General features: G+C 39.6%; 2 protein-coding genes across 2 annotated transcripts; one reads left to right on the plus strand and one right to left on the minus strand.

Moving 5' to 3' along the window:
* The first annotated feature begins 10,230 nt into the window (after nucleotides 1-10,230).
* Nucleotides 10,231-108,990, plus strand: LOC139693218 (zinc finger protein OZF-like). Its single transcript, XM_071591322.1, has 6 exons — nucleotides 10,231-10,360; nucleotides 11,471-11,599; nucleotides 12,125-12,244; nucleotides 12,448-12,564; nucleotides 84,309-84,432; nucleotides 107,636-108,990. The coding sequence occupies exons 1-6, from the start codon at nucleotides 10,271-10,273 to the stop codon at nucleotides 108,535-108,537; spliced, it is 1,482 nt and encodes a 493-aa protein (XP_071447423.1). The 5' UTR covers nucleotides 10,231-10,270; the 3' UTR covers nucleotides 108,538-108,990.
* Nucleotides 108,991-124,795: 15,805 nt separating this feature from the next.
* Nucleotides 124,796-129,418, minus strand: LOC139693219 (uncharacterized). Its single transcript, XM_071591323.1, has 4 exons — nucleotides 129,311-129,418; nucleotides 128,431-128,544; nucleotides 125,001-125,090; nucleotides 124,796-124,816 (listed from the first exon to the last, which is right to left on the minus strand). Exons 1-4 carry the CDS (start codon nucleotides 129,416-129,418, stop codon nucleotides 124,796-124,798), a joined length of 333 nt encoding a protein of 110 aa, XP_071447424.1.
* Between the last annotated feature and the right edge of the window lie 14,761 nt (nucleotides 129,419-144,179).

The raw sequence follows: 144,179 nt of genomic DNA on the forward strand, positions 1-144,179 counted from the left end.
TAAGGGGTCTATGAAGAAAGTTTTACTCATCAAAACATTTCAAATTTAATCATCTCAAATACTCTTGCTTCTTTTGGAGAAATGCCACTTAGTTGGAAATATAAATGAAATTGTTGGTATTCTGGGATTGAAATGCATGGGTTTGGATATGTTTGCAATTTGCTGAAACATATGCTTTTTACTTTGGTTTCTTTGGCACTGAGTGGCAAGTTTAAATTTGTTAGTAACTTCTGGAATCTACGAAACTTTGCTGGGAAAATTGCTTTCAAAGGTCTTTTAAGAAATGCAGCACTCACCTTGCCCAGAGTTTACCCATCCATATTCCTTACTGCAAGTTATTTTGCAACTTTTCTTTTGCTATCCTAATGGTCTAAGGTATCTCATGCCCTTTTGGTGGCTTAATGTCATACATGATGTTTTATACCTTTTTTGATATTTTTCTGTATTGTAGCACTTGATGGCTATCCTTCTGGGAGGTCATCTCCAAGGGATTTTGGTCCCTGTTGAAAATTCAGCAACTCAGTTTTGGTTGGCTGAAATTAAATGAGTCCCTTTCTACTTTTGTAAACTTCATATGGACTTCCTATTAATCCCTCTATAATGAGGAATTTTATTACAGAAATAAATTCAAGTTCTTCATTTTAATCAGAAATCATGTTTTGCCACAATTTGATTACAGACTCTATTTGACAGAACCATTTGGAACTCTGCTTACAAACTAAACACACTTGCACCCAGGCTAGAATCATAAATATTTCTCTGATTGGAATACCATTCCTGTGCCAAGTTGAGAACTTTTATACTTATCCCTTATTATCATGCCTTTTCATTCTCTGAGGAGAATTCTCATCTTAATGAGGATTTTCCTCGTTAAAGGAACTGGATTCTTTCACCATCAATGAAAAAACTTCATATTCTATTCATCAACTCTCTAAATCACTGAAATTTGATAGCAGCATAAGGTTAACTTTTCTTGCTGTAGCCCAAGAATATGTTTTTGTCAAAGATACTCCTCAAATATACTGGATGAATGCAATGACTTAAAAATTATGAATGCATATCAAGAAAAAAGGTGACTTCCAAATATCACAAGGAATGGTTATAAAGGGCATTTTGAATGTGGTCTACAGACATGTATGCATTAATTTATAACCTATTCTCATGTATCTAATTTTAAATGCACCTAAATATATTTAAAAATTCATCAGGAATAAACTCATAATTAGAACACTTTATTAGAAAGTTTTACTAATTGAAAAATTTTAATTTTGAGACATCTATGATATAAAAACGTTTTTGCAGGACTAGTTGTTTTTCCGAAAACCTCAATTTTTTAAAACTGTAACAACCTTTCAGCATTTCATTATGATAACAACATTCTTACCTTTTTAAATTAATAAATATTACACATTAACTAGTGTAAAAATCTATAAAACCTTTTTCTTCTTAATCAGAACATTCCAATGCTAGGGGTTGGAAATGGGTATACTCATTCTTTTTTTTAATCGGTTTTTGAACAGAGTAACCTTGAAAAAGAACCCTATGAGATACAATAAAAAAAGTTTTTAATTAGTTTAAATAAAAATTAAAATCTTTGGCGTAAAAACCCCCACTCTGAAAATGGCAGATGGAATTTATTTATTCTGATATTTTTTGAATTTTATTACCTTTTATGTTTTTGTCCATCATCAGTCACTGAGTTTTGAACTAAATTTCAGCAAGTTATTAAGATACACAAGCCTTTTTTTTAAATGGCACTTGATAAATTCTCTCAAATCTCTAAAAGCATTTATTAAAGCTTTATAGGAGCTTAATTGTGATTTTTTACACTATTATCATTCACATTTTTTCATATAAAAATGGTAGGCTACCTCTCTTTTGGTCATATTTTAAACCTAATTAAATATTCAGGTTTGGAAATTATTGGCTTATTTAAGTATTAATTCTATCTATGTTGAGTGGCAAAATCTTCAATAGCATAGACAAGGTTGCACCCAAAAGTAAAAGGACTGATTTTGTATAAGAATTTTATTGACGATATACTTACATCGGCTTAACCCTCTTAGTGCGGCGGGCCGATATATTGGCTTTCGTATCCCTGGCGAAAAGTGCGGTGGGCCGATATATCGGCTCTTGGGTAGGCTTTTGTTTAAATCGTTGTAACTTATCGTTTTTTCTTTAATAATTTATGGTTTTTTGCTATTGATAGGTTGATTTCCATAGAATTACGTAACTATTTTCTAAATTTTTTATTAGCAAATTTAAATATTTTAAAAAAAGTATAATTCTTACCATAATGTTCCGTTCAGTTTTGTACATGTCGGGAAGCTCTGCCTAATTGTTTGCTCGTTTTTTTTCTGAGTAGTCTTTCCACTATGAAAAGCCACTGAAAGGCTACTAATCTGTGTTCATCTGTAATCTCTTGAATGTGTTGTGGTGTCGTGTTGTTGATATATACCTGCTTATTCAGACTTTGTTGAGACGATGGAAATGAGAGCACTGCTTTGTAATCATTTTGGTTTCTCTTGTCGTCCATCCTATCTAATCAATTGCGCCCTGTGTAATGGATTACATTGTCAGCAGTTCTCTGTGAGTTAGAACTTGGTTTTTTCTGCCTTAGATTGTAAGCACATTGCCGCAGTCTCAAGGAAAGGGGAAAAGTCCCAATTTATGACTCAGTGAAATCAGCCTTTTCAACAAAATCAAACTGACGGACAAAAAAATTTGTAACTCACAGGTTTTTCATTATTTATTTATAATATATTTATTTAGAATTTTTTCTGTGTGTCTTTTTGATTCTTTATTATATTTAAATATCGCAGTTTAATTGAAAAATGTTTTTAAAAAAATATTAGTTTAGTGTCTAAAAATGGAAATATTATTGCTAAAAAATTATTCCTCAAATTTATGATACTGTAATAATTGTATTTATTATTCAGATGTAGTAAATGTATTATATCATTATTAACCACAAAGTTATATTTTAAAATAGAAAAACTGCATATGGATATCTAAACAAATAACTTCAAAATGTTTTTTTTTCCTAAGGTGTTACATTTGCTTAAATTACACTTCGCACTTCTCACTAGTACCCCTAAGATCCCCGCCGCACTAAGAGGGTTAATAATCTTCAAAGTATGCTCCTTGAGCTGGTACACACTTAGTATAACATTGCTCCCATTCCACATATGCCCATTAGCATTGATGACCCTTGTAGAAGCCTCTTGAAGGTCCTAATTAAGTCTAAACGTCATCCCCTGAGCTGTCTTTTAATCAGGGAGAAGAAGAAGAAGTCTGGTGGTGCCAGATGGGGGGAATAGGGCGGGTGCAACAATGTGGCAATGCGGTGTTGCCCCAGTGCTGTCTGACGACAAGCATGCCATGGCAAAATTTTCAGCACCATCTTGGCGCACACCTTGCGCATGGCCAAATCCTGTGAAATAATGCATTGGAGGTTGGATGCAGACAGACCCAACTGGTCTGCAATTTGTTCAACTGTTCTGGTTAAGCATTGGTCTGTGTTCAGCAGTGTCCTCACTCTGTCCACATTCGTCTCAGTTTTTGCATTTGACAGCCATCCGTAGTGATGGTTGTCTTCAATGATTTCCCCACCCTCTTTAAACATCTTGTGCCACTCAAATACCGTGGAATGGCTTAAGGCAGTGTCCGCATTAGCCTGCTTGATCATATCGCGGGTCATAGTTCCCAAGTTTCGCACAAAACTTCACAGAATAATGTTGCTCTAAATTCAGATTCAATTTTTTTTGACATGGACAAAAAATTTGCTTCCCTAAAAACGGTGTCCCCACTCAATGACAGCCCGCAGGCAAATAAGGTTTGTGTTGGACTATTACTTTGAGCCCCCACCATCTTACCCTGCCAGGATGACCCCCCTTCACCCCTCCCTTCCTGCGAGAGAAAATCAGTCCAACCACTTTTGGATGCAACACTGTATATATTGCAGTTTGCTACTGCGTGTAATATTAAAACAGAGATGCAATTCTTACATGGATTTATACACATGTATTCTTTTAAAACAAAGGATGAAAGAACTAAGTATTTAAAGTTTTAATTCCTAATCCATGTTTATTTATATAAATAAATCCTCTTCTTTTTAGCTCCCTTTACTGATATTCAGCCAAGGTAGCATTTGTCCCAAAGGAAGTGAATGTGGAATGGTGGAGTTATAATCATTTACCAGTATCAGGTTAACATTCAAGTAAACTATCAAGGCTGCATCTAAGAGGGAGGTTCAATAAGTACCCGGGTTAAAAATAAGGAAACTATTTTTTCAAAAAAACATTTATTTTATTTTTCAACATAGTCAGTCCCCTTTAAGAAATACACAGTTCTCCCACCAATCTTGGCATTTGTATAATACCTCCAAAAAATTGGATTTGCCTAACTCTCCAAAACACACCTCTGTCTTAGCAATAAGTTCCTTGTTTGAATTATATTTTTTCCAGGTGAATTCAAGGAGTGTTGCAGCATTTCCTAATGCAGTCAATGCAGTTTGGCAATAGCTACTCCGGATGAATATGCTGGTGCATTATTGTGGTGAAAAAGCACTTTCTTTTTTGCCAAATGAAGCCATGTCTCCAATTTTTTATTAAAATGCTCCAATAACTCAATGTAGAATTTGCTGGTGATCATTCTTCATTTTTCTAAACAATGCATGAGATAGACGCCTCTTGCATCCCAAAAAAAATCTAGATGAATCCAGGCTTTATCAACATTGATAACTCAACACAAAAACACCTTTAGATCTTGATTAAATTGCTGAATACAATATTTCAAAGTTGTCAGCCAAATCAGCTTGTTGCCGACCATGAGCAATCGCAGCATCCATTGGGGAGAACATTTTATCATCGCCAACTTATGTAAAATATTAATTACCATTCTGGTTGACACATTCATGGCCTCTGCTACTTGAAGCACTTTTAATTATTAATCAGCATGAATCAAGGTTTGGACTTTTGTAATGATTTCTTTGGTAATCTCATGTGACAGTTGTCCTGGTAGCTACTCATCAAAAACAGATGTTTTCTCAGGTGTAATTTGCCATCTTACAAAGGGTCCTGTAAGAAAAAAGACCAACATTTCACATGCAGCAATTTCTAAATAATTCCATATAATTAACAATATTAATGAAAGAGTTTACATTTTACTAATGTAAAGAGAACAATAGTAAGTGCAGTCCTTATGGTCACATTTTATGAAAATAAACTAAAGGTTTTAGAAAAAGTCAGGTTTAGGGAGATATTTCAAATTGGAAAAGCATAGTGTGACCTTAAGTAGCATTGGTTTCAAAGCACAGATAGCAAATAAGCAAAGATAAAAATGCACACTCCCCAAATTGAGAATTTCCCCATTGCCAAACAGTGTAAGGTCAACCTTTGGAATTGATTTGACTTTTGACTAATCTACACACTTTTATGAAGCATCCAAGGTTTAACTAGAAGGGTCAATTTTGTCATTGACAATGATTAAGCAAACTCCAACATTTACAGCACTGATTTCAATATGTTTAGAGACAAGTCATTCCTTATCAGTCTTTCTTGAACTTCCTTGGACACAAATGCAAAAAATACAAACTTTAGAATTCAATAAAGGCAGATGATAAACTCATTTGAGGGGTCGCTGTATAGCTGTAATCCTTCTCAACTGTTGCTGGTCAATCTATATGATTAACAGATTCCAGAGAACTACTAAATGCCTAACCTTGCATGAGGTACCATCAACCATATGCCTTCCTTTCCTTTCTCTACCCTTGTTTCTTGGCTCAACACACTACTTCTTCCTTATAACCCTTATAATGCAGTAAGCAACAGGGAGGTTGGTTAGGTTATTAATGTTAGAGTTAAACCATTACCAATCCTTACACAGTGTGGGAGTGCTGGAAATTATTTTAGTATAGGTGGTGATAAGAAATACTAATAAAGCGCATATAAAGAGTTTGAATGAACAGCAGATATAATTTGAGTTATTTGGATAAAAGACCAAGTTCAACACGGTAAGATGTATGCCATGGATTCAATGGGCACAAGAGGGATGAATGCTTAGCTAGGGTTTAGATATGACTGGGTCCTTGTGGGTCAAAATGCCTCCTCGTGGATTATGCCTAGGGTGACACCTCATGGCACACTGCAGAATTGCATAAACAAATGAACCGCCACATGACCTCCCTTGGCAAATGCAATGGATACCCTTGCAAAGAGAGAGACATTCTAATTGGCACTTCACAAAGTGATTGTAAAATACAAAAAAAATTATTTAACAAATGCCAGGTACGTAATACACAAAATAACAAATGCTGTTATGCAATAACACAGCAGTAACTATAAAGTAACATCCGATAACATACAGGAGAGGGAAAAAAATTGAAATGCCCCTAAGTCCCAAAGTCAGCTAAATGTTTTGGAAAAGGCACTCTTCTCTGTGATTGTCTAGGTTGTGGTAATACTAGAGGCTGCTGAGAAGTGGTAGGATTAGTTGCCCTAGGTATGGTAACAGCAGGGCAATATGGCAGTAATCATGAAGTTTTATCTAACTGGGCACAAGAAACATCATCATTAACGACATTTTCTGGTTTGACATGGTCAATTGCCACATATACCTCTTTGCCCTGGGTTTTCAGCTTGAATGTCTTTGGACCATGCTGGATTACTCAAAATAGCCCATCATAAGGAGGAACCAACAATGGATGGAGCCTATCATTTCTCTAAAATACATGGGGAACAGCTTCCAGGTCTTTAAACATGAAAATGTTGCAAGCTCCATGTCAGGAGACTGGCAGTGGCTAGAGTTGGCAAAGGCCCTGCCACAGGGTGGTGACATTATCTGCAGTAACAGTAATGGCACTAGTGGAAAGGGAAAAGAATTCTCCAGGAAGCCGAAATGTATGGCCATAAATGACCTCTGCAGGCATTGGCTGAATATCTTGTTTAAATATTGACCTCAGACCCACATAAACTATGGGCAGGGCATTGGTCCATTGGTTACCACCATAGCAATGGATATCTGCCTTCAACTGGCGGTGAAGGCGTTCCATCATCTTATTGGTTGCAAGGTGATAGGCTGATGTCTGCAGGTGCTTTGCCCCCGTCAACTGAATCAGTTGCCAGATCAAGTTGCTTTGACATTGCTGCCCCTGGTCAGTGGTGATGCAAATGGGAGTTCCATGGCTACATGGAAGAGGCCCAACAAAATCTAGGTGAATATGCATACGTTTGGCACTGGCAATGAGAAAACACCAATAGGGGACAAATCATGTCTCGTGATTTTGCTCCTCCTTTATAAACAGTAGCATGCATGGCAGTCTCTCCTCAAGGAAGGCCAGACAAAGTGCTCAGCTGCTACTAGGTGGGTTGTCTGTCAAATTCAAGGGTGTGATAATCCATGCATGCTAAGTTGTACCTGTTTATGGAAAGGCTCAGTGACCACTGGCCTGGCTGGAGAAGTGGACATATCACGTATAAGAGGATTTGATGAACCAGGAAAAGAAACTTTTTTCAGAATTAATAAGGAATTCTCAAGGGAATTGACAAGGTCATGATTAGACTTTGGAGAGGCAGCTAGTTCAGAGTAATCTATGTGGGCAGAAATGCTTTGAATGCCAGACATAGACATAGTGTCTGCTACAATATTATCTTTACCTGCTACATACTTGATGTTTGTGGTAAATTGGGTTATTAAGTCTGAATGCCTACACTGCCGGGAGGAACACTTCTCATGCCTCTGGGAAAATGTAAAAGAAAGGGGTTTAGGGTTGGTGAAGGTTTGTCCTTCTACCATGTGCCGGAACTGGATCACTACCTTATATACTGCTAAAAGTTCCCTGTAATAAGCACTATAAGGCCTTTCAGCATCACTCAGTTTCTTGGTCCAGAAACCAAGAGGCTGATATCCTTTGGAAGTGAGTTGTTGAAGGACAGCATCAACCAAAAATTCCAAAGTGTCTCTGAAGAGGGCCAGGGGTAAAGACACATTTAGATGAGCTAAAATGGCAGTATTGCACAGAGCCTCTTTGCAGTCTAGGAACGAAGTCCCTAATGCTGTAACCTGTCTGAAGCATCAGCTCAAATTCATTATTGGCAATGGCAAGCTCATCTGTTGCGGGATGAAACCGGAGGGTCAGGGTTGGGATCTATAAAATGAACCATGAAGTGCTTGACTCGCCCAGAAGCTCCTGATTGATTTTTAATCCCAGGGAATTTGTCCAAAAGGTGAGCTTAATTGGAGGCACCAGAGATAACTTACACTTGAACTATGCTTGGAGAGGCGATAGTGCCATTAAATGTTAAGGTCATCACATTGTCAACCAAAAGTTTATGAGCAATGTCCACAAGGAGACCAAAATGGCAAAGAAAATCTGCCCCTATTATTGGCTGCAGCACATGGACGATGACAAACATCAACAAAAATTCTCGCCAGAGGCAAAGGGAAAGGAAGAGAGTGGCAGTTCCGTTTGTGGTGATGGCAGTGTCATTGGCAGAGTAAAGCTGAAGATTTGACTTCCCTCTAAGCTCACGGAGCCATGTACCTGGGTAGAGACTGATATCGGCACCAATATCCATTAAGAATTGACACCGGACCAGGTGCCAATGACAAAAACATGGTTGCATAGGTGTAAGAATTAACCTGCTGCCTACAAGGACTGCCCAATTTGTTTCCCTGCATCATAGAAACAGGGAAGGGTAGACTTAGTGGCATAACTCCCTGGCGGTGGTACCAGCAGATGCCTTGATTGGAATGAATTGAGGGCTGGAGCCAGGTGAGAGGTTTGGCCATGGCTGAGGCAATGGGGACGTGAGTGCATACCATGCTCTTTGGCATGTGCTGCCACTTGTTTAGAGAGGTTTTCTATCTTTTCTATCAGTGTACTAATAACTGGGTTAGGGGCAACAGCCACATATAAATGAATAGTCACTTTCAGCATTATGTGATATAAGCACGGTTCTTTTTTCTGTATCTTTTCCTATGCCCACCTTTAGTTTCCCAGGACAACATCTGGTATCCTGTTAAGGATCAGGCAGCTCAGGTCACCAGTAAAGGGGGACCAGAGAGGTGTGTGAAAAAAATCAATACCCAGGTTTCTCTGTATGTAATCCCAAAATAAATATATATATATATATATATATATATATATATATATATATATATATATATATCATTGAATGGTTTGAAGATAACATTGATCAACTTAATATTCATTTGTAAATTTGTCCACCATTTTGCCAAATATGCAAGTGTAAATTCTCTCCCTGAGTGCCAGTTATTTTGTCATAGTTGGAAAGAAAAACTGTAATTTGGAATTAATGCACTTTTAATGCCCGTATCAAAATGTGGAAGGTCCGATTTTTGGAGTTCCTCTCATAATTTGCAAAGTATTTAGTATACCAACACATAGGGTTCATTTTCAGAATTTTACGCCAAAAAATTTAATTACACTATTGTCACTTCCAGTCATTATTCTTCCAAGAAATATATATCCCGAGAACATATTTATGTTATTATAAAATCAATTTAAGAGGATTAAATTTTTAGTTTAGGTACAAAATAAAATATACACAGATAAGGTAATGTTGAAAATAATGTCTCTCATTTCAAAACAGAAGTAATTTTTTAAAAACTTCTTGGTAGTGCAAAAGTGTTATAAATTCAAAGGAATGGCCACTATCTATTAAAGTGAGAGTTTAAATAATTTTAAAATATTGAAAAATATTTAAATATGGCGATCACTTAGCGCCGAAATTAAACGAAATCGAATCTTCAAATCGCACTCAGTAATCGATTCAGAACGAACGACCCATCGAAATGTAGTCGGCCATTTTGAAAGTTAATGTTTTGGCGAAGTTAATGTTGACAGTGTGAAGTGCTCCAAAGATGCCTCGACACGAAAGTTTAAAGTGTAGATTATGTCTTGGTCGTGGTGGACGGTACACAAATATTTTTTATGAAAACAACGATGCTGAGAAATTGGTGCGGGAAGCGATAGAAGAGTTGTTGGAATTGAAAGTAAGATATCCATGTTATGTTTACGTATTATTGATAATGATGCTTTTATAGTAAATTTACCCCGAAATGTGCGACAATGCCCATTTTTAGCTTAAAAAAACCTTTACGTTATTCAGATGATGATTCGAGTCCCATTGAGAGCAAATGTTTAAGGTTTAATACTTTGATAATCATGTTTTTATAGGTAGTCAGGGAAAAGAGCAACCCGTGGTTGCTTTGCTATAAATGCTTTAAACTGCTGACGGATTTCTACATGTTTAAGCAGCAGTGCCATGAAAACCACCATCTATTGAACAGGCAAAGGACAAAGAAACATGACGAGAGAAAACTCCGTCGCACAACGGTGAGTCGAGTTCAATTTTTGTTGGTATTTTGTAATGTTATGAGCAATTTCCTGGAAAATTACGCATAATATTTGAAACTCTTTGAAGTAACGGTCTTTAGAACGGTGAGTCGAGGCCAACCAATTATGGTTGGTGTTTTGTAATGTTATGAGGAATGTTATGGATAACGTTAAGCGTAAACGGAAATAACTTAAATTATATAATGAACATATTTATTTTTAATAAGTGTCCTCGCTATTGTACGTAAATCTTACGGTCTTATTACCACGTGGCTAATACTGGAGTTTATATAAAAATTGGGAATTGACTACGCTCCTGGTAACACATAAAGCAATTTTATTCTATATTTAATGCGAAATCTCAAGTAACAGTGTACTAGGGTTGAATTTTACTAAAGGTGTAAAAATATTAAATGCATTTTTGCAATCAGTTTTCATAAATTGTGAGTAAACCGAAAAGGATGATAATATACAAATGTCCGTGTAAACAATGATATCTGGTATTAAAATAAGATCTTGGAGTACTAACCTACAATATTATTTTTATTCGTAATTTTATTAACTCGTTCAATTTTAAGGAAATTGCCTCTAATATTTGTAACTCTATGAAGTAAAATCACAATAAACTCGTTGATAGCACTTATTTAGTGATGTTAAAGGTAATTCGTAGGAATTATTTTGTGAAGCCTAACAATCTAGTCATCATAATTTTAAAAAGATAAAAAATACAAGTGTTGAGTGGAATGTTGGACATAGATTGATCCTTTTGATATATTTTATTAGTTAATATATTTTTTCAATTAATATATTCTATTTTAATAAAAAACATATAATTAAGAATTTTTTTGAATTTTTTTGTGAACTGTTCATTAATATTTTTAAAACTCAAAAACTAAGGCTTCTATTAACCCTAGTTGCAATAACCCTATTTAAATAGTTATTAATATCTACTAAAGGCTGTATAATTGTAGGCTGCTCAATTTCATTTTACAGCATTTTGCTTATCATTTTTTCCAGGATGTTAATACTGGTATATCTACTGAAGAAAATATATTTCCAAATAATCGTGTCACATTAATTTTAATAAATTTCATTGTTGGTTTATTGTAGAAGAATCTAAAGGTAGAGAAAGAGTCAAATGATGCCTCTAATGATAGTGATGTGGGAGTAGCCAATTTGCGGGTGGTCACTAGAGCATCAAGCATTTTAGGAGAAATATGCATTCCCAGTGTAAACAATGTAAGTACTCATTGAAATTCTAAAATTGATACCTTAATCCTCTGGATTCTATGGAAATGAATTTTGATAACAATTTTGAATAAATCCATTAAATTGAAGAAATTACTTTTTATTCAGTGAATAAAGAGAAATTGAGATTTATCTGAACCCTTCATACATGTCAATAATGGTCTGATGTTATGTATCTAATCTCTTAAAATTCTCATTTTCAATGCAGAAATCAGCTATCAGGTGGTTTGGTTTTGCATTTTCGAATTGCATCTTTTAATAATTGCTCTTGCTGTTATATCTAGTCGTGTTTCAGGTATAAATTATCCCCCCTCAGGTAAACATTGATACTCTCATATCATATCCATAAAATTTTAGGAGAGAAGCACTGGTGTGTAATTTTGTATTGCATTCATGCATAGGAAATATATATGCATAAAAATGAAATGGAAAATGTATATCAAGAATTTAAAATTCAATTTCAATGTTCATCCACTTTTTAAAATCTTTTTCAATATTTAAATTTTGAACAATTAGGTTCAGATCACAGTTAAAAAAGAAATTTCAGATAATGAAGATCAGGAAACTGTTGAAATGACAGCTAGGCTAAAAATAGTAGACCACATTATGGATAATCATGAAGAAGATTCTCTTCAGGTAAGGAAGACATTGGAACAGTTTGATATTTTCAAAGCTTATCCAATGCTTTTGTTATTTTGCAAATACTTATTCATTTGCATGTGAAAAGACTTAAGTGACACTAATTTTTACTTAATATATGAAATTTGTTTACATATAATTTTCTATCAATAACTGAAGTTCCATATTTTTACTGTTTAATAATTATTCAATTAACTCAGGGCACTATAGTGAAGACAGAGGAAGTGGATGTTGAAGACCAAGAGACCAATAAAATTGTAGCTAGCCAGGGAGATGTGGACCAAAATGTTAAGAATCTGGAAGGAACTTCTCTAAAGGTAATTAATAAACTAAATCTGTGATATTAGTTCTATTATTGCTCATGTTTCTTTTTTCAACTCATGAATACTTACAGTAGAAAAGTTTTCTGTAAGTCATCTTAAAAAATACAATACTTTATACTAAATCTTTGATGCACGGATAGGTATTAATGAAAACCACTAATTTTTTTTGGCTTGAAAGATTATCATAACCACAGAGCTGTGCAATTACTTGCTAATCAAAAAGACAATAATGTTATATTATTGCTCATTATATAGAGAATGTGTTTTTATTGCATGCGATGTATAAGTATATTGCAATGCAAGAAGGTATATCTAGGAATAAATATAGAAGTAAAATAATAAATGAAACGATTACTGTGGTATGACATGGCATTAAGAATGTTTTGTATAAAAGTTATCAGACCATAGTGGTGAAAGTTTAAGGTAAAGAGAGTTGAAATTTGCTTAAATGATATTGATTAGGACATTGCCAATCTCCAAGTCATCATTAGAAATAAAGGCAAATAGCAAGAAAAAGGCAATCAGAATATAAGTGATGTAATTACTCATTTAAATTCTAAAATAAATAACTTGATCTTCGGGAATCATTTGATTGAATATTGATTGTAATTCTGATTAAATTCATAATATAGAATAATTTTTGTTGAATGATTCTGTAGAGTCCGACATTTATCTGATTTTTTCATGCATGTCAACTAAAGGCCTGATGCAACAATTTCAGAGCGTAAAAATCATTCGCCTTGACTTGGACTCGAACCCAGATCCCTCAATATCCGGTCGAGTGCTTTAGCCACTTAAGCTACCGAGGCGTCCTCTTAAACTCTGAAATTTTGGGGCTTTTAAAGGAACTAGATGTTATGACGAAATACCGTACATACAATGTCACATGCATTCGTAGTCGTGCGCGAGGCGCCACTGTCCACGAGGTTAAAGCCAACTTTAAACACTTATGGTGTTTTCCCTTTGACAAATTCCAAAGAAACTGTGGGAGATGCCGCAACAGTAACTTTTTTTTTTAACGGAGTCATCCGCTAATGTGCATTTCAATGCAACAATTTCAGAGCGTAAAAATCATTCGCCTTGACTGGGACTCGAACCCAGATCCCTCAATATCCGGTCGAGTGCTTTAGCCACTTAAGCTACCGAGGCGTCCTCTTAAACTCTGAAATTTTGGGGCTTTTAAAAGGACTAGATGTTATGACGAAATACCGTACATACAATGTCACATGCATTCGTAGTCGTGCGCGAGGCGCCACTGTCCACGAGGTTAAAGCAAACTTTAAACACTTATGGTGTTTTCCCTATGACAAATTCCAAAGAAACTGCGGGAGATGCCGCAACAGTAACTTTTTTTTAACGGAGTCATCCGCTAATGTGCATTTCAATGCAACAATTTCAGAGCGTAAAAATCATTCGCCTTGACTGGGACTCGAACCCAGATCCCTCAATATCCGGTCGAGTGCTTTAGCCACTTAAGCTACCGAGGCGTCCTCTTAAACTCTGAAATTTTGGGGCTTTTAAAGGAACTAGATGTTATGACGAAATACCGTACATACAATGTCACATGCATTCGTAGTCGTGCGCGAGGCGCCACTGTCCACGAGGTTAAAGCCAACTTTAAACACATATGGTGTTTTCCCTTTGACAAATTCCAAAGAAACTGCGGGAGATGCCGCAACAGTAACTTTTTTTTAACGGAGTCATCCGCTAATGTGCATTTCAATGCAACAATTTCAGAGTGTAAAAATCATTTGCCTTGACTGGGACTCGAACCCAGATCCCTCAATATCCGGTCGAGTGCTTTAGCCACTTAAGCTACCGAGGCGTCCTCTTAAACTCTGAAATTTTGGGGCTTTTAAAGGAACTAGATGTTATGACAAAATACCGTACATACAATGTCACATGCATTCGTAGTCGTGCGCGAGGCGCCACTGTCCACGAGGTTAAAGCCAACTCTAAACACTTATGGTGTTTTCCCTTTGACAAATTCCAAAGAAACTGCGGGAGATGCCGCAACAGTAACCTTTTTTTAACGGAGTCATCCGCTAATGTGCATTTCAATGCAACAATTTCAGAGCGTAAAAATCATTCGCCTTGACTGGGACTCAAACCCAGATCCCACAATATCCGGTCAAGTGCTTTAGCCACTTAAGCTATCGAGGCGTCCTCTGAAAAAACTCTGAAATTTTGGGGCTTTTAAAGGAACTAGATGTTATGACGAAATACCGTACATACAATGTCACATGCATTTGTAGTCGTGCGCGAGGCGCCACTGTCCACGAGGTTAAAGCCAACTTTAAACACTTATGGTGTTTTCCCTTTGACAAATTCCAAAGAAACTGCGGGAGATGCCGCAACAGTAACTTTTTTTTAACGGAGTCATCCGCTAATGTGCATTTCAATGCAACAATTTCAGAGCGTAAAAATCATTCGCCTTGACTGGGACTCGAACCCAGATCCCTCAATATCCGGTCGAGTGCTTTAGCCACTTAAGCTACCGAGGCGTCCTCTTAAACTCTGAAATTTTGGGGCTTTTAAAGGAACTAGATGTTATGACGAAATACCGTACATACAATGTCACATGCATTCGTAGTCGTGCGCGAGGCGCCACTGTCCACGAGGTTAAAGCCAACTTTAAACACTTATGGTGTTTTCCCTTTGACAAATTCCAAAGAAACTGCGGGAGATGCCGCAACAGTAACTTTTTTTTAACGGAGTCATCCGCTAATGTGCATTTCAATGCAACAATTTCAGAGTGTAAAAATCATTTGCCTTGACTGGGACTCGAACCCAGATCCCTCAATATCCGGTCGAGTGCTTTAGCCACTTAAGCTACCGAGGCGTCCTCTTAAACTCTGAAATTTTGGGGCTTTTAAAGGAACTAGATGTTATGACGAAATACCGTACATACAATGTCACATGCATTCGTAGTCGTGCGCGAGGCGCCACTGTCCACGAGGTTAAAGCCAACTCTAAACACTTATGGTGTTTTCCCTTTGACAAATTCCAAAGAAACTGCGGGAGATGCCGCAACAGTAACTTTTTTTTAACGGAGTCATCCGCTAATGTGCATTTCAATGCAACAATTTCAGAGCGTAAAAATCATTCGCCTTGACTGGGACTCAAACCCAGATCCCACAATATCCGGTCAAGTGCTTTAGCCACTTAAGCTACCGAGGCGTCATCTGAAAAAACTCTGAAATTTTGGGGCTTTTAAAGGAACTAGATGTTATGACGAAATACCGTACATACAATGTCACATGCATTTGTAGTCGTGCGCGAGGCGCCACTGTCCACGAGGTTAAAGCCAACTTTAAACACTTATGGTGTTTTCCCTTTGACAAATTCCAAAGAAACTGCGGGAGATGCCGCAACAGTAACTTTTTTTTAACGGAGTCATCCACTAATGTGCATTTCAATGCAACAATTTCAGAGCGTAAAAATCATTCGCCTTGACTGGGACTCGAACCCAGATCCCTCAATATCCGGTCGAGTGCTTTAGCCACTTAAGCTACCGAGGCGTCCTCTTAAACTCTGAAATTTTGGGGCTTTTAAAGGAACTAGATGTTATGACGAAATACCGTACATACAATGTCACATGCATTCGTAGTCGTGCGCGAGGCGCCACTGTCCACGAGGTTAAAGCCAACTTTAAACACTTATGGTGTTTTCCCTTTGACAAATTCCAAAGAAACTGCGGGAGATGCCGCAACAGTAACTTTTTTTAACGGAGTCATCCGCTAATGTGCATTTCAATGCAACAATTTCAGAGCGTAAAAATCATTCGCCTTGACTGGGACTCGAACCCAGATCCCTCAATATCCGGTCGAGTGCTTTAGCCACTTAAGCTACCGAGGCGTCCTCTTAAACTCTGAAATTTTGGGGCTTTTAAAGGAACTAGATGTTATGACGAAATACCGTACATACAATGTCACATGCATTCGTAGTCGTGCGCGAGGCGCCACTGTCCACGAGGTTAAAGCCAACTTTAAACACTTATGGTGTTTTCCCTTTGACAAATTCCAAAGAAACTGCGGGAGATGCCGCAACAGTAACTTTTTTTTAACGGAGTCATCCGCTAATGTGCATTTCAATGCAACAATTTCAGAGCGTAAAAATCATTCGCCTTGACTGGGACTCGAACCCAGATCCCTCAATATCCAGTCGAGTGCTTTAGCCACTTAAGCTACCGAGGCGTCCTCTTTAACTCTGAAATTTTGGGGCTTTTAAAGGAACTAGATGTTATGACGAAATACCGTACATACAATGTCACATGCATTGGTAGTCGTGCGCGAGGCGCCACTGTCCACGAGGTTAAAGCCAACTATAAACACTTATGATGTTTTCCCTTTGACAAATTCCAAAGAAACTGCGGGAGATGCCGCAACAGTAACTTTTTTTTAACGGAGTCATCCGCTAATGTGCATTTCAATGAAACAATTTCAAAGCGTAAAAATCATTCGCCTTGACTGGGACTCGAACCCAGATCCCTCAATATCCGGTCGAGTGCTTTAGCCACTTAAGCTACCGAGGCGTCCTCTTAAACTCTGAAATTTTGGGGCTTTTAAAGGAACTAGATGTTATGACGAAATACCGTACATACAATGTCACATGCATTCGTAGTCGTGCGCGAGGCACCACTGTCCACGAGGTTAAAGCCAACTTTAAACACTTATGGTGTTTTCCCTTTGACAAATTCCAAAGAAACTGCGGGAGATGCCGCAATAGTAACTTTTTTTTAACGGAGTCATCCGCTAATGTGCATTTCAATGCAACAATTTCAGAGCGTAAAAATCATTCGCCTTGACTGGGACTCGAACCCAGATCCCTCAATATCCGGTCGAGTGCTTTAGCCACTTAAGCTACCGAGGCGTCCTCTTAAACTCTGAAATTTTGGGGCTTTTAAAAGAACTAGATGTTATGACGAAATACCGTACATACAATGTCACATGCATTCGTAGTCGTGCGCGAGGCACCACTGTCCACGAGGTTAAAGCCAACTTTAAACACTTATGGTGTTTTTTCTTTGACAAATTCCAAAGAAGCTGCGGGAGATGCCGCAACAGTAACTTTTTTTTAACGGAGTCATCCGCTAATGTGCATTTCAATGCAACAATTTCAGAGCGTAAAAATCATTTGCCTTGACTGGGACTCGAACCCAGATCCCTCAATATCCGGTCGAGTGCTTTAGCCACTTAAGCTACCGAGGCGTCCTCTTAAACTCTGAAATTTTGGGGCTTTTAAAGGAACTAGATGTTATGACAAAATACCGTACATACAATGTCACATGCATTCGTAGTCGTGCGCGAGGCACCACTGTCCACGAGGTTAAAGCCAACTTTAAACACTTATGGTGTTTTCCCTTTGACAAATTCCAAAGAAACTGCGGGAGATGCCGCAACAGTAACTTTTTTTTAACGGTGTCATCCGCTAATGTGCATTTCAATGCAAAAATTTCAGAGCGTAAAAATCATTTGCCTTGACTGGGACTCGAACCCAGATCCCTCAATATCCGGTCGAGTGCTTTAGCCACTTAAGCTACCGAGGCGTCCTCTTAGACTCTGAAATTTTGGGGCTTTTAAAGGAACTAGATGTTATGACGAAATACCGTACATACAATGTCACATGCATTCGTAGTCGTGCGCGAGGCACCACTGTCCACGAGGTTAAAGCCAACTTTAAACACTTATGGTGTTTTCCCTTTGACAAATTCCAAAGAAACTGCGGGAGATGCCGCAACAGTAACTTTTTTTTAACGGAGTCATCCGCTAATGTGCATTTCAATGCAACAATTTCAGAGCGTAAAAATCATTCGCCTTGACTGGGACTCGAACCCAGATCCCTCAATATCCGGTCGAGTGCTTTAGCCGCTTAAGCTACCGAGGCGTCCTCTTAAACTCTGAAATTTTGGGGCTTTTAAAGGAACTAGATGTTATGACGAAATACCGTACATACAATGTCACATGCATTCGTAGTCGTGCGCGAGGCGCCACTGTCCACGAGGTTAAAGCCAACTTTAAACACTTATGGGGTTTTCCCTTTGACAAATTCCAAAGAAACTGCGGGAGATACCGCAACAGTAACTTTTTTTTAACGGAGTCATCCGCTAATGTGCATTTCAATGCAACAATTTCAGAGCGTAAAAATCATTCGCCTTGACTGGGACTCGAACCCAGATCCCACAATATCCGGTCGAGTGCTTTAGCCACTTAAGCTACCAAGGCGTCCTCTTAAACTCTGAAATTTTGGGGCTTTTAAAGGAACTAGATGTTATGACTAAATACCGTACATACAATGTCACATGCATTCGTAGTTGTGCGCGAGGCGCCACTGTCCACGAGGTTAAAGCCAACTTTAAACACTTATGGTGTTTTCCCTATGACAAATTCCAAAGAAACTGCGGGAGATGCCGAAACAGTAACTTTTTTTTAACGGAGTCATCCGCTAATTTGCATTTCAATTCAACAATTTCAGAGCGTAAAAATCATTCGCCTTGACTGGGACTCGAACCCAGATCCCTCAATATCCGGTCGAGTGCTTTAGCCACTTAAGCTACCAAGGCGTCCTCTTAAACTCTGAAATTTTGGGGCTTTTAAAGGAACTAGATGTTATGACAAAATACCGTACATACAATGTCACATGCATTCGTAGTCGTGCGCGAGGCACCACTGTCCACGAGGTTAAAGCCAACTTTAAACACTTATGGTGTTTTCCCTTTGACAAATTCCAAAGAAACTGCGGGAGATGCCGCAACAGTAACTTTTTTTTAACGGTGTCATCCGCTAATGTGCATTTCAATGCAAAAATTTCAGAGCGTAAAAATCATTTGCCTTGACTGGGACTCGAACCCAGATCCCTCAATATCCGGTCGAGTGCTTTAGCCACTTAAGCTACCGAGGCATCCTCTTAAACTCTGAAATTTTGGGGCTTTTAAAGGAACTAGATGTTATGACGAAATACCGTACATACAATGTCACATGCATTCGTAGTCGTGCGCGAGGCACCACTGTCCACGAGGTTAAAGCCAACTTTAAACACTTATGGTGTTTTCCCTTTGACAGATTCCAAAGAAACTGCGGGAGATGCCGCAACAGTAACTTTTTTTTAACGGAGTCATCCGCTAATGTGCATTTCAATGCAACAATTTCAGAGCGTAAAAATCATTTGCCTTGACTGGGACTCGAACCCAGATCCCTCAATATCCGGTCGAGTGCTTTAGCCACTTAAGCTACCGAGGCGTCCTCTTAAACTCTGAAATTTTGGGGCTTTTAAAGGAACTAGATTTTATAACGAAATACTGTACATACAATGTCACATGCATTCGTAGTCGTGCGCGAGGCGCCACTGTCCACGAGGTTAAAGCCAACTTTAAACACTTATGGTGTTTTCCTTTTGACAAATTCCAAAGAAACTGCGGGAGATGCCGCAACAGTAACTTTTTTTTAACGGAGTCATCCGCTAATGTGCATTTCAATGCAAATATTTCAGAGCGTAAAAATCATTCGCCTTGACTGGGACTCGAACCCAGATCCCACAATATCCGGTCTAGTGCTTTAGCCACTTAAGCTACCGAGGCGTCCTCTTAAACTCTGAAATTTTGGGGCTTTTAAAGGAACTAGATGTTATGACGAAATACCGTACATACAATGTCACATGCATTCGTAGTCGTGCGCGAGGCGCCACTGTCCACGAGGTTAAAGCCAACTTTAAACACGTATGGTGTTTTCCCTATGACAAATTCCAAAGAAACTGCGGGAGATGCCGAAACAGTAACTTTTTTTTAACGGAGTCATCCGCTAATTTGCATTTCAATTCAACAATTTCAGAGCGTAAAAATCATTCGCCTTGACTGGGACTCGATCCCAGATCCCTCAATATCCGGTCGAGTGCTTTAGCCACTTAAGCTACCAAGGCGTCCTCTTAAACCCTGAAATTTTGGGGCTTTTAAAGGAACTAGATTTTATAACGAAATACTGTACATACAATGTCACATGCATTCGTAGTCGTGCGCGAGGCGCCACTGTCCACGAGGTTAAAGCCAACTTTAAACACTTATGGTGTTTTCCCTTTGACAAATCCAAAAGAAACTGCGGGAGATGCCGCAACAGTAACTTTTTTTTAACGGAGTCATCCGCTAATGTGCATTTCAATGCAACAATTTCAGAGCGTAAAAATATTTCGCCTTGACTGGGACTCGAACCCAGATCCCACAATATCCGGTCGAGTGCTGTAGCCACCTAAGCTACCAAGGCGTCCTCTTAAACTCTGAAATTTTGGGGCTTTTAAAGGAACTAGATGTTATGACGAAATACCGTACATACAATGTCACATGCATTCGTAGTCGTGCGCGAGGCGCCACTGTCCACGAGGTTAAAGCCAACTTTAAACACGTATGGTGTTTTCCCTATGACAAATTCCAAAGAAACTGCGGGAGATGCCGAAACAGTAACTTTTTTTTAACGGAGTCATCCGCTAATTTGCATTTCAATTCAACAATTTCAGAGCGTAAAAATCATTCGCCTTGACTGGGACTCGATCCCAGATCCCTCAATATCCGGTCGAGTGCTTTAGCCACTTAAGCTACCAAGGCGTCCTCTTAAACTCTGAAATTTTGGGGCTTTTAAAGGAACTAGATGTTATGACGAAATACCATGCATACAATGTCACATGCATTCGTAGTTGTGCACGAGGCGCCACTGTCCACGAGGTTAAAGCCAACTTTAAACACTTATGGTGTTTTCCTTTTGACAAATTCCAAAGAAACTGCGAGAGATGCCGCAACAGTAACTTTTTTTTAACGGAGTCATCCGCTAATGTGCATTTCAATGCAAATATTTCAGAGCGTAAAAATCATTCGCCTTGACTGGGACTCGAACCCAGATCCCACAATATCCGGTCGAGTGCTTTAGCCACTTAAGCTACCGAGGCGTCCTCTTAAACTCTGAAATTTTGGGGCTTTTAAAGGAACTAGATGTTATGACAAAATACCGTACATACAATGTCACATGCATTCGTAGTCGTGCGCGAGGCACCACTGTCCACGAGGTTAAAGCCACCTTTAAACACTTATGGTGTTTTCCCTTTGACAAATTCCAAAGAAACTGCGGGAGATGCCGCAACAGTAACTTTTTTTTAACGGAGTCATCCGCTAATGTGCATTTCAATGCAACAATTTCAGAGCGTAAAAATCATTCGCCTTGACTGGGACTCGAACCCAGATCCCTCAATATCCGGTCGAGTGCTTTAGCCGCTTAAGCTACCGAGGCGTCCTCTTAAACTCTGAAATTTTGGGGCTTTTAAAGGAACTAGATGTTATGACGAAATACCATACATACAATGTCACATGCATTCGTAGTCCTGCGCGAGGCGCCACTGTCCACGAGGTTAAAGCCAACTTTAAACACTTATGGTGTTTTCCCTTTGACAAATTCCAAAGAAACTGCCGGAGTTGCCGCAACAGTAACTTTTTTTTACCGGAGTCATCCGCTAATGTGCATTTCAATGCAACAATTTCAGAGCGTAAAAATCATTCGCCTTGACTGGGACACGAACCCAGATCCCTCAATATCCGGTCGAGTGCTTTAGCCACTTAATCTACCGAGGCGTCCTCTTAAACTCTGAAATTTTGGGGCTTTTAAAGGAACTAGATGTTATGACGAAATACCGTACATACAATGTCACATGCATTCGTAGTCGTGCGCGAGGCGCCACTGTCCACGAGGTTAAAGCCAACTTTAAACACTTATGGTGTTTTCCCTATGACAAATTCCAAAGAAACTGCGGGAGATGCCGAAACAGTAACTTTTTTTTAACGGAGTCATCCGCTAATTTGCATTTCAATGCAACAATTTCAGCGCGTAAAAATCATTCGCCTTGACTGGGACTCGAACCCAGATCCCTCAATATCCGGTCGAGTGCTTTAGCCACTTAAGCTACCGAGGCGTCCTCTTTAACTCTGAAATTTTGGGGCTTTTAAAGGAACTAGATGTTATGACGAAATACCATACATACAATGTCACATGCATTTGTAGTCGTGCGCGAGGCGCCACTGTCCACGAGGTTAAAGCCAACTTTAAACACTTATGGTGTTTTCCCTTTGACAAATTCCAAAGAAACTGCGGGAGATGCCGCAACAGTAACTTTTTTTTAACGGAGTCATCCGCTAATGTGCATTTCAATGCAACAATTTCAGAGCGTAAAAATCATTCGCCTTGACTGGGACTCGAACCCAGATCCCTCAATATCTGGTCGAGTGCTTTAGCCACTTAAGCTACCGAGGCGTCCTCTTAAACTCTGAAATTTTGGGGCTTTTAAAGGAACTAGATGTTATGACAAAATACCGTACATACAATGTCACATGCATTCGTAGTCGTGCGCGAGGCACCACTGTCCACGAGGTTAAAGCCAACTTTAAACACTTATGGTGTTTTCCCTTTGACATATTCCAAAGAAACTGCGGGAGATGCGGCAACAGTAACGTTTTTTTAACGGAGTCATCCGCTAATGTGCATTTCAATGCAACAATTTCAGAGCGTAAAAATCATTCGCCTTGACTGGGACTCGAACCCAGATCCCTCAATATCCGGTCGAGTGCTTTAGCCACTTAAGCTACCGAGGCGTCCTCTTAAACTCTGAAATTTTGGGGCTTTTAAAGGAACTAGATTTTATAACGAAATACCGTGCATACAATGTCACATGCATTCGTAGTCGTGCGCGAGGCGCCACTGTCCACGAGGTTAAAGCCAACTTTAAACACTTATGGTGTTTTCCCTTTGACAAATTCCAAAGAAATTGCGGGAGATGCCGCAACAGTAACTTTTTTTTAACGGAGTCATCCGCTAATGTGCATTTCAATGCAAATATTTCAGAGCGTAAAAATCATTCGCCTTGACTGGGACTCGAACCCAGATCCCACAATATCCGGTCGAGTGCTTTAGCCACTTAAGCTACCGAGGCGTCCTCTTAAACTCTGAAATTTTGGGGCTTTTAAAGGAACTAGATGTTATGACGAAATACCGTACATACAATGTCACATGCATTCGTAGTCGTGCGCGAGGTGCCACTGTCCACGAGGTTAAAGCCAACTTTAAACACTTATGGTGTTTCCCCTTTGACAAATTCCAAAGAAACTGCGGGAGATGCCGCAACAGTATCTTTTTTTTAACGGAGTCATCCGCTAATGTGCATTTCAATGCAACAATTTCAGAGCGGAAAAATCATTCGCCTTGACTGGGACTCGAACCCAGATCCCTCAATATCCGGTCGAGTGCTTTAGCCACTTAAGCTACCGAGGCGTCCTCTTTAACTCTGAAATTTTGGGGCTTTTAAAGGAACTAGATGTTATGACGAAATACCGTACATACAATGTCACATGCATTCGTAGTTGTGCGCGAGGCGCCACTGTCCACGAGGTTAAAGCCAACTTTAAATACTTATGGTGTTTTCCTTTTGACAAATTCCAAAGAAACTGCGGGAGATGCCGCAACAGTAACTTTTTTTTAACGGAGTCATCCGCTAATGTGCATTTCAATGCAAATATTTCAGAGCGTAAAAATCATTCGCCTTGACTGGGACTCGAACCCAGATCCCACAATATCCGGTCGAGTGCTTTAGCCACTTAAGCTACCGAGGCGTCCTCTTAAACTCTGAAATTTTGGGGCTTTTAAAGGAACTAGATGTTATGACGAAATACCGTACATACAATGTCACATGCATTCGTAGTCGTGCGCGAGGCGCCACTGTCCAAGAGGTTAAAGCAAACTTTAAACACTTATGGTGTTTTCCCTTTGACAAATTCCAAAGAAACTGCGGGAGATGCCGCAATAGTAACTTTTTTTTAACGGAGTCATCCGCTAATGTGCATTTCAATGCAACAATTTCAGAGCGTAAAAATCATTTGCCTTGACTGGGACTCGAACCCAGATCCCTCAATATCCGGTCGAGTGCTTTAGCCACTTAAGCTACCGAGGCGTCCTCTTAAACTCTGAAATTTTGGGGCTTTTAAAGGAACTAGATGTTATGACAAAATACCGTACATACAATGTCACATGCATTCGTAGTCGTGCGTGAGGCACCACTGTCCACGAGGTTAAAGCCAACTTTAAACACTTATGGTGTTTTCCCTTTGACAAATTCCAAAGAAACTGCGGGAGATGCCGCAACAGTAACTTTTTTTTAACGGTGTCATCCGCTAATGTGCATTTCAATGCAAAAATTTCAGAGCGTAAAAATCATTTGCCTTGACTGGGACTCGAACCCAGATCCCTCAATATCCGGTCGAGTGCTTTAGCCACTTAAGCTACCGAGGCGTCCTCTTAAACTCTGAAATTTTGGGGCTTTTAAAGGAACTAGATGTTATGACGAAATACCGTACATACAATGTCACATGCATTCGTAGTCGTGCGCGAGGCACCACTGTCCACGAGGTTAAAGCCAACTTTAAACACTTATGGTGTTTTCCCTTTGACAAATTCCAAAGAAACTGCGGGAGATGCCGCAACAGTAACTTTTTTTTAACGGAGTCATCCGCTAATGTGCATTTCAATGCAAATATTTCAGAGCGTAAAAATCATTCGCCTTGACTGGGACTCGAACCCAGATCCCACAATATCCGGTCTAGTGCTTTAGCCACTTAAGCTACCGAGGCGTCCTCTTAAACTCTGAAATTTTGGGGCTTTTAAAGGAACTAGATGTTATGACGAAATACCGTGCATACAATGTCACATGCATTCGTAGTCGTGCGCGAGGCGCCACTGTCCACGAGGTTAAAGCCAACTTTAAACACTTATGGTGTTTTCCCTATGACAAATTCCAAAGAAACTGCGGGAGATGCCGAAACAGTAACTTTTTTTTAACGGAGTCATCCGCTAATTTGCATTTCAATTCAACAATTTCAGAGCGTAAAAATCATTCGCCTTGACTGGGACTCGAACCCAGATCCCTCAATATCCGGTCGAGTGCTTTAGCCACTTAAGCTACCAAGGCGTCCTCTTAAACTCTGAAATTTTGGGGCTTTTAAAGGAACTAGATGTTATGACAAAATACCGTACATACAATGTCACATGCATTCGTAGTCGTGCGCGAGGCACCACTGTCCACGAGGTTAAAGCCAACTTTAAACACTTATGGTGTTTTCCCTTTGACAAATTCCAAAGAAACTGCGGGAGATGCCGCAACAGTAACTTTTTTTTAACGGTGTCATCCGCTAATGTGCATTTCAATGCAAAAATTTCAGAGCGTAAAAATCATTTGCCTTGACTGGGACTCGAACCCAGATCCCTCAATATCCGGTCGAGTGCTTTAGCCACTTAAGCTACCGAGGCATCCTCTTAAACTCTGAAATTTTGGGGCTTTTAAAGGAACTAGATGTTATGACGAAATACCGTACATACAATGTCACATGCATTCGTAGTCGTGCGCGAGGCACCACTGTCCACGAGGTTAAAGCCAACTTTAAACACTTATGGTGTTTTCCCTTTGACAGATTCCAAAGAAACTGCGGGAGATGCCGCAACAGTAACTTTTTTTTAACGGAGTCATCCGCTAATGTGCATTTCAATGCAACAATTTCAGAGCGTAAAAATCATTTGCCTTGACTGGGACTCGAACCCAGATCCCTCAATATCCGGTCGAGTGCTTTAGCCACTTAAGCTACCGAGGCGTCCTCTTAAACTCTGAAATTTTGGGGCTTTTAAAGGAACTAGATTTTATAACGAAATACTGTACATACAATGTCACATGCATTCGTAGTCGTGCGCGAGGCGCCACTGTCCACGAGGTTAAAGCCAACTTTAAACACTTATGGTGTTTTCCTTTTGACAAATTCCAAAGAAACTGCGGGAGATGCCGCAACAGTAACTTTTTTTTAACGGAGTCATCCGCTAATGTGCATTTCAATGCAAATATTTCAGAGCGTAAAAATCATTCGCCTTGACTGGGACTCGAACCCAGATCCCACAATATCCGGTCTAGTGCTTTAGCCACTTAAGCTACCGAGGCGTCCTCTTAAACTCTGAAATTTTGGGGCTTTTAAAGGAACTAGATGTTATGACGAAATACCGTACATACAATGTCACATGCATTCGTAGTCGTGCGCGAGGCGCCACTGTCCACGAGGTTAAAGCCAACTTTAAACACGTATGGTGTTTTCCCTATGACAAATTCCAAAGAAACTGCGGGAGATGCCGAAACAGTAACTTTTTTTTAACGGAGTCATCCGCTAATTTGCATTTCAATTCAACAATTTCAGAGCGTAAAAATCATTCGCCTTGACTGGGACTCGATCCCAGATCCCTCAATATCCGGTCGAGTGCTTTAGCCACTTAAGCTACCAAGGCGTCCTCTTAAACTCTGAAATTTTGGGGCTTTTAAAGGAACTAGATGTTATGACGAAATACCGTACATACAATGTCACATGCATTCGTAGTCGTGCGCGAGGCGCCACTGTCCACGAGGTTAAAGCCAACTTTAAACACTTATGGTGTTTTCCTTTTGACAAATTCCAAAGAAACTGCGGGAGATGCCGCAACAGTAACTTTTTTTTAACGGAGTCATCCGCTAATGTGCATTTCAATGCAAATATTTCAGAGCGTAAAAATCATTCGCCTTGACTGGGACTCGAACCCAGATCCCACAATATCCGGTCGAGTGCTTTAGCCACTTAAGCTACCGAGGCGTCCTCTTAAACTCTGAAATTTTGGGGCTTTTAAAGGAACTAGATGTTATGACGAAATACCGTAAATACAATGTCACATGCATTCGTAGTCGTGCGCGAGGCGCCACTGTCCACGAGGTTAAAGCCAACTTTAAACACTTATGGTGTTTTCCCTTTGACAAATTCCAAAGAAACTGCGGGAGATGCCGCAACAGTAACTTTTTTTTAACGGAGTCATCCGCTAATGTGCATTTCAATGCAACAATTTCAGAGCGTAAAAATCATTTGCCTTGACTGGGACTCGAACCCAGATCCCTCAATATCCGGTCGAGTGCTTTAGCCACTTAAGCTACCGAGGCGTCCTCTTAAACTCTGAAATTTTGGGGCTTTTAAAGGAACTAGATGTTATGACAAAATACCGTGCATACAATGTCACATGCATTCGTAGTCGTGCGCGAGGCACCACTGTCCACGAGGTTAAAGCCACCTTTAAACACTTATGGTGTTTTCCCTTTGACAAATTCCAAAGAAACTGCGGGAGATGCCGCAACAGTAACTTTTTTTTAACGGACTCATCCGCTAATGTGCATTTCAATGCAACAATTTCAGAGCGTAAAAATCATTCGCCTTGACTGGGACTAAAACCCAGATCCCTCAATATCCGGTCGAGTGCTTTAGCCGCTTAAGCTACCGAGGCGTCCTCTTAAACTCTGAAATTTTGGGGCTTTTAAAGGAACTAGATGTTATGACGAAATACCATACATACAATGTCACATGCATTCGTAGTCGTGCGCGAGGCGCCACTGTCCACGAGGTTAAAGCCAACTTTAAACACTTATGGTGTTTTCCCTTTGACAAATTCCAAAGAAACTGCCGGAGATGCCGCAACAGTAACTTTTTTTTACCGGAGTCATCCGCTAATGTGCATTTCAATGCAACAATTTCAGAGCGTAAAAATCATTCGCCTTGACTGGGACACGAACCCAGATCCCTCAATATCCGGTCGAGTGCTTTAGCCACTTAAGCTACCGAGGCGTCCTCTTAAACTCTGAAATTTTGGGGCTTTTAAAGGAACTAGATGTTATGACGAAATACCGTACATACAATGTCACATGCATTCGTAGTCGTGCGCGAGGCGCCACTGTCCACGAGGTTAAAGCCAACTTTAAACACTTATAGTGTTTTCCCTATGACAAATTCCAAAGAAACTGCGGGAGATGCCGAAACAGTAACTTTTTTTTAACGGAGTCATCCGCTAATTTGCATTTCAATGCAACAATTTCAGCGCGTAAAAATCATTCGCCTTGACTGGGACTCGAACCCAGATCCCTCAATATCCGGTCGAGTGCTTTAGCCACTTAAGCTACCGAGGCGTCCTCTTAAAATCTGAAATTTTGGGGCTTTTAAAGGAACTAGATGTTATGACGAAATACCATACATACAATGTCACATGCATTCGTAGTCGTGCGCGAGGCGCCACTGTCCACGAGGTTAAAGCCAACTTTAAACACTTATGGTGTTTTCCCTTTGACAAATTCCAAAGAAACTGCGGGAGATGCCGCAACAGTAACTTTTTTTTAACGGAGTCATCCGCTAATGTGCATTTCAATGCAACAATTTCAGAGCGTAAAAATCATTTGCCTTGACTGGGACTCGAACCCAGATCCCTCAATATCCGGTCGAGTGCTTTAGCCACTTAAGCTACCGAGGCGTCCTCTTAAACTCTGAAATTTTGGGGCTTTTAAAGGAACTAGATGTTATGACAAAATACCGTACATACAATGTCACATGCATTCGTAGTCGTGCGCGAGGCACCACTGTCCACGAGGTTAAAGCCAACTTTAAACACTTATGGTGTTTTCCCTTTGACAAATTCCAAAGAAACTGCGGGAGATGCCGCAACAGTAACTTTTTTTTAACGGAGTCATCCGCTAATGTGCATTTCAATGCAACAATTTCAGAGCGTAAAAATCATTCGCCTTGACTGGGACTCGAACCCAGATCCCTCAATATCCGGTCGAGTGCTTTAGCCACTTAAGCTACCGAGGCGTCCTCTTAAACTCTGAAATTTTGGGGCTTTTAAAGGAACTAGATTTTATAACGAAATACCGTGCATACAATGTCACATGCATTCGTAGTCGTGCGCGAGGCGCCACTGTCCACGAGGTTAAAGCCAACTTTAAACACTTATGGTGTTTTCCCTTTGACAAATTCCAAAGAAATTGCGGGAGATGCCGCAACAGTAACTTTTTTTTAACGGAGTCATCCGCTAATGTGCATTTCAATGCAAATATTTCAGAGCGTAAAAATCATTCGCCATGACTGGGACTCGAACCCAGATCCCACAATATCCGGTCGAGTGCTTTAGCCACTTAAGCTACCGAGGCGTCCTCTTAAACTCTGAAATTTTGGGGCTTTTAAAGGAACTAGATGTTATGACGAAATACCGTAAATACAATGTCACATGCATTTGTAGTCGTGCGCGAGGCGCCACTGTCCACGAGGTTAAAGCCAACTTTAAACACTTATGGTGTTTTCTCTTTGACAAATCCAAAAGAAACTGCGGGAGATGCCGCAACAGTAACTTTTTTTAAACGGAGTCATCCGCTAATGTGCATTTCAATGCAACAATTTCAGAGCGTAAAAATATTTCGCCTTGACTGGGACTCGAACACAGATCCCACAATATCCGGTCGAGTGCTGTAGCCACCTAAGCTACCAAGGCGTCCTCTTAAACTCTGAAATTTTGGGGCTTTTAAAGGAACTAGATGTTATGACGAAATACCATACATACAATGTCACATGCATTCGTAGTCGTGCGCGAGGCGCCACTGTCCACGAGGTTAAAGCCAACTTTAAACACGTATGGTGTTTTCCCTATGACAAATTCCAAAGAAACTGCGGGAGATGCCGAAACAGTAACTTTTTTTTAACGGAGTCATCCGCTAATTTGCATTTCAATTCAACAATTTCAGAGCGTAAAAATCATTCGCCTTGACTGGGACTCGATCCCAGATCCCTCAATATCCGGTCGAGTGCTTTAGCCACTTAAGCTACCAAGGCGTCCTCTTAAACTCTGAAATTTTGGGGCTTTTAAAGGAACTAGATGTTATGACGAAATACCATACATACAATGTCACATGCATTCGTAGTTGTGCACGAGGCGCCACTGTCCACGAGGTTAAAGCCAACTTTAAACACTTATGGTGTTTTCCTTTTGACAAATTCCAAAGAAACTGCGGGAGATGCCGCAACAGTAACCTTTTTTTAACGGAGTCATCCGCTAATGTGCATTTCAATGCAAATATTTCAGAGCGTAAAAATCATTCGCCTTGACTGGGACTCGAACCCAGATCCCACAATATCCGGTCGAGTGCTTTAGCCACTTAAGCTACCGAGGCGTCCTCTTAAACTCTGAAATTTTGGGGCTTTTAAAGGAACTAGATGTTATGACGAAATACCGTAAATACAATGTCACATGCATTTGTAGTCGTGCGCGAGGCGCCACTGTCCACGAGGTTAAAGCCAACTTTAAACACTTATGGTGTTTTCCCTTTGACAAATTCCAAAGAAACTGCGGGAGATGCCGCAACAGTAACTTTTTTTTAACGGAGTCATCCGCTAATGTGCATTTCAATGCAACAATTTCAGAGCGTAAAAATCATTTGCCTTGACTGGGACTCGAACCCAGATCCCTCAATATCCGGTCGAGTGCTTTAGCCACTTAAGCTACCGAGGCGTCCTCTTAAACTCTGAAATTTTGGGGCTTTTAAAGGAACTAGATGTTATGACAAAATACCGTACATACAATGTCACATGCATTCGTAGTCGTGCGCGAGGCACCACTGTCCACGAGGTTAAAGCCACCTTTAAACACTTATGGTGTTTTCCCTTTGACAAATTCCAAAGAAACTGCGGGAGATGCCGCAACAGTAACTTTTTTTTAACGGACTCATCCGCTAATGTGCATTTCAATGCAACAATTTCAGAGCGTAAAAATCATTCGCCTTGACTGGGACTAAAACCCAGATCCCTCAATATCCGGTCGAGTGCTTTAGCCGCTTAAGCTACCGAGGCGTCCTCTTAAACTCTGAAATTTTGGGGCTTTTAAAGGAACTAGATGTTATGACGAAATACCATACATACAATGTCACATGCATTCGTAGTCGTGCGCGAGGCGCCACTGTCCACGAGGTTAAAGCCAACTTTAAACACTTATGGTGTTTTCCCTTTGACAAATTCCAAAGAAACTGCCGGAGATGCCGCAACAGTAACTTTTTTTTACCGGAGTCATCCGCTAATGTGCATTTCAATGCAACAATTTCAGAGCGTAAAAATCATTCGCCTTGACTGGGACACGAACCCAGATCCCTCAATATCCGGTCGAGTGCTTTAGCCACTTAAGCTACCGAGGCGTCCTCTTAAACTCTGAAATTTTGGGGCTTTTAAAGGAACTAGATGTTATGACGAAATACCGTACATACAATGTCACATGCATTCGTAGTCGTGCGCGAGGCGCCACTGTCCACGAGGTTAAAGCTAACTTTAAACACTTATGGTGTTTTCCCTATGACAAATTCCAAAGAAACTGCGGGAGATGCCGAAACAGTAACTTTTTTTTAACGGAGTCATCCGCTAATTTGCATTTCAATGCAACAATTTCAGCGCGTAAAAATCATTCGCCTTGACTGGGACTCGAACCCAGATCCCTCAATATCCGGTCGAGTGCTTTAGCCACTTAAGCTACCGAGGCGTCCTCTTAAACTCTGAAATTTTGGGGCTTTTAAAGGAACTAGATGTTATGACAAAATACCGTACATACAATGTCACATGCATTCGTAGTCGTGCGCGAGGCGCCACTGTCCACGAGGTTAAAGCCAACTTTAAACACTTATGGTGTTTTCCCTTTGACAAATTCCAAAGAAACTGCGGGAGATGCCGCAACAGTAACTTTTTTTTAACGGAGTCATCCGCTAATGTGCATTTCAATGCAACAATTTCAGAGCGTAAAAATCATTTGCCTTGACTGGGACTCGAACCCAGATCCCTCAATATCCGGTCGAGTGCTTTAGCCACTTAAGCTACCGAGGCGTCCTCTTAAACTCTGAAATTTTGGGGCTTTTAAAGGAACTAGATGTTATGACAAAATACCGTACATACAATGTCACATGCATTCGTAGTCGTGCGCGAGGCACCACTGTCCACGAGGTTAAAGCCAACTTTAAACACTTATGGTGTTTTCCCTTTGACAAATTCCAAAGAAACTGCGGGAGATGCCGCAACAGTAACTTTTTTTTAACGGAGTCATCCGCTAATGTGCATTTCAATGCAACAATTTCAGAGCGTAAAAATCATTCGCCTTGACTGGGACTCGAACCCAGATCCCTCAATATCCGGTCGAGTGCTTTAGCCACTTAAGCTACCGAGGCGTCCTCTTAAACTCTGAAATTTTGGGGCTTTTAAAGGAACTAGATTTTATAACGAAATACCGTGCATACAATGTCACATGCATTCGTAGTCGTGCGCGAGGCGCCACTGTCCACGAGGTTAAAGCCAACTTTAAACACTTATGGTGTTTTCCCTTTGACAAATTCCAAAGAAATTGCGGGAGATGCCGCAACAGTAACTTTTTTTTAACGGAGTCATCCGCTAATGTGCATTTCAATGCAAATATTTCAGAGCGTAAAAATCATTCGCCTTGACTGGGACTCGAACCCAGATCCCACAATATCCGGTCGAGTGCTTTAGCCACTTAAGCTACCGAGGCGTCCTCTTAAACTCTGAAATTTTGGGGCTTTTAAAGGAACTAGATGTTATGACGAAATACCGTAAATACAATGTCACATGCATTCGTAGTCGTGCGCGAGGCGCCACTGTCCACGAGGTTAAAGCCAACTTTAAACACTTATGGTGTTTTCCCTTTGACAAATTCCAAAGAAACTGCGGGAGATGCCGCAACAGTAACTTTTTTTTAACGGAGTCATCCGCTAATGTGCATTTCAATGCAACAATTTCAGAGCGTAAAAATCATTTGCCTTGACTGGGACTCGAACCCAGATCCCTCAATATCCGGTCGAGTGCTTTAGCCACTTAAGCTACCGAGGCGTCCTCTTAAACTCTGAAATTTTGGGGCTTTTAAAGGAACTAGATGTTATGACAAAATACCGTGCATACAATGTCACATGCATTCGTAGTCGTGCGCGAGGCACCACTGTCCACGAGGTTAAAGCCACCTTTAAACACTTATGGTGTTTTCCCTTTGACAAATTCCAAAGAAACTGCGGGAGATGCCGCAACAGTAACTTTTTTTTAACGGACTCATCCGCTAATGTGCATTTCAATGCAACAATTTCAGAGCGTAAAAATCATTCGCGTTGACTGGGACTAAAACCCAGATCCCTCAATATCCGGTCGAGTGCTTTAGCCGCTTAAGCTACCGAGGCGTCCTCTTAAACTCTGAAATTTTGGGGCTTTTAAAGGAACTAGATGTTATGACGAAATACCATACATACAATGTCACATGCATTCGTAGTCGTGCGCGAGGCGCCACTGTCCACGAGGTTAAAGCCAACTTTAAACACTTATGGTGTTTTCCCTTTGACAAATTCCAAAGAAACTGCCGGAGATGCCGCAACAGTAACTTTTTTTTACCGGAGTCATCCGCTAATGTGCATTTCAATGCAACAATTTCAGAGCGTAAAAATCATTCGCCTTGACTGGGACACGAACCCAGATCCCTCAATATCCGGTCGAGTGCTTTAGCCACTTAAGCTACCGAGGCGTCCTCTTAAACTCTGAAATTTTGGGGCTTTTAAAGGAACTAGATGTTATGACGAAATACCGTACATACAATGTCACATGCATTCGTAGTCGTGCGCGAGGCGCCACTGTCCACGAGGTTAAAGCCAACTTTAAACACTTATAGTGTTTTCCCTATGACAAATTCCAAAGAAACTGCGGGAGATGCCGAAACAGTAACTTTTTTTTAACGGAGTCATCCGCTAATTTGCATTTCAATGCAACAATTTCAGCGCGTAAAAATCATTCGCCTTGACTGGGACTCGAACCCAGATCCCTCAATATCCGGTCGAGTGCTTTAGCCACTTAAGCTACCGAGGCGTCCTCTTAAAATCTGAAATTTTGGGGCTTTTAAAGGAACTAGATGTTATGACGAAATACCATACATACAATGTCACATGCATTCGTAGTCGTGCGCGAGGCGCCACTGTCCACGAGGTTAAAGCCAACTTTAAACACTTATGGTGTTTTCCCTTTGACAAATTCCAAAGAAACTGCGGGAGATGCCGCAACAGTAACTTTTTTTTAACGGAGTCATCCGCTAATGTGCATTTCAATGCAACAATTTCAGAGCGTAAAAATCATTTGCCTTGACTGGGACTCGAACCCAGATCCCTCAATATCCGGTCGAGTGCTTTAGCCACTTAAGCTACCGAGGCGTCCTCTTAAACTCTGAAATTTTGGGGCTTTTAAAGGAACTAGATGTTATGACAAAATACCGTACATACAATGTCACATGCATTCGTAGTCGTGCGCGAGGCACCACTGTCCACGAGGTTAAAGCCAACTTTAAACACTTATGGTGTTTTCCCTTTGACAAATTCCAAAGAAACTGCGGGAGATGCCGCAACAGTAACTTTTTTTTAACGGAGTCATCCGCTAATGTGCATTTCAATGCAACAATTTCAGAGCGTAAAAATCATTCGCCTTGACTGGGACTCGAACCCAGATCCCTCAATATCCGGTCGAGTGCTTTAGCCACTTAAGCTACCGAGGCGTCCTCTTAAACTCTGAAATTTTGGGGCTTTTAAAGGAACTAGATTTTATAACGAAATACCGTGCATACAATGTCACATGCATTCGTAGTCGTGCGCGAGGCGCCACTGTCCACGAGGTTAAAGCCAACTTTAAACACTTATGGTGTTTTCCCTTTGACAAATTCCAAAGAAATTGCGGGAGATGCCGCAACAGTAACTTTTTTTTAACGGAGTCATCCGCTAATGTGCATTTCAATGCAAATATTTCAGAGCGTAAAAATCATTCGCCATGACTGGGACTCGAACCCAGATCCCACAATATCCGGTCGAGTGCTTTAGCCACTTAAGCTACCGAGGCGTCCTCTTAAACTCTGAAATTTTGGGGCTTTTAAAGGAACTAGATGTTATGACGAAATACCGTAAATACAATGTCACATGCATTTGTAGTCGTGCGCGAGGCGCCACTGTCCACGAGGTTAAAGCCAACTTTAAACACTTATGGTGTTTTCTCTTTGACAAATCCAAAAGAAACTGCGGGAGATGCCGCAACAGTAACTTTTTTTAAACGGAGTCATCCGCTAATGTGCATTTCAATGCAACAATTTCAGAGCGTAAAAATATTTCGCCTTGACTGGGACTCGAACACAGATCCCACAATATCCGGTCGAGTGCTGTAGCCACCTAAGCTACCAAGGCGTCCTCTTAAACTCTGAAATTTTGGGGCTTTTAAAGGAACTAGATGTTATGACGAAATACCATACATACAATGTCACATGCATTCGTAGTCGTGCGCGAGGCGCCACTGTCCACGAGGTTAAAGCCAACTTTAAACACGTATGGTGTTTTCCCTATGACAAATTCCAAAGAAACTGCGGGAGATGCCGAAACAGTAACTTTTTTTTAACGGAGTCATCCGCTAATTTGCATTTCAATTCAACAATTTCAGAGCGTAAAAATCATTCGCCTTGACTGGGACTCGATCCCAGATCCCTCAATATCCGGTCGAGTGCTTTAGCCACTTAAGCTACCAAGGCGTCCTCTTAAACTCTGAAATTTTGGGGCTTTTAAAGGAACTAGATGTTATGACGAAATACCATACATACAATGTCACATGCATTCGTAGTTGTGCACGAGGCGCCACTGTCCACGAGGTTAAAGCCAACTTTAAACACTTATGGTGTTTTCCTTTTGACAAATTCCAAAGAAACTGCGGGAGATGCCGCAACAGTAACCTTTTTTTAACGGAGTCATCCGCTAATGTGCATTTCAATGCAAATATTTCAGAGCGTAAAAATCATTCGCCTTGACTGGGACTCGAACCCAGATCCCACAATATCCGGTCGAGTGCTTTAGCCACTTAAGCTACCGAGGCGTCCTCTTAAACTCTGAAATTTTGGGGCTTTTAAAGGAACTAGATGTTATGACGAAATACCGTAAATACAATGTCACATGCATTTGTAGTCGTGCGCGAGGCGCCACTGTCCACGAGGTTAAAGCCAACTTTAAACACTTATGGTGTTTTCCCTTTGACAAATTCCAAAGAAACTGCGGGAGATGCCGCAACAGTAACTTTTTTTTAACGGAGTCATCCGCTAATGTGCATTTCAATGCAACAATTTCAGAGCGTAAAAATCATTTGCCTTGACTGGGACTCGAACCCAGATCCCTCAATATCCGGTCGAGTGCTTTAGCCGCTTAAGCTACCGAGGCGTCCTCTTAAACTCTGAAATTTTGGGGCTTTTAAAGGAACTAGATGTTATGACGAAATACCATACATACAATGTCACATGCATTCGTAGTCGTGCGCGAGGCGCCACTGTCCACGAGGTTAAAGCCAACTTTAAACACTTATGGTGTTTTCCCTTTGACAAATTCCAAAGAAACTGCGGGAGATGCCGCAACAGTAACTTTTTTTTAACGGAGTCATCCGCTAATGTGCATTTCAATGCAACAATTTCAGAGCGTAAAAATCATTTGCCTTGACTGGCACTCGAACCCAGATCCCTCAATATCCGGTCGAGTGCTTTAGCCACTTAAGCTACCGAGGCGTCCTCTTAAACTCTGAAATTTTGGGGCTTTTAAAGGAACTAGATGTTATGACAAAATACCGTACATACAATGTCACATGCATTCGTAGTCGTGCGCGAGGCACCACTGTCCACGAGGTTAAAGCCAACTTTAAACACTTATGGTGTTTTCCCTTTGACAAATTCCAAAGAAACTGCGGGAGATGCCGCAACAGTAACTTTTTTTTAACGGAGTCATCCGCTAATGTGCGTTTCAATGCAACAATTTCAGAGCGTAAAAATCATTCGCCTTGACTGGGACTCGAACCCAGATCCCTCAATATCCGGTCGAGTGCTTTAGCCACTTAAGCTACCGAGGCGTCCTCTTAAACTCTGAAATTTTGGGGCTTTTAAAGGAACTAGATTTTATAACGAAATACCGTGCATACAATGTCACATGCATTCGTAGTCGTGCGCGAGGCGCCACTGTCCACGAGGTTAAAGCCAACTTTAAACACTTATGGTGTTTTCCCTTTGACAAATTCCAAAGAAATTGCGGGAGATGCCGCAACAGTAACTTTTTTTTAACGGAGTCATCCGCTAATGTGCATTTCAATGCAAATATTTCAGAGCGTAAAAATCATTCGCCATGACTGGGACTCGAACCCAGATCCCACAATATCCGGTCGAGTGCTTTAGCCACTTAAGCTACCGAGGCGTCCTCTTAAACTCTGAAATTTTGGGGCTTTTAAAGGAACTAGATGTTATGACGAAATACCGTACATACAATGTCACATGCATTCGTAGTCGTGCGCGAGGTGCCACTGTCCACGAGGTTAAAGCCAACTTTAAACACTTATGGTGTTTCCCCTTTGACAAATTCCAAAGAAACTGCGGGAGATGCCGCAACAGTAACTTTTTTTTAACGGAGTCATCCGCTAATGTGCATTTCAATGCAACAATTTCAGAGCGTAAAAATCATTTGCCTTGACTGGGACTCGAACCCAGATCCCTCAATATCCGGTCGAGTGCTTTAGCCACTTAAGCTACCGAGGCGTCCTCTTAAACTCTGAAATTTTGGGGCTTTTAAAGGAACTAGATTTTATAACGACATACTGTACATACAATGTCACATGCATTCGTAGTCGTGCGCGAGGCGCCACTGTCCACGAGGTTAAAGCCAACTTTAAACACTTATGGTGTTTTCTCTTTGACAAATCCAAAAGAAACTGCGGGAGATGCCGCAACAGTAACTTTTTTTAAACGGAGTCATCCGCTAATGTGCATTTCAATGCAACAATTTCAGAGCGTAAAAATATTTCGCCTTGACTGGGACTCGAACCCAGATCCCACAATATCCGGTCGAGTGCTGTAGCCACCTAAGCTACCAAGGCGTCCTCTTAAACTCTGAAATTTTGGGGCTTTTAAAGGAACTAGATGTTATGACGAAATACCATACATACAATGTCACATGCATTCGTAGTCGTGCGCGAGGCGCCACTGTCCACGAGGTTAAAGCCAACTTTAAACACGTATGGTGTTTTCCCTATGACAAATTCCAAAGAAACTGCGGGAGATGCCGAAACAGTAACTTTTTTTTAACGGAGTCATCCGCTAATTTGCATTTCAATTCAACAATTTCAGAGCGTAAAAATCATTCGCCTTGACTGGGACTCGATCCCAGATCCCTCAATATCCGGTCGAGTGCTTTAGCCACTTAAGCTACCAAGGCGTCCTCTTAAACTCTGAAATTTTGGGGCTTTTAAAGGAACTAGATGTTATGACGAAATACCATACATACAATGTCACATGCATTCGTAGTTGTGCACGAGGCGCCACTGTCCACGAGGTTAAAGCCAACTTTAAACACTTATGGTGTTTTCCTTTTGACAAATTCCAAAGAAACTGCGGGAGATGCCGCAACAGTAACCTTTTTTTAACGGAGTCATCCGCTAATGTGCATTTCAATGCAAATATTTCAGAGCGTAAAAATCATTCGCCTTGACTGGGACTCGAACCCAGATCCCACAATATCCGGTCGAGTGCTTTAGCCACTTAAGCTACCGAGGCGTCCTCTTAAACTCTGAAATTTTGGGGCTTTTAAAGGAACTAGATGTTATGACGAAATACCGTAAATACAATGTCACATGCATTTGTAGTCGTGCGCGAGGCGCCACTGTCCACGAGGTTAAAGCCAACTTTAAACACTTATGGTGTTTTCCCTTTGACAAATTCCAAAGAAACTGCGGGAGATGCCGCAACAGTAATTTTTTTTAACGGAGTCATCCGCTAATGTGCATTTCAATGCAACAATTTCAGAGCGTAAAAATCATTTGCCTTGACTGGGACTCGAACCCAGATCCCTCAATATCCGGTCGAGTGCTTTAGCCACTTAAGCTACCGAGGCGTCCTCTTAAACTCTGAAATTTTGGGGCTTTTAAAGGAACTAGATGTTATGACAAAATACCGTACATACAATGTCACATGCATTCGTAGTCGTGCGCGAGGCACCACTGTCCACGAGGTTAAAGCCACCTTTAAACACTCTTGGTGTTTTCCCTTTGACAAATTCCAAAGAAACTGCGGGAGATGCCGCAACAGTAACTTTTTTTTAACGGACTCATCCGCTAATGTGCATTTCAATGCAACAATTTCAGAGCGTAAAAATCATTCGCCTTGACTGGGACTCGAACCCAGATCCCTCAATATCCGGTCGAGTGCTTTAGCCACTTAAGCTACCGAGGCGTCCTCTTAAACTCTGAAATTTTGGGGCTTTTAAAGGAACTAGATGTTATGACGAAATACCGTACATACAATGTCACATGCATTCGTAGTCGTGCGCGAGGCGCCACTGTCCACGAGGTTAAAGCCAACTTTAAACACTTATGGTGTTTTCCCTTTGACAAATTCCAAAGAAACTGCGGGAGATGCCGAAACAGTAACTTTTTTTTAACGGAGTCATCCGCTAATTTGCATTTCAATGCAACAATTTCAGCGCGTAAAAATCATTCGCCTTGACTGGGACTCGAACCCAGATCCCTCAATATCCGGTCGAGTGCTTTAGCCACTTAAGCTACCGAGGCGTCCTCTTAAAATCTGAAATTTTGGGGCTTTTAAAGGAACTAGATGTTATGACGAAATACCATACATACAATGTCACATGCATTCGTAGTCGTGCGCGAGGCGCCACTGTCCACGAGGTTAAAGCCAACTTTAAACACTTATGGTGTTTTCCCTTTGACAAATTCCAAAGAAACTGTGGGAGATGCCGCAACAGTAACTTTTTTTTAACGGAGTCATCCGCTAATGTGCATTTCAATGCAACAATTTCAGAGCGTAAAAATCATTCGCCTTGACTGGGACTCGAACCCAGATCCCTCAATATCCGGTCGAGTGCTTTAGCCACTTAAGCTACCGAGGCGTCCTCTTAAACTCTGAAATTTTGGGGCTTTTAAAGGAACTAGATGTTATGACAAAATACCGTGCATACAATGTCACATGCATTCGTAGTCGTGCGCGAGGCGCCACTGTCCACGAGGTTAAAGCCAACTTTAAACACTTATGGTGTTTTCCCTTTGACAAATTCCAAAGAAACTGCGGGAGATGCCGCAACAGTAACTTTTTTTTAACGGAGTCATCCGCTAATGTGCATTTCAATGCAACAATTTCAGAGCGTAAAAATCATTCGCCTTGACTGGGACTCGAACCCAGATCCCTCAATATCCGGTCGAGTGCTTTAGCCACTTAAGCTACCGAGGCGTCCTCTTTAACTCTGAAATTTTGGGGCTTTTAAAGGAACTAGATGTTATGACGAAATACCGTACATACAATGTCACATGCATTCGTAGTTGTGCGCGAGGCGCCACTGTCCACGAGGTTAAAGCCAACTTTAAACACTTATGGTGTTTTCCTTTTGACAAATTCCAAAGAAACTGCGGGAGATGCCGCAACAGTAACTTTTTTTTAACGGAGTCATCCGCTAATGTGCATTTCAATGCAACAATTTCAGAGCGTAAAAATCATTTGCCTTGACTGGGACTCGAACCCAGATCCCTCAATATCCGGTCGAGTGCTTTAGCCACTTAAGCTACCGAGGCGTCCTCTTAAACTCTGAAATTTTGGGGCTTTTAAAGGAACTAGATGTTATGACAAAATACCGTACATACAATGTCACATGCATTCGTAGTCGTGCGCGAGGCACCACTGTCCACGAGGTTAAAGCCAACTTTAAACACTTATGGTGTTTTCCCTTTGACAAATTCCAAAGAAACTGCGGGAGATGCCGCAACAGTAACTTTTTTTTAACGGAGTCATCCGCTAATGTGCATTTCAATGCAACAATTTCAGAGCGTAAAAATCATTCGCCTTGACTGGGACTCGAACCCAGATCCCTCAATATCCGGTCGAGTGCTTTAGCCACTTAAGCTACCGAGGCGTCCTCTTAAACTCTGAAATTTTGGGGCTTTTAAAGGAACTAGATTTTATAACGAAATACCGTGCATACAATGTCACATGCATTCGTAGTCGTGCGCGAGGCGCCACTGTCCACGAGGTTAAAGCCAACTTTAAACACTTATGGTGTTTTCCCTTTGACAAATATCAAAGAAATTGCGGGAGATGCCGCAACAGTAACTTTTTTTTAACGGAGTCATCCGCTAATGTGCATTTCAATGCAAATATTTCAGAGCGTAAAAATCATTCGCCATGACTGGGACTCGAACCCAGATCCCACAATATCCGGTCGAGTGCTTTAGCCACTTAAGCTACCGAGGCGTCCTCTTAAACTCTGAAATTTTGGGGCTTTTAAAGGAACTAGATGTTATGACGAAATACCGTACATACAATGTCACATGCATTCGTAGTCGTGCGCGAGGCACCACTGTCCACGAGGTTAAAGCCAACTTTAAACACTTATGGTGTTTCCCCTTTGACAAATTCCAAAGAAACTGCGGGAGATGCCGCAACAGTATCTTTTTTTTAACGGAGTCATCCGCTAATGTGCATTTCAATGCAACAATTTCAGAGCGGAAAAATCATTCGCCTTGACTGGGACTCGAACCCAGATCCCTCAATATCCGGTCGAGTGCTTTAGCCACTTAAGCTACCGAGGCGTCCTCTTTAACTCTGAAATTTTGGGGCTTTTAAAGGAACTAGATGTTATGACGAAATACCGTACATACAATGTCACATGCATTCGTAGTTGTGCGCGAGGCGCCACTGTCCACGAGGTTAAAGCCAACTTTAAACACTTATGGGGTTTTCATTTTGACAAATTCCAAAGAAACTGCGGGAGATGCCGCAACAGTAACTTTTTTTTAACGGAGTCATCCGCTAATGTGCATTTCAATGCAAATATTTCAGAGCGTAAAAATCATTCGCCTTGACTGGGACTCGAACCCAGATCCCACAATATCCGGTCGAGTGCTTTAGCCACTTAAGCTACCGAGGCGTCCTCTTAAACTCTGAAATTTTGGGGCTTTTAAAGGAAGTAGATGTTATGACGAAATACCGTACATACAATGTCACATGCATTCGTAGTTGTGCGCGAGGCGCCACTGTCCACGAGGTTAAAGCCAACTTTAAACACTTATGGGGTTTTCATTTTGACAAATTCCAAAGAAACTGCGGGAGATGCCGCAACAGTAACTTTTTTTTAACGGAGTCATCCGCTAATGTGCATTTCAATGCAAATATTTCAGAGCGTAAAAATCATTCGCCTTGACTGGGACTCGAACCCAGATCCCACAATATCCGGTCGAGTGCTTTAGCCACTTAAGCTACCGAGGCGTCCTCTTAAACTCTGAAATTTTGGGGCTTTTAAAGGAACTAGATGTTATGACGAAATACCGTACATACAATGTCACATGCATTCGTAGTCGTGCGCGAGGCGCCACTGTCCACGAGGTTAAAGCCAACTTTAAACACTTATGGTGTTTTCCCTTTGACAAATTCCAAAGAAACTGCGGGAGATGCCGCAACAGTAACTTTTTTTTAACGGAGTCATCCGCTAATGTGCATTTCAATGCAACAATTTCAGAGCGTAAAAATCATTCGCCTTGACTGGGACTCGAACCCAGATCCCACAATATCCGGTCGAGTGCTTTAGCCACTTAAGCTACCAAGGCGTCCTCTTAAACTCTGAAATTTTGGGGCTTTTAAAGGAAGTAGATGTTATGACGAAATACCGTACATACAATGTCACATGCATTCGTAGTTGTGCGCGAGGCGCCACTGTCCACGAGGTTAAAGCCAACTTTAAACACTTATGGTGTTTTCCTTTTGACAAATTCCAAAGAAACTGCGGGAGATGCCGCAACAGTAACTTTGTTTTAACGGAGTCATCCGCTAATGTGCATTTCAATGCAAATATTTCAGAGCGTAAAAATCATTCGCCTTGACTGGGACTCGAACCCAGATCCCACAATATCCGGTCTAGTGCTTTAGCCACTTAAGCTACCGAGGCGTCCTCTTAAACTCTGAAATTTTGGGGCTTTTAAAGGAACTAGTAGTTATGACGAAATACCGTACATACAATGTCACATGCATTCGTAGTCGTGCGCGAGGCGCCACTGTCCACGAGGTTAAAGCCAACTTTAAACACTTATGGTGTTTTCCCAATGACAAATTCCAAAGAAACTGCGGGAGATGCCGAAACAGTAACTTTTTTTTAACGGAGTCATCCGCTAATTTGCATTTCAATTCAACAATTTCAGAGCGTAAAAATCATTCGCCTTGACTGGGACTCGAACCCAGATCCCTCAATATCCGGTCGAGTGCTTTAGCCACTTTAGCTACCAAGGCGTCCTCTTAAACTCTGAAATTTTGGGGCTTTTAAAGGAACTAGATGTTATGACGAAATACCATACATACAATGTCACATGCATTCGTAGTTGTGCGCGAGGCGCCACTGTCCACGAGGTTAAAGCCAACTTTAAACACTTATGGTGTTTTCCTTTTGACAAATTCCAAAGAAACTGCGGGAGATGCCGCAACAGTAACTTTTTTTTAACGGAGTCATCCGCTAATGTGCATTTCAATGCAAATATTTCAGAGCGTAAAAATCATTCGCCTTGACTTGGACTCGAACCCAGATCCCACAATATCCGGTCGAGTGCTTTAGCCACTTAAGCTACCGAGGCGTCCTCTTAAACTCTGAAATTTTGGGGCTTTTAAAAGAACTAGATGTTATGACGAAATACCGTACATACAATGTCACATGCATTCGTAGTCGTGCGCGAGGCACCACTGTCCACGAGGTTAAAGCCAACTTTAAACACTTATGTTGTTTTCCCTTTGACAAATTCCAAAGAAACTGCGGGAGATGCCGCAACAGTAACTTTTTTTTAACGCAGTCATCCGCTAATGTGCATTTCAATGCAACAATTTCAGAGCGTAAAAATCATTTGCCTTGACTGGGACTCGAACCCAGATCCCTCAATATCCGGTCGAGTGCTTTAGCCACTTAAGCTACCGAGGCGTCCTCTTAAACTCTGAAATTTTGGGGCTTTTAAAGGAACTAGATGTTATGACAAAATACCGTACATACAATGTCACATGCATTCGTAGTCGTGCGCGAGGCACCACTGTCCACGAGGTTAAAGCCAACTTTAAACACTTATGGTGTTTTCCCTTTGACAAATTCCAAAGAAACTGCGGGAGATGCTGCAACAGTAACTTTTTTTTAACGGTGTCATCCGCTAATGTGCATTTCAATGCAAAAATTTCAGAGCGTAAAAATCATTTGCCTTGACTGGGACTCGAACCCAGATCCCTCAATATCCGGTCGAGTGCTTTAGCCACTTAAGCTACCGAGGCGTCCTCTTAAACTCTGAAATTTTGGGGCTTTTAAAGGAACTAGATGTTATGACGAAATACCGTACATACAATGTCACATGCATTCGTAGTCGTGCGCGAGGCACCACTGTCCACGAGGTTAAAGCCAACTTTAAACACTTATGGTGTTTTCCCTTTGACAAATTCCAAAGAAACTGCGGGAGATGCCGCAACAGTAACTTTTTTTTAACGGAGTCATCCGCTAATGTGCATTTCAATGCAACAATTTCAGAGCGTAAAAATCATTCGCCTTGACTGGGACTCGAACCCAGATCCCACAATATCCGGTCGAGTGCTTTAGCCACTTAAGCTACCAAGGCGTCCTCTTAAACTCTGAAATTTTGGGGCTTTTAAAGGAACTAGATGTTATGACGAAATACCGTACATACAATGTCACATGCATTCGTAGTTGTGCGCGAGGCGCCACTGTCCACGAGGTTAAAGCCAACTTTAAACACTTATGGTGTTTTCCTTTTGACAAATTCCAAAGAAACTGCGGGAGATGCCGCAACAGTAACTTTGTTTTAACGGAGTCATCCGCTAATGTGCATTTCAATGCAAATATTTCAGAGCGTAAAAATCATTCGCCTTGACTGGGACTCGAACCCAGATCCCACAATATCCGGTCTAGTGCTTTAGCCACTTAAGCTACCGAGGCGTCCTCTTAAACTCTGAAATTTTGGGGCTTTTAAAGGAACTAGATGTTATGACGAAATACCGTACATACAATGTCACATGCATTCGTAGTCGTGCGCGAGGCGCCACTGTCCACGAGGTTAAAGCCAACTTTAAACACTTATGGTGTTTTCCCTATGACAAATTCCAAAGAAACTGCGGGAGATGCCGAAACAGTAACTTTTTTTTAACGGAGTCATCCGCTAATTTGCATTTCAATTCAACAATTTCAGAGCGTAAAAATCATTCGCCTTGACTGGGACTCGAACCCAGATCCCTCAATATCCGGTCGAGTTCTTTAGCCACTTAAGCTACCAAGGCGTCCTCTTAAACTCTGAAATTTTGGGGCTTTTAAAGGAACTAGATGTTATGACAAAATACCGTACATACAATGTCACATGCATTCGTAGTCGTGCGCGAGGCACCACTGTCCACGAGGTTAAAGCCAACTTTAAACACTTATGGTGTTTTCCCTTTGACAAATTCCAAAGAAACTGCGGGAGATGCCGCAACAGTAACTTTTTTTTAACGGTGTCATCCGCTAATGTGCATTTCAATGCAAAAATTTCAGAGCGTAAAAATCATTTGCCTTCACTGGGACTCGAACCCAGATCCCTCAATATCCGGTCGAGTGCTTTAGCCACTTAAGCTACCGAGGCATCCTCTTAAACTCTGAAATTTTGGGGCTTTTAAAGGAACTAGATGTTATGACGAAATACCGTACATACAATGTCACATGCATTCGTAGTCGTGCGCGAGGCACCACTGTCCACGAGGTTAAAGCCAACTTTAAACACTTATGGTGTTTTCCCTTTGACAAATTCCAAAGAAACTGCGGGAGATGCCGCAACAGTAACTTTTTTTTAACGGAGTCATCCGCTAATGTGCATTTCAATACAACAATTTCAGAGCGTAAAAATCATTCGCCTTGACTGGGACTCGAACCCAGATCCCTCAATATCCGGTCGAGTGCTTTAGCCACTTAAGCTACCGAGGCGTCCTCTTAAACTCTGAAATTTTGGGGCTTTTAAAGGAACTAGATTTTATAACGAAATACTGTACATACAATGTCACATGCATTCCTAGTCGTGCGCGAGGCGCCACTGTCCACGAGGTTAAAGCCAACTTTAAACACTTATGGTGTTTTCCCTTTGACAAATTCCAAACAAACTGCGGGAGATGCCGCAACAGTAACTTTTTTTTAACGGAGTCATCCGCTAATGTGCATTTCAATGCAAATATTTCAGAGCGTAAAAATCATTCGCCTTGACTGGGACTCGAACCCAGATCCCACAATATCCGGTCGAGTGCTTTAGCCACTTAAGCTACCGAGGCGTCCTCTTAAACTCTGAAATTTTGGGGCTTTTAAAGGTACTAGATGTTATGACAAAATACCGTAGATACAATGTCACATGCATTCGTAGTCGTGCGCGAGGCACCACTGTCCACGAGGTTAAAGCCAACTTTAAACACTTATGGTGTTTTCCCTTTGACAAATTCCAAAGAAACTGCGGGAGATGCCGCAACAGTAACTTTTTTTTAACGGAGTCATCCGCTAATGTGCATTTCAATGCAACAATTTCAGAGCGTAAAAATCATTCGCCTTGACTGGGACTCGAACCCAGATCCCTCAATATCCGGTCGAGTGCTTTAGCCACTTAAGCTACCGAGGCGTCCTCTTAAACTCTGAAATTTTGGGGCTTTTAAAGGAACTAGATGTTATGACGAAATACCGTACATACAATGTCACATGCATTCGTAGTCGTGCGCGAGGCGCCACTGTCCACGAGGTTAAAGCCAACTTTAAACACTTATGGGGTTTTCCCTTTGACAAATTCCAAAGAAACTGCGGGAGATGCCGCAACAGTAACTTTTTTTTAACGGAGTCATCCGCTAATGTGCATTTCAATGCAACAATTTCAGAGCGTAAAAATCATTTGCCTTGACTGGGACTCGAACCCAGATCCCACAATATCCGGTCGAGTGCTTTAGCCACTTAAGCTACCAAGGCGTCCTCTTAAACTCTGAAATTTTGGGGCTTTTAAAGGAACTAGATGTTATGACGAAATACCATACATACAATGTCACATGCATTCGTAGTTGTGCGCGAGGCGCCACTGTCCACGAGGTTAAAGCCAACTTTAAACACTTATGGTGTTTTCCTTTTGACAAATTCCAAAGAAACTGCGGGAGATGCCGCAACAGTAACTTTTTTTTAACGGAGTCATCCGCTAATGTGCATTTCAATGCAAATATTTCAGAGCGTAAAAATCATTCGCCTTGACCGGGACTCGAACCCAGATCCCACAATATCCGGTCTAGTGCTTTAGCCACTTAAGCTACCGAGGCGTCCTCTTAAACTCTGAAATTTTGGGGCTTTTAAAGGAACTAGATGTTATGACAAAATACCGTGCATACAATGTCACATGCATTCGTAGTCGTGCGCGAGGCGCCACTGTCCACGAGGTTAAAGCCAACTTTAAACACTTATGGTGTTTTCCCTTTGACAAATTCCAAAGAAACTGCGGGAGATGCCGCAACAGTAACTTTTTTTTAACGGAGTCATCCGCTAATGTGCATTTCAATGCAACAATTTCAGAGCGTAAAAATCATTCGCCTTGACTGGGACTCGAACCCAGATCCCTCAATATCCGGTCGAGTGCTTTAGCCACTTAAGCTACCGAGGCGTCCTCTTTAACTCTGAAATTTTGGGGCTTTTAAAGGAACTAGATGTTATGACGAAATACCGTACATACAATGTCACATGCATTCGTAGTTGTGCGCGAGGCGCCACTGTCCACGAGGTTAAAGCCAACTTTAAACACTTATGGTGTTTTCCTTTTGACAAATTCCAAAGAAACTGCGGGAGATGCCGCAACAGTAACTTTTTTTTAACGGAGTCATCCGCTAATGTGCATTTCAATGCAACAATTTCAGAGCGTAAAAATCATTTGCCTTGACTGGGACTCGAACCCAGATCCCTCAATATCCGGTCGAGTGCTTTAGCCACTTAAGCTACCGAGGCGTCCTCTTAAACTCTGAAATTTTGGGGCTTTTAAAGGAACTAGATGTTATGACAAAATACCGTACATACAATGTCACATGCATTCGTAGTCGTGCGCGAGGCACCACTGTCCACGAGGTTAAAGCCAACTTTAAACACTTATGGTGTTTTCCCTTTGACAAATTCCAAAGAAACTGCGGGAGATGCCGCAACAGTAACTTTTTTTTAACGGAGTCATCCGCTAATGTGCATTTCAATGCAACAATTTCAGAGCGTAAAAATCATTCGCCTTGACTGGGACTCGAACCCAGATCCCTCAATATCCGGTCGAGTGCTTTAGCCACTTAAGCTACCGAGGCGTCCTCTTAAACTCTGAAATTTTGGGGCTTTTAAAGGAACTAGATTTTATAACGAAATACCGTGCATACAATGTCACATGCATTCGTAGTCGTGCGCGAGGCGCCACTGTCCACGAGGTTAAAGCCAACTTTAAACACTTATGGTGTTTTCCCTTTGACAAATATCAAAGAAATTGCGGGAGATGCCGCAACAGTAACTTTTTTTTAACGGAGTCATCCGCTAATGTGCATTTCAATGCAAATATTTCAGAGCGTAAAAATCATTCGCCATGACTGGGACTCGAACCCAGATCCCACAATATCCGGTCGAGTGCTTTAGCCACTTAAGCTACCGAGGCGTCCTCTTAAACTCTGAAATTTTGGGGCTTTTAAAGGAACTAGATGTTATGACGAAATACCGTACATACAATGTCACATGCATTCGTAGTCGTGCGCGAGGCACCACTGTCCACGAGGTTAAAGCCAACTTTAAACACTTATGGTGTTTCCCCTTTGACAAATTCCAAAGAAACTGCGGGAGATGCCGCAACAGTATCTTTTTTTTAACGGAGTCATCCGCTAATGTGCATTTCAATGCAACAATTTCAGAGCGGAAAAATCATTCGCCTTGACTGGGACTCGAACCCAGATCCCTCAATATCCGGTCGAGTGCTTTAGCCACTTAAGCTACCGAGGCGTCCTCTTTAACTCTGAAATTTTGGGGCTTTTAAAGGAACTAGATGTTATGACGAAATACCGTACATACAATGTCACATGCATTCGTAGTTGTGCGCGAGGCGCCACTGTCCACGAGGTTAAAGCCAACTTTAAACACTTATGGGGTTTTCATTTTGACAAATTCCAAAGAAACTGCGGGAGATGCCGCAACAGTAACTTTTTTTTAACGGAGTCATCCGCTAATGTGCATTTCAATGCAACAATTTCAGAGCGTAAAAATCATTTGCCTTGACTGGCACTCGAACCCAGATCCCTCAATATCCGGTCGAGTGCTTTAGCCACTTAAGCTACCGAGGCGTCCTCTTAAACTCTGAAATTTTGGGGCTTTTAAAGGAAGTAGATGTTATGACGAAATACCGTACATACAATGTCACATGCATTCGTAGTTGTGCGCGAGGCGCCACTGTCCACGAGGTTAAAGCCAACTTTAAACACTTATGGGGTTTTCATTTTGACAAATTCCAAAGAAACTGCGGGAGATGCCGCAACAGTAACTTTTTTTTAACGGAGTCATCCGCTAATGTGCATTTCAATGCAAATATTTCAGAGCGTAAAAATCATTCGCCTTGACTGGGACTCGAACCCAGATCCCACAATATCCGGTCGAGTGCTTTAGCCACTTAAGCTACCGAGGCGTCCTCTTAAACTCTGAAATTTTGGGGCTTTTAAAGGAACTAGATGTTATGACGAAATACCGTACATACAATGTCACATGCATTCGTAGTCGTGCGCGAGGCGCCACTGTCCACGAGGTTAAAGCCAACTTTAAACACTTATGGTGTTTTCCCTTTGACAAATTCCAAAGAAACTGCGGGAGATGCCGCAACAGTAACTTTTTTTTAACGGAGTCATCCGCTAATGTGCATTTCAATGCAACAATTTCAGAGCGTAAAAATCATTCGCCTTGACTGGGACTCGAACCCAGATCCCACAATATCCGGTCGAGTGCTTTAGCCACTTAAGCTACCAAGGCGTCCTCTTAAACTCTGAAATTTTGGGGCTTTTAAAGGAAGTAGATGTTATGACGAAATACCGTACATACAATGTCACATGCATTCGTAGTTGTGCGCGAGGCGCCACTGTCCACGAGGTTAAAGCCAACTTTAAACACTTATGGTGTTTTCCTTTTGACAAATTCCAAAGAAACTGCGGGAGATGCCGCAACAGTAACTTTGTTTTAACGGAGTCATCCGCTAATGTGCATTTCAATGCAAATATTTCAGAGCGTAAAAATCATTCGCCTTGACTGGGACTCGAACCCAGATCCCACAATATCCGGTCTAGTGCTTTAGCCACTTAAGCTACCGAGGCGTCCTCTTAAACTCTGAAATTTTGGGGCTTTTAAAGGAACTAGTAGTTATGACGAAATACCGTACATACAATGTCACATGCATTCGTAGTCGTGCGCGAGGCGCCACTGTCCACGAGGTTAAAGCCAACTTTAAACACTTTTGGTGTTTTCCCTATGACAAATTCCAAAGAAACTGCGGGAGATGCCGAAACAGTAACTTTTTTTTAACGGAGTCATCCGCTAATTTGCATTTCAATTCAACAATTTCAGAGCGTAAAAATCATTCGCCTTGACTGGGACTCGAACCCAGATCCCTCAATATCCGGTCGAGTGCTTTAGCCACTTTAGCTACCAAGGCGTCCTCTTAAACTCTGAAATTTTGGGGCTTTTAAAGGAACTAGATGTTATGACGAAATACCATACATACAATGTCACATGCATTCGTAGTTGTGCGCGAGGCGCCACTGTCCACGAGGTTAAAGCCAACTTTAAACACTTATGGTGTTTTCCTTTTGACAAATTCCAAAGAAACTGCGGGAGATGCCGCAACAGTAACTTTTTTTTAACGGAGTCATCCGCTAATGTGCATTTCAATGCAAATATTTCAGAGCGTAAAAATCATTCGCCTTGACTTGGACTCGAACCCAGATCCCACAATATCCGGTCGAGTGCTTTAGCCACTTAAGCTACCGAGGCGTCCTCTTAAACTCTGAAATTTTGGGGCTTTTAAAAGAACTAGATGTTATGACGAAATACCGTACATACAATGTCACATGCATTCGTAGTCGTGCGCGAGGCACCACTGTCCACGAGGTTAAAGCCAACTTTAAACACTTATGTTGTTTTCCCTTTGACAAATTCCAAAGAAACTGCGGGAGATGCCGCAACAGTAACTTTTTTTTAACGGAGTCATCCGCTAATGTGCATTTCAATGCAACAATTTCAGAGCGTAAAAATCATTTGCCTTGACTGGGACTCGAACCCAGATCCCTCAATATCCGGTCGAGTGCTTTAGCCACTTAAGCTACCGAGGCGTCCTCTTAAACTCTGAAATTTTGGGGCTTTTAAAGGAACTAGATGTTATGACAAAATACCGTACATACAATGTCACATGCATTCGTAGTCGTGCGCGAGGCACCACTGTCCACGAGGTTAAAGCCAACTTTAAACACTTATGGTGTTTTCCCTTTGACAAATTCCAAAGAAACTGCGGGAGATGCTGCAACAGTAACTTTTTTTTAACGGTGTCATCCGCTAATGTGCATTTCAATGCAAAAATTTCAGAGCGTAAAAATCATTTGCCTTGACTGGGACTCGAACCCAGATCCCTCAATATCCGGTCGAGTGCTTTAGCCACTTAAGCTACCGAGGCGTCCTCTTAAACTCTGAAATTTTGGGGCTTTTAAAGGAACTAGATGTTATGACGAAATACCGTACATACAATGTCACATGCATTCGTAGTCGTGCGCGAGGCACCACTGTCCACGAGGTTAAAGCCAACTTTAAACACTTATGGTGTTTTCCCTTTGACAAATTCCAAAGAAACTGCGGGAGATGCCGCAACAGTAACTTTTTTTTAACGGAGTCATCCGCTAATGTGCATTTCAATGCAACAATTTCAGAGCGTAAAAATCATTCGCCTTGACTGGGACTCGAACCCAGATCCCACAATATCCGGTCGAGTGCTTTAGCCACTTAAGCTACCAAGGCGTCCTCTTAAACTCTGAAATTTTGGGGCTTTTAAAGGAACTAGATGTTATGACGAAATACCGTACATACAATGTCACATGCATTCGTAGTTGTGCGCGAGGCGCCACTGTCCACGAGGTTAAAGCCAACTTTAAACACTTATGGTGTTTTCCTTTTGACAAATTCCAAAGAAACTGCGGGAGATGCCGCAACAGTAACTTTGTTTTAACGGAGTCATCCGCTAATGTGCATTTCAATGCAAATATTTCAGAGCGTAAAAATCATTCGCCTTGACTGGGACTCGAACCCAGATCCCACAATATCCGGTCTAGTGCTTTAGCCACTTAAGCTACCGAGGCGTCCTCTTAAACTCTGAAATTTTGGGGCTTTTAAAGGAACTAGATGTTATGACGAAATACCGTACATACAATGTCACATGCATTCGTAGTCGTGCGCGAGGCGCCACTGTCCACGAGGTTAAAGCCAACTTTAAACACTTATGGTGTTTTCCCTATGACAAATTCCAAAGAAACTGCGGGAGATGCCGAAACAGTAACTTTTTTTTAACGGAGTCATCCGCTAATTTGCATTTCAATTCAACAATTTCAGAGCGTAAAAATCATTCGCCTTGACTGGGACTCGAACCCAGATCCCTCAATATCCGGTCGAGTTCTTTAGCCACTTAAGCTACCAAGGCGTCCTCTTAAACTCTGAAATTTTGGGGCTTTTAAAGGAACTAGATGTTATGACAAAATACCGTACATACAATGTCACATGCATTCGTAGTCGTGCGCGAGGCACCACTGTCCACGAGGTTAAAGCCAACTTTAAACACTTATGGTGTTTTCCCTTTGACAAATTCCAAAGAAACTGCGGGAGATGCCGCAACAGTAACTTTTTTTTAACGGTGTCATCCGCTAATGTGCATTTCAATGCAAAAATTTCAGAGCGTAAAAATCATTTGCCTTGACTGGGACTCGAACCCAGATCCCTCAATATCCGGTCGAGTGCTTTAGCCACTTAAGCTACCGAGGCATCCTCTTAAACTCTGAAATTTTGGGGCTTTTAAAGGAACTAGATGTTATGACGAAATACCGTACATACAATGTCACATGCATTCGTAGTCGTGCGCGAGGCACCACTGTCCACGAGGTTAAAGCCAACTTTAAACACTTATGGTGTTTTCCCTTTGACAAATTCCAAAGAAACTGCGGGAGATGCCGCAACAGTAACTTTTTTTTAACGGAGTCATCCGCTAATGTGCATTTCAATGCAACAATTTCAGAGCGTAAAAATCATTCGCCTTGACTGGGACTCGAACCCAGATCCCTCAATATCCGGTCGAGTGCTTTAGCCACTTAAGCTACCGAGGCGTCCTCTTAAACTCTGAAATTTTGGGGCTTTTAAAGGAACTAGATTTTATAACGAAATACTGTACATACAATGTCACATGCATTCCTAGTCGTGCGCGAGGCGCCACTGTCCACGAGGTTAAAGCCAACTTTAAACACTTATGGTGTTTTCCCTTTGACAAATTCCAAACAAACTGCGGGAGATGCCGCAACAGTAACTTTTTTTTAACGGAGTCATCCGCTAATGTGCATTTCAATGCAAATATTTCAGAGCGTAAAAATCATTCGCCTTGACTGGGACTCGAACCCAGATCCCACAATATCCGGTCGAGTGCTTTAGCCACTTAAGCTACCGAGGCGTCCTCTTAAACTCTGAAATTTTGGGGCTTTTAAAGGTACTAGATGTTATGACAAAATACCGTAGATACAATGTCACATGCATTCGTAGTCGTGCGCGAGGCACCACTGTCCACGAGGTTAAAGCCAACTTTAAACACTTATGGTGTTTCCCCTTTGACAAATTCCAAAGAAACTGCGGGAGATGCCGCAACAGTATCTTTTTTTTAACGGAGTCATCCGCTAATGTGCATTTCAATGCAACAATTTCAGAGCGGAAAAATCATTCGCCTTGACTGGGACTCGAACCCAGATCCCTCAATATCCGGTCGAGTGCTTTAGCCACTTAAGCTACCGAGGCGTCCTCTTTAACTCTGAAATTTTGGGGCTTTTAAAGGAACTAGATGTTATGACGAAATACCGTACATACAATGTCACATGCATTCGTAGTTGTGCGCGAGGCGCCACTGTCCACGAGGTTAAAGCCAACTTTAAACACTTATGGGGTTTTCATTTTGACAAATTCCAAAGAAACTGCGGGAGATGCCGCAACAGTAACTTTTTTTTAACGGAGTCATCCGCTAATGTGCATTTCAATGCAAATATTTCAGAGCGTAAAAATCATTCGCCTTGACTGGGACTCGAACCCAGATCCCACAATATCCGGTCGAGTGCTTTAGCCACTTAAGCTACCGAGGCGTCCTCTTAAACTCTGAAATTTTGGGGCTTTTAAAGGAAGTAGATGTTATGACGAAATACCGTACATACAATGTCACATGCATTCGTAGTTGTGCGCGAGGCGCCACTGTCCACGAGGTTAAAGCCAACTTTAAACACTTATGGGGTTTTCATTTTGACAAATTCCAAAGAAACTGCGGGAGATGCCGCAACAGTAACTTTTTTTTAACGGAGTCATCCGCTAATGTGCATTTCAATGCAAATATTTCAGAGCGTAAAAATCATTCGCCTTGACTGGGACTCGAACCCAGATCCCACAATATCCGGTCGAGTGCTTTAGCCACTTAAGCTACCGAGGCGTCCTCTTAAACTCTGAAATTTTGGGGCTTTTAAAGGAACTAGATGTTATGACGAAATACCGTACATACAATGTCACATGCATTCGTAGTCGTGCGCGAGGCGCCACTGTCCACGAGGTTAAAGCCAACTTTAAACACTTATGGTGTTTTCCCTTTGACAAATTCCAAAGAAACTGCGGGAGATGCCGCAACAGTAACTTTTTTTTAACGGAGTCATCCGCTAATGTGCATTTCAATGCAACAATTTCAGAGCGTAAAAATCATTCGCCTTGACTGGGACTCGAACCCAGATCCCACAATATCCGGTCGAGTGCTTTAGCCACTTAAGCTACCAAGGCGTCCTCTTAAACTCTGAAATTTTGGGGCTTTTAAAGGAAGTAGATGTTATGACGAAATACCGTACATACAATGTCACATGCATTCGTAGTTGTGCGCGAGGCGCCACTGTCCACGAGGTTAAAGCCAACTTTAAACACTTATGGTGTTTTCCTTTTGACAAATTCCAAAGAAACTGCGGGAGATGCCGCAACAGTAACTTTGTTTTAACGGAGTCATCCGCTAATGTGCATTTCAATGCAAATATTTCAGAGCGTAAAAATCATTCGCCTTGACTGGGACTCGAACCCAGATCCCACAATATCCGGTCTAGTGCTTTAGCCACTTAAGCTACCGAGGCGTCCTCTTAAACTCTGAAATTTTGGGGCTTTTAAAGGAACTAGTAGTTATGACGAAATACCGTACATACAATGTCACATGCATTCGTAGTCGTGCGCGAGGCGCCACTGTCCACGAGGTTAAAGCCAACTTTAAACACTTTTGGTGTTTTCCCTATGACAAATTCCAAAGAAACTGCGGGAGATGCCGAAACAGTAACTTTTTTTTAACGGAGTCATCCGCTAATTTGCATTTCAATTCAACAATTTCAGAGCGTAAAAATCATTCGCCTTGACTGGGACTCGAACCCAGATCCCTCAATATCCGGTCGAGTGCTTTAGCCACTTTAGCTACCAAGGCGTCCTCTTAAACTCTGAAATTTTGGGGCTTTTAAAGGAACTAGATGTTATGACGAAATACCATACATACAATGTCACATGCATTCGTAGTTGTGCGCGAGGCGCCACTGTCCACGAGGTTAAAGCCAACTTTAAACACTTATGGTGTTTTCCTTTTGACAAATTCCAAAGAAACTGCGGGAGATGCCGCAACAGTAACTTTTTTTTAACGGAGTCATCCGCTAATGTGCATTTCAATGCAAATATTTCAGAGCGTAAAAATCATTCGCCTTGACTTGGACTCGAACCCAGATCCCACAATATCCGGTCGAGTGCTTTAGCCACTTAAGCTACCGAGGCGTCCTCTTAAACTCTGAAATTTTGGGGCTTTTAAAAGAACTAGATGTTATGACGAAATACCGTACATACAATGTCACATGCATTCGTAGTCGTGCGCGAGGCACCACTGTCCACGAGGTTAAAGCCAACTTTAAACACTTATGTTGTTTTCCCTTTGACAAATTCCAAAGAAACTGCGGGAGATGCCGCAACAGTAACTTTTTTTTAACGGAGTCATCCGCTAATGTGCATTTCAATGCAACAATTTCAGAGCGTAAAAATCATTTGCCTTGACTGGGACTCGAACCCAGATCCCTCAATATCCGGTCGAGTGCTTTAGCCACTTAAGCTACCGAGGCGTCCTCTTAAACTCTGAAATTTTGGGGCTTTTAAAGGAACTAGATGTTATGACAAAATACCGTACATACAATGTCACATGCATTCGTAGTCGTGCGCGAGGCACCACTGTCCACGAGGTTAAAGCCAACTTTAAACACTTATGGTGTTTTCCCTTTGACAAATTCCAAAGAAACTGCGGGAGATGCTGCAACAGTAACTTTTTTTTAACGGTGTCATCCGCTAATGTGCATTTCAATGCAAAAATTTCAGAGCGTAAAAATCATTTGCCTTGACTGGGACTCGAACCCAGATCCCTCAATATCCGGTCGAGTGCTTTAGCCACTTAAGCTACCGAGGCGTCCTCTTAAACTCTGAAATTTTGGGGCTTTTAAAGGAACTAGATGTTATGACGAAATACCGTACATACAATGTCACATGCATTCGTAGTCGTGCGCGAGGCACCACTGTCCACGAGGTTAAAGCCAACTTTAAACACTTATGGTGTTTTCCCTTTGACAAATTCCAAAGAAACTGCGGGAGATGCCGCAACAGTAACTTTTTTTTAACGGAGTCATCCGCTAATGTGCATTTCAATGCAACAATTTCAGAGCGTAAAAATCATTCGCCTTGACTGGGACTCGAACCCAGATCCCACAATATCCGGTCGAGTGCTTTAGCCACTTAAGCTACCAAGGCGTCCTCTTAAACTCTGAAATTTTGGGGCTTTTAAAGGAACTAGATGTTATGACGAAATACCGTACATACAATGTCACATGCATTCGTAGTTGTGCGCGAGGCGCCACTGTCCACGAGGTTAAAGCCAACTTTAAACACTTATGGTGTTTTCCTTTTGACAAATTCCAAAGAAACTGCGGGAGATGCCGCAACAGTAACTTTGTTTTAACGGAGTCATCCGCTAATGTGCATTTCAATGCAAATATTTCAGAGCGTAAAAATCATTCGCCTTGACTGGGACTCGAACCCAGATCCCACAATATCCGGTCTAGTGCTTTAGCCACTTAAGCTACCGAGGCGTCCTCTTAAACTCTGAAATTTTGGGGCTTTTAAAGGAACTAGATGTTATGACGAAATACCGTACATACAATGTCACATGCATTCGTAGTCGTGCGCGAGGCGCCACTGTCCACGAGGTTAAAGCCAACTTTAAACACTTATGGTGTTTTCCCTATGACAAATTCCAAAGAAACTGCGGGAGATGCCGAAACAGTAACTTTTTTTTAACGGAGTCATCCGCTAATTTGCATTTCAATTCAACAATTTCAGAGCGTAAAAATCATTCGCCTTGACTGGGACTCGAACCCAGATCCCTCAATATCCGGTCGAGTTCTTTAGCCACTTAAGCTACCAAGGCGTCCTCTTAAACTCTGAAATTTTGGGGCTTTTAAAGGAACTAGATGTTATGACAAAATACCGTACATACAATGTCACATGCATTCGTAGTCGTGCGCGAGGCACCACTGTCCACGAGGTTAAAGCCAACTTTAAACACTTATGGTGTTTTCCCTTTGACAAATTCCAAAGAAACTGCGGGAGATGCCGCAACAGTAACTTTTTTTTAACGGTGTCATCCGCTAATGTGCATTTCAATGCAAAAATTTCAGAGCGTAAAAATCATTTGCCTTGACTGGGACTCGAACCCAGATCCCTCAATATCCGGTCGAGTGCTTTAGCCACTTAAGCTACCGAGGCATCCTCTTAAACTCTGAAATTTTGGGGCTTTTAAAGGAACTAGATGTTATGACGAAATACCGTACATACAATGTCACATGCATTCGTAGTCGTGCGCGAGGCACCACTGTCCACGAGGTTAAAGCCAACTTTAAACACTTATGGTGTTTTCCCTTTGACAAATTCCAAAGAAACTGCGGGAGATGCCGCAACAGTAACTTTTTTTTAACGGAGTCATCCGCTAATGTGCATTTCAATGCAACAATTTCAGAGCGTAAAAATCATTCGCCTTGACTGGGACTCGAACCCAGATCCCTCAATATCCGGTCGAGTGCTTTAGCCACTTAAGCTACCGAGGCGTCCTCTTAAACTCTGAAATTTTGGGGCTTTTAAAGGAACTAGATTTTATAACGAAATACTGTACATACAATGTCACATGCATTCCTAGTCGTGCGCGAGGCGCCACTGTCCACGAGGTTAAAGCCAACTTTAAACACTTATGGTGTTTTCCCTTTGACAAATTCCAAACAAACTGCGGGAGATGCCGCAACAGTAACTTTTTTTTAACGGAGTCATCCGCTAATGTGCATTTCAATGCAAATATTTCAGAGCGTAAAAATCATTCGCCTTGACTGGGACTCGAACCCAGATCCCACAATATCCGGTCGAGTGCTTTAGCCACTTAAGCTACCGAGGCGTCCTCTTAAACTCTGAAATTTTGGGGCTTTTAAAGGTACTAGATGTTATGACAAAATACCGTAGATACAATGTCACATGCATTCGTAGTCGTGCGCGAGGCACCACTGTCCACGAGGTTAAAGCCAACTTTAAACACTTATGGTGTTTTCCCTTTGACAAATTCCAAAGAAACTGCGGGAGATGCCGCAACAGTAACTTTTTTTTAACGGAGTCATCCGCTAATGTGCATTTCAATGCAACAATTTCAGAGCGTAAAAATCATTCGCCTTGACTGGGACTCGAACCCAGATCCCTCAATATCCGGTCGAGTGCTTTAGCCACTTAAGCTACCGAGGCGTCCTCTTAAACTCTGAAATTTTGGGGCTTTTAAAGGAACTAGATGTTATGACGAAATACCGTACATACAATGTCACATGCATTCGTAGTCGTGCGCGAGGCGCCACTGTCCACGAGGTTAAAGCCAACTTTAAACACTTATGGGGTTTTCCCTTTGACAAATTCCAAAGAAACTGCGGGAGATGCCGCAACAGTAACTTTTTTTTAACGGAGTCATCCGCTAATGTGCATTTCAATGCAACAATTTCAGAGCGTAAAAATCATTTGCCTTGACTGGGACTCGAACCCAGATCCCACAATATCCGGTCGAGTGCTTTAGCCACTTAAGCTACCAAGGCGTCCTCTTAAACTCTGAAATTTTGGGGCTTTTAAAGGAACTAGATGTTATGACGAAATACCATACATACAATGTCACATGCATTCGTAGTTGTGCGCGAGGCGCCACTGTCCACGAGGTTAAAGCCAACTTTAAACACTTATGGTGTTTTCCTTTTGACAAATTCCAAAGAAACTGCGGGAGATGCCGCAACAGTAACTTTTTTTTAACGGAGTCATCCGCTAATGTGCATTTCAATGCAAATATTTCAGAGCGTAAAAATCATTCGCCTTGACCGGGACTCGAACCCAGATCCCACAATATCCGGTCTAGTGCTTTAGCCACTTAAGCTACCGAGGCGTCCTCTTAAACTCTGAAATTTTGGGGCTTTTAAAGGAACTAGATGTTATGACGAAATACCGTACATACAATGTCACATGCATTCGTAGTCGTGCGCGAGGCGCCACTGTCCACGAGGTTAAAGCCAACTTTAAACACTTATGGTGTTTTCCCTATGACAAATTCCAAAGAAACTGCGGGAGATGCCGAAACAGTAACTTTTTTTTAACGGAGTCATCCGCTAATTTGCATTTCAATTCAACAATTTCAGAGCGTAAAAATCATTCGCCTTGACTGGGACTCGAACCCAGATCCCTCAATATCCGGTCGAGTGCTTTAGCCACTTAAGCTACCAAGGCGTCCTCTTAAACTCTGAAATTTTGGGGCTTTTAAAGGAACTAGATGTTATGACGAAATACCATACATACAATGTCACATGCATTCGTAGTTGTGCGCGAGGCGCCACTGTCCACGAGGTTAAAGCCAACTTTAAACACTTATGGTGTTTTCCTTTTGACAAATTCCAAAGAAACTGCGGGAGATGCCGCAACAGTAACTTTTTTTTAACGGAGTCATCCGCTAATGTGCATTTCAATGCAAATATTTCAGAGCGTAAAAATCATTCGCCTTGACTTGGACTCGAACCCAGATCCCACAATATCCGGTCGAGTGCTTTAGCCACTTAAGCTACCGAGGCATCCTCTTAAACTCTGAAATTTTGGGGCTTTTAAAAGAACTAGATGTTATGACGAAATACCGTACATACAATGTCACATGCATTCGTAGTCGTGCGCGAGGCACCACTGTCCACGAGGTTAAAGCCAACTTTAAACACTTATGTTGTTTTCCCTTTGACAAATTCCAAAGAAACTGCGGGAGATGCCGCAACAGTAACTTTTTTTTAACGGAGTCATCCGCTAATGTGCATTTCAATGCAACAATTTCAGAGCGTAAAAATCATTTGCCTTGACTGGGACTCGAACCCAGATCCCTCAATATCCGGTCGAGTGCTTTAGCCACTTAAGCTACCGAGGCGTCCTCTTAAACTCTGAAATTTTGGGGCTTTTAAAGGAACTAGATGTTATGACAAAATACCGTACATACAATGTCACATGCATTCGTAGTCGTGCGCGAGGCACCACTGTCCACGAGGTTAAAGCCAACTTTAAACACTTATGGTGTTTTCCCTTTGACAAATTCCAAAGAAACTGCGGGAGATGCCGCAACAGTAACTTTTTTTTAACGGTGTCATCCGCTAATGTGCATTTCAATGCAAAAATTTCAGAGCGTAAAAATCATTTGCCTTGACTGGGACTCGAACCCAGATCCCTCAATATCCGGTCGAGTGCTTTAGCCACTTAAGCTACCGAGGCGTCCTCTTAAACTCTGAAATTTTGGGGCTTTTAAAGGAACTAGATGTTATGACGAAATACCGTACATACAATGTCACATGCATTCGTAGTCGTGCGCGAGGCACCACTGTCCACGAGGTTAAAGCCAACTTTAAACACTTATGGTGTTTTCCCTTTGACAAATTCCAAAGAAACTGCGGGAGATGCCGCAACAGTAACTTTTTTTTAACGGAGTCATCCGCTAATGTGCATTTCAATGCAACAATTTCAGAGCGTAAAAATCATTCGCCTTGACTGGGACTCGAACCCAGATCCCACAATATCCGGTCGAGTGCTTTAGCCACTTAAGCTACCAAGGCGTCCTCTTAAACTCTGAAATTTTGGGGCTTTTAAAGGAAGTAGATGTTATGACGAAATACCGTACATACAATGTCACATGCATTCGTAGTTGTGCGCGAGGCGCCACTGTCCACGAGGTTAAAGCCAACTTTAAACACTTATGGTGTTTTCCTTTTGACAAATTCCAAAGAAACTGCGGGAGATGCCGCAACAGTAACTTTTTTTTAACGGAGTCATCCGCTAATGTGCATTTCAATGCAAATATTTCAGAGCGTAAAAATCATTCGCCTTGACTGGGACTCGAACCCAGATCCCACAATATCCGGTCTAGTGCTTTAGCCACTTAAGCTACCGAGGCGTCCTCTTAAACTCTGAAATTTTGGGGCTTTTAAAGGAACTAGATGTTATGACGAAATACCGTACATACAATGTCACATGCATTCGTAGTCGTGCGCGAGGCGCCACTGTCCACGAGGTTAAAGCCAACTTTAAACACTTATGGTGTTTTCCCTATGACAAATTCCAAAGAAACTGCGGGAGATGCCGAAACAGTAACTTTTTTTTAACGGAGTCATCCGCTAATTTGCATTTCAATTCAACAATTTCAGAGCGTAAAAATCATTCGCCTTGACTGGGACTCGAACCCAGATCCCTCAATATCCGGTCGAGTGCTTTAGCCACTTAAGCTACCAAGGCGTCCTCTTAAACTCTGAAATTTTGGGGCTTTTAAAGGAACTAGATGTTATGACGAAATACCGTACATACAATGTCACATGCATTCGTAGTCGTGCGCGAGGCGCCACTGTCCACGAGGTTAAAGCCAACTTTAAACACTTATGGGGTTTTCCCTTTGACAAATTCCAAAGAACTTGCGGGAGATGCCGCAACAGTAACTTTTTTTTAACGGAGTCATCCGCTAATGTGCATTTCAATGCAACAATTTCAGAGCGTAAAAATCATTTGCCTTGACTGGGACTCGAACCCAGATCCCATAATATCCGGTCGAGTGCTTTAGCCACTTAAGCTACCAAGGCGTCCTCTTAAACTCTGAAATTTTGGGGCTTTTAAAGGAACTAGATGTTATGACGAAATACCGTACATACAATGTCACATGCATTCGTAGTTGTGTGCGAGGCGCCACTGTCCACGAGGTTAAAGCCAACTTTAAACACTTATGGTGTTTTCCTTTTGACAAATTCCAAAGAAACAGCGGGAGATGCCGCAACAGTAACTTTTTTTTAACGGAGTCATCCGCTAATGTGCATTTCAATGCAAATATTTCAGAGCGTAAAAATCATTCGCCTTGACTGGGACTCGAACCCAGATCCCACAATATCCGGTCTAGTGCTTTAGCCACTTAAGCTACCGAGGCGTCCTCTTAAACTCTGAAATTTTGGGGCTTTTAAAGGAACTAGATGTTATGACGAAATACCGTACATACAATGTCACATGCATTCGTAGTCGTGCGCGAGGCACCACTGTCCACGAGGTTAAAGCCAACTTTAAACACTTATGGTGTTTTCCCTTTGACAAATTCCAAAGAAACTGCGGGAGATGCCGCAACAGTAACTTTTTTTTAACGGAGTCATCCGCTAATGTGCATTTCAATGCAACAATTTCAGAGCGTAAAAATCATTCGCCTTGACTGGGACTCGAACCCAGATCCCACAATATCCGGTCGAGTGCTTTAGCCACTTAAGCTACCAAGGCGTCCTCTTAAACTCTGAAATTTTGGGGCTTTTAAAGGAACTAGATGTTATAACGAAATACCGTACATACAATGTCACATGCATTCGTAGTTGTGCGCGAGGCGCCACTGTCCACGAGGTTAAAGCCAACTTTAAACACTTATGGTGTTTTCCTTTTGACAAATTCCAAAGAAACTGCGGGAGATGCCGCAACAGTAACTTTTTTTTAACGGAGTCATCCGCTAATGTGCATTTCAATGCAAATATTTCAGAGCGTAAAAATCATTCGCCTTGACTGGGACTCGAACCCAGATCCCACAATATCCGGTCTAGTGCTTTAGCCACTTAAGCTACCGAGGCGTCCTCTTAAACTCTGAAATTTTGGGGCTTTTAAAGGAACTAGATGTTATGACGAAATACCGTACATACAATGTCACATGCATTCGTAGTCGTGCGCGAGGCGCCACTGTCCACGAGGTTAAAGCCAACTTTAAACACTTATGGTGTTTTCCCTATGACAAATTCCAAAGAAACTGCGGGAGATGCCGAAACAGTAACTTTTTTTTAACGGAGTCATCCGCTAATTTGCATTTCAATTCAACAATTTCAGAGCGTAAAAATCATTCGCCTTGACTGGGACTCGAACCCAGATCCCTCAATATCCGGTCGAGTGCTTTAGCCACTTAAGCTACCAAGGCGTCCTCTTAAACTCTGAAATTTTGGGGCTTTTAAAGGAACTAGATGTTATGACGAAATACCGTACATACAATGTCACATGCATTCGTAGTCGTGCGCGAGGCGCCACTGTCCACGAGGTTAAAGCCAACTTTAAACACTTATGGGGTTTTCCCTTTGACAAATTCCAAAGAAACTGCGGGAGATGCCGCAACAGTAACTTTTTTTTAACGGAGTCATCCGCTAATGTGCATTTCAATGCAACAATTTCAGAGCGTAAAAATCATTTGCCTTGACTGGGACTCGAACCCAGATCCCACAATATCCGGTCGAGTGCTTTAGCCACTTAAGCTACCAAGGCGTCCTCTTAAACTCTGAAATTTTGGGGCTTTTAAAGGAACTAGATGTTATGACGAAATACCGTACATACAATGTCACATGCATTCGTAGTTGTGCGCGAGGCGCCACTGTCCACGAGGTTAAAGCCAGTTTTAAACACTTATGGTGTTTTCCTTTTGACAAATTCCAAAGAAACAGCGGGAGATGCCGCAACAGTAACTTTTTTTTAACGGAGTCATCCGCTAATGTGCATTTCAATGCAAATATTTCAGAGCGTAAAAATCATTCGCCTTGACTGGGACTCGAACCCAGATCCCACAATATCCGGTCTAGTGCTTTAGCCACTTAAGCTACCGAGGCGTCCTCTTAAACTCTGAAATTTTGGGGCTTTTAAAGGAACTAGATGTTATGACGAAATACCGTACATACAATGTCACATGCATTCGTAGTCGTGCGCGAGGCGCCACTGTCCACGAGGTTAAAGCCAACTTTAAACACTTATGGTGTTTTCCCTATGACAAATTCCAAAGAAACTGTGGGAGATGCCGAAACAGTAACTTTTTTTAACGGAGTCATCCGCTAATTTGCATTTCAATTCAACAATTTCAGAGCGTAAAAATCATTCGCCTTGACTGGGACTCGAACCCAGATCCCTCAATATCCGGTCGAGTGCTTTAGCCACTTAAGCTACCAAGGCGTCCTCTTAAACTCTGAAATTTTGGGGCTTTTAAAGGAACTAGATGTTATGACGAAATACCATACATACAATGTCACATGCATTCGTAGTTGTGCGCGAGGCGCCACTGTCCACGAGGTTAAAGCCAACTTTAAACACTTATGGTGTTTTCCTTTTGACAAATTCCAAAGAAACTGCGGGAGATGCCGCAACAGTAACTTTTTTTTAACGGAGTCATCCGCTAATGTGCATTTCAATGCAAATATTTCAGAGCGTAAAAATCATTCGCCTTGACTTGGACTCGAACCCAGATCCCACAATATCCGGTCGAGTGCTTTAGCCACTTAAGCTACCGAGGCATCCTCTTAAACTCTGAAATTTTGGGGCTTTTAAAAGAACTAGATGTTATGACGAAATACCGTACATACAATGTCACATGCATTCGTAGTCGTGTGCGAGGCACCACTGTCCACGAGGTTAAAGCCAACTTTAAACACTTATGTTGTTTTCCCTTTGACAAATTCCAAAGAAACTGCGGGAGATGCCGCAACAGTAACTTTTTTTTAACGGAGTCATCCGCTAATGTGCATTTCAATGCAACAATTTCAGAGCGTAAAAATCATTTGCCTTGACTGGGACTCGAACCCAGATCCCTCAATATCCGGTCGAGTGCTTTAGCCACTTAAGCTACCGAGGCGTCCTCTTAAACTCTGAAATTTTGGGGCTTTTAAAGGAACTAGATGTTATGACAAAATACCGTACATACAATGTCACATGCATTCGTAGTCGTGCGCGAGGCACCACTGTCCACGAGGTTAAAGCCAACTTTAAACACTTATGGTGTTTTCCCTTTGACAAATTCCAAAGAAACTGCGGGAGATGCCGCAACAGTAACTTTTTTTTAACGGTGTCATCCGCTAATGTGCATTTCAATGCAAAAATTTCAGAGCGTAAAAATCATTTGCCTTGACTGGGACTCGAACCCAGATCCCTCAATATCCGGTCGAGTGCTTTAGCCACTTAAGCTACCGAGGCGTCCTCTTAAACTGTGAAATTTTGGGGCTTTTAAAGGAACTAGATGTTATGACGAAATACCGTACATACAATGTCACATGCATTCGTAGTCGTGCGCGAGGCACCACTGTCCACGAGGTTAAAGCCAACTTTAAACACTTATGGTGTTTTCCCTTTGACAAATTCCAAAGAAACTGCGGGAGATGCCGCAACAGTAACTTTTTTTTAACGGAGTCATCCGCTAATGTGCATTTCAATGCAACAATTTCAGAGCGTAAAAATCATTCGCCTTGACTGGGACTCGAACCCAGATCCCACAATATCCGGTCGAGTGCTTTAGCCACTTAAGCTACCAAGGCGTCCTCTTAAACTCTGAAATTTTGGGGCTTTTAAAGGAACTAGATGTTATGACGAAATACCGTACATACAATGTCACATGCATTCGTAGTTGTGCGCGAGGCGCCACTGTCCACGAGGTTAAAGCCAACTTTAAACACTTATGGTGTTTTCCCTATGACAAATTCCAAAGAAACTGCGGGAGATGCCGAAACAGTAACTTTTTTTTAACGGAGTCATCCGCTAATTTGCATTTCAATTCAACAATTTCAGAGCGTAAAAATCATTCGCCTTGACTGGGACTCGAACCCAGATCCCTCAATATCCGGTCGAGTGCTTTAGCCACTTAAGCTACCAAGGCGTCCTCTTAAACTCTGAAATTTTGGGGCTTTTAAAGGAACTAGATGTTATGACAAAATACCGTACATACAATGTCACATGCATTCGTAGTCGTGCGCGAGGCACCACTGTCCACGAGGTTAAAGCCAACTTTAAACACTTATGGTGTTTTCCCTTTGACAAATTCCAAAGAAACTGCGGGAGATGCCGCAACAGTAACTTTTTTTTAACGGTGTCATCCGCTAATGTGCATTTCAATGCAAAAATTTCAGAGCGTAAAAATCATTTGCCTTGACTGGGACTCGAACCCAGATCCCTCAATATCCGGTCGAGTGCTTTAGCCACTTAAGCTACCGAGGCATCCTCTTAAACTCTGAAATTTTGGGGCTTTTAAAGGAACTTGATGTTATGACGAAATACCGTACATACAATGTCACATGCATTCGTAGTCGTGCGCGAGGCACCACTGTCCACGAGGTTAAAGCCAACTTTAAACACTTATGGTGTTTTCCCTTTGACAAATTCCAAAGAAACTGCGGGAGATGCCGCAACAGTAACTTTTTTTTAACGGAGTCATCCGCTAATGTGCATTTCAATGCAACAATTTCAGAGCGTAAAAATCATTCGCCTTGACTGGGACTCGAACCCAGATCCCTCAATATCCGGTCGGGTGCTTTAGCCACTTAAGCTACCGAGGCGTCCTCTTAAACTCTGAAATTTTGGGGCTTTTAAAGGAACTAGATTTTATAACGAAATACTGTACATACAATGTCACATGCATTCGTAGTCGTGCGCGAGGCACCACTGTCCACGAGGTTAAAGCCAACTTTAAACACTTATGGTGTTTTCCCTTTGACAAATTCCAAAGAAACTGCGGGAGATGCCGCAATAGTAACTTTTTTTTAACGGTGTCATCCGCTAATGTGCATTTCAATGCAAAAATTTCAGAGCGTAAAAATCATTTGCCTTGACTGGGACTCGAACCCAGATCCCTCAATATCCGGTCGAGTGCTTTAGCCACTTAAGCTACCGAGGCGTCCTCTTAAACTCTGAAATTTTGGGGCTTTTAAAGGAACTAGATGTTATGACGAAATACCGTACATACAATGTCACATGCATTCGTAGTCGTGCGCGAGGCACCACTGTCCACGAGGTTAAAGCCAACTTTAAACACTTATGGTGTTTTCCCTTTGACAAATTCCAAAGAAACTGCGGGAGATGCCGCAACAGTAACTTTTTTTTAACGGAGTCATCCGCTAATGTGCATTTCAATGCAACAATTTCAGAGCGTAAAAATCATTCGCCTTGACTGGGACTCGAACCCAGATCCCACAATATCCGGTCGAGTGCTTTAGCCACTTAAGCTACCAAGGCGTCCTCTTAAACTCTGAAATTTTGGGGCTTTTAAAGGAACTAGATGTTATGACGAAATACCGTACATACAATGTCACATGCATTCGTAGTTGTGCGCGAGGCACCACTGTCCACGAGGTTAAAGCCAACTTTAAACACTTATGGTGTTTTCCCTTTGACAAATTCCAAAGAAACTGCGGGAGATGCCGCAACATTAACTTTTTTTTAACGGAGTCATCCGCTAATGTGCATTTCAATGCAACAATTTCAGAGCGTAAAAATCATTCGCCTTGACTGGGACTCGAACCCAGATCCCTCAATATCCGGTCGAGTGCTTTAGCCACTTAAGCTACCGAGGCGTCCTCTTAAACTCTGAAATTTTGGGGCTTTTAAAGGAACTAGATGTTATGACGAAATACCGTACATACAATGTCACATGCATTCGTAGTCGTGCGCGAGGCACCACTGTCCACGAGGTTAAAGCCAACTTTAAACACTTATGGTGTTTTCCCTTTGACAAATTCCAAACAAACTGCGGGAGATGCCGCAACAGTAACTTTTTTTTAACGGAGTCATCCGCTAATTTGCATTTCAATTCAACAATTTCAGAGCGTAAAAATCATTCGCCTTGACTGGGACTCGATCCCAGATCCCTCAATATCCGGTCGAGTGCTTTAGCCACTTAAGCTACCAAGGCGTCCTCTTAAACTCTGAAATTTTGGAGCTTTTAAAGGAACTAGATGTTATGACGAAATATCATACATACAATGTCACATGCATTCGTAGTTGTGCACGAGGCGCCACTGTCCACGAGGTTAAAGCCAACTTTAAACACTTATGGTGTTTTCCTTTTGACAAATTCCAAAGAAACTGCGGGAGATGCCGCAACAGTAACTTTTTTTTAACGGAGTCATCCGCTAATGTGCATTTCAATGCAAATATTTCAGAGCGTAAAAATCATTCGCCTTGACTGGGACTCGAACCCAGATCCCACAATATCCGGTCGAGTGCTTTAGCCACTTAAGCTACCGAGGCGTCCTCTTAAACTCTGAAATTTTGGGGCTTTTAAAGGAACTAGATGTTATGACGAAATACCGTAAATACAATGTCACATGCATTCGTAGTCGTGCGCGAGGCGCCACTGTCCACGAGGTTAAAGCCAACTTTAAACACTTATGGTGTTTTCCCTTTGACAAATTCCAAAGAAACTGCGGGAGATGCCGCAACAGTAACTTTTTTTTAACGGAGTCATCCGCTAATGTGCATTTCAATGCAACAATTTCAGAGCGTAAAAATCATTCGCCTTGACTGGGACTCGAACCCAGATCCCTCAATATCCGGTCAAGTGCTTTAGCCACTTAAGCTACCGAGGCGTCCTCTTAAACTCTGAAATTTTGGGGCTTTTAAAGGAACTAGATGTTATGACAAAATACCGTACATACAATGTCACATGCATTCGTAGTCGTGCGCGAGGCACCACTATCCACGAGGTTAAAGCCAACTTTAAACACTTATGGTGTTTTCCCTTTGACAAATTCCAAAGAAACTGCGGGAGATGCCGCAACAGTAACTTTTTTTTAACGGAGTCATCCGCTAATGTGCATTTCAATGCAACAATTTCAGAGCGTAAAAATCATTCGCCTTGACTGGGACTCGAACCCAGATCCCTCAATATCCGGTCGAGTGCTTTAGCCGCTTAAGCTACCGAGGCGTCCTCTTAAACTCTGAAATTTTGGGGCTTTTAAAGGAACTAGATGTTATGACGAAATACCATACATACAATGTCACATGCATTCGTAGTCGTGCGCGAGGCGCCACTGTCCACGAGGTTAAAGCCAACTTTAAACACTTATGGTGTTTTCCCTTTGACAAATTCCAAAGAAACTGCGGGAGATGCCGCAACAGTAACTTTTTTTTAACGGAGTCATCCGCTAATGTGCATTTCAATGCAACAATTTCAGAGCGTAAAAATCATTCGCCTTGACTGGGACTCGAACCCAGATCCCTCAATATCCGGTCGAGTGCTTTAGCCACTTAAGCTACCGAGGCGTCCTCTTAAACTCTGAAATTTTGGGGCTTTTAAAGGAACTAGATGTTATGACGAAATACCGTACATACAATGTCACATGCATTCGTAGTCGTGCGCGAGGCGCCACTGTCCACGAGGTTAAAGCCAACTTTAAACACTTATGGTGTTTTCCCTTTGACAAATTCCAAAGAAACTGCGGGAGATGCCGCAACAGTAACTTTTTTTTAACGGAGTCATCCGCTAATGTGCATTTCAATGCAACAATTTCAGAGCGTAAAAATCATTCGCCTTGACTGGGACTCGAACCCAGATCCCTCAATATCCGGTCGAGTGCTTTAGCCACTTAAGCTACCGAGGCGTCCTCTTTAACTCTGAAATTTTGGGGCTTTTAAAGGAACTAGATGTTATGACGAAATACCGTACATACAATGTCACATGCATTCGTAGTTGTGCGCGAGGCGCCACTGTCCACGAGGTTAAAGCCAACTTTAAACACTTATGGTGTTTTCCTTTTGACAAATTCCAAAGAAACTGCGGGAGATGCCGCAACAGTAACTTTTTTTTAACGGAGTCATCCGCTAATGTGCATTTCAATGCAACAATTTCAGAGCGTAAAAATCATTTGCCTTGACTGGGACTCGAACCCAGATCCCTCAATATCCGGTCGAGTGCTTTAGCCACTTAAGCTACCGAGGCGTCCTCTTAAACTCTGAAATTTTGGGGCTTTTAAAGGAACTAGATGTTATGACAAAATACCGTACATACAATGTCACATGCATTCGTAGTTGTGCGCGAGGCGCCACTGTCCACGAGGTTAAAGCCAACTTTAAACACTTATGGTGTTTTCCTTTTGACAAATTCCAAAGAAACTGCGGGAGATGCCGCAACAGTAACTTTTTTTTAACGGAGTCATCCGCTAATGTGCATTTCAATGCAACAATTTCAGAGCGTAAAAATCATTCGCCTTGACTGGGACTCGAACCCAGATCCCTCAATATCCGGTCGAGTGCTTTAGCCACTTAAGCTATCGAGGCGTCCTCTTAAACTCTGAAATTTTGGGGCTTTTAAAGGAACTAGATTTTATAACGAAATACCGTGCATACAATGTCACATGCATTCGTAGTCGTGCGCGAGGCGCCACTGTCCACGAGGTTAAAGCCAACTTTAAACACTTATGGTGTTTTCCCTTTGACAAATTCCAAAGAAATTGCGGGAGATGCCGCAACAGTAACTTTTTTTTAACGGAGTCATCCGCTAATGTGCATTTCAATGCAAATATTTCAGAGCGTAAAAATCATTCGCCATGACTGGGACTCGAACCCAGATCCCACAATATCCGGTCGAGTGCTTTAGCCACATAAGCTACCGAGGCGTCCTCTTAAACTCTGAAATTTTGGGGCTTTTAAAGGAACTAGATGTTATGACGAAATACCGTACATACAATGTCACATGCATTCGTAGTCGTGCGCGAGGTGCCACTGTCCACGAGGTTAAAGCCAACTTTAAACACTTATGGTGTTTCCCCTTTGACAAATTCCAAAGAAACTGCGGGAGATGCCGCAACAGTAACTTTTTTTTAACGGAGTCATCCGCTAATGTGCATTTCAATGCAACAATTTCAGAGCGGAAAAATCATTCGCCTTGACTGGGACTCGAACCCAGATCCCTCAATATCCGGTCGAGTGCTTTAGCCACTTAAGCTACCGAGGCGTCCTCTTTAACTCTGAAATTTTGGGGCTTTTAAAGGAACTAGATGTTATGACGAAATACCGTACATACAATGTCACATGCATTCGTAGTTGTGCGCGAGGCGCCACTGTCCACGAGGTTAAAGCCAGTTTTAAACACTTATGGTGTTTTCCTTTTGACAAATTCCAAAGAAACAGCGGGAGATGCCGCAACAGTAACTTTTTTTTAACGGAGTCATCCGCTAATGTGCATTTCAATGCAAATATTTCAGAGCGTAAAAATCATTCGCCTTGACTGGGACTCGAACCCAGATCCCACAATATCCGGTCTAGTGCTTTAGCCACTTAAGCTACCGAGGCGTCCTCTTAAACTCTGAAATTTTGGGGCTTTTAAAGGAACTAGATGTTATGACGAAATACCGTACATACAATGTCACATGCATTCGTAGTCGTGCGCGAGGCGCCACTGTCCACGAGGTTAAAGCCAACTTTAAACACTTATGGTGTTTTCCCTATGACAAATTCCAAAGAAACTGTGGGAGATGCCGAAACAGTAACTTTTTTTAACGGAGTCATCCGCTAATTTGCATTTCAATTCAACAATTTCAGAGCGTAAAAATCATTCGCCTTGACTGGGACTCGAACCCAGATCCCTCAATATCCGGTCGAGTGCTTTAGCCACTTAAGCTACCAAGGCGTCCTCTTAAACTCTGAAATTTTGGGGCTTTTAAAGGAACTAGATGTTATGACGAAATACCATACATACAATGTCACATGCATTCGTAGTTGTGCGCGAGGCGCCACTGTCCACGAGGTTAAAGCCAACTTTAAACACTTATGGTGTTTTCCTTTTGACAAATTCCAAAGAAACTGCGGGAGATGCCGCAACAGTAACTTTTTTTTAACGGAGTCATCCGCTAATGTGCATTTCAATGCAAATATTTCAGAGCGTAAAAATCATTCGCCTTGACTTGGACTCGAACCCAGATCCCACAATATCCGGTCGAGTGCTTTAGCCACTTAAGCTACCGAGGCATCCTCTTAAACTCTGAAATTTTGGGGCTTTTAAAAGAACTAGATGTTATGACGAAATACCGTACATACAATGTCACATGCATTCGTAGTCGTGTGCGAGGCACCACTGTCCACGAGGTTAAAGCCAACTTTAAACACTTATGTTGTTTTCCCTTTGACAAATTCCAAAGAAACTGCGGGAGATGCCGCAACAGTAACTTTTTTTTAACGGAGTCATCCGCTAATGTGCATTTCAATGCAACAATTTCAGAGCGTAAAAATCATTTGCCTTGACTGGGACTCGAACCCAGATCCCTCAATATCCGGTCGAGTGCTTTAGCCACTTAAGCTACCGAGGCGTCCTCTTAAACTCTGAAATTTTGGGGCTTTTAAAGGAACTAGATGTTATGACAAAATACCGTACATACAATGTCACATGCATTCGTAGTCGTGCGCGAGGCACCACTGTCCACGAGGTTAAAGCCAACTTTAAACACTTATGGTGTTTTCCCTTTGACAAATTCCAAAGAAACTGCGGGAGATGCCGCAACAGTAACTTTTTTTTAACGGTGTCATCCGCTAATGTGCATTTCAATGCAAAAATTTCAGAGCGTAAAAATCATTTGCCTTGACTGGGACTCGAACCCAGATCCCTCAATATCCGGTCGAGTGCTTTAGCCACTTAAGCTACCGAGGCGTCCTCTTAAACTGTGAAATTTTGGGGCTTTTAAAGGAACTAGATGTTATGACGAAATACCGTACATACAATGTCACATGCATTCGTAGTCGTGCGCGAGGCACCACTGTCCACGAGGTTAAAGCCAACTTTAAACACTTATGGTGTTTTCCCTTTGACAAATTCCAAAGAAACTGCGGGAGATGCCGCAACAGTAACTTTTTTTTAACGGAGTCATCCGCTAATGTGCATTTCAATGCAACAATTTCAGAGCGTAAAAATCATTCGCCTTGACTGGGACTCGAACCCAGATCCCACAATATCCGGTCGAGTGCTTTAGCCACTTAAGCTACCAAGGCGTCCTCTTAAACTCTGAAATTTTGGGGCTTTTAAAGGAACTAGATGTTATGACGAAATACCGTACATACAATGTCACATGCATTCGTAGTTGTGCGCGAGGCGCCACTGTCCACGAGGTTAAAGCCAACTTTAAACACTTATGGTGTTTTCCCTATGACAAATTCCAAAGAAACTGCGGGAGATGCCGAAACAGTAACTTTTTTTTAACGGAGTCATCCGCTAATTTGCATTTCAATTCAACAATTTCAGAGCGTAAAAATCATTCGCCTTGACTGGGACTCGAACCCAGATCCCTCAATATCCGGTCGAGTGCTTTAGCCACTTAAGCTACCAAGGCGTCCTCTTAAACTCTGAAATTTTGGGGCTTTTAAAGGAACTAGATGTTATGACAAAATACCGTACATACAATGTCACATGCATTCGTAGTCGTGCGCGAGGCACCACTGTCCACGAGGTTAAAGCCAACTTTAAACACTTATGGTGTTTTCCCTTTGACAAATTCCAAAGAAACTGCGGGAGATGCCGCAACAGTAACTTTTTTTTAACGGTGTCATCCGCTAATGTGCATTTCAATGCAAAAATTTCAGAGCGTAAAAATCATTTGCCTTGACTGGGACTCGAACCCAGATCCCTCAATATCCGGTCGAGTGCTTTAGCCACTTAAGCTACCGAGGCATCCTCTTAAACTCTGAAATTTTGGGGCTTTTAAAGGAACTTGATGTTATGACGAAATACCGTACATACAATGTCACATGCATTCGTAGTCGTGCGCGAGGCACCACTGTCCACGAGGTTAAAGCCAACTTTAAACACTTATGGTGTTTTCCCTTTGACAAATTCCAAAGAAACTGCGGGAGATGCCGCAACAGTAACTTTTTTTTAACGGAGTCATCCGCTAATGTGCATTTCAATGCAACAATTTCAGAGCGTAAAAATCATTCGCCTTGACTGGGACTCGAACCCAGATCCCTCAATATCCGGTCGGGTGCTTTAGCCACTTAAGCTACCGAGGCGTCCTCTTAAACTCTGAAATTTTGGGGCTTTTAAAGGAACTAGATTTTATAACGAAATACTGTACATACAATGTCACATGCATTCGTAGTCGTGCGCGAGGCACCACTGTCCACGAGGTTAAAGCCAACTTTAAACACTTATGGTGTTTTCCCTTTGACAAATTCCAAAGAAACTGCGGGAGATGCCGCAATAGTAACTTTTTTTTAACGGTGTCATCCGCTAATGTGCATTTCAATGCAAAAATTTCAGAGCGTAAAAATCATTTGCCTTGACTGGGACTCGAACCCAGATCCCTCAATATCCGGTCGAGTGCTTTAGCCACTTAAGCTACCGAGGCGTCCTCTTAAACTCTGAAATTTTGGGGCTTTTAAAGGAACTAGATGTTATGACGAAATACCGTACATACAATGTCACATGCATTCGTAGTCGTGCGCGAGGCACCACTGTCCACGAGGTTAAAGCCAACTTTAAACACTTATGGTGTTTTCCCTTTGACAAATTCCAAAGAAACTGCGGGAGATGCCGCAACAGTAACTTTTTTTTAACGGAGTCATCCGCTAATGTGCATTTCAATGCAACAATTTCAGAGCGTAAAAATCATTCGCCTTGACTGGGACTCGAACCCAGATCCCACAATATCCGGTCGAGTGCTTTAGCCACTTAAGCTACCAAGGCGTCCTCTTAAACTCTGAAATTTTGGGGCTTTTAAAGGAACTAGATGTTATGACGAAATACCGTACATACAATGTCACATGCATTCGTAGTTGTGCGCGAGGCACCACTGTCCACGAGGTTAAAGCCAACTTTAAACACTTATGGTGTTTTCCCTTTGACAAATTCCAAAGAAACTGCGGGAGATGCCGCAACATTAACTTTTTTTTAACGGAGTCATCCGCTAATGTGCATTTCAATGCAACAATTTCAGAGCGTAAAAATCATTCGCCTTGACTGGGACTCGAACCCAGATCCCTCAATATCCGGTCGAGTGCTTTAGCCACTTAAGCTACCGAGGCGTCCTCTTAAACTCTGAAATTTTGGGGCTTTTAAAGGAACTAGATGTTATGACGAAATACCGTACATACAATGTCACATGCATTCGTAGTCGTGCGCGAGGCACCACTGTCCACGAGGTTAAAGCCAACTTTAAACACTTATGGTGTTTTCCCTTTGACAAATTCCAAACAAACTGCGGGAGATGCCGCAACAGTAACTTTTTTTTAACGGAGTCATCCGCTAATTTGCATTTCAATTCAACAATTTCAGAGCGTAAAAATCATTCGCCTTGACTGGGACTCGATCCCAGATCCCTCAATATCCGGTCGAGTGCTTTAGCCACTTAAGCTACCAAGGCGTCCTCTTAAACTCTGAAATTTTGGAGCTTTTAAAGGAACTAGATGTTATGACGAAATATCATACATACAATGTCACATGCATTCGTAGTTGTGCACGAGGCGCCACTGTCCACGAGGTTAAAGCCAACTTTAAACACTTATGGTGTTTTCCTTTTGACAAATTCCAAAGAAACTGCGGGAGATGCCGCAACAGTAACTTTTTTTTAACGGAGTCATCCGCTAATGTGCATTTCAATGCAAATATTTCAGAGCGTAAAAATCATTCGCCTTGACTGGGACTCGAACCCAGATCCCACAATATCCGGTCGAGTGCTTTAGCCACTTAAGCTACCGAGGCGTCCTCTTAAACTCTGAAATTTTGGGGCTTTTAAAGGAACTAGATGTTATGACGAAATACCGTAAATACAATGTCACATGCATTCGTAGTCGTGCGCGAGGCGCCACTGTCCACGAGGTTAAAGCCAACTTTAAACACTTATGGTGTTTTCCCTTTGACAAATTCCAAAGAAACTGCGGGAGATGCCGCAACAGTAACTTTTTTTTAACGGAGTCATCCGCTAATGTGCATTTCAATGCAACAATTTCAGAGCGTAAAAATCATTCGCCTTGACTGGGACTCGAACCCAGATCCCTCAATATCCGGTCAAGTGCTTTAGCCACTTAAGCTACCGAGGCGTCCTCTTAAACTCTGAAATTTTGGGGCTTTTAAAGGAACTAGATGTTATGACAAAATACCGTACATACAATGTCACATGCATTCGTAGTCGTGCGCGAGGCACCACTATCCACGAGGTTAAAGCCAACTTTAAACACTTATGGTGTTTTCCCTTTGACAAATTCCAAAGAAACTGCGGGAGATGCCGCAACAGTAACTTTTTTTTAACGGAGTCATCCGCTAATGTGCATTTCAATGCAACAATTTCAGAGCGTAAAAATCATTCGCCTTGACTGGGACTCGAACCCAGATCCCTCAATATCCGGTCGAGTGCTTTAGCCGCTTAAGCTACCGAGGCGTCCTCTTAAACTCTGAAATTTTGGGGCTTTTAAAGGAACTAGATGTTATGACGAAATACCATACATACAATGTCACATGCATTCGTAGTCGTGCGCGAGGCGCCACTGTCCACGAGGTTAAAGCCAACTTTAAACACTTATGGTGTTTTCCCTTTGACAAATTCCAAAGAAACTGCGGGAGATGCCGCAACAGTAACTTTTTTTTAACGGAGTCATCCGCTAATGTGCATTTCAATGCAACAATTTCAGAGCGTAAAAATCATTCGCCTTGACTGGGACTCGAACCCAGATCCCTCAATATCCGGTCGAGTGCTTTAGCCACTTAAGCTACCGAGGCGTCCTCTTAAACTCTGAAATTTTGGGGCTTTTAAAGGAACTAGATGTTATGACGAAATACCGTACATACAATGTCACATGCATTCGTAGTCGTGCGCGAGGCGCCACTGTCCACGAGGTTAAAGCCAACTTTAAACACTTATGGTGTTTTCCCTTTGACAAATTCCAAAGAAACTGCGGGAGATGCCGCAACAGTAACTTTTTTTTAACGGAGTCATCCGCTAATGTGCATTTCAATGCAACAATTTCAGAGCGTAAAAATCATTCGCCTTGACTGGGACTCGAACCCAGATCCCTCAATATCCGGTCGAGTGCTTTAGCCACTTAAGCTACCGAGGCGTCCTCTTTAACTCTGAAATTTTGGGGCTTTTAAAGGAACTAGATGTTATGACGAAATACCGTACATACAATGTCACATGCATTCGTAGTTGTGCGCGAGGCGCCACTGTCCACGAGGTTAAAGCCAACTTTAAACACTTATGGTGTTTTCCTTTTGACAAATTCCAAAGAAACTGCGGGAGATGCCGCAACAGTAACTTTTTTTTAACGGAGTCATCCGCTAATGTGCATTTCAATGCAACAATTTCAGAGCGTAAAAATCATTTGCCTTGACTGGGACTCGAACCCAGATCCCTCAATATCCGGTCGAGTGCTTTAGCCACTTAAGCTACCGAGGCGTCCTCTTAAACTCTGAAATTTTGGGGCTTTTAAAGGAACTAGATGTTATGACAAAATACCGTACATACAATGTCACATGCATTCGTAGTTGTGCGCGAGGCGCCACTGTCCACGAGGTTAAAGCCAACTTTAAACACTTATGGTGTTTTCCTTTTGACAAATTCCAAAGAAACTGCGGGAGATGCCGCAACAGTAACTTTTTTTTAACGGAGTCATCCGCTAATGTGCATTTCAATGCAACAATTTCAGAGCGTAAAAATCATTCGCCTTGACTGGGACTCGAACCCAGATCCCTCAATATCCGGTCGAGTGCTTTAGCCACTTAAGCTATCGAGGCGTCCTCTTAAACTCTGAAATTTTGGGGCTTTTAAAGGAACTAGATTTTATAACGAAATACCGTGCATACAATGTCACATGCATTCGTAGTCGTGCGCGAGGCGCCACTGTCCACGAGGTTAAAGCCAACTTTAAACACTTATGGTGTTTTCCCTTTGACAAATTCCAAAGAAATTGCGGGAGATGCCGCAACAGTAACTTTTTTTTAACGGAGTCATCCGCTAATGTGCATTTCAATGCAAATATTTCAGAGCGTAAAAATCATTCGCCTTGACTGGGACTCGAACCCAGATCCCACAATATCCGGTCGAGTGCTTTAGCCACATAAGCTACCGAGGCGTCCTCTTAAACTCTGAAATTTTGGGGCTTTTAAAGGAACTAGATGTTATGACGAAATACCGTACATACAATGTCACATGCATTCGTAGTCGTGCGCGAGGCGCCACTGTCCACGAGGTTAAAGCCAACTTTAAACACTTATGGTGTTTTCCCTTTGACAAATTCCAAAGAAACTGCGGGAGATGCCGCAACAGTAACTTTTTTTTAACGGAGTCATCCGCTAATGTGCATTTCAATGCAACAATTTCAGAGCGTAAAAATCATTCGCCTTGACTGGGACTCGAACCCAGATCCCTCAATATCCGGTCGAGTGCTTTAGCCACTTAAGCTACCGAGGCGTCCTCTTAAACTCTGAAATTTTGGGGCTTTTAAAGGAACTAGATGTTATGACAAAATACCGTACATACAATGTCACATGCATTCGTAGTCGTGCGCGAGGCACCACTGTCCACGAGGTTAAAGCCAACTTTAAACACTTATGGTGTTTTCCCTTTGACAAATTCCAAAGAAACTGTGGGAGATGCCGCAACAGTAACTTTTTTTTAACGGAGTCATCCGCTAATGTGCATTTCAATGCAACAATTTCAGAGCGTAAAAATCATTCGCCTTGACTGGGACTCGAACCCAGATCCCTCAATATCCGGTCGAGTGCTTTAGCCACTTAAGCTACCGAGGCGTCCTCTTAAACTCTGAAATTTTGGGGCTTTTAAAGGAACTAGATGTTATGACAAAATACCGTACATACAATGTCACATGCATTCGTAGTCGTGCGCGAGGCACCACTGTCCACGAGGTTAAAGCCAACTTTAAACACTTATGGTGTTTTCCCTTTGACAAATTCCAAAGAAACTGCGGGAGATGCCGCAACAGTAACTTTTTTTTAACGGAGTCATCCGCTAATGTGCATTTCAATGCAACAATTTCAGAGCGTAAAAATCATTCGCCTTGACTGGGACTCGAACCCAGATCCCTCAATATCCGGTCGAGTGCTTTAGCCACTTAAGCTACCGAGGCGTCCTCTTAAACTCTGAAATTTTGGGGCTTTTAAAGGAACTAGATGTTATGACGAAATACCGTACATACAATGTCACATGCATTCGTAGTCGTGCGCGAGGCGCCACTGTCCACGAGGTTAAAGCCAACTTTAAACACTTATGGTGTTTTCCCTTTGACAAATTCCAAAGAAACTGCGGGAGATGCCGCAACAGTAACTTTTTTTTAACGGAGTCATCCGCTAATGTGCATTTCAATGCAACAATTTCAGAGCGTAAAAATCATTCGCCTTGACTGGGACTCGAACCCAGATCCCTCAATATCCGGTCGAGTGCTTTAGCCACTTAAGCTACCGAGGCGTCCTCTTTAACTCTGAAATTTTGGGGCTTTTAAAGGAACTAGATGTTATGACGAAATACCGTACATACAATGTCACATGCATTCGTAGTTGTGCGCGAGGCGCCACTGTCCACGAGGTTAAAGCCAACTTTAAACACTTATGGTGTTTTCCTTTTGACAAATTCCAAAGAAACTGCGGGAGATGCCGCAACAGTAACTTTTTTTTAACGGAGTCATCCGCTAATGTGCATTTCAATGCAAATATTTCAGAGCGTAAAAATCATTCGCCTTGACTGGGACTCGAACCCAGATCCCACAATATCCGGTCGAGTGCTTTAGCCACTTAAGCTACCGAGGCGTCCTCTTAAACTCTGAAATTTTGGGGCTTTTAAAGGAACTAGATGTTATGACGAAATACCGTACATACAATGTCACATGCATTCGTAGTGGTGCGCGAGGCGCCACTGTCCACGAGGTTAAAGCCAACTTTAAACACTTATGGTGTTTTCCCTTTGACAAATTCCAAAGAAACTGCGGGAGATGCCGCAACAGTAACTTTTTTTTAACGGAGTCATCCGCTAATGTGCATTTCAATGCAACAATTTCAGAGCGTAAAAATCATTTGCCTTGACTGGGACTCGAACCCAGATCCCTCAATATCCGGTCGAGTGCTTTAGCCACTTAAGCTACCGAGGCGTCCTCTTAAACTCTGAAATTTTGGGGCTTTTAAAGGAACTAGATGTTATGACAAAATACTGTACATACAATGTCACATGCATTCGTAGTCGTGCGCGAGGCACCACTGTCCACGAGGTTAAAGCCAACTTTAAACACTTATGGTGTTTTCCCTTTGACAAATTCCAAAGAAACTGCGGGAGATGCCGCAACAGTAACTTTTTTTTAACGGAGTCATCCGCTAATGTGCATTTCAATGCAACAATTTCAGAGCGTAAAAATCATTCGCCTTGACTGGGACTCGAACCCAGATCCCTCAATATCCGGTCGAGTGCTTTAGCCACTTAAGCTACCGAGGCGTCCTCTTAAACTCTGAAATTTTGGGGCTTTTAAAGGAACTAGATTTTATAACGAAATACCGTGCATACAATGTCACATGCATTCGTAGTCGTGCGCGAGGCGCCACTGTCCACGAGGTTAAAGCCAACTTTAAACACTTATGGTGTTTTCCCTTTGACAAATTCCAAAGAAACTGCGGGAGATGCCGCAACAGTAACTTTTTTTTAACGGAGTCATCCGCTAATGTGCATTTCAATGCAACAATTTCAGAGCGTAAAAATCATTTGCCTTGACTGGGACTCGAACCCAGATCCCTCAATATCCGGTCGAGTGCTTTAGCCGCTTAAGCTACCGAGGCGTCCTCTTAAACTCTGAAATTTTGGGGCTTTTAAAGGAACTAGATGTTATGACGAAATACCGTACATACAATGTCACATGCATTCGTAGTCGTGCGCGAGGCGCCACTGTCCACGAGGTTAAAGCCAACTTTAAACACTTATGGTGTTTCCCCTTTGACAAATTCCAAAGAAACTGCGGGAGATGCCGCAACAGTATCTTTTTTTTAACGGAGTCATCCGCTAATGTGCATTTCAATGCAACAATTTCAGAGCGGAAAAATCATTCGCCTTGACTGGGACTCGAACCCAGATCCCTCAATATCCGGTCGAGTGCTTTAGCCACTTAAGCTACCGAGGCGTCCTCTTTAACTCTGAAATTTTGGGGCTTTTAAAGGAACTAGATGTTATGACGAAATACCGTACATACAATGTCACATGCATTCGTAGTTGTGCGCGAGGCGCCACTGTCCACGAGGTTAAAGCCAACTTTAAACACTTATGGTGTTTTCCTTTTGACAAATTCCAAAGAAACTGCGGGAGATGCCGCAACAGTAACTTTTTTTTAACGGAGTCATCCGCTAATGTGCATTTCAATGCAAATATTTCAGAGCGTAAAAATCATTCGCCTTGACTGGGACTCGAACCCAGATCCCACAATATCCGGTCGAGTGCTTTAGCCACTTAAGCTACCGAGGCGTCCTCTTAAACTCTGAAATTTTGGGGCTTTTAAAGGAACTAGATGTTATGACGAAATACCGTACATACAATGTCACATGCATTCGTAGTCGTGCGCGAGGCGCCACTGTCCACGAGGTTAAAGCCAACTTTAAACACTTATGGTGTTTTCCCTTTGACAAATTCCAAAGAAACTGCGGGAGATGCCGCAACAGTAACTTTTTTTTAACGGAGTCATCCGCTAATGTGCATTTCAATGCAAATATTACAGAGCGTAAAAATCATTCGCCATGACTGGGACTCGAACCCAGATCCCACAATATCCGGTCGAGTGCTTTAGCCACTTAAGCTACCGAGGCGTCCTCTTAAACTCTGAAATTTTGGGGCTTTTAAAGGAACTAGATGTTATGACGAAATACCGTACATACAATGTCACATGCATTCGTAGTCGTGCGCGAGGTGCCACTGTCCACGAGGTTAAAGCCAACTTTAAACACTTATGGTGTTTCCCCTTTGACAAATTCCAAAGAAACTGCGGGAGATGCCGCAACAGTATCTTTTTTTTAACGGAGTCATCCGCTAATGTGCATTTCAATGCAACAATTTCAGAGCGGAAAAATCATTCGCCTTGACTGGGACTCGAACCCAGATCCCTCAATATCCGGTCGAGTGCTTTAGCCACTTAAGCTACCGAGGCGTCCTCTTAAACTCTGAAATTTTGGGGCTTTTAAAGGAACTAGATGTTATGACGAAATACCGTACATACAATGTCACATGCATTCGTAGTCGTGCGCGAGGCGCTACTGTCTACAAGGTTAAAGCCAACTTTAAACACTTATGGTGTTTTCCTTTTGACAAATTCCAAAGAAACTGCGGGAGATGCCGCAACAGTAACTTTTTTTTAACGGAGTCATCCGCTAATGTGCATTTCAATGCAACAATTTCAGAGCGTAAAAATCATTCGCCTTGACTGGGACTCGAACCCAGATCCCTCAATATCCGGTCGAGTGCTTTAGCCACTTAAGCTACCGAGGCGTCCTCTTAAACTCTGAAATTTTGGGGCTTTTAAAGGAACTAGATGTTATGACGAAATACCGTACATACAATGTCACATGCATTCGTAGTCGTGCGCGAGGCGCCACTGTCCACGAGGTTAAAGCCAACTTTAAACACTTATGGTGTTTTCCCTTTGACAAATTCCAAAGAAACTGCGGGAGATGCCGCAACAGTAACTTTTTTTTAACGGAGTCATCCGCTAATGTGCATTTCAATGCAACAATTTCAGAGCGTAAAAATCATTCGCCTTGACTGGGACTCGAACCCAGATCCCTCAATATCCGGTCGAGTGCTTTAGCCACTTAAGCTACCGAGCATCTCCCGCAGTTTATTTGGAATTTGTCAAAGGGAAAACCTTAATTTACATTCTCTAAACTTGAATTGAAACACTGGCAATATCATTTGATGTTAGAAGGTTCAATGAATAATGTTAATGCTTTTGAAGAAATTAAGACAAATGCTCGGTAATTATTAATTTAAATCGAAATGTATAATTTTAAACCTTGTGTAATTTTATAGATTAGGTTTGAAAGTTTTTTGGGCATTTTATTAATGTTTTACATGGATACAATCTGCATTGGTTATGTTGATATTTTTCAGGATGATTTAGAAGATTTAGAATTGCATTTATCCTCTGATGAAGAAGTAGACAATAAGGAAGAATGTGATGACAATACTTTGCAGGAGATGGGCGGAGTTACATCAGATCAGTTGAAGACACAAGGTGAGGGGAGCTGGAGACTCAGTTGTCTTACTTTTGCATTTTGAATATTTTAGAAATACTGAAAACGTCAGATACAATATTATGACTAATTACAAAAATTGATGGGAAAATATTTAAATCAGAATAAACCTGTAACATAATTATTATTATCAGGTAATCTACCGGTCAATGTAGGTTTATGGATAGACATAAACACTAATTAAATAATTTCCACCCCTAGCAAAATACAACATTCTACGCTATATCAGGTCCCTCTTCAGCTCTGAGTTCCTTCTTCCTCCCATCATCCAGTCTAACATCCCTATTCTGTTCCTTCTCTTTCCTCATTTGCCTAACATTCTACCCTCCATTAGTCTTCAACATCCAGCTGCAAGTCAATACCCCCTTCAGAAACATTTCCTGCCTCCATAAGATATCTCCAAGCAAACCTTTTTCTTTGTGTTCTATACCAAGTACTTCCTCATTTGTTTTCTTTTCTGTCCATTTTACTTCCTCCATTCTTCTTCACACCAACATTTAAAAATCCTTCAGTCAATGTCTATCCTCCTGCTTCAATGACCACGTTTCTGCACTGTATATAGCTATCCTCCATATCAAAGTTTCCTAAAGAATCTTTTCATAATGTCCTTCCTCAACGTCCCTTTGCCTAAAGCAATTCCTATCCTTATGTCCCTATTACTTTTACTGTGTTGGTCCAATGAATACTGAGATACATAAATTGTTTTTCCAGCTCTTGTTTTTGCCTCCCTATTTTAATGTTAACCTAAGCTTTTTCATCCTAGAAAATTGCATATTCTTTGTTTTATCAATATTGATTCTCATCTCATACCTGTTGTACCGAATTGCCAATTTACTAAGCAATGCTTGCAGCCCCTTGGCTGACTGACAAACTAAAGCTTGGTCATCAGCAATCCTAACTGATTTTATGAATTCCCCACCCACTTTCATTCCTACCTCCAGTTCTTCCCATGCCTTCTTATTCATTTCCTCTGCATACATGTTGAACAGCAATGGTGATAATGGGCAACCCTGCCTTACACCTCTTCCTAACACTGCCCATCCTGACTCCCCGTTTTCCACTCGCACCTGAGCAGTCTTGGACATGAACAGGTAGCAGATTAGCCTCATTTCCCTCTAATCTATTCCTTTTTTTGGCATTATATCTTGTGGTCATGTTCTTTATTCCTTTTGATTAAAAATCTCATTGCTGCAATGACATTACATGTACCTCCCCCTTCCTATACCTAAACTGATCATCCTGTAAGTTATTGATTGCCTTACTCTCTTTCCTTTTGGTTATGATCCCAAGAACAACTGCAAAAGACTTTGCAAAATAAAATGCTCTCTTTCAGGAATTGACAGGGCAAAAATCCTAAAAATTAACAAAATAAAATGCATATAATAGATTTCATTTCACTGCTGCTGGTTGTTATTTTCTAAGTCCCTCTTGTTTTCAAACTTTAATAATTTAAGTACCAATCTGATACATATGTTGAACCACAAATATTCCATGGTTGCCTTTTTTACATTTTATACTAACAGTTAAGGATCTCTACCCCTTTTGGCCATGATTATAAATGGAATTGTTGAATATTCTTCCTCAGTTCGGAAGTTTCCTTTGTCAAGGTTTTAGTACACTGATCAATTTAACTCCAGGTTTATTTACTATGGTCTTAATTTGTAGAAACGTTTTTTAAAAGGTATTCCAATTTTTTTGTTTTGAATATTTAACCTTTAATTATTCACTTTAGGGATTTTGGGTATAAAATTAAGTAGGATCCATACATAATAAGTATCATCGTTGCCTCTAAAAATCAGAAGCCAATGATGTTATCCTTACAGGTACCTAAAAAAATTGAAAATTTGTTCATCCTGCATCAATATACCTATACATGTTGGTTTATCTTCCACTCGTCAAAAGTCTACTGAAAATCATTTTCTAGAATATTGTTTCAGCATTTGTCATCAGTACTTGAACTGTTAGATTGGAGTATAATTGTTATATTTTTATCTGCCTTTTTGTTTCAAATACAAGAAAAGGGACAGTAGAGCCATTTCAGGGCTTATAAGAGCATTGCAATGGCAAATTATGTCAGCAGTTTCTTTCTATTTTTGTTCCTTGCTCAAGACTCTTGCAACCACCTTTGCCCATACCTCCCTTAACACAAGATCTTCATTAATTATTAATGTTGGTTCCGCCCAATAGGCTGGATTCTTTACTAACTAGGGAGGTTATTAAATGCATAGCAGAGTGAGAAATAGTTTCATTTTTGACAGCTCAGAATCAGTTGCAGTGGTCATGAGGTAACTTACCTGGCCTTTATCTTTATTAAGTTGTCACGCTTTCTTATACATTTTTTGCTACTTAAAAACTTCTCAGGCTTAAGACATCATTTGCATAAGCCTCTTTAATTAGTTCCAGGACTCCAAATTTAAGACCTGGAACTAGAGCATTGCTCCCATATACACTAATTTCTTTCATGAAAACAAAAAAAAATCAGTCATAACTAATATCCACCATCTTTCTCAATACATGCACAGAGCCAATTAAACTAATATTTATTATTTTTGGGGATATCCTCTACTAAGCCTACAAGTCACACACCTATCCACTGCTGTATTTGGACTACAGCAAGGCAGTCCTGATACCTATTTTACTGACCCTGTAAGTGCATTCACACAAAAAATCCACCGTTTTCCATAAAAGAAGTCTGAATCCTTTTGTTTAAGAAGAGCCTTATTATCATGCCATAGTTGTCAATGCCAATTATTTATTAGTTGTGCAGATCCAAAATTTGCGGTTTCAGTATTTTTTTAGCTTTGTTTATAATTCCTTAATGATGTAATTTTTTCAAATGTATAAAACAATAGTTTGAGATATTGTCCTTTTATAGAAATGGCTTACATTCTTAATTTTATATATCCTCTTTGCTTATTTAGTTTCTAGTTTTTTTTTGGGAATTAACATCTTAGTCCTTAGCAAAGTCCTTGTGAGAAATAATTACCTTTTAAAAAGTTAGCACCTTAATATATTATATTTCACATCCTGTACTCAAGAGATATTTTAGCCTGGAATTATGCCATATCTTTTCATAGTTCCTAATTTCTAAAGCTCTTAATAAAGAAGGGACCATTTGGTCTCAATTTCGCCCAAATAAAGACCACTATCTATCTATCTATCTATCTATCTATCTATCTAATTTCATAATTGAACCAGAGCGCCAAATAATGATGTAACATGAAGTCACAAAAAATTAAAAATATTATCCCTACTGTTATAGATATTATTGCAGCTAAAAGTAAGTTTAGTAGCTACTAACATATTTTTAATTCTAAGGTCCTAATGAGTTATTTTGCCATGCTCATCTTAGTGCAGTGGGCTGATATATCAGCTTTTGTATCCCTGGTGAAAATTGCGGCAGGCCGATATATTGGCTCTTGCGTAGGATTTTGTTTAAATAATTGTAACTTATGGTTTTTTCTTTAATAATTTATGGTTTTGGTGCTATCAATAGGTTGAATTTGCTAGAACTACATAACCAATTTTTTAATTTTTTATTAGCAATTTTAAATGCTTTTAAAATACTATAATTCCTATTATAATTTTTCGTTCAGTTTTGTACATGTCGGGAAGCTCTGCCTAATTGTTTGCTCGTTTTTTTTTTCCTGAGTGGTCTTTCCACTATGAAAAGACACTGAAAGGCTACTAATCTGTTTTCATCTGTAATCTCTTGAATGTGTTGTTGGGTCGTCGTATTGATATATACCTGCTTATTAAGACTTTATTGAGATGGTGGAAATGAGACCACTGCTTTGTATTCATTTTGGTTTCTCTTGCCGTCCATCCTATCTAATCAATTGTGCCCTGTTTAATGGATTACATTGTCAGCAGTTCTCTGTGAGTTAGAACTTGGTTTTTTCTGCCTTTAGATTGTAAGCACATTGCCGCAGTCTCAAGGAAAGGGTAAAAGTCCCATTTTGACAACAGTAAGGTAAGCCTTTTCAACAAAATCAAACTATGCAGAGGCTGACAAAAAAATTTGCAATTCACTGGTTTCTCTTTAATTATCTATAATATTTTCTACACGTCTTTTCGATTCTTTATTATATATAAATATCTTAGTTTAATTGCAAAATGTCTTTAAAAAAATTTCTTTTGTGTCTAAAAATCAAAATATTATTGCTCAAAAAATATTCTTCAAATTTATGATACTATAATAATTACATTCATTATTCAGATGATGTAAATGCACTACATCATTATTAACTTTATTATTATATTTTAAATTAAAAAAACTGCATATGGATATCTAAACAAATAACTTCATAATGTTTTTTTTTTCTAAGGCGACACATTTTCTTAAATTAAACTTCGCACTTCTCACTAATACCCCTGAAATCCCAGCCACACTAAGAGGGTTAATATACACTTATCTTGGTCACTTTGAGGTTATAATTTCGCCAATTGGTCCTACATTTATTTCATTGCTAGGAGTAGAAGTAAAGTAAGAGTTCTGCCCCAGAATTGTTTAAACAATATAAAAACGTTATTTAATAGTTTAAACAAAAGCGCAACGAAAAGGTGGCATTGGTGTCGAAGTGAGAATTCAATTGTTAAACAAGAGAAGGTCTGAAGCGTCAGGTTAGTCATTTGTCAATATGTTATTTAAACGTGCAACAGGTGGCGTTTCAATTTTTAAACAAGAGAAGTGATTCGGTTGGGGGGTCGGGGGGGATTGGGGGCATCTGGGTTTGTTGTACGAGGAAATATTGTATTAAGTGATTTTTAGTTTTACGTGAGGAAATATTCACGAAACGCGAGGAAATTGATTTTTAGTTGTACGTAATATTCACGAAAAAATACGCGAGGAAATATTTTTTATTCACTTTGAAAGTTGTGATAGCAGTTTCCGGCAGCGCGAGGAAATATTTTTTATTCACGAAAAAAAAAAAAATTGCGGTTTCCGGCAGCGGGGAAATATTTTTTATTCACGTTGCCGTGTTGGAAAAAAATAATTTTTCCTTAAGAGTACGAGAAGATTCCTGCAATATATATTTACGTCATAGCGTTATTTAATTGTTATTAACAAAAAGCATCAGGCATCAGGTGAAACTCAATGAAACCCTGAGCGTTATGACATATTCAATTTATTGAAAATCATCCAATTGACAAATACATGGTTAAATTTCTATACATAAATACATATGGCCAAATGGCTTGTTATATTTCCAACCCAGAAAGTCACTCATCATCTTCAACAATATTGCCAAAATACATGTGTCACAATATTATCAAATAGATGGTTAAATTTCCAATTACTTAAGTCACTTGTCCTCATCCCAAATATTATATTCATTACCTGGTGGGCCAGTTGTAACAGTGTACTCATCTTTCAATGGTATAGAGAGACGACACCTACGACACTCATTAATAGACCTCCATTTTAAAGGTGGATAATCAGCGCATATATCACAGACTTGCGCATGATGGAGGTCACCGTTAGAATTAATAAGCTCATGAGTATAAACAACAGCTAGAGGGGCTACACTCAAAAAGGAAAAGCAAGTCTTACATACAGTTCCAAATCTCAATCCCTCGAGGCCGGGATACACTCCCCGTAATTTTCTCCGTAAGAAATTGGCATGAACACGATAAAGCTTATATCTTACACACGAATACAACGGTTCAGATGAATTCATGGTGTTACAAATCTTCCGGGACGTACACTTGTCAACCTACACAAACGCTTCGAACTCTGACGAGGTGGAGTCGCAATCAATGGTATCCACGGAACCGATGGATAAGTTGTCGCTATCAAATTCCTCGTCACTCGAGTCACAGCCAGGAAGTACTGTTAGCTCAGCAAACTTAACACTGCTCGGGATTGATCGTACACACCTCTGACAGTCTATAGCAGGTTGAACATTGAAGTGTGGTTCCTTCTTACAGAGTTCGCACTCAATGTAAGGACGAATGCTATTATTACGTTGTAATTCATGTACATGAACCATAGATATATATGGAGCATTCAAATTACGGAAGCAGTTACGGCACACGCACACGAGTCGAGAAGTAATTATTCGTAATGCTTTTCGTATGAATCGTCCGTGAACGTTGAACAGAGTATATCTCACGCATGCATACAGTATAGCTTGTGAAGCCATTCTGCGATAACTTAAAAATGAGCTCGCGTGAGGTTGAGTGTCGAAAGTTTCGTCCACACGTGTCAAGTGATATCAATAGTAATTATCTCATGCTTCAGACGTTGCTATGAGGATGGATGAGCTACATAATTAAAATTTTAATTAACTCAGGCACACGCTGGAATGATAATCCGTGGGAACTGCATAGTTAAAATTTTAATTAACACAGATAGCCTAGCGAATTTCAATCATGGTGCGGATGTGGGGACTTGTGTGGTAGATAAATGATTAGTCCATTTAAATTAACGTAGGATGGAGTAAACATATTATTATTCGTTGGAATTTTAATTGTCTCTCAGGATGTTGTGTTTTAGTAAACAGATTATTATTCATTGGAATTTTAATTATCTCCCAGGATGTTGCGTTTCAGTTTAGAACTGTGAGGAAGCGATTGTGTAACCATTGAATTTGCTGATATAAATAGGAGCACTTAGGGGGCATAAGTTCTCATTATTGAAAAAGCGAGGAGACGTGCTTGAGGGACGGAGAACGAGTCTGAAACTACACCAGTAACTAACTCGAAGAGAGACTGCAAGCTTGAGACTACTAAACGAACGAACACAACTGCCTGAGTGAGAGTAAGTATATTCACTTTCGAATTAGAAATATGCATTTATCATAACTAATTGAAATTGGGTCTTGAATATTTATTTATTTTTCACCTATTTTTGCTAGATGGGTTCTGTGAAGGAAATGCTCATCCATATGCAGAGGGAGGCGGAGTATCTAACGAAGGAGGATCTGGCAGAGGGTGCTGAATACCCCGTAGAAAAGTTAGAGATCGTGACAACTAGGTACGGGGATACGTTACAGGCAACTGTGATGTTTGCAGGGATGCAGAGGAAGATTTATCTCCCCAAGCATTTCAAATTAACACTTGATGATATAGTCAAGTTTAATGCAAATGCTTGGGGGGAAAATATGTCTGTAATTAAAAAAAATAATTTAATAAAAATAAAATAATATTAAATTTACCTCGACGTATTATTTTAAAGATCCCAATCCATAAACGTCCTTATATCCATAACGGAAACGCCCCTTCCTCAAAACTTTCTCCACACGAGTCCCTCCCCTTCCCATCCCTCTCGGATGAGCGGAAGCGCCACTTCCCTCTCAGAGTATGAGAACTCTCTCGTGATAACACCAAGAGCCTCCAAAGCAGTAAGACGTGTATAAAGTGAAAAGCTCTCGTGGAAAAATACCAGTAAAATTAGAGTGATCATGGAGGATTTTGTTCTTTGTGAAACGTGTTATGTGTACTATAGACCCCGGTACCTAGCCGCCCATGAGATGTCCCAAGTGCATCTTAGACATGCTCTACGTGGCCAGCAATCTGGAGGAGGTGGAGGACCAGCAATAGTACAATTGGAGTCCGCTGTCCGTGGCCGATTGAAAACCTTTTGGGTGAGTCCTGGATTGGGAGTGTATACAGACTTGGTTAGTTTCTTGGATCGGATAAAAAATGTATTGATTGATAAAATTCGGAACTCTTTGCAAAACACAGCACTAAAAATTAACATAATGGTAAAGGCTATATTCCAGAAAGATGAAGAGCGACAGGAGCGATGTTTTAAAACAAAAAATGTTAGGGTTTTTGAAGCGGATGATATTGGTCAAATTTCGGAAGAATTATTCGCAAAAATTTTGAAAGAGAAATCTGAAAGTTCATCGAGAGGTTCTGGGTGGTCACTTGCTGAAATCTTAGGGTTAGAATTGAGAATAAATCGATATAAACCTCTAAGAGGGTCATCTTTCATTAAGGTTCCACATAAAATAATGTGCACGCATAGTGTAATTAACGTTCAGAACAGTGACAAATTTTGCTTTAAGTATGCGATTTGGTCAAAATATGTGGAAAATCATCCAGAACGAGTTCGTAAATATAACACGCTAGAATTTCAAAATGGCTACGATTGGGATTGTATCGATTATCCAGTAGATATTCGTAAAATTCCAATATTTGAAAGAAGGAATAAGATTTCCATTAACGTATTCGGATTAGATGAAAAAAATAATGTGTATCCCATTAAAGTTGTTGCAGATGAACTAAATGATCATTTTGATCTTCTATACATCGTTGAGGGTGAGAATTCTCATTATTGCTGGATTAAAAATTTTGATAAATTGGTACATTCACAATTGACGAAAAATAACAATGGGGTAAAGATATGCAAGGCTTGTTTCAAGCATTCCACTTCGAGTGAATCCCTCGAAAGACATAAAATTGATTGCAAGCTGAATTCCCCCTCTAGAATAATTCTACCGGAAGGAAATGATGCTTATTTAAAATTCAAAAATTTTTCACATAAAATCAGACTTCCTTACGTGGCATATGCGGACTTTGAATGTGTTCTACCAAAGGTTTCCAGCTGTTTTCCACAGGATGATCATTCATATACTCAAAAGCGCCAGCAACATGAAGTTATGTCCTTTTGTCTGCTTATGGTTTCAAGCACTGGTGAATTTTTTGAGCCTATTCTCTATAGGGGTAAAAACGCTGTTGAAGTATTTCTCGAAAAGCTTAAAGAAATGTCACTTTTTGTGCAAGGAGTATACAAAAACAGTAAACCCCTATTGAAAATGAGTGATGAGGAAATTAATGCTTTTGAAAAAGCTACTATTTGTCATATTTGCGGATATTCACTGGGCGAAGATAGAGTGAGAGATCATTGTCACTTGTCAGGCAAGTTCAGGGGTGCTGCTCACTATGCATGTAATGTAAACTGTAAAAATCCAAAATTTTTACCAGTGTTCATCCATAATCTGTCTAATTATGACGCACACCTCATTGTACCGCACCTAGGATGTGATTCTATGAAAATTACATGTATCCCAAATACTGAGGAAAAGTATATCTCTTTCTCGAAAAACGTCGATTCCAATTTCTCATATCGGTTCCTTGATAGTTTTAGATTTTTGAGCACGTCACTATCTAGATTAGCCGATATTCTTCCTAAGGATAAATTCAAGCAAACGGCACACATTTTTAAAGAAAAAACTGAGAGAATCACGCGAAAGGGAGTATTTCCATACGAGTATGTAGATTCATGGGAAAAATTAAACGAGAGCAGCCTTCCATCAAAAGAATGCTTTTATAGTACTCTAACAGAGGGTAATATTACAGACGATGATTATTCGTTCGCTAAAACTGTGTGGTCCGAATTTGAGTGCAAGACGTTGGGTGACTATTCAGACTTGTATTTGAAAACCGATGTACTGATACTGGCGGACGTGTTTGAGAATTTTAGAGATGTTTGCATGTCGATGTATGAACTCGATCCCGCGTGGTATTTCACCCTTCCAGGACTCTCCTTTGACGCCATGCTTAAATATACAGGGGTCACACTAGAGCTGCTAACGGACTATGATATGATTCTAATGATGGAAAAAGGAATACGGGGAGGTATCAGTCAGTGCACAAAGCGTTACGCTGAGGCCAACAATAAGTACATGGAAGATTTTAATCCTTCACATGAGTCAACATTTATTGTTTATGTCGATTTTAATAATTTATATGCCGCAGGGTTATCAGCCCCCCTTCCCATGGGTGGTTTTCGATGGGTAGACCCACTTGACGTCACCGTAATCCCAGACGATTCTCCCAAGGGATATGTATTGGAGGTGGATCTAGAATATCCTAAAGAACTCCATGATTTTCATTCAGACCTACCGTTATGTGCAGAAAAGAAAATCCCACCGAATGGTAGGTACCCTAAATTATTAACTACACTGTACGACAAAGAACGATACGTCATACATTACAGATCGTTAAAACAGGCGTTAGCAGCAGGTCTTAAATTGAAAAAGATACATAGAATAATTGAATTTGATCAATCCCCTTGGATGAAGCCATATATTGACATTAATTCAAAGAAACGGAGACTTGCAACGACCGAGTTTGATCGGGACCTATTCAAACTATTTAACAATAGTGTCTTTGGTAAAACAATACAGAATGTACGGAAGTATAAAGATATAGAATTGGTAAATAGAGAAAAACGATTAGATAAATTAATCTGCAGTTCATTTTTTCTCGATAGAACTAATTTTGCAGAAAATCTAGTGGCTGTTCATAAAAGGTATAGCAGTATAAAAATGAATAAACCTTTGTACATAGGACAGGCAGTTCTTGATATTTCGAAAGTGCTTATGTATGATTTTTTTTATAGTCATATTAAAGTAAACTATAATAATAACGATGTAAAATTGTTATATATGGATACAGATAGCTATATTCTAGAGCTGAAAACTAAGGATTTTTATTCTGATATTCAAAAGAGCATTTCCCTATACGATACATCCAATTACCCCTCAAACCACTCGTGCTATTCGAAAATAAATGAAAAAGTGATCGGGAAGATGAAGGATGAGTGTGGAGGTAAGATAATTACTCATTTTGTAGGGCTCAGAAGTAAACTGTATTCTTATCGTTTGCAGGGTCAATATGAGGGAAAACGGGCCAAGGGAGTTAAAAAGGCTACCGTAGATAGATCGATCACATTCAATGATTACGTTACTTGTTTGCGTGAAAATGCTCCAGCCTTCAGAAAGATGTCTCTGATTAGATCACAGAAACATCAGTTGTGTACAGTTGAAATAAATAAAACAGCTTTGAGCTCTGATGATGATAAGAGGTACATATGTGATGATGGAGTGAATACCATTGCTTGGGGTCATGACAAACTTTTAAGGAAGAGAAGCTATGATGATGCATTTGATGGTGATTGATTTGATTAGAGTAGTAATCTCTTTAAATTTACATGAAGGAAAGAAAAGGAACTTATTTGAGAGTTAGCTCCTGTAAAGGTCACAATGTGGACTCTCGCGTTAATTTTGACGACTTTATATTATCCAATTAGGGGTGATATAGACATGTGCGTCGCAGAATATTTACAACAATATGGCTACCTGGACGTAAGTGAAAACGAAATACGAAATATATCAGAGGAGAGCTTTGAGAAATCTCTCAAGCTATTCCAGGAATATTACAATTTGACAGCAAATGGGATAGTGAATGAGGAGACATTGAATTTGACAAAAGCTCCCCGCTGTGGCGTTGAGGATGACATTAGCTTCACTGTTTCACACCACAAGTGGGGTAAGAATGACATTACTTGGCATTACCCATTGGCTACTGCAGCACACGTGAAGTTGGCAGAAGCGGCTTTCGATGCGTGGAGTGAAGTGACTAATTTAATTTTCAGACACGACACTGTTAGACCTGATATAACAATAGTGAATGCTATGGATAAGCATAGGTATTATGCTAAGAGGGGTATATGCCCTTTTCCTTTAGACGGACATGGTAAAATCTTGGCCCACGCTGAATTACCAACCGTTGAGAGCCACCCATTAGAGATACATATCGATCAAGCTGAGAACTGGTACTTGAAGAAGGATATGAATCACTCGATTGAATTTGCTAATTTATACAAGGTGCTGCTTCACGAAATTGGACATAGTTTAGGAATTTCCCATTCTAGAGACAAGGAAGCTATTATGTATTCGATTTATTCGCACGAAGCGTCATTGTCGTTAAAGGAAGATGACATACTGGCGATACAAAGCTTGTATGGGAAACCTGAAAATGATAGGAATCGTGAAAGGAAAGAGCCGGCTGGGGATGAAGGTGGTGAAGAAGGGAAGGAGGAAACTTCTTTATGCGCCATTAAGGAAATTGATAACCTGCTTATAATTGATCACATCATGTATGTATTCAGTGGTAGACTATTTTGGATGATAGATTTGATTAATTTGAATGACGAGTTGCCAAAAGCTCAAGTTATCACTGATTGGCTTCCTTTTCTCCCATCAGATATTAAAAAAATTGATGCTATATACCGCAGACCGTCGGGCGAAATTGTTATTTTCATACAACATCGAATTTACATGTTCCATTATGAAAGCTTAGCACTTATTCAGGGCTTTCCGAAAAGGTTAGAAGATGTGCGCCTCCCTCGTAGTGCAATTATTCAAGGGGCTTTAAATACGTACTCTGGCAGAACTTATTTGTTTTACAGCGATGTTTTCGTCGTAGAAATGGATGAGTGTAGCTTCGAGCCAAAGGAGTTTAAATATTTGAGCACAAATTTCCCACCCATACCTGCGAATATCAGTTCAGCCTTTAGGTATACGAATGGATTCATATACTTTTTCAAAGGAGACAATTACTATGAATATAGTGAATTCAATAAGACACTACGAAACGCAGGTCCAAGTAGTCTATCACTCTTCGGAATTCAATGCGCAAAGGAATCAACTCTATCAAATGTAGTCGATGAGTTAAAAGGCATCGTCGCGAAGTTGGAAGGTAATGTATAAACTCAGTGGGTCACTCTTAATTGTAACTAGTGATGTATCCGACGTTGCTGTGGAAGCATCCATTTACATGTATTTGTGCTGGTCCATCATGTTGTGGAAAAACAACATTCGTAATAAGATTTCTAGAGAATTTAAAGGAAATGGTTGATGGAAAAATCGAAAAAACAATATGGTGTTGCAATCGTCAAAGCAAACCTGATAAGGAGCTGAAAGGTGTGGAGTTTCAATACGAAGTGCCAAAGTTTGATAATCCACGAAAGATATCAACCCTTTACGTAATAGACGATTTAATGCACGACTGTTATAACAAGGGAGTCAGCGAGCTCTTCACACGTGGTTCACATCATTCAAATATATCCGTCATCCTTATTACTCAAAATGTTTTTTACCAAAGTCCTCAGGCTCGTAATATTTCCCTCAACGCTAAATATATAATAGTTTTCAAAAATCCACGAGATAGGTCACAGTTTCGGTTTCTTGCAGCACAGGTTTATCCGGAGCATCCCAGTGAACTGCTGAGGGTTTATAAAGACGTGACTTCCGAACCGTATACTTACTTAGCCCTCGACCTCTCACAAGAGACGGACGATCGAGTGCGTTTCAGGACACAAATATTTCCGGGAGAAGTAACTTCCGTGTTTGTTCCAACGTATGTAAAAAATTATGAAGAGATTGAAGCGGCACAGACATCTCATAAGGCTATTAAAAACTGCCAATCCAAAGTTGCGAAAATCAATTATTGAGTCTGTAAACGAGGATGGTATAAAAGCTGTTTGCGAGTGCTGTCTAAATACAATAAATGGGAATCACAAAATAAGTGGACTAGTGAAGAAAAGGTTGACCCCCTATAAGGAAACTCTTCGTAAATTGAGCTGTTCTAACGTATCCATCAAGAAAAAGCGTCAATTATTGAAACAGAAGGGAGGTTTTTTACCAGTCCTTTTGGGATCTCTTTTGAGTAGTGTCCTTGGTAACCTGTTAGGATGAGCTTAAAAAGAATGTTCCTTATCGAGCCGCAAACGCTTAAAAAACAGCGATTGAGGCGGGATGTATCAAGATTAGACGAGGGAATGCAAAAAGTGCTTAGTACGAAAATGGATGATTCGAAAAAATGGCACCACTACCGTAGGGTTTTAGATTCGTATTTAGGAGCTGTAAACAGCATGAATGACCCCATTTCTATAACATATGTAGACGAAGATAGGAAAAATTTGGAAGGGAACAAAAAAGGGAGTGTCAAGACGACAACACACGGTAGGAATCTTTTGAAAGCTGAACGTAGGATTGGTAAATCATGGACAAAAATGTTAAAACGACGAGCGGGAAATATGGAAAGAGTTCTGGACGATTTTGCGAAAACAGCCAAGTTGGAAGAGGAAGACGAATTGCGTCCGATCACACCCATCAAAGACCGTCTAAGAAAAGTAAAAAGAGCTCCGCGTTGGAAGAAGCTAGATTGAGTTCTATATATTATGACCCCGTGAACCCCGCTAGCTATTCCACTGTTGATAGACTTTGGAATGGTGTTGGAAGGGAAATAAGCAAAAGACGTGTGAGGGAATGGCTAGAAAGACAGAATACTTACACGTTACATAAACAAGCACGCAAGACGTTCCCCAGAAATAGATATACTCCTGAATATATAGATGAGACGTGGCAGTGTGACCTTAACGATATGCGAAAGTTGAAAAAATACAATAATGGATATGCATACCTTCTCACAGTGATTGATTTGTTTTCCAAATATGCATGGGCAATCCCCCTCAAAAGTAAGACTGCCGAAAATGTGATCAACGCTTTTGGAACAATATTAACCGATAGAAAACCTAACAAAATTCAGAGTGACAAGGGGAGTGAATTCTCTAATGTGAAGTTTAAACGTTTCCTTAGTGATAAGGGAATTGACTATTATACAACGAACAACCCAGATGTCAAGGCTGCAATAGTTGAACGCTTCAATCGCACACTCAAGGGTCGTATGTATAAATATTTTACCTACTTTAACACTTTGAACTATGTTGATGCGCTACCGAAACTATTGAAAGGATATAACGATGGTGTACATTCAAGTATAGGTGTACCTCCGAGTAAAGTGAATGATAAGAACGCATTCAAGGTCGCGCGTCGTTTAGTGAGGAGCATTCGGAAACGGCCCAAATTCTCCATCGGTGATTTTGTACGCATATCAAAAGAGAGGACACCATTCAAAAAGGCTTACGAATAAAATTTTTCCCGAGAAATCTTTAAAGTTTGGAAAGTTAATAGAACGCCAATTCCAACCTATAAATTAGAGGATCTGAATGGAGAACGGATAGAAGGATCTTTTTACGCTGAAGAACTCTCCAAGACATCAGTCGGTTCGGATACAGAATATCAAATTGAAAATATTTTAAAACGAAGAGGGAAGGGTAAAAACCTGGAATACTTCTTTAAATGGTCGGGGTACGGTGATAATTTTAACACTTGGATCAGAGCCAGCGGCGTGAAAAGATTATGACGACCGAAGATTTTTTCCTATTTCTTTTGAGCGATAGCTCCGGAAAATATTTCCCCGATAATACAATAGCAAATTTTCGAGTGAAATTACCCCAGCGCATAGCCACTGAGGATTCATGGAAAGTAGACTTAGCTGAAATTTATTTTCCCAAACTTGACCTTCCTGTGGACCCCCCCGGAAGATAAACCTGTGGAAGAATCACAAGTCAAAGTGGAACCGGAAGAAAAACCACCTTCCACAAGGCTTAAACTTGAAGCTCCTCCGTGCCCCGTCGTTGAGGTTGAAGTAACAGATGGTGTAGTAATTAGTTTGAAAGCTCGAACGTATAGTCTGACAGATTTGCTGAGAACAATTAATAGAACAATACCATCTGAACAAAATTGGTATTACATTACCAAGCTACACAATTGGTTTCAAAATAAACTCTCTCTCGAGTCTGGGAGTATACCATTAATTAAACGCTCCTCGATAAAATGTCCCTATACGTTCATAGATATAGGGGGTGTTAAAATACCACTATCGTTTACTAGATACACCCTTGATGAACTTCTCAGTACGATCAGAGTAGATATTAACACAGAATTTGCGAGGGCTGAATTTGACATACAATTCATGCGGACCTTTGCGGAACTCAGTATCCCCCCAGATGGGAGTCGTAAACGAAAACAGAGTTCAGAAATGGAGGCGGTTATACCCGAGGAACCTGAGCGTCTGACGAGCCAGGTGTTTGTCTACCTAGACGTGTTAGCACCGCAAATGGTTGGAGATGTCATGTCGAAGTGTTTGCGTGTAGTCATGGGCGATCGCGGAAACCACCAAATATTCACCTCGCCGTATTATATGCATCTTGATAAAAAGGACTTTGACACTGTTGAAATTAAATTGTTGAATAAGATGGGTGAACTGTATCCATTTACCGATAGCATAAACCCTTCAACAATCGTTTTACATTTTATAAGGCAATAAATACACATGCTGAGTAATCGTGTTTCAGTTATCGATAGGATGTTGTCGGACGTAGATCGATATAAGCGATACTTTACACAGGTTGGAGGTGGGGATATTGGTCCTGTGTATCGATCGAGTCATTATAGACAAAAAGGTAGAGGCTTGGGGAATTTTTTCAGAGGACTATGGAAAGTGGTAAAGCCATTAGTCACAGGAGGAATCAAGGCTGTAGGGAGAGAGGCTAGGGATACGGGTATAAGAGTGTTATCAGATATCAGTGCTGGGACACCAATCAAGGAAGCTTTTCAATCAAGATCGATGGAGGCGGTAGAGAATTTGAAAAGGAAAGCGGAGGATAAGATAAGTAGGATGGCCGGAGCAGGTTTGCGTGCTCCAAAGCGAACTAGAATAAAATATAAAAGTACTAAAATAAAAAAGACTCAAGCAGGTGGTGGTCGAAAAAAGAAACTGTGGAAATTTGCGCAAGAATAAAAAGAAGAAGAATGATTATGCAAGGAAACTCCGAAAACGTGTTAAGGATGTATTTGGATAAATACATCATGATTGCTTATTTTGGATAAATACGTTGTAACTGCTAACAATAGGTTTATTGAAAGGTTTGCAGTCAAAGTGATAACATCATGGAAGACAGAGAGTACATTCCAGATTGTTTAGACATATTTCAACGTCCTAGTCTGCAATCGAGTGTGCTAGGATGTACAGTCGTACCCTATAGACCTATTGCATCTATTGACAACGCCACAGAATTAAGATTCGCGATTAAAGATAGCGGTGACCGGTACAGAGATTTGAATGGTATCGTTTTGAATATTAAAGCAAAGCTGTGCAAAAGCAACGGTGCAGATTATAAATCGACTGACGTAGATCAACCTGGAGTGGTTAATAATCTTTTGCATTCATTGTTTGAGCAGTGTCATGTATATTTCAATGAAAGTCGAATTACTTCCTCGGACAATTACCACTATAGATCCTACATAGAAAACTTGTTAAATTATGGTACAGATGCTTCACGCACCCATCTCGAGTGTGACGGATGGGTACTGGATACTGGAAGGGATTTGGATGCCCAAACAGCTGACAACTCAGGATTTGAAAAGAGAAAGGGGTGGTTTGCTAATAGTAATGTTGTTGAATTGGAGGGGAAACTCCACGTTGATTTATTCAATCAACCACGCTATCTCATAAATGGTGTTGACGTAGACGTCGTTCTGACCTTGGCAAAACCATCGTTTTATATTAAAGAAAAGGAAAATGGTAATTCAATTCTTAAAATTATTCAGGCCACGCTATTCGTTCCACACTATGAAATCAATCCTTCAGTTTTACTTTCTCACGAACAACTGTTACGACAGTATGATGCCGTATACCCATACAAGCGCACAGAGGTAAAAACATTTACAGTGCCATCCAACGTGACCATGATCAATAATGAGAACTTAATTGTAGGTCAAATTCCCACCAATTTATTAATACTTATGGTTGATGATGACGCTTTTCAGGGTAAAAAGGTGAAAAACCCGTTTAGCTTTAAGCATTATTCGATGCATTATTGTTGCATTCACGTGAACGGCTCTCCAAACCCCGTGGGGGGATTGGAGATGAATTTCCATAGCGATAGTAATAATTATGCATCACGTGCCTACCGTCAGCTTTATTCAGCTCTGGGTGCACACCACAGTGATTGGGGTAATCAAATCTCATTGAACATGTTCAAACACGGCTACACCGTGTTAGCCTGGGATCTAACTCCTGATAGAAGCGGAGAAGAAAGTCACGTCTCCAAACCGATAGCGGGTAATGTGAGATTTGAAGCTAAATTTAAAAATCCTCTGCCTAATGCCGTAACTATAATTACATATGCCGAGTATAATTCCGAAATCACGATCGATTTTAATAGGATTGCTTCCGTTGATAGAGTCAAGTAGCAATCAAGATGCAGACTGATGATATCGAAGATGTTTTAACGCGGGATTCCCGAACTAGACGCCAATTTAGAGGGGTTTTTCCATCCGATCAACTTCCTAGTCGCGCAGCTCGAGGAATTTACATAATTAATTTTGACCCTTCATATAAGCCTGGGACCCATTGGATTGCTGTGTACGTGTCTGAAAATCGAGCCGAATATTTCGACTCCTATGGCCTTCCTCCATTGATTGAGGATATAATTATCTTTCTGGAACCTTTCACCGTGATTTCGAATAAAGTAAGATTACAAAATTACAAATCAGATCTTTGTGGGGAGTATTGCTGTCTGTATACACTCTTCAAGTCCATTACTCGCCAACCTATTTCCCTTTTCCCATCCCTATTTCATCGCAAACCTAGTCTTAACGACTGTATTCTTGCAAAGTACTTCCTCCGAGAGTTTGGTCGGCATGGAAGAAAAAGAAGATGTCACCCCATGTCTCAGAAGTGCTGTGCTCTGCTTGACCGCGGCTTAATTTAGATTGAGATAAGAGGAGCATCCGGCAGTTGGCTTCCGAAGCCTCAACGTTCCACATGGATGAGATAAACGAGGCGATACGCGTGTGCGCTGCCTTGAGTGGTGAGGTTAACCTATTGAGTGAAAAACATATTAAAAATCTACCCGTGGCGTTTTTGGAAGTGTTTCGCCCCCGGCAAGTGCACCTTTTGTTAATTAGACAACTCGGAAAATGTGACAATGAGTACAGTCTATGTTATGAACATTATAACAAGGGGGGCTCTTGCATTGATGGCCCCCCACCCATGAAAAAGGATTGCTCTGGCTGTCTACAGATATATAAGTCGAATTGAAAGCAACATGCTCATCAGTTGAGAATGCAGAAGCCTGAGGTGAAGAAGAGGAGGAGGAGCTCTTCCATCGATCCACCATCATTGCACCCCTTGCTACGAAAATCGCTAAAGCTGGGAAAGAGCAAGAACGTGTTCATCGGCTGGTTGGTTGAAAGTGGTGCTCCGTGTGTTAAGATCACATCTTCAAGTAAAACTGTTACACTCAACGTCGAGCAGTGGACCAGCCTAGAAAACTACGCAGCATCCGTCACGGACTATTTTGAAACATTAGTGATTCCTTCATACGTGGATTCATCCGTCCAATTTGTAAAGTATTTTGGAAAGCCTCACGTAAATTTGGGAGATAAAAAAACTCGCGTAACCTTTAACGCTTGCGATTGGAAGATATTATCAACCTCCTTTGAGCTGATAGATTCGGCCCTTGATTTGGCCACCCAATCTGCTAATTTGGTGGTCAGTCATTTGAAGGGTATTAATCAAGCGTTGAAAGATTCGGGCATCGAGAAGGTGTGCATCACTTTCGGTGACGAACAGTCCAACGTCTTGAAGGTTAGATTCCCACATAATGTCCAACCGCACTAAATTTTCACTTTTTTCAGCCATGGAGAAAGTACTAATTATAGACTTTCAAGCATTGTTGCTGAAAAAAATTGGTATGGCAAACAAATTCATTGTCAGGGAACTAGCCATTGAGGCTTTGGAACATGACCGGCGTAAGTCGTGGGTGTTCCAACTTCCCCCTGACTTGGATGATAACAGTGAAAATAGGTGGGCAGAAACCATCCACCATGGAATACCCGCTGATGCGGGAGATATTCCATATGATCAACTGCAAAAAATCCTTGAAGAAAATACTAGGGCGTATGACCATCTATTTGCCAAGGGAATGGAAAAATGTAACTTCCTTTCGCAAGTTTTGCATCGCAATGTACATGAACTTGAAAAATTTCTTGAGGCCCCCGCTTTGAAGTCCCTTCACCCATTAAAGTACAAGCAACCATTCAATGGGCAGTGCACATTAGCGTGTCATGAGACGGATAAGTTCACGTGTGCAGTGAAAAACTGTTCAAAATTGAAAAAATGGATTCTGGATAATGTCCCTCCATACAAACTCTTGTTAAAACTTGAAGCTGAGAAAGAATACAGTGAAGAAGAAGAACAGGAGGGATGATTAGTGAATGAATTGGTTATTTAACAATGTATTTCACAATGTTGCTGATTGTCAATAAATTGAATTTGGAAATTTAACCATGTATTTGACAATGTTGCTGAATGATTGTCAATAAATTGAATTTGGAAATTTAACCATGTATTTGACAATGTTGCTGGATGATTTTTTTTTTTTAATAAATTGAATATGTCTTCACACTCTTGAGTTTCATTGAGTTTCACCTGATGCCTCCTCCCTCAAAGCGCTCGCGGCGGAGCGTCTTGGGACTTGTTTGGGACGATCCAATTAGTTTTTTACCCGACCCCTCCCCTCTTCCCTCCCCTCTTCCCTCCCCTCCGAACTCTAACGCGTGAGGTAGGGTGTCTTGGAACGATCCCCCTCCCCTCCGAACTCTAACGCATGAGGTAGAGCGTCTTGGAACGATCCCATTCATTTATATCCTGTAAGCTGTGCAGTAAGGACCTATGGACGGTGATAGCGCCACTTGCTCCATTACGGGCTCGATTCCTCTCTGGAAGGAGCTTGAAGAGCACATTCAAATAATAAAAGAAAGGGGTGACAAGATATTTGAGGAAATTTTAGAAAAGGCTAAGAATAATCCTGATCACACTGCTATGGAAAACATTTGTTTGCAATACGAATGGTATTATGAATGTAACATTTTCCCGAAAGTAACGGATGATGCATTAAAGCCGTTAATAATTGATAGGTTGAAATATCTTAATAACGAAAAATACAATTATTATTTATCGAGATATGGTTTCATTGATTGCTAGGATATATCTGATAGGATGACTATTTGATAGGAAAAAAGTCCTTTTCAGGACTCAATAATTACAGATCGTAAATATAGACGCTCGCGGGAATCTTCTCGTACTCTTAAGGAAAAATTATTTTTTTCCAACACGGCAACGTGGATAAAAAATATTTCCTCGCTGCCGGAAACCACTATCACTAGCGTATTTTTTTCCAACACGGCAACGTGAATAAAAAATATTTCCTCGCGCTGCCGGAAACTGCTATCACAACTTTCAAAGTGAATAAAAAATATTTACTCGCGTATTTTTTCGTGAATATTACGTACAACTAAAAATCAATTTCCTCGCGTTTCGTGAATATTTCCTCACGTAAAACTAAAAATCACTTAAAACAATATTTCCTCGTACAACAAACCTAGATGCCCCCAATCCCCCCCGACCCCCCCAACCGAATCACTTCTCTTGTTTAAAAATTGAAACGCCACCTGTTGCACGTTTAAATAACATATTGACAAATGACTAACCTGACGCTTCAGACCTTCTCTTGTTTAACAATTGAATTCTCACTTCGACACCAACGCCACCTTTTCGTTGCGCTTTTGTTTAAACTATTAAATAACGTTTTTATATTGTTTAAACAATTCTGGGGCAGAACTCTTACTTTACTTCTACTGCTAGGTAGTGAAATTTTAAATATATCAAGAAAAAGAATATTATAGTTAATGTATTTTATTCTTTAGAATTAAATTAATAGCCCATGTAATTGAGTCAGAATTATCTGCCCATGATTGAAACAAGGTGATACTCTTTTATTCTTTTTTTATTAAAGCACAATTAATGCTGGCATTTGAAATAGTCATGACAGAGAAGTGCCTCACAATAGATCTTGCCAAAAGCCAGCAAGCAGCTAGCAATTGCTTTTCAGCAGAACTTTTTGTGACACTTACATTTCGTAATAATAACTTGTTTTATTATAATTTTCTTTTAAACCCAACAGATTTGTCACATATTATACACTGATACTTTTTTTTGTTTAAAGAAACCACCATAAACTTTGTTTTCAGACCATAAACCTAAAAATAAATTTCCTTTTTAAGCGATAAATATGTTTTTAAATCGTTTTTTTTACAGAACCTTAAAGTGGGGGTTTCATTTTCTGTCTTAAATTTCTTGTGAAAAATTTATTTGCTGCAGAAAGTTCTAGCAATCTAAAGGACAACTATATGAAAAGTTATGCCAGGAAATGTGAAACGTCTTTTTTGGATAAATTGTATCAAAATTATGTATAAAAATAATTTTAAGGGCACCACATGTCTCAGTTGGAAATCAGGGATTGCCATACTAATAGTAGTTTCACATAATAAATAGATGTTATAAATAAATTTAGTATGAAACATAAATTATTTGAGGAAAATGACTTTATCACTTACTAAAATGACCATTTTACCTGATTAGTAATTTGTCCATGAATGAATTGAGGATTTTATTAATCAATAAAGATTTTCATTCTCCTAGTCCCCATCTTAAATATTGTCATTTTGGTATTTTAACTTCTATTGTTGGACTTTGTGCTTTGGGTAAAAAACAGCCACACAGTTAATTTCAATTAATTATCTATTCCCTAGGAAATGAATTTCCCTTTTTTATACACCAGTCTTTTCTCTGATTCCATTCATTTAAAACAGGAAATATTCTTATTTCTTCTCAAAATCCTTTTACAAATTTAATTTTCTAGGCATTTGTTCATGCCAAGTAAACAATTGTGGAAATGTAATGCGTGATGGCATTGAACCCTTTTCTTGATAATTTTTTTATGTATGTAAGTCAATTTACCACCAGAAAACTAATTCATTTTACTGCGTATCTCTTTGTACTTGTATGTTTAAAGTCAACGATTAGGTGCTCATGGAATGTGCAAGCTGGTTGAAACAAGCCATCAGTTAAGTAAATTGGTGAACTCTTGTGCAAGGGTCATAATTTAATTTCTTGACATTAAAAATTTTCAATCATCATTTAGATTAAATAATTTTAATGGAACATGAAAATAATTCTTAAACATGATTTTATAAAATCAGGGAATGGAGCAACAAGTATATGTGTTTTAATTTGTTTGTTTCAAATAGAACTTCAATGGATGATTTGATTGTAACAACTCAGGGAAACAATTTCCTGGCCCATATCTTCTGAAAAAGGTATTATAGAAGCTAAATGGTATTCTGCTAACCTTTTTGTGTTGAGTACAAATATTTTCAGCAGACTTTCTGAGAAAAAAACTGAATACATTATTGGGTCAGCATCAGATAATGACGTGCTTTGTCCCTGGCCTTTTAGCTTTATTGAAGATGGCATAATGAAAATCATCTGAAATGAGCCCACATGCCATAGTACAATTATATTATAGGAGTAATTTATGTACATAAATGTTTAAATGTCATCTGGAGATAAAAAACTTGTTCATTGCAGCTAAAATTTTTCATTGATAAGATTACTTTTCTTTAAATCTTTCAGATAATTGTAAGAAACAAGATGTTGCAGGGAAAGATGCAGGAGGCATTTTATTGCATGCTTGTCAAATCTGCTACAAGGAATTTGCACAAAGGGACCTTCTCAAAGATCATGTCTTGCATGTGCATGTTTGGAATGCAACAAAATTCTATTGTGACTCTTGCTCAAAGGCATTTGACAGAAAAAATGACCTTGCAAGGCACATCAACTTGGTGCATGCTGGGAAAAGGAAGTTCCAACGTGAATTCTGCACCCAAAACTTCATCAAAACTTTACCTGCGCTCAAAGAGTCATCACATAATGCAGAAAGACCATTTAAATGTGCTATATGTTTGAAAGGTTATGTTCAAAAGCAGTATTTAATGAGGCACATTTTGAAACATACTGAAGAAAACCCACATAGTTGTGAAATATGCTCAAGAGCATTTACTCATTATTATTATCTAAAAAGGCACATGTTGACACACACGAATGAAAAGAGGCACAAGTGTGAGATATGCTCAAGAGCATTTGCTCGGAATAGTCATCTAAAGATACACTTGTTGATTCATACTGGTGAAAAGCCATACCAGTGCACGATCTGTACCAAAGGATTTACTCAGAATAGTGATCTTAAAAGGCATGTGTTACCACATACTGGTGAAAAGAGACACAAGTGTGAGATATGCTCAAGATTATTTGCTCGGATTAGTCATCTAAAGATACACTTGTTGAGACATACTGGTGTAAAGCCATACCAGTGCAAGATCTGTTCTAAAGGATTTACTCAGAATAGTGATGTTAAAAGGCATTTGTTGATGCACACCAGAGAAAAAAGTCTCAAGTGTGAGATATGCTCAAGATCATTTGCTTGGAAAAGTGATCTTAAAAGGCATATGATGACACACTGGAGAAAGACCACATAGGTGCCACGTCTGTTCTAAAGCATTCGTTCGGAAAAGAAATCTCAAGTCACACATGAAGTCACACACTGCAAAATGATCAGGGAGCAATGTAAATTATATTCAATTTCATTCACTCATGCTCATAACCGGAGCCTTATTGAAGGCCACATACATTTGAAAGCAGAAATGAGGTTGATATGTTCGTGAGAATTTTAAAAACAAGCTTTATCATTGAATAAAGGCAGGCTTAGAAACAAGTAAAAAACTAAAGTGCTCGAATTAAAAAAATCCTTCTCCCAAGAAGTACAGAGGCAATGTATGAATGACATGCATAATTTAGATAATGACGTTTATTTAATGATAAAAAACTTCCAAATAATTTTATCACTACCAAAGATCATTATAATACATAAATTTCAAGTTTGTAAAACTGTGACATCATTCTTCTGTTTTGTGAAACTTCTTTGAATAAAAATTAACAGTTATGAAAAATTTTGTTTGACTATCATTCATTTGAATATAATTAAGTGTAGCTACAATGACTTAATGTTCCAATCATTTGATGACCTATGCATGAATCAACTGCGTGTAAATATTTAGATACGTTGTTGATATGAAAGAGGAATAGTGTAGGACATTATGAGAATATATTTTTTACCTACGCTTTTCAGTGAAGGTGGATTTTTCATTAAGAGTGCTGTTAAGTTTGGCAGTTCATCAACAACCCTGATGTGATGCAAAACGTATTGTTGCATGACTTCATTTAAAGTAAGAAGATACTAAAGAGATCCATCTTCAAATGCACAGCATTTAATTAGTATTACGTAGACATCTATAGACGTGCCTTTATATATCAATGCTGAAATGCTGCAAGGGTATTCCCCAGCTCTTGCTGAACATTATGAGGATTGTATTGCTGACTGTCTGGTGGGGAGAGTAAATTAGGAGTTAGGAGTATCTCTTTCTACACAATAATAGAGATAAGAAGTTTACTACTTTCTGTGGAATGATCCTTCTGGATAAGGAGGTGTTGAGGTATATCAGTCCAAAGTACCTTATTTTTATGTATTTAGGTCAATTAAGGGATCAATAGTGAAAGCTTTTCTCATCCAAACATTTCCAACTTGATTATCCTTAATACTCCCACTGCTATTGAAGAAATATGACTCAATTGGGAATATGAATGAAGTTTTTTATACCTTGGGTTTCAAATGTATTTTTTAGTTGTATTTCCACTTTGCCTAATCATATGTTGTCTTTGGGCAAGTGGGTCAGGATGTTAGGATTTGTGAATATATGTTTCTATATGAAAATAGATTATAATGCAGGTATTTCTGTGGAATTTGCTTTCTTGATAAAGAGGCTTTGATATATTTCAGTCCAAACCACATGGGGTTAATGAAGGAAGTTTTTATCATCGAAACATTTAAAAATTTATTTACCCAAATACTCCTGCTATTAAACCATCTTGTGGGTCTTCTCAAAGGGATATTGGAATACTGTTAAATTTCAGCATCTCAGTTTTTATCAGCTGAAATTGAATTAGTCCCCCTATACTTTCATAAACTTCAAGTGAATTTCCTAAGGAATTAATTCATTTAAAAAGAAGAATTTCACTTCTGCAAGAAATTCAAGTTTTTCAATTTTAATCAGAAACACAAAAGACTAGTACTCTTACAATATGTTTAAAAAACTATTTGAGAGAAAAATTTGGAACTTGCCTTTCAAACTAAACAGACATGCATTCAGGAAGGAATCATAAATATATCTCTGATTGAAATTGCATTCCTGTGTCAAGTTGAGAACTTTTATACTTATCCCTTATTATCATGCCTTTTCATACTCTCAGGAGAATTCTCAGCTTAATGAGGATTTTCCTTAGGAAAGCAACTGGATTATGTTACCATCATTGAAAAAACTTAATCCCCAATTCATTAACTCTCTAGTTCACTGAAACTTGATAATAAAAGTTTTAGATTATCTTGCTATAATAATTGAATGTTTTTGTAAAAGATACTCGTGGAAACATACTGTATGAATATAATGACTAATAAATTTTGCATACATAATAAGAGAATAGGTTACCTCCAGATATGGCCCAAGGAATGGTCCTCAAGGTCATTTTGAATATGGTCTACAAACATGTATGCATTAGTTTATAAACTATTTGCATGTATCTAATTAAAAATGCACCTTAATTTGAGGTTATGAGAGAATTTATGTGTTTATATGTTGAGTGCCATTTGAAAAACAGAGATGCGTAATGGGCAAATTTCCTAATTACTAGCTGAACTATAATCCGTTATTCAGTTACTGGGGTTGAGCAAATAACATGAAAGGTTTTAAAATTCAATCAGAGCAATTGAGGAAATTCTAATGCTAGCGGTAAGATATTACAATACTCATTCTCATTTTTAAAAATTCCTTTTTTTATTGGGTATCCATGCAATAGGAGCCTTACAAAGAGCATATACACAATTTTGAAATTATATATATAGCTGTTAAAATGTTTGGTCCAAAGTTGCTTTCTCCAAAAATGGCAGAACTTTTCTACTCTGATATTAATTGAATTTTATTACCTTTTATGTTATTTTCTCAACACCAGTCACTGAGTTACAGACTAAAGTTCAGTAAGTAATTGGGAAATTTGCCCATTATGCATCCTTATTTTTCAAATGGCCCTCCAAAAATTCTCTCAATTCTCTAGAAGTATTTATTAAGGCTTGAAAGGAGCAAAATTTCTATTTTTTACACTATTATCATGCATATTTGTTCATACAATATGGTTATATATCCCTCTTTTGGTCATATATTAAACCTAATAGTGTTTTCAGGTTTGGGAATTATTTGCTTATTAAAGTTTAATGGTATCTATCTGGAGATGCAAATACATCAATTGCATAAAAATCTAAATTTTACTAATTTTCTTTAAAAAAACATTGCAATTTTCCCGGTAAAGCTTGTCCTATACACTATAATATTGTCACTTTTATATGTATTGTATTTAAACAAATAAGCTGAATGCTGGCTTTATACCATTAGGAAAAATTGTCTGAAAATAAAATCAAGGACTCTCCAGACATCTCATAGAGTTGATCAATGTTTCTCTGATGATCTTCACATTTATTTTGTCAACCTTTTTTCAGCTGTTGATATTGAATTGGTTATGCCATACTCTTTTAAATATGCAAAGAGAGATATTAGAGAAGATATAAGCAGTAAATCTATTAAAATTATAAAAATAAATAAATAACAGAAAATAAAGCCAAAAATAATAAATAAAATTACAAATAAATGAAAATATTAGATACCACAAATGGTTAGAAAAATGAAATGGAAGATAGAAAATAAATAATTTACTATCTAGCTTCAGTAATATAGCATAGATCCTTGCTAGTCTCAGGCACTCAAACACAATTAATAAAATTAAAAGTGGTATAATAATAAATGAAAATTATTCACACTCCTTAGCTTTGATGTAAAATACAGAATTGATTATTTTTAGTTGCATGCTCTCCCACTCTTTCAGGGCTTACAAGAGGTTTCACTCTGCACCAGGGGCTCACTAATTATACATAGTTATTTAAAATTAAAATAAATGAAAAATTATCACCTACTATCTAGCTTGGATGTACTATATTGCAATGATCCTTGATAGTCTCAAGCACTCATATTCAATTAGGGCTTAAAAGAGGTTCCCTTTGCACCAGTTACACATCAGTCACACGTCATATAAGTATAAAAAGCAAAATAATAACAAACTCTCTAGCTTGGATGTACAAAGCAGCATTGATCCTTCCTAGTCACATACACTCATACTTTCTCAAGGCTTACTAGTTTCTCTCTGTGCCAGTGGCCTACAAATCACTCACATGCCTCGATATGCAAGGATGCCAGCGCCCTTACAATATTCTTCCACAGATTTGTTGTGGAATATCTTCTGACATTAGTACTGTGACTTTCACTTTGTGGAAGGGTAAGGGGAGGGTTCAGAAGCTCTTGCATAATAATACCTTGGAGGACAGATATTCCAGTCAGAAGAGGAAGTGCAAGGAGCCAGAAGAGGAGTAGCCAGTTGGCTTTATGACACGGCATGAGAAAGGTATGACTTAAGTATTATGAAGCTGCTTACAAGGATAAAAACATGATACAATAATAGTCAAGGCAACTTTAAATTCTCAGGCTTTCTTAAGGTTTATACAAAGTTGAGAATAAATTAGTTTTTCCATGAAGAACAATGCAATACCTTAGTTTTTGAAGGGTCTTTGTAAAATGCAGTAAACGTGCATTCCTATAGCTCCTGCATATGCCAAACTATTGATGGATAAACTTAAACATAAGTTCTTTCATGAAAGAGACACTCAAACTGTACTGTCATATATTTTTCTTCTTCCTTTCCACAGTATCTTACAATTCATCTACATCTGACTTAAATATAACTTTCCAAGCTATCAACATTCACACCTAGAAAAATAACTTGAACAAAGTCTGAATGAAACTTGTCAACTATCAACAGTAAATTAATTTCAACTGTAGTCACCCATCACAATCAAAATCGGTAATCTCCTTCTCACTCTGTTTTTGGCTCCTGCTTTTCTTCTCTTCATACGGGTCTGTATCAAGTCCTGTATCTCCTCCTGTTTTTTATGCACTTGTCACTATTACCTGTTTCCCACTTTCACTTACCATTGATTCTCTTGAAGACCACGAGTCTGTTTCCTACTCCTTGGGGTAAATTTGAGAAACTCAACAAGGACCCCAGGTTCATTAGCCGACTTGTTCAGATGGTTTAGCACCACACTGAGTAATGGTGCAGGCACAGGCATTTGCTCAGTTGTCAACCCTGAAAGGGCTATCCCAGAATCTGCAGTATTCTGGGTATAAGCATTCTATGATCTTGCTTGTCTGCTGGGCTGTCCTACTGGCTTGTATAGCTATTGCGGTGGTGCTTGTACTATAATGGTGGGCTGCAGCTGGATAGTATTGGAAGGCAGCCGCAGCAGGATGTTACCCAATATTTCTTGAAATTGCATGGCTACTTCGCAGCCATGTGCTTGGATGAAAGCAAGTACCCAGATTCTATTGTATACTACATGCTTTACTGGGCCTGGGGGTATCATTCAATTGGCCATAATGGCTACCATTAAGTCAAACTCGTGCAGGTCATGCCGGGCCAGCTTAGATGAATTCCTGCCATACTTATCTTGATGGCCCAGGGTGAGGACCTCATCATTGTCCTCTGGTGGGGTGATCCACGCGGCCAGGCTTGCAGAGCATAGTGCCACGAACATCTTCCCCAGTGTCGGCCTTGGTGCTGGTGGTAGAAGTGTTACTGGTCTTGCTGACTAACCGGGATAGATTTGCAATGTCCTAATGGTCTGCATCTCTTGGGATAAGGACTCAAATTATGTCTCCAGGGCTGCAGCCCATGCGCGTGGCTCCTGCTCCCTCATGCTCAGCATTATCTACATGCTCCTTGGTCCAGGATATGGCAGAGAGAGACTTGCCTGTGGTCGAGATGGGTGTCCAAATTTTGGATGCTTTGTTTGTTGTTGGGTGTGTCTCAGACTGAAGATGGGTGAGGTCAACTGGTTTGACATGTACATGATGGGGTAACCATCATGAACAATGGAGAGATTCCTAGGCACTCTCCCTCTCTGAACCTTTTCGACCAACTGACCAACTAAGGCCTTGTCCCACCTATCTATCCACCCAACTCCTGAATCTGAAGCTGAGCGGACTGGATTTTGGAGCCGTCATCATTACTGCTGAGCATTCAGGAGCAGGAGCCACCCGTAAGGGCCCTAGCCCTGGAGATTCAATATCAGGCCTCATCAGGGTATTGGGGGCCAGTTCCTTTCTGTTCCGGTTAAGCTTTATCAGGAAAACCTGGTACCTAAAAATCACTTTAGATTTAGTGGAGCTGCAGGTGCCCAGAGTGCTTTGCCTGGGAATTGAGCCAGGGACCCTCCGGTCAGCAGTCCAATGCTCTACCTACTGGATTACAGCAACCCACATATACATACATATATGTATACATTTATATATTTATGTGTATTTTCATGTATATGTGTATATATATATATATATATATATATATATATATATATATATATATATATATATATGTATGTATGTATGTATATATATATATATATGTATATATATATATATATATATATATATATATATATATATATATATATATATATATATATATATATATATACATATATATATACATATATATATATATACATATATATATATATATATATATATATATATATATATATATATATATATATATATATATATATATATATATATATATATATATATATATATATATATATATATATATATATATATATATAAATATATGTGTTTATATTTATAAATACACACATACTTATGATTATCTTTGAAACAATGCTTTTTGACCATGCATAAATATACAAAAATACGGATAAAGATATTTCAAGAACAAAGAAAGGATACTTTCATGAGTAATTTTGATGGTAGTCATCAGAAAGTAGTCATTGGGGGAAGAATAAAGACAGTTTGGATAGGGAAATTCTGAGGGGAGATGTTTGTCGAATGGGAAGTGGTCAGACAATGATGAGGCAAGTAATATGGTAACTGATCATACACATTCCAGCATTAAGACAAGATAAATTCTTTGTATTGCATTATTGCTTACTTGCATTATTTATTATTTAATGCATTTTTACAAATTCATCCAATTCTTCAGAATCTCTCCCTTCCTAGTACTCTCTCCCTGAAATTATAATACAAGCAGCAAGCCAATGGCATTGAACAAATGACAATTAGTCTGCATTACTGTATAGTGCACCAATTCTACCCTTACTCTGTACACTTTCCACAGCCTCAGACAGCATTTATACAATTCTTTTTATACTAGTATAATTTAGGTTAATTTATTATTTATCCTTATGCTTATTTGTACCTAAATCTTAGTATTAATTATCTAACTAATGCCTATTTGAGTTACCTGGCGTTTTTCATGCATACCTATGTCTTTTAGTGTCCAAACAAGGAATAAATAATGGCTAATCCTCATTTTAACCTGCAGAACTCAATGTCTTTCTCTATGTGGTGAATTCTTGTGCACAAACTGTAGTCTCGGACCTAATTGCCATCTCTATTTTGCCTTACATCTTATTCCAATCTTATATCACTATCATATGCTACAAATGCTGCCTTATTTACCTGCATGAACTCATTATTTATTATGTCCTGTAAATTTGATAAATCCTATCAATTAATTTCTGCTTATGATTACTTGGTATGTAGATGATGATCAAGGGCGTAGATTCCATGTGCACTTCTACCAATAATAAATTATCATTTGATAGGTTTATGAATACTTTGCTTTTATCAACATTTTCATTCACTATTTTGTCCATCCTTAAATATAATATCATGAATATCAGGGTTTCAGGGCTCATTATTATATAATGCCATGGTTCACCTAAGACATAGCCATAAAGGTTTTGAAATAAATGATTGCAAGTTTAATGACATGTTATTTATATAGAATATTTATTGATTCAAAGGAAAAAAATAAGATTATTTAAGAAATATTGACCTAGAAAATAAGATTATTTACTGGAAAGCCCAGGTTTGAAGAAGGTAGAGGCAAGGGGGTGGGAAGATGTGGGAAAATACTTTTGGGAGGAAATCCAGCTCCTTCCCCCTTCTTCTACACAAACAATTTGGAAATACAACTTCTTTAAATGGATTGTATTTCATTTCTTCTTTTCTTTGATTTCAGCCCTATTGTTTCAAGAATCCACTCCAACCGCAAAGGGCAGGGCACACTTCTGCCCTTGTCCATCACACCTCTAACTCTGAAGGCATGAGTTCATGCTCCTCAGACTAGCTGACTTCCATCACGGAAGAGTACCTGTTAGCCAAGTGGCTTAAGTCACTAAGTAAGCGGCGTGGATTAAGACAGGATCAGCTGCTGACCCAACTTGAGCGAGTTGGTGCCGGGGGTCAATTCATCCCAGGATGCCATCTCATTATTTCCATTGCACCTTGGCTCCTTAACATCAATGACGTCCTACCTGACTGCTGCCTAGTCAGATGGTGCTGCAGCACTGCTGGGGATCCAGCCGGCATTGATCCGGTATGGAGTCACTGAGATGATTCCCACCACCACCATACTGTTCTCCAGCAACTTCCCATTTCTCCTCTCCTCCTCTTCCTCCAACTCGCCCTGCAGGTCTTCAGAGATCTCCTCCGAGATGAATGTCTCTCCAGCTGACTCCTTGATGGAGAGGGCGGGAAAATAGTTTTCAAGGGTGATATCTGTTACCTTTTAAGGATAAGTCAGGTCGGGTGAATGGCAGAGGATGATCAGAGGTATACAGGACTGGATGTGATCTGAAGGCACTCCCTCTCTGACCCTTTTTTACCAACTGACCAACTCAGGCCTCAACTCACCTATATATCCACCTGACTCCCAAATCAGAGGCTAAGTAGGCATAGGGAGGCAGGACAGTCCAAGAAGGATGGTCAGCCAGATTCTATTCTGAGGGAATGTACCCCCAGGTCACATTCAGTGACCATTCTTTAATTAAGCTCATAAATAGATACAAGATATCATGACACATAAATATAACACATGTTCTCCTAGTCAGGGATGAAATTACAGCTTGATCATCACGATAAATTATTGCATTAGTATTGGGGTCTGCAATGCTGATTGCAGGATGGGCCTCCATTTAGGCCACCAAAGCCTCCATAATTGGTCTCTAATGCTCTATGGCCCATATTTCAGTAGTTGAAAGCATCGGGATCACCCAAGCTACCTGGAATAGGGTGTTGTAACTGAACACATCTAAAATGTACTTATAATTGGAATACACTCTTGGTCCCTGCCATTTATTGTCATCCCATAGGCACTCCAGCCACGTGATGTTGCAACATGCCGTTTCCTGGACTATGAATAGGTGGTCCTTCTGGCTGGTATTGTGGTCGTGGTGGTGCTTGTACTATAATGGTGAGCTGTGGCTGGATAGTATTCAAGGGCAGTCACAGCAGGGCATTTTCTGATGGTGGCTGTTTCCCAGCAATGTGCCTGGATGACAGCAAGTACCCGGATTCTATTTTATACTACATGTTTTACCAGGTCCAGGATTATCATTCAATTGGCCAAAGTGGCTACCATTACATCAAACTTGTGGAGGTCATGCCAGGTCAGCTTAGATGAATTCCTGCCATCCTTAACTGGATGGCACAAGGTGAGGACCTAATCATTGCCCTCTAGTAGGGTGATCCATGTGGCCAGGCTTGCTGAGTGTAGTGCCACAAACGTCTTCTCCAGTGCAATTATTTGTACTGGCGGTAGCAGTGTTATCAGTCTTGCTGACTTACTGGGCTGGATTTGCAATTGCCTAGTGGTCTGCATCTCTTGAGATAAGGCCTGAAATTGTGTCTGCAGGGCTAAAGCCAATGCGGTTAGATCCTGCTCCCCCATGCTCAGCTTTGGTGACTTGTTCCTTGGTTCAGGAGATAATGGAGACATGCTTGGCTGTGAATGGGATGTGTGTCCAACTTCTGGAATATTTTGCTTGTCGCCAGATGTCTCGGACTGAAGACCTGTGAGGTCAATTGGTTTGACATGTGGCGATGGGGTACCCACCACTAACAATGGAGAGATCTGGAGGCACTGTCTCTCTGAACCTTTTTGACCAACTTACCAACTCAGGCCTTGTCTCACCTATATATCCGCTTGGTCTCCAAATCTGAGGCTAAGCAGACTGGATTTGGGAGCCCCCATCATAACCACTGAGCATTAGGGAGCAGGAGCCACCCACATGGACTCAATTGCCCTGCAGACGCAATTTCAGGCCTTATCAGGGTATGGAAGCCAGTTCCTTTTTCTGTTCCAGTTATGCTTTCCCTGGAAGACCTGTTAACCAAAAATGACTATAGCTTTAGTGGAAAAGCAGGTGCCCTGAGTACCTGGCCTGGGATTGAAACCCAGGACCCTCTATTCAGCAGTCCAATGCTTTACCCACTGGACTACAGCAACCCACTTATATACATATATATATATATATATATATATATATATATATATATATATATATATGTATATATTTATGTGTATTTTCATAGATATATATACATACTCATAATTATCTTTGGAACACAATGCTCCATGACCATGCATAAATGTATAAAAAGTATGGAACAAGATATTACAAGAACAAAGAAAGGATACTTACGTGAGTAATTTTGATGGTAGCCATCAGAAAGTAGTCATTTGGGGAAAAATGAAGACAGTTTTGGTATGGAAATTGTGAGGGGAGAAGATCTGTTTGTCCAATAGGAAATTGACAAGGTGGTGAGAGGGGATTGCTAAGTGGTGACTGAAATTAGACATGATTCAATCTTGGAGGTTTAAATGACTGGAGCACCCAGATATGTGCCATCTCATGCGTGTAAGTTTATGCATGAGTTAGTACGTCTTCATGAGTGTGCATTATTGTATGTATTGAGTGTGTGTGCTAGTATTACTGTTAGTATGTGCTTTTAGCCACATAGAGGTCTGTTTTCGGTAGAGTTTTGTTGTGCATATATATGCATATAATCTCATCTGTCACTGTATTTTTGATACTTATTTTTGTATATTTTAGTATTTCCTATCTACCCTAAAATTTTTAAGCATTTTATTCTCTTGACAATGTTGTTAACTCTTTGATAGTTAAGAGATTTGAGAGAAAATGCTGATTACATTGCCTTATATTACGGCTATATTGTAACCATGAAATGGCTGAAATAAACTGTAGTACATAGTTTAATGCCTGGTTATGTTTAAATATTACAATAAGTAATACAATTCAAGTAATATCAGGATATCAAATCCCACCAGCCATTTTTGAAGAGGGCAATTTTGCACTGAACTTTTCAATTGCTATTTATTAAATTTAAAATTCTATGAAGACTTTTTTTTACGGATCCTCTTTTACACATACCTCATTTAATCAAGGCTTTACTGTTAATGAGAATAAGTAAACTAAATACATGCCTGGCTAGTATTACAGATGGTCTGAAACAATTGCTTGCCGAAACAAACTTAAGTCCATATTTTAATGACTGTTGGTGTTGACATAACATAAAAGTAATACAACTCAAGTCAAATGAGCATATAAAATTAGAATTGCCATTTTTTGAGGGAGACATTTTGCACTAAACTTTTCAATTCCTATTTATATAACATCAAAGTTGTATGCATACTCTGTATAGGGCTCCTAAATCCCGGTTGCCATGTTTGATCGAGACCTCTTTCTTAATAAGCATTATAATGGTAATTGGAGACCCCTATCATATAAATTTTATCAGTCATATTGCTTTCAAAAGAAATTTCATTTAAAGCTGGTTACAACTGTCAACTCGAATCAATGTCATTAATCTATGAAGATAGCAATGCGTATTGAATGAGATGGTCCTCAAGTATATAATTTGAACATTCTAAAAATATTTATGATAGATTTCCAGTACCCACTATTCCTATAGAGATTTGTTGTATCATAAGTTTGCCAAATTTAAAACTATTTATTGGGTCACATTTGTTAGAGCTTTTCTGCTCATCACTTGTCTCTAGAAAGCTAATTAAATCTGTTGAAATGTATGTGTAATTAGATATAAAAAGGGTAGGCTGATAACTAATGCAAATATATCCTTGTAGAACAGAGAGAATAAACTTCAGAAACACTCCTGGTGACATACCTCCTCATCTCTCATTTGTAGGTTAGAGGTCATTTCATTTATTCAGTATATTTTAAGAAATGCAAATATTTGGAACTGTATTAGTGCTTTAGCAATAGAATTTAAACAGGGTGCTGCTATGGAATTTAAGTGATGCCTATATTTTCTTAATTAGGGATGAGCTGTTACTTCACATGAGGTTGTAGGAATACAGCTGCTTTAATGAGGAAAAACCTCATTAAGATAAAGAAACTTCTAACAGTATGAAATAGAATGATACAAGTGGGTAAGGTAAATGCACTGTACCAGGCCCATATTTCATATTCCTAAATGAGAAAAATTTAGGATTTTTGTCTGGATTAGTCCTTAGACCAGTTTCAACTTAAACTTTAAAAGTAGTTTGTTTAGACCTATAGTTGCAGTACATTGCTAATGTTTCCTGTTGAAATAAATAAACTAAAATTTCTTGCAGCCCTAGAATTCCTCAATATAGATTCATTTTTTACTGAGGAAATTAATTCAAAGTTAACTAAATGTACAGGGACACTACATCTTTAATATAAACCATTTTAAAGTAGGAAGCAGAACTAAAATATGATCTTATATCCCTTGGAAATGATCCACCTGAAGGATGGCCATAAGGTGAAGCATCACATATAACATTGAATGGCCATGAGTTTATTATATGAAAAGGTGCAAAAAATATTCTGAAAGGAATTAGGGATGGGAAATCTCTGGGCAAGGTGAATACGGCATTTGTGGAAAGCCATAAACAAGAAAATGTTCAAACATATTTAGCAGCAATGCTTCAATCAATTTAAGAGAAAACTGACCCATTTCTACCTATGAATTATCACAAAATATGAGAAATGGCTAGCAACATTACAAACAAGAAACAAAACATCCATCAAAGCATTGGATGAAAGCCAGAGTTTTAGTGCCAAAGATACCAAGTAGAAAAATCTGGTTTGGCAAAGCACCTTTATATCCAAACCTATCCAGAACCCAAAATTCTGAATGTCTAGATAAGTGAACCTTCTAGGTAGTCCCCCCTATTTCCCCTTCCTCCATCAAGAGATGGTACTCATGACAGAAATACTACAATGTCACTTTATCCTGAAGGCAACTTCCACAGAGGGTAACAGTGTTCCAATGCCTATTTTTGTGCAGAGCCAGATCCTTCAAAGTCCTAACATCCTAACCCACTTTCTTTATGATGAAGTCAGTTATACAATCCCCAGAGTTGCACAGAAAACTGGGGAATGCAATTGCAGTGTTTGATTCTTGACATACAATAGAACTTACATAGCATTAATACACCTTAATTTCTTCCAAACTAAATGCAGTGTGATTAAAGATGGATATCAGCTAAGTGCAAAACATTTTTGTTGCAATATTTCAACTGATTCAAGAGGAAGCAAATCTATTTTGTGCTACAATTTAATGAAATTAATGAGGCATTGGTCCAGCACAAAATGCATCAAAACAGCAGATAAAGCAGGTTTTGGAAGCCTGTGGTTTAGCAGTAAAGAAACCAAAGTCAAATGCTTCTAGTTTGGCAAAGGGAATTTATATCAAATCCGAGGTATTCAAACCCTTTTAATGAATAATTTCTATAATATTCTCCGTGGGCCAATTTTTTCCACTAAGCAGCAGAAGTTTCAGGAGAAATATAAGGTTATCTAGCTCAAAATGTCTAGATAGGTAAAATTTCCCATATACCCCCCCCCCCCCTATTTCCAGCTCTTCCATAAATACAGGGTGTTCTGGACTGAAATACCTCAACTTCTCATTACTCTGAATGAAACTTCAGCAGAATGTAACTGGGTTTTAATCACTATTTTTGTGCATAACTAGGTACTCCAAACACTTAAAATCCGAGATGACGTCGGCAATGCAATCCCCAAGATCATCCACCAAGAACCAGGGAATACCTTCACAGCATTCCAGTATTAACATAGGGGCATTTATGTAAATATACCTTTACTTCTTCCTAACCAAATGCTGTGTGATATAGACAGATGTCTTGTTTCATCTTACTTTCATAGGCATCATGGAACAATTCATTCTCCATCAATAAACATTTGTCAACAAACCATGCTCAACTTTGGATATTTTTTCTTCAGCAACAGTCTTAACATCTAAACCCTGTCCATCTTAGACTTTCCACACTTACAGACAAGCCAAAGAGAGAACATATACACTCCAATGTCCTGTGAACAATACAATTTCTTTTTTCTCTTGCACAACCAACTTTGCATTATCTTTATCTCATCATTTCATTCTTCAAGGAAAGTAAAAGCAGGTATATTTCCAGGCAAAAAGGCATGAGGCAAGTGTTTTGCCTTTTAATACAAACTGAACAGATTAGATTGCACAGAAATGAACTTATTAACAACAATCCTAGCATGATTAATGGACAAATGGGTGAAATAGTTTACAGATGTCCATGGAAGCCTTATAATTGATTCATGTTTAGCAGATCAAAAAATTTAAAAATTGATAGGAATCATTGTTTGAGTTAATGATGAATTAGAAGATTAACATGTAAAAAAATATGAAATTTTAATTCTTACAGGTAGAAAATTTTTCTGTTTAGATTTATGTTATCAAGATGTACATAATCATCCAGAGATTTTTAGCTTAATCTGAAATTATTTTTTATTTAAAAAATTATACAAAACTGGACAATGTAACTGTTAAAGAGTTTATGTTTTACAATTGGTTTCTTCAGAGTGTAAGGGAATATTTGGGAAAAGTTAAGGAATAACAAATAATCCTCAGCAGTCTAATGCACTTCAATTTTATGTAGCCTAAGCACTCTTCTGTTCATAAGGCTCTAGGTAATGAATGATTATGGACATATCTTACATTTTTATGATCATTTTGCAGTGTGCCATCATGTGCGATATTAGACCACCACGCTGAACGAATGCCTTTGAACACATGTTGCACTTGCGTGGCTTTTCACCAGTATGTGTCAACATGTGTCTCTTTAGATGATTACTCTGAATGAATGCTTTTGAGCACAGGTTGCACTTGTGATGCTTTTCACCAGTGTGTGTCAGTGTGTGCTTCTTTTGATTACTTCTAGAAGCAAAGGCTTTAGAACAAATATGACACTTGTGTGGTTTTTCACCAGTGTGTGTAATCATGTGTAACTTTAGATTACCTCTGTAAGTGAATGCTTTTGAACAGACGTTGCACTTGTGTGGCTTTTCACCAGTGTGTATCATCATGTGGGAAATTAGATGACTATGCCTTTTGAATGATTTTGAACACACCCGGCACTTGTGTGGCTCTTCGCCAGTGTGTGTCATCATGTGGCCCTTTAGAGAACTTCTTGCTGCAAATGCTTTAGAACAAACATGACACTTGTGTGGTTTTTCGCCAGTGTGTGTCATCATGTGTGACTTTAGCTTACTTCTCAGAGTGAATGATTTTGAACAGATGTTGCATTTGTGTGGCTTTTCACCAGTATGCGTCAACATATGACCCTTTAGACAACTACTCCTAGCAAATGGTTTCGAACAAATATTACACTTGTGGTGTTTTTCAGCAGTATGTGTTAGCATGTGCCTTTTTAAGTGACTCTTGGCAATAAATGTTTTGGAACAGATCTCACATGTGTGTGGCCATTCTACAGCATGTGTCAGGATGTGCCTCTGTAAAAGTATCTTTCCAGCTAAAACTTTTAAACACAATGCACATTGGAATGGCCTTTCCCCAGTGTGTGTTGACATTTGAATTTTGAGTTTACTGAAATTTAGAAAGTTTTTGGAGCAGAAGTCACATTGGTGCGTCTTCTTAAGAGCATGCACATATTGGATATGACTTGCAAGGTCATATTTTCTCTTAAATACTTCCAAACAAACATCACATCTGAATAGCATCACCTTCCTAAGGTGCACATGCATTACATGATATTTGAGAAGGTCCCTTTGTTCAAATACCTTGGAGCAAATTTCACACACATGCAGTTGAGTGGATGAAGCATCTTCCCCTGCATCATCCTGTTTTTGGTGTTTATCTGAAAGATTTGAAGTATAAGTAGATATTCATTAAAAACGTGCATACATTTATACAATCATACATCCACTGTTGCCTGTACATACTCATCAGTCTAAATATGTATGTTAGCAATGTCAGTTGCAATAAAATCCCAGGAACAAAGCATCTGTCATCACTTACTGCTGACCAGAATTAGGCCTTTTAGCACTTTTTCTTTTACCTTCATCAGTATCAAAGTTGCTGTTGTTTCAAACAAAAGCAACAAATATGTTACTAAGAAATAATAGACATGGAAAATCAAAGAAAATAGTTTAACTGTAAACAATGGACATGTAAACACAACAAATGAATGGCACTGACACATTTCAAATGATATTTATATCTTACTTAGGATAAAACATAAGATATTGAAAGGGAAAATGGTTGTTTTTGGTTATATTATTTATAATTCTAAACTGATAATATCTAAAATCAGAATAATCAAGCAAAATTAAGAAATGGCTTGAAAACATAGCAAGATTAGTTAAAGATCTAGTCTGCTTAGCTATATAAATAATACTAAATATATTAATACATAATTGCAAAAATGATGATAACATTATCATCTTTTTTGCAATTTATTATAATATTTTAAGTGGCCTTTCAGTTATTTTTAAAACATTTTGCTGATAACACAGTCCTTAGCTTTCCTTACCTTGTTCCTGCAACACCTCCCCTCCCAGTCTTACTTTCATCTGAGGTATATCAGTATCACAATCATCCTCAATCTCCACTTCCTCCTCAGAGGGCATATTTACTTCTGCATCTGCCAAATGATCCTGCAAGATCAAAGAAAAAATATTAAAGATTTTCAGGATATCCATGCAAAATATGTTTTAAAAACATGTTATTTTAAAAATTAAGATTAAAAAATTGTTAACTTGTATACATTAAATTAATATAAAAAAATAGTATTTTAGCTGATACCTCTTCAAAAAATTTTTTTTCGTCAAACCATTGACTTGCATTGGTTACGAAGATATGATTGATATACTACCTTGATCAAAAATTTCCCGGAATTTATTCAGAAAATTGAAAAAAAAGGGTTTATTCATCTAAATCTATATTGCCCCCTTCAAAGTAATCCCCATCGACTGCAACACACTTATGCCAGCGCTTGATCCAATCCTCGAAACATTTTTTATATTCAGTTTTCGGTATGTCCATCAGTGCTTCCTGCGATTTTTCCATTACTTCCTCTCGGCTGCTAAAAAGCATTCCCCATAATGGTTTTTTAACTCGATTGAACAGAAAGACTTTTCTATGCTTAAGCTTGGTGACCTTAGTTCTTAACCATTCAGTTCTTTGTATATTCTTTCCAAGTTTCTTGGATATTTTCTTTGTCTTAGCTTTTTTTATCTGAGTCAAGTTTCATCATGTTGGCCTAAGTTCTTTAACAGACAGTTTTTCACATTATTCCTTTCAATTCTCTTGGATCTCTTCTATGTCAGCTATAATCTCACTCAACTTATCTTTAACTGCTAGAATAGATCTTTCCTTCTTACTTTCGATAATTATTTAACCTTCTTAAACAGTACTTTAATTTATTCTTCCTTCTGCGGACTTATCATATTCTATTTCATATGCTACCAATAATTCAGAGCATCAATTAACTCTAAATATAATGAGTAGAGTCAACCCCAGCCGTACTCTTATGAATGGGCAAAGGTAGGTGAGGGAAATTAGAAGTAGTAGTAAATCAATAAATATTATAAAAATAAATAACTGAATATAAACCAATAAGAAATACAATAAAAAACTAAAAATAATTGAAATTATTGGAAACAGTAAACAGTTAGAATGATGAAATGGAAGACTGTAAATAAATCACGCACTATCTATCTTGGACTATATAGCATTGATACTTGCTGGTCACATGCACTCATGCTCTATAAGGTGTTATGAGACTTTTCTCTCTGCATCAGGGGCTCACTAATCACACAAAGGGAAATACAATTAAAAATTATTTCAAATGGAAAATAATTACATACTCTCTTGCTTGGATGTATTATATAGAATTGATCCCTGGCTAGTATCAAGCACTTACATTCAATCAGGGCTTAGGAGAAATGCCCTCTGCACCACTGGCCCGTTAGTCATAAGAAATATAATTATTATAAAAAATTACAAAGTGTATGGATTTGATGTACTATACAGCATCGATCCTTGATAGTAGCATGAACTCACAATCTATCAGGGCTTACAAGAGGTTTCCCTCTCCATAGAGGGCCCACTAATTACACTATCATTAGTGAAATAAAATTTAAAATTAAAAAAAATAAAAAATAATCACCCACCCTCTAGCTTGGATGTGCTATATAGCCTTAATGCCCGATAGTCTCAAGAATCACATTCAATCAGAGCTTACAAGAGATTTTCCCTGAAACAGTTGCCCATCACCCACCAAAATGATTACAAACTATCTAGCTTGGATGTACTAAGCAGCATTCATCCTTACTTGTTGCTTGCACTTACACTATAGCAGGGCTTACAAGAGGTTTCCCTCTGCGTCAGGGGCTCACCAATCACATGTAGTGGAATAAAATCAAAGGTTATAACAAATTTCTCAAGGTTTATACAAAGTTGAGAATAAATTTGTTTTTCCATAAAAAGCAATGCAAGACCTTACTTTTTGAAGGGTCTTTGAAAAATGCAGTGAATGTGCATGACTATAGCTTATGCATATGACAATCTAATAATGGATAAACTTGAACATAAGTTCTCTCATCAAAGTAATACTAAAACCGTACTGTCATGTCTTTTTCTTCTTCTTTTTCACATTATCTTTCAATTCATCTATATCTGACTCTAATATAACTTTCCAAACTATCAACATTCAAACCTAGAAAAATAATTTTAACAGTCTGAACGAAACTTACCAACTATCAACAATAAATTTATTTCAACTGTGGCCAACCATGACATACAAAATCCTTCATCCCCTTCTCACGTTGTCAGTGGCTTTTGTTTCTACAACAACGCTCCTCCCCGATAAAAATACATGGACCAGCTACTTCACTGTCTCAGAAAAAGTGGGAAACCTGAAAAACTGCTGAAGAGTAACATTCTCAAACCTTTAACCCAATACACTCCTCTCTTTGAACCAAACTGCCTGAAAATCCGTTACCTTATCATCACTTCTTTAGCCAAATACCATAATATTAAACAATCTGTGAACTTAGCCTTTACTGTAACTTCTGCCCTGCCTAGTACATCAGTCAATGAAACACCACCATTTCCCTCTTCATCATAACTAATACTATTCTACCAAAACCATAATGATCTTTAACTATCCCATCCTTAATCACCCTGCCTCCAAATACCAATCTTTGATGACCACTTCTCTGTTTAGGTGATTGAAAACCTTTCAAAACCTGCAAGTAGCAGATAGTTAAGAAATGAGAGATGGTGCATATCTGAGTGCTCCTGTCATTAAAGGCATTCCAGCCTAACCAAACCCGCTGAATGCATCAAATGCCTGACTACCAATAATAAATTAATGTGTCAGGGAAATAACAAATAATATGATTTGTACGTAGAGGTATTAAAAAGAATAAAGATAAGGATACACTAAGTTATCCCAGTAAAAAACAGGAATTTGAAGTTGTATCAGAACATTTTATCCAGCCCTATCAGCTGAAGAGTAACAGAACACATTATTTAAAACAGCATCTTTACAATTCTGACATATCTCCTTACTTGGCACAAGCTGTCTATTTCCTGTTCTTAAAATTAAATCTTGCCACAATTTTCACACAAATCTAATACATGTCATGCTACATAATAGCCATTATCTATCTTAACACTTTAATTTGCTATGGAATCCTGGGCATACCTTATCTCCTCTTAAAATACTGACAAATTACTATATTCACCTATTTGAATACACCACCTATATCATGAGCAGTAATTCAATGCTTTTGCCTTTTTCATTGGAGAGGAACTACAATAAAACTATATGGCCAAAAACATAAGTCAGAAAGACTAATATAGTATAATTAAATAAATAGCATAACATTTACAGCATAAAAAGTAAACATCTGTTCCTCTCATGGTTATCATGATTTGAAAAATTAAGCATTTGTCATTATGACACAAACACTCTTATTTTTCCCTTACCTCAAGAGAAGTCCTTTCCTGAATTTGAATATTGTAGTCCACTTCCTCCTTGCTAGCTGGAATTTCAATAACCTCCGACTCTTCAATATCCACCTTCTCCCTTTTCACAGTGATCTGCATATATTTGTTAAAAATGATGAACAATCATAAAAAAATATGACTAGCTTTGCCAGTTTTACCATTTAAGTACGAGAATTTTGGAAAGATATTGTGTAACAAAAATGATTTATGTTAGGTTATCATTGGTCATATATGAAGTGAAATGTAAATATCAGACATTACACAATGACAAATTGAGATTTCTTCTTTTATCAGGAATCATTCAAAATTGTATGTTTTGAACATATGACCCTATAACTTTAACTATATAAGGATTAGATGCTAGTCATTTTCTTGGCAATTTGTATGTTTCCCCAAGATTAAATGAAAAACTACCATTGGTCCAATGTTTACATGAACGAAATATTTCCACATAAAAGTACATCTAATAAAAATGAATACATTAATTAATCTAACAGAGTAGTAAACATACCAAAATACAGAGGAATTACTCTGGTAATGCTATGGAAATAATTGTTTCCATAACTATTTATGTATACAAAGCATAAAAAATGAATGCTAAGATATAATGATGAAAAACACCATAATAAGTACACCTTGTAATCAGAATAAAACACGTCAAAGAAAGCCAGGCTAAGTACTCTTACGCATGCTCTTTAATAAACAAATCATTATTCAATTTCTTCCTATGTACACATCTTATGTATAAAATATTCACAATTTTTAAGTCATTTCCCGTATTTGCCATTTGGTCCTTAGACCTTTAGGCATTTCTACATTAGGGATGAAATACTCTTAATTATTCTTAATTTTCCCTTACCTCAACAGAAGTCTCTTCCTGAATTTGAATATAATGGTTCACTTCATCCTGGCTTGCTGGAATTTCAATATCCTCCGACTTTCCAACATCCATCATCTCTCTTTTCATTGTGATCTGTACATAATTGTTAAAAATGTTGAAAATAATAAAAAAATATGACTAGCAACATATAAATTAATGAAGAGTGCAAAATCAACAATTTTTATTGAATGAAAATGATTGTGATAGTTGCAATTTGAAATTAAACAGAAGGGCTATTGTCCTAATATCTTATGCTTATGGCATAACATATTTTCATTTTAATCCGAGAGAAGATTATTTGTATTTACGAATAGTGGGGCTAGGTATCACAGCAAAACCAATTTATAATCTAAAAAATTCTAAAATACAGAAAGACATTATGTTTGCTAATTTCAACATTTAAGGATTAGAAATTTTGAACAGATACTATCTTAAAAAATGAATTGCATTAGGTTATCATTTGATATATATGAAGTGAAAATTTAAATCTCAGACATTCTTCAATGACTGAATGAGAATTATTCTAAATTGTGGAATCATTCAAAACTATAAGTGTTGAACAATTGAAACCAATAATTTATATAAATAAGAAAAGATGCTAGTCATTCTCTGGAAAAATTTGTTTCCAAAATGAACTGAAAAACTAAAGGATGGAAAATTTAAGGAAAGAATTAAAGAACACCAAACATGTGTAAAAAATAAAAGCTTAACATTTCTCTTTGCAAAGAAACTCATCAAAAGTGCCCACTGAAATTACTTTGACTTAAATTATTTATTTTGACTGTAAATGTCAAAGGCTTGATGATTTGAGAAGTTGGAGATTTTGAAATTCATCTGTTGCAAAGATGTAATTGCCAATGAACTTTTGTATCCCTCCAACTTCCCACTCCTAGGCCTACCACTCTTCCAAGTCAAAGGTCGACAGAAGCATGTGGAATTGCAAACTCAATTATTTAATTTGATAATAAAACAAGATGGATTGGTAAGACATAAGCTCTCTTTGATGCACCAATGCCACTATGATAAACAATATGATGAATAAATTATTAGCAGAATCCTCATAAATTGCCTGTTTTGTTCTATAAAATGTCTAGTCTATATATTAGCATGGGTAGATAACATTCATATCTTTAAAAAATTATTATAAAATGTAAGAAGCTTAAATTGTGTAGACAAAAATATTAAAAACCGTTTAAAAAATTAAAAACAAGTGCTTTCCGACTATGTCATTAATTATTAGAGAAGATCTCAATGGGAAAATACTATTCAATATGAATAAATAAAACATAAAAAAAAGATTTATCAATTTTCCAACGTCCACTTTACACCTTTTTGGCACCTGCATTAATTTTTAATCCTTGCGCAACTATGATGCTTGGATACTATTAAGCTGCAGAATTGCTAAAAAGTAATTGTAGATGTAACTGAAATTCAAATTACAAATTCTGTTGAAAGCACTGATTAAAAACTACACACTTGCACATTTTACTTAATAATTCTTGGAGTTTCTTCATGAGGAGGAAATTTCTTCAAGAAAATGGCTTTGAACAAGAAGTCATTACTACAATATAGTATTTTCCCACGAGATTATATTTCACATAGGTGCATACGTAAATTCGTAATCTTTTCCGCTTTTTTACAATTTATGAAGCGTAATTACCTTTTTTTATGAACTAATTTCACTAATTTTTTAAAAGAAGGCAGTTTAAGTACTCTCATGCATGCTCTTCTAATAAACATACAAGTATTCAAATTTTTCTCACGAACATCGTTAATGCGAACAATATTCACAACTTTTAAGTCGATGCCCGTATTTGCCATTTGGTTATTAGCCATTTAGGCATTTGTACACTTGGAATGAAATCTATTTAATATAAACACGTTTATTAAACAATATGACTAAATTCGTAACGGATATTGTTACCACGGACATTATAAAATAAAAACATAACTTGGAGACAACTCACCTTTTCGCGGCAAATATTTCTCTCTTCCTGTTTGTATTCCGTTTGCCTCTCCAACGTAAGATTGTTTTCGTAACATTGCTGCTTAAACATATAGAAATCGGTCAGTATTTTAAAGCACTGATAGCAAATAAACCACGGGTGGCTTCTATCCTCCACTACCTACGAAAACAAGATTATCAAGCTAATAAACCCCACACATCTTCTCTCAAAAGGACTCTTATTATTAACATAGTGATGCAAAGGCTTTTTATTGACCAAAAACAGGGAAAAAACCGACAAATTTGTGGTAAAATTACCATAAAAGCGTCATGGTGAAAACGTAAACATTCATGGCTAGCTTACTTTCAATTCCAATAACTCTTCTATTGCTTCCCGTACCAACTGCTCAGCATCGTCGTTTTCACTAAAAATATTTGTCAACCGACCACCACGGCCAAGACATAATCTACACTTTAAACTTTCTTGTCGTGGCATCTTCGTAACACTTAAAACTGTCAACATTAAAAACACGTAAACAATATATTCCAAGATGGCCGACTACATATCGATGGGTCGTTCGTTCTGAATCGATTACTAAGTGCGAGGTGTAGAGTCGATCTGGTTATATTTTGGCTCCAAGTGATCACCAAATTCAAATAAATTTCCGCATCTTATAATTATTTAATCTCTCACTTAATTGAGTGTAATCATTCTTATCAACAAATAAAACTCTTAAAATAGCAAGAGTTTAAAATAGTATATGGTTACCTAAAAAGGACAATTTAAAAATAATATTACAATTCCGTAGTATTAGAGTTAACCTTATTTATTTTTTATACGTTAACCTCCAAGTTTAAACCTTTTAAAGTGATGTTGTGATAAGCTGAGTTTTCGGATAAAACATTTTTCAGAAAGCGTCACTATTCAGAGTGAAAAAAATATTCATGAAATCATATCTGGCATAAGTTACCTTTTTAATGTGTTAATGAACCAAGCACAAATTACTTAATACGTCATTTTTTTGGAGTTAATAAATTTTAACATCGGAAGTTGAAACAAAACCATGGCATGGAATTTAAACATACAACGACTGTTAGACAAAAGACAAATGATTTGAAATAATTATAAAAGTAAAGTTTGAATTGCTCTGTTATTTGTTTTTAATTAGACCATTTAAATTGATAGTTATTTTCCTAAGTATTTGCTTATATTCTTCTGCACAGTAATTTTCAAAATAAATGACGTTTGTAATGTGAAATGATTAAATCCGGGTTTTCGTTGATTTTAAAGATGCAAGTCTAAAGTCATGTGTTAATTACTAGTCATACCTTTTTAGCAAAAGCTACAATATTAATATTTAGATTTTTCTTGACCTGTTTACTCCAGAAAAAAACTTGCTATAAATCAAAGTTTTAATGGCAGTTCTGTGTTAATATTAAAATGAAATTCCGTTTATTTTGAATGAATAGTGAATTAACGATTTCATGCATCATTAAAACTCAATAATGATCCATCCTTTGGATTTCTCCCAAACAATCCCCAAACCCCTCCCTTATTTGCCCATTTTAATCCGTTTTCAGTCATGTCTGCTTAACCTCCTACATTTTTCTCCACACACATAATACATAAGGCTCCAATGAACGCCTATTATACTATACTACTACTACTATACTATACTATTAGCAGGACAGTTGACAATAGAAGAGACGGCATGCCATAATCATACTCCTAAAGCTGCTCATACTGACTCTTCTTTCCCCATGCGCCCCTGATAGCAGTTTCAGACATGGACAGTATGTGGAATAGCTTCCTTTCCTATTTGTGATGTATCCCTTAGATACTATTCCCACCCATATTTGTATAATCAAAGCTAGTTGTTCGTTATAATGGTAGTTCAAACGATCAGACTTTTCCATTAGCTCAAGATAATAATAGTATTATGGCTCTATGATATAATCCCAAAGATACTCTGCCTCCCAGATTTTCCTAGGCCCATTTATAACTATTAGAGCAGTTCATCAAATTCTATCGAATAATTATTTTGACGAGTATTCTTTAAGAAGCCTAGTGATAAAATGGTACAGTAGAACTTATAATTTAATTTCATTACTCTAGAATTACGACGGCTGTTAGATGCCTTTATTTTTGGTTAATCTTGAATGTTTGCCTCGTAAACAATGGTTATTGTAAACCTTTTGACATGGGTCTTGAAATGAAAGAACGGAACAGCAATGTTTTCATTCATTTATTTATTTGCCAATTCTATGATTTCATTGATACTACAAAAGATCAAAAATATCTTAGGAAAGATTGGATGACCTACTTCTCCATTAGGGGATATTCATTCATCAATTGTTGCATCAATACAGGAAGTTAGCAGCCATTGGTCAGACAATGAAGAGGCAGATAATATGGTAACTGATCATACATATTCCAGCATAAAAAAATAAACACTCTTGTGGAAAATAAATTTATTATTAAATGAACTTGCACAAATTGATTCAATTATTCACCCCCTCTCCCTTCCAAGTACACTTTCCCTGAAATATAATTGGAGCAGCACGCCAATGACATTAGACAAATGACTATCAGTCTGCACTACTGTACAGTGTACCAATTTCTCACTTACTTTTTAGACTTTTAATAGCCTCTGACAGCCTTTTTACAATTCTTTTTACACTATTTTCATTTGTGTTAATTTATTATTTAATTCTTAATGCTTAGCTCTACTTAAATCTCAGTATTAATTATCAAACTAATGCCTATCTGATTCACCTGGTATTTTTCATGCAAATCTATTTCTTTTAGTGTCAAAACATGGAGAAAGTAATGGCTAATCCTCATCTTTAACCTGCAGAACTCAATTCCTTTCTTCATGCAGTGATTCTCCGAACTAATCACCATCTATTATTTTCCTTACATCTTATTCCAATCTTAAATCACTATCATATGTTACAAATGCTGCCCTATTTTCCGGCATGAATTCATTATTTATTTTGTCCTGTAAAGGTGGTAAATCATATTAATTACTTTCTGCTTACAGGTATATTAATTGAAATTCCTAAACTAGGATATACCATAATAACTCTATACCAGAGTCATCTATTCAATGTAACTTTAAATAATAATGCCTTGCCTAATGACTGGAAAAAGGCAAACATAACAACAATGTTTAAAAAAATCCTGTATGATTGCTTTGTATGTAGACCAGAATGATGACAAAGGGTGTCAATCATATGTGCACTACTACCAATAATAATTTATCAGTTGATAGGTCTATGATAACTATGCTTTTATTAACATTTTCATTCACCATTTTAATCATCCTTAAATATTATATCAAGAATTCAGGGCTCATTATTTTGTTATGCCCGGGTCCATCTAAGACATAGCCACACATGTTTTGAAATAAATGATTACAAGTTTGATGACATGTTATTTATATGGAATATTTATTGACCTTATGCATGTGATTCAAAGGAAGAAAATGTAGCAAATATTGACCTAGAAAATAAGATTAATTACTGGAAAGCCTCGGTTTGAGGAAGGTAGAGGCAGGGGTGTGGGAAGATGCTTGGATTTACTTTAGGGAGGAAAATCACACCCCTCCATCTACCTCCCCCCCCCTTCACCCCCAAACAAAATTTTGAAGTACAACTTCTTCGAATGGATCATATTTCATTTGTTCTTTTCTTTGATTTCAACCCTATTGTTTTAAGAATCCACTCCACCTGCAAATGCCAGGGCAACCTTCTGCCTGTCTATATCACACCTCTGACTCTTAAGACATGAGTTCATGCTCCTCAGACCAGCTGAGTTCCATTACGGAGGAGTCTGTGTGGACCAAGTGGCTAGAGTCCAGTGTAGAAGAAGACAGGAGCTGCTCCTGACCCAACTTGAGCAAGTTGGTGCCAGGGATCAGTTCTTCCTGGGATGCCATCTCATTATTCCCATTGCACCTTGGCTCCTCAACATGAATAACCTCCTACCTGACTGCTGCCTCAGCAGATGATGCTGTTTCACTGCTGGGGATCCTGCCGGCACTACTGGTATGGAATTGATGAAACAACTCCCATCACCTCCAAACTATCCTCACTGACCTCTGGTAACTTCCCATTTCCCCTCTTTTCCTCCTCCTCTTCCTCTGACTTGCCCTGTGTGTCATCAGAGATCTCCTCGGAGATCATTGCCTTTTTGGCTGACTCCTTGATGGAGAGGTACAGGTGGGTATACAGGGAGGAGAGCACATGCCTCAGCTGATAGTGTTGAATCTTAGCAGTGAGTCTTATTAGTGGTGCAGGGCCATTCCATCACCTGGCCCACCCTTGGATGGGCCCTGGCTAGTCAGAAGTGGTGACCCTGGGGTATTTTTCAGTATACCCAGCAAGATCTCCATGCTAGAGCAGTTGAGGCTCATTCCATTCATCTTGAACTGGCCGTGGAAGGAAATTGGTCGGAAAAGTGGTCACTGAACTCACAGAAAGGTGAATGGCTCCAGTTCTTCAAGGGCACGGGTGGCATGGACAGCAGTGCCAGTAGATCCTCCTCAGAGAGGTAAGAGCAGCCCATGTCCCTATCCTGACCTTCCTTCACCCTCTCCCTTTTGACCCCCATCAGCCACCTTCCTTGACGGGGGTGCTTCCTCCTGGGCAGGCACCTTGGGGGAAACCGGCACCCTGGTACCCTTCCAGGCCTTAAGCTTGTCTGACAGGCACCACCTGCAGCAGATGCCTCTTCTGCATCAAGAAACTGAGTCTGTGGACATGGTGTACCTGGTGAAGCAGATAAGTAAGTAAGAGGGGCAAGGCACGGACCTCGGCTGGTAATTATAACAGTAGTGATGTCACCCCCCTGACAAGGTCACCAGGGGGCAGTGTCCGGTGAAAGGGGTTAAGGTATAGACCATCCCATGACCGGCCAGATTACCCCTCTTGGGGCAAGTCTTCTTGGCAAGGAAGACCACAGTTGAGGCCAATCTGGGGGTGGCTTCTGATGGGGATAAAGGCAGGATCCTTTGTGGAATACCCTGCTGCTGGGATTGGAGGATGTGGGCAAGGTAGGAGAGGGAGAGTTGGCCAGGGAAGTCAGCTCCCAGGAGGTTGAGGGGGGAGGTATGGTGCGGGAGATGGCAGATGGCCTTGCCTCTTCCCACTTTTATCTCTTCTTCCTCTACATCATCCTCCATATCTTCCCCTTCCTCCTCTATCTTAATTGTCCTGCTTATATCAGAAAATGAGGATTCTGGTGATAGTCGTGTCGAAAACCTTAGAAACATGAAGTTGGGTGGTAGATCAGGGCTTCCATGCCATGGTGGAAATACCACAAGGATTGCTGCTAGGACTGAAGGATACCATCATTGAGCTAGTCATAGGTGATGACATGTCCAATTACCCAGAGTAGGATGCCATTAGCTTGCTGTTCTCATTAATCTTCCACTTCAACACTTTGTTCTCCAGGACAAGCTACTCATTCTGATGGCATTCCCTTTCTAAATTCTCAGACAAATATTTCACTTTCTCTTGTAGTTTCATTTTTGAGGTCACCTTGCCCTGGAGTTGAGCCTCCAGGTCCTTCACTTGGGCTTGCAAAGCTGCATTTTGTGCAAGGGCACTGTTCAAAACCTCCAATTTCTGTCAATATTCTTCTGTTTTTCCAGTGGTAATGCAATTTCACCCTTCATTTCTAATAAATGATTGAGGATGCAATCTAAAAACAGGAAAAAGGAAATGGAAGGACATTTCCCACTTTCAAAGAAATAAATTTAGCGAAGAAAAAAAAAGAAATTGAAATAAGAATATTTAAAATAATCCGTAATGAAATCAAACTCAAATGACACAATTTTTTTACTGATCATTTAGGTTCCAACAGTTCCTCTCTATAAACAAGCTTAGTGACCCATTAACTACAACTTTGGAAGCAAGTTGAAAACACTTGCTATGGAAGGAAACAGTACAGTTTAATACACTTCTCCTCTCAAATCAATGTAACAGGACTTCTCCTAGAATATATTAATAAAAATTGACTTATTTTCTATTAAATATTTATTCAATGGATATCCATAATTAGAGTTGGTGCTTATGTAAAATAATAATACAGTGTTCCACGAAATTTAAGAGAAGTTTTCATTGAAAATGACAGGTAAATCATAACAAATGAATACATTTTTAACATTAATTTAATGAGTTCACCTGTAGATATGGTAGAGTTATTCAAACAGATATGAGCCCAGGCATCAACCAATCATCTTCATTCTAATATCTTCCATAAATATTCTGCAAAGGCACTGTTTGTCCCAGAAGGAAGTGAATGTTCAATGGTTGCCATAAATTCATGATTAGGTATTCACTTAATATCTATTTACCATTACATAAGCCTTCCAAAGTTGCATTATTTCATTCTGCAGATGGAACATGAACATAACTTAAGATTGAGATTTGAGAGAAACTAAAATTAACACCTTGGTATTTGAAGAATCAATAAGTCAGCTCTGTTATTTTATGTTTAAGTTGAGGGTCTAAGGAGATACTAAAATGGAGATATTATAGTATTTATCAAAGTAACTATAGTATTCTGGGGCTTTTTTAAGGATTGGAAGTATCCCAATTGGAAGAATTCCAAAATGAGTCTTGAGGTATTTATTGTATATAATATTAAGGGTTGTGGTATATTGTACAATATAGAAGGCAGGGCATTGCTGGCACTTCAGGCAGTGAACCTCATGACATAACAACCTTTCATAATTTTAGTGACTGGATCATTCAGCTTTGATTTCATGTTGCTCAGAAACATAATCATTGAAATACTTTTGAAATGTGGGTTTTGAGAAGGTAAAGTGCGCAGAGAGGAAAACAAACAAGTAATTGCTATTGGTAGATTGAGAGGTAAATGCTGCACAACATCTTCAGAAGGAAAAAATGATAAAGTCAGAGTTGTGGTCAATCTGATGGTTTCCCTCCAAAGCAACTACAAAATGGCATGGTTTGCAGACTAAACACTAATAAAGAAACTGCCTTTTTACCAAAATGAATGCTCAAAAAAGTGAATAAAATGCTAGCCTAGGATATTGAAATGGCATTTATAAATTCCCAACTGAAACAAGTAATTAGCATATTGATTTTACATATACTTGGTACGAGGGTCATCCGGAAAGTAGTACCCGTTCGTGCCGCATGAAGTGCTGACGACGCGAGTAGCCGCTGGACGAGGTCAGATAGCTTCAGTGGCTTGTCTGCCTTCTCTGAGCCAAGTTGCGTGACTCTAGCATTGCCTGTGTTGTTTCTGTGATTGTTTACAATGTTTAAAAAAATTGAGAACGCCGCCAGTTGTGAAGTGAGGGCAGTGATTAAATTCCTCAATGCAAGAAACGTTCGCCCATGTGATATTCATCGCCAATTAAGGAGGTGTATGGAGACAATGTAATGGACGAGTCGTCTGTTCGGCGGTGGTGTCGCAACTTCAACATGGGGAGGGGGAACACACACGACGATGAGCGTTCGGGGAGACCGTCTGTCATTACAGACCAACTGGTGAGCTCAGTTGACGAATTCGTGAGGAACGATCGGCGCGTCACAATTGATGACATCTGTGAGCATTTTCCCAATGTTTCTCGAACAATTGTTCATGAAATTGTTAAACACCATCTGCATTATGCAAAAATTTGTGCAAGATGGGTCCCTCTCAAGCTTACAGATGAGCACAAAACCAAGCGTATGGCTGCAGCACTGACGTTTTTGGGACGTTATTCTGATGAAGGAGACTCTTTCTTGACTCGCATAATTACTGGTGACGACTTTCGACCATCCACCGTATAGCCCGGACTTGGCCCCTTCAGATTTTCATCTCTTTACAAAGCTTAAAGACTTTTTGGCAGGAAAAAGATTTGACAGCGATGAAGAACTTAAAGAAGGAGTGACCCTGTATCTCAATGAGCTGGCGGCGAAGGACTATGCAGCAGGAATACAGAAACTTGTCACACGTTATGACAAATGCCTTAATTTGCTTGGAGATTATGTTGAGAAGTAGTTTAAAGTATCCTCTTTCAAATAAAATTTTTTATGTTTGTTAATATTTACTTTTGTGTCTTTATTTCACGAATGGGTACTACTTTCCGGATGACCCTCGTACATCTTAACTGATGGCTCATATGAACTAAAAAGGAGACACTGAAGGCAGTCAAAAGGCTTTTCTTGATGAAAAAGTATACCCACAATGGTGGTGAGACCTTCTCATCTAGTTCAATCAACTGATCCTATCACAGGCGTCCTTCCTCCCAAGGAATCTTAATTACGCACTCATCCTAATTTCCAATTCTTAATTTAAAGACAAGCAGAATCATTCATTATTTGAAGGATCTTGCAAGATCAAAGAAAAGCATTAGAGATGCAAAGATGGTTTCATACTTCCATAGTTATAATGACTGATGGAATTGTTTACATACTCCTAATCACTACTGCAAACAGAGATACATAAACTGCAGTCATCAATGGTCACAATAACTCAAGTGAAATGATATGATAACAAATAGAAAGTGCAAATTCATGTAAAGAGGGAAGATAATTAAAATTCACATAGCAAATTGTCCAGCAAATCATTCGGCGCACTCTAAAACCTTCATAATGTGCGATAAACACGAATTTGAAGTCTGCAGATTGTGATTAAATAGTCGCGGTCTCTTGATCAATGTTTTCGGCGACAATATTTAATTCCAAAAAATGTTGGAACATGCGATAGAGGATTTAATAGATGCCAAAGTAAGTTCAGTTGTTTGCTTTAGGTGTTTCAAAAATTTTTTTGGCGAGATATCTGAACTGAATTGGTATTTAGTTTATATATTCCGTCCACTGTTAAAATGTAAATTGAAGTTTAGGGAGATGAGTTACGTGGATTCTATTGTTAATACATGGTTATAGCATATTCAATTAGGTTGTGGAGGATACAAATCATCCCTGGTTGGTGTGTTATACCTACATGGAAAAGCTTACGGAATTCTGGCTGCTTAATGATCGATGAGCCCAGTGTTTTCTTTGTGTTATATAATCGCATCAAAGAGGGAAGCTATCATTCAAGGAAATACGTAATAACCAATCGAGAAGAGGTCAGTTGTATCTAATAATATGAACTCTATCAATAATGAAGGCAAATTTGGCCAAAAGTTAATAATGCCTGACAGGTTCCTTGATTAAAATGTGGAAAAAACATTTTATCGTCCCTGCGATCAAACGCAGTCATTGAAATGTTATTGAAAATAGTACTTTTTGAGGATTGAATGGGGTTAACATTGAATTTGGAATTTAATTTAATGGATAATTTGTCAAGATATGCGCCTTTTTTTCAAAAGTGTTGAAAATTCAATGTTTCCATCATTTTGCAACTTGAATGTCAAAAAAAACCTTTCCACATTGAGCAAAAATTGGCTTTTTGAGTTAATAATATAGTCACCCCTCCTTACTCTTTGATGGAATTTTCATCATATATTTATTTAGTCCAATATTAGGATCAAGCCGATGACTTTGGGCAAATAAAAATCAAACTGCCTTCCTGTGTACTGCAACAATGTCACCCTAACTCTTTAGACATTCCATATCCTCGCACTAAATCTTGGCAGTGGTCCCTTTTTTTCTAAAAATGATTTACTTCTGTTTATTATTTAACTAATTACATATTTGGATGTTGTCATTCTTTGGCAAGATAAATAAAATACAATAGATTTATATTTTGGTGTCCTTACCAAAACTTACATTTAAATTGTAGTCCACCATGCAATAATATGTAATCTTTTTATGAATAGTTGATGTCAGCAATTTAATTTCTTTGGGTACAATTGTTACTTTTTTGCGAAATGAATGAGTCCCCCATGATTCTAATTAGAAATATATGAAAGAGTTTTGACATAAGGATTTGTTTTCTTGGTACTCTTATTTTGAAATTGTAAAGTAAGGATGTTGATGAATTATGGCATTTTAATGGTTTGCGGTGCATTCCTGGTGAAACCGAGAAAGAGTATTCTGACGACTTGATTGACAGTGATGTTATTGACAAGTCGGCTATGTCATACCTGATGACATGATCATTGTCTAAGAGGAGGTTGACATTGCCATTGGATGCTCTATTTTTACAGTAGAGGATTTTCATTCATGCATTGTTGCATGAATACTGGAAAGTAGCAGTCATTGGTCAGACAATAAAGAGGCAGGTAATATGGTAACTTATTATACATATTCCAGCATTAAAATAATGCACATTCTTGTGGAAAATAAATTTATTATTTAAATCAATTGTACAAATTCATTCAATTCTTCATCCCCTCTTCCTTCCTAGTTCTCTCCCCCTGAAAGTTTAATATGACCAGCAAGCCAATGACATTAGGCAAATGACAATACGTCTGCATTACTATATACTGAACCAATTGCTCCCTTACTTTTTAGACTTTCCACGGCCTCAGACAGCATTTTTACAATTCTTTTTACTCTATTTTCATTTGTGTTAATTTATTATTTAATTTTTAATGCTTGATTCTACTTAAATCTCAGTATTAATTATCTAACTAAGTCCTATCTGAGTCACCTGGCAATTTTCATGCATACCTATGTCTCTTAGTGTCAACACAAGTAATAAGTAACAGATAATCCCCATCTTTAACCTGCGGAACTCAATTCCTTTCTCCATGTGGTGATTTCTTGTGCGTAAACTCTAGTCTCCAACCTAAACACCATCTTCTTTGCCTTTCATCTCATTCCAATCTTTAATCATCATTGTCTGTTACAAATGCTGCCCTATTTTCCTGCATAAACTCATGGTTTATTATGTCCTCTAAAGGTGGTAAATCCTATCAATTTCTTTCTGCTTATGATTGCTTGGTATGTAGACCAGAATGATGATCAACGGTGTCGATTCCGTGCAATTTCTTGCTGGAAAGCCTGGGTTTGATGAAAGTAGAGGCAGGGATGTGAGAAGATGCTGGGATATACCTAGGGGAGGAAAATCAGTCTCTCTCTCCCACCTTCTCCCCAATACCAAATTAATCTGAGAATGTAATGGCTAATTTCCAGCTTTAACCTGCAGAACTCAATTCCCTTCTTCATGCAGTGATTTCTTGTGCATAAACTGCAGTCTCCGACCTAATCACCATCTATTCTTTGCCTTTTATCTTATTCCAATCCTAAATCACTATCTTATGTTACAAAGGCAGCCCTATTTTCCTGCAAATACTCATTATTTATTATGTTCTGTAAATGTGGTAAATCCTCTATTTCTTTCTGCTTATGATTGCTTGGTATGTAGACCAGAATGATGACAAACGGTGTCAATTTCGTGTGCACTTCTACCAATTATAAATTATCAGTTGATAGGTCTATGATAACTATGCTTTTATTAACATTTTCATTCACTATGTTGTCCATCCTTAAATATAATATCATGAATATCAAGGTTTCAGGGCTCATTATTTTGTAATGCCAGGGTCCATCTAAGACATAGCCACACAGGTTTTTAAATAAATGATTACAACTTTAATGACATGTTATTTATATGGAATATTTATTCACCTTATGCATTTGATTCGAAGGAAGAAAAAATAGCAAGTATTGACCTAGAAAATAGGATTATTTACTGGAAAGCCTGGGTTTGAGGAAGGTAGAGGCAGCGGTGTGGGAAGATGCTAGGATATACTTTGGGGAGGAATATCACCCCCTCCATCTCTCTCCTCCCATTCTCTTCCACACATACTTTTGAAATACAACTTCTTTGAATGGATCGTATTTCATTTCGTCTTCTCTTTGATTTCAGCCATAACATTTTAAGAATCCAATCCACCTGCAAAGGGCAGGGCAGACCTGCCTGTCTCCGCCACACGTCTGACTCTGAAATCATTAGTTCAAGCTCCTCAGACCAGCTGAGTTCCATTACGGAAGAGTCTGTGTGGGCCAAGTGGCTAAAACCCAGTGTGGAAGAAGACAGGAGCTGCTCCTGACCCAACTTGAACACGTTGCTGCCAGAGATCAGTTTGTCCCGGGGTGCCCTCTCATTATTCCCATTGCACCTTGGCTCCTCAACATGAATAACCTACCTGACTGCTGCCTCAGCAGATGATGCTGTTTCACTGCCGGGGATCCTGCCGGCACTACTGGTATTGAGTTGATGAGACAATTCCCACCACCTCCGCACTGTCCTCACTGACCTCTAGCTACTTCCCATTTCCCCTCTTTTTCTCCTTCTCTTCCTCTGACTTGCCTTGTGTGTCATCAGAGATCTCCTTGGAGATCATTGCCTCTCTGACAGACTCCTTGATGGAGAGGTGCAGGTGGGTGTACAGGGAGGACAGCACATGCCTCAGCTCATAGTGAATCATCTCAGCGGTGCTGGCCATTTCATCCCCTGGCCCGGCCATGGATGGGCCCTGGCTGGTTGGGAGCGGTGACCCTGTGGTCTTTTTCAGTATCTCCAGCAAGGTCTCCATGCTATAGCAGTTGAGGCTCATTCTGTTCATCTGGAACTGGCGGTGGAAGGCAATTGGTCGGAAAAGTCATCACTGAACTCACAGAAGGGAAAACAGCTCCTGTTCTCTGAGCGCATGGGTGCTTTTGACAGCAGGGCCACCGGATCCTCCTCAGAGAGGTGAAAGCAGCCCATGTCCCTATCCTGGCCTTCCTCCATCTCTCCCACTTGACCCCTGTCAGCCACCTTCCTTGGCTGGGGCACTTCCTCCTGGGCAGGCACCTTGGGGAGAACTGGCACCCTGGTACCCCTCCAGGCCTTAAGATTGGCCAGACAGGCACCAACTGAAGCAGAGGCCTCTTCTGCATCAAGCAACTCAGTATGTGGACACGGACGGTGTACCTGGCAGAGCAGATGGATTAGTTGGATGGGCAAGGCATGGACCTCAACTGGTGCTTATGGAAGTAATG

Source organism: Hetaerina americana, unplaced genomic scaffold (genome assembly GCF_022747635.1).
Source record: "Hetaerina americana unplaced genomic scaffold, ioHetAmer1.1.p SCAF_45, whole genome shotgun sequence".
In the NCBI taxonomy this organism is placed as follows: Eukaryota; Metazoa; Arthropoda; class Insecta; order Odonata; family Calopterygidae; genus Hetaerina; species Hetaerina americana.

What these genes read in the sequence shown, in the direction of transcription:
- LOC139693218 (XM_071591322.1), top strand. Translation starts at nt 10,271, where the DNA reads ATGTTTAAGCAGCAGTGCCATGAAAACCACCATCTATTGAACAGGCAA. An exon ending in GAAAACTCCGTCGCACAACG is followed by an intron (nt 10,361 to 11,470) that starts GTGAGTCGAGTT and finishes GGTTTATTGTAG; the next exon opens with AAGAATCTAAAGGTAGAGAA. An exon ending in ATGAAGAAGATTCTCTTCAG is followed by an intron (nt 12,245 to 12,447) that starts GTAAGGAAGACA and finishes CAATTAACTCAG; the next exon opens with GGCACTATAGTGAAGACAGA.
- LOC139693219 (XM_071591323.1), bottom strand. Translation starts at nt 129,418, where the DNA reads ATGAAAAGAGAGATGATGGATGTTGGAAAGTCGGAGGATATTGAAATT. An exon ending in AGGAAGAGACTTCTGTTGAG is followed by an intron (nt 128,545 to 129,310) that starts GTAAGGGAAAAT and finishes AAATATATGCAG; the next exon opens with ATCACTGTGAAAAGGGAGAA. An exon ending in AGGAAAGGACTTCTCTTGAG is followed by an intron (nt 125,091 to 128,430) that starts GTAAGGGAAAAA and finishes TTGATCTTGCAG; the next exon opens with GATCATTTGGCAGATGCAGA.